This window comes from Suncus etruscus, chromosome 20 (assembly GCF_024139225.1).
Source record: "Suncus etruscus isolate mSunEtr1 chromosome 20, mSunEtr1.pri.cur, whole genome shotgun sequence".
NCBI lineage: Eukaryota > Metazoa > Chordata > Mammalia > Eulipotyphla > Soricidae > Suncus > Suncus etruscus.
In genome coordinates, this window is record NC_064867.1 from 29672688 (window position 1) to 29806841 (window position 134154).

The 134154-nt window shown below is 48.8% G+C and overlaps 3 protein-coding genes across 3 annotated transcripts; 2 read left to right on the forward strand and 1 right to left on the reverse strand.

Annotated features, from left to right (window-relative positions):
* The first annotated feature begins 24380 nt into the window (after positions 1 to 24380).
* Positions 24381 to 75871, forward strand: RAB7A (RAB7A, member RAS oncogene family). The gene is made up of 6 exons (XM_049766549.1): positions 24381 to 24602; positions 62724 to 62784; positions 65591 to 65717; positions 66821 to 67039; positions 68178 to 68306; positions 75703 to 75871. Exons 2-6 carry the CDS (start codon positions 62732 to 62734, stop codon positions 75796 to 75798), a joined length of 624 nt encoding a protein of 207 aa, XP_049622506.1. The 5' UTR covers positions 24381 to 24602; positions 62724 to 62731; the 3' UTR covers positions 75799 to 75871.
* A 25373-nt stretch (positions 75872 to 101244) lies between these two features.
* On the forward strand, positions 101245 to 101922 carry LOC125998280 (histone H1.10). Its single transcript, XM_049766566.1, has 2 exons — positions 101245 to 101673; positions 101719 to 101922. The coding sequence occupies exons 1-2, from the start codon at positions 101260 to 101262 to the stop codon at positions 101890 to 101892; spliced, it is 588 nt and encodes a 195-aa protein (XP_049622523.1). The 5' UTR covers positions 101245 to 101259; the 3' UTR covers positions 101893 to 101922.
* A 17249-nt stretch (positions 101923 to 119171) lies between these two features.
* Positions 119172 to 132734, reverse strand: HMCES (5-hydroxymethylcytosine binding, ES cell specific). The gene is made up of 6 exons (XM_049766565.1): positions 132549 to 132734; positions 127415 to 127558; positions 126744 to 126869; positions 124999 to 125180; positions 121675 to 121867; positions 119172 to 119952 (listed from the first exon to the last, which is right to left on the reverse strand). The coding sequence occupies exons 1-6, from the start codon at positions 132732 to 132734 to the stop codon at positions 119734 to 119736; spliced, it is 1050 nt and encodes a 349-aa protein (XP_049622522.1). The 3' UTR covers positions 119172 to 119733.
* Positions 132735 to 134154: the final 1420 nt, after the last annotated feature.

Sequence of the window (134154 nt, forward strand, 5' to 3'; positions counted from 1 at the left end):
TCTTCGCTCAGAAATCACTCCTGGCAGGCTCAGGGAACCATAAAAGATGCCAGAGACTGAACCCGGGTTGGCCGCATGCAAAGCAAATGCCCTACTTGCTGTGCTGTGTTTCTGGCCCCAATGTGAATGCATTTATAACATTGAATAGTATTTTTGGGTTTTTTGAGGGGGCCTCACTGGGCAATGTTCAGGGGTTACTACTGGTTCTGCATTCAGAAATCAATCTTAGTGTTCTGAGTACCATTTGGGATGCTGTTGTTGAATCCAAGACAGCTTCATGCAAGGCAAGTGCCCTTTCTGCTGTACTATTGCCCTACCCTCAGGGGTCTCAAACTCAATTTACCTGCGGGCCGCAGGAGGCAAAGTCGGGGTGATCCTTGAGTGCAAAGTCAGTAGTAAGCCTTGAACATTGGGGAGTGTGACCCAAACAACTAAAACAAAACAAAACAAAAAAAGATTCCTCTAGGACAGGGCCACAAAATGTTGTACGGAGGGAGTTTGAGACCCCTGCGAGTTTAAATGGTACATTTGAAAATAAAGATGAGAGGTCGGAGAGATAGCATGGAGGTAGGGCATTTGCCTGGCATGCAGAAGGATGGTGGTTCAAATCCCGGCATCCCATATGGTCCCATAAGCTTGCCAGGAGCGATTTCAGAGCATAGAGCCAGACATAACCCCTGAGCACTGCTGGGTGTGACCCAAAAACAAAAAAGAAAAGAAAGATGAAGACCAAGGAGATGATTTAAGTGGTAGAGCATATACCTGGCATGTCTGAGACCTGAGTTGGATCCTCAGTACCACAGATGGATGTTGCTGGGTATAGCCTTGGAATCTTTCAAGCATCACTGGTGTGATACCTATTTTTAAAAATAGTTACCAGGGAGGCTGGAGCGGTGGTATGATATTTGCCTTGCACATAGCCGATTCAGGATGAATTGGTTCGAATCCCGGCATCCTATATGGTCCCCCGAGCCTGCCAGGAGTGACTTCTGAGTGTAGAGCCAGGAGTAACCCCTGAGCACTGCTGGTGTGACCCACCAAAAAAAAAAACAAAAACAAAAACAAAAAATAGCTATCAGGGATGTAGTACAGGAGTTAAGGCACTTGCCTTTAATCTCTTCAATCCTGGTTTGAGTCCCATTGAGTCCTGGCATCACATATCATCTACTATGAACCCTAGAGTATCACTGAGTCCAAGAACTATTAGAAGTAATTCCTGGGGGAACTGGAGAGATAGAACAGCAGTAGGGTGTTTGCCTTGCACGCAGCCAATCCAGGACGGATGGTGGTTCAAATCCCGGCATCCCATTTTGTTCCCTGAGCCTTCCAGGAGCAGTTTCTGAGCACAGAGTCAGGAGTAACCCCTGAGTGCCGCCGGGTGTGACCCCCCCTAATAAAGAAGTGACTCCTGGGGCCGGGCGGTGGCGCTAAAGGTAAGGTGCCTGCCTTGCCTGCGCTATCCTTGGACGGACCGCGGTTCGATCCCCCGGTGTCCCATATGGTCCCCCAAGCCAGGAGCAACTTCTGAGCGCATAGCCAGGAGTAACCCCTGAGCGTTACCGGGTGTGGCCCAAAAACCAAAAAAAAAAAAAAAAAAAAAAAAAAAAAAAAAAAAGAAGTGACTCCTAACAAATATAGGAACAGCCCCTAAGCACTGCCAGCCTTAACCTCAAATTGGCCCCAACAATAATAACAACATAATTAATTTACTTTTGGGAATGCAGGTGTTTGCCTACCCAGGTTTAATCTTTGACCCCACAAGGATGATACCTGAGCTCTTAGCCAGAGCAAGCCCTGAGCACAGCTAGATATGGTCCACAAGCAAAAACAAAATTTTAGTTTGACTTTTTCCTTAATTTGGGGGGATAGCTCAGAGGAAGAACATGTTGTTCACATGTATAAAGTGCTGGGTATAATCCTTGGCACCTCCTCAAAGTTAATTAAAAAGTTGAAATATGGGACTGGAGAGATAGCATGGAGGTAAAGCGTTTGCCTTGCATGCAGAAGGATGGTGGTTCAAATCCCAGCATCCCATATGGTCCCCCAAGCCTGCCAGAAGGGATTTTTGAGTGTAGAGCCAGGAGTAACCCCTGAGCACTGCCGGGTGAGATCACCCCCCAAAAAAAGTTGCAATATATACACTCATATTACCATATGGTTATATAAAAATATGGAAGACAGGGGCCAGAAAGATAGTACAGAAGTAGCGAGTATGTCTTGTACTTGGCCAACCAAAGTTTGATCTCCAGAATACCATATAATTCCCTGAGTCCACCAGGAATGATCCCTTAATGCAAAGCCAAGATTTAGCCCTGAGTACTGCCATATATGACCCCAAGATGCCACCCCCCAAAAAACAATTTAAAAGAACTAGGATATACTATGTTGTTAAGTAAAAGAAACTGAATACAAGATCAAATCAAAGATATCTCCCATAGAAAATGTTTCCATAATACACAACTAGGTTGCACAGGTAATATTTATATAGAACTAACCGTATAATCTTTATTGAATCGTCCAACTTCTGGAAGCCACCTAAAGGTTTAGCCAAGACGGTTACAAAATAAGCATTAAGGATTGTCACGCATGACTGTGCTAAATGAAAAGCTCAGATAACCAAAACAGAGGCTGGAGAAGGAAGTGAAGGCAAAGAGCTCAGATGAGCAAATCAGATTGCTCAAAACCTCAGTTTCTGTCTACAGCCAAAGGAACCGGCAAGAAAACCAGGAAAGAGCAAGTGAAAAGGAGTAAAAGTAATGATCGAACCTTCTGGGAAGCAGGGGTGGGGAATGGAGTGGAGAATAGGGCAGAGTTGAAGCAGCTTCAATCCTCACACACAGCAAGAAGTCAATCTATCATTCCTGTATCCAGAAATAGCAAGAGAAACATTAGTTAGAGTTGCTTATGTAGCTGCTGTTACAATGGCAAGGATAGAATGGCTCTGAGAAGCCACCATAGTGGGGTCAAGAAGGGACAAGACAGTTTTCCTTTATTTAATTTATTTTTTCAATTTTTTTTAGTTTTTGGGTCATACCCAGTGATGCTCAAGTGTTACTCCTGGCTATGTGATCAAAAATTGCTCCTGGTTTGGGGGATCATATGGGACGTTGGGGGATCGAACCACGGTCCATCCTAGGTTAGCCGCGTGCAAGGCAAACGTCCTACCGCCTGTGCCACTGCTCCAGACCCATACAGTTTTCCTTTATTAAAGGCCTTCAAAATTATTATTTTTTTGGACCCGGGGCCACACCAGGCAAGGCTGGGGATTACTCCTGTCTGGGTACTTGGGGATCGCTCCTGGTGGTGCTCAGGGGACCATAGAGGCTGCTAGTGATCAAACCTGGATCAGATTTGTGTGAGGTAAGTTACCTGCGATAAATACCCTATCTGAGATACTATAATCTGGCCCACAAAACAAAATTATTTTTATTTTAACACAGGTTTTTTAAATGTGTTTTTTAATTTTTTTAAATAAACAACACAAATTGTTCATAATATAGTCATTTCAGGGGCCTGAGAGATAGCATAGCGATAGGGTGTTTTTGCCTTGCACACAGTCAACCCAGCACAGTTGGTGGTTCGAATCCCGGCATCCCATCTGTTCCCCCAAGCCTGCCAGGAGCAGTTTCTGAGTACAGAGCCAGGAGTAACCCTTGAGCACCACCAAGTGTGACCCAAAAAATGAAAACAAACAAAAAAAAATACAGTCATTTCAGGCATTAAATGTTTAAATACTAGGGGCCGGCGAGGTGGCGCTAGAGGTAAGGTGTCTGCCTTGCAAGCGCTAGCCAAGGAAGAACCGCGGTTCGGTTCAATCCCCCGACTGTGTCTCATATGGTCCTCCAAGCCAGGGGCAATTTCTGAGTGCTTAGCCAGGAGTAACCCCTGAGCATCAAACAGTGTGGCCCGAAAAACAAACAAAAAAATAAAATAAAATAAAATGTTTAAATATGTTTAAAATATGTTTAAAAAAATAAAATAAAATAAAATAAAATGTTTAAATATGTTTAAAATATGTTTAAATATGTTTAAAATGTTTAAAATGTGACCTTCCCTTCACCAGTTTTTCTGTTTTGTTTTGTTTTGTTGTTTTTGGGCCACACCTGGTGGTGCTCAGGGGGTTACTCCTGGCTGTCTGCTCAGAAATAGCTCCTGGCAGGCACGGGGGACCATATGGGACACCGGGATTTGAACCAACCACCTTTGGTCCTGGATCGGCTGCTTGCAAGGCAAACACCACTATGCTATCTCTCCGGGCCCCCTTCACCAGTTTTTCTCACTGCCTCCATGCAGGCACAAATTTGCCTCATATTGTTAGTCATAATGTGGAGGCAAATGGAATTATCAAAATTTAGATCAAGAAGGGTCAAATTGAAATGATTGTTATCTCTCTCCACAACGTTTCTAAAGTCAGAATTATCAAAATTTAGATCAAGAAGGGTCAAATTGAAATGATTGTTATCTCTCTCCACAACGTTTCTAAAGTCAGTGCCTAAGAATTTTTTTTTTTTTTTTGGTTTTTGGGCCACACCCTGTGACGCTCAGGGGTTACTCCTGGCTATGCACTCAGAAGTTGCTCCTGGCTTCTTGGGGGACCATATGGGGTGCCGGGGGATCGAACCGCGGTCCGTCCTAGGCTAGCGCAGGCAAGGCAGGCACCTTACCTCCAGCGCCACCGCCCGGCCCCAGTGCCTAAGAATTTACTGGGCTGTGGTTGGTGCTACTTGAGACTTCTGTGTTACTGTTTAGGCTCACTGAACCCGGTAGATTACTATATAATTTTCCCCACCAGATTTCCTGTGATATTACTGGGCTGACACTATTATAAAATACTGAGGTCTTGTGTGACCTTGTGTGTCCACACAGCTCAGGATTTATAGATCTGAAACAAATTTGATAGCTTGGAAGTTTGATAAGGTTATGTTGAGGAACTGGGCCATTTCTGTTGGAGGCTGTAGGCGAGGGTGTAGAGATGCTGTAAATCACACAGAAAGAAAAATCTGCACACATCCACCTTTCTGAGAATCTCCCAGAGGCATCAGCCAGGACAAGACTGCCTGTGATGTATTGGTAGCTAATATTTTCTTTTGGAATTTGATGGAGGAACCGGGATATAAAATGTCAGCTCTAGGCCAAAAAATAATATATATATATATATTTGGTTTTTTGGGCCACACCCGTTTCATGCTCAGGGGTTACTCCTGGCTAAGCTAAGCGCTCAGAAATCGCCCCTGGCTTGGGGGGACCATATGGGACGCCGGGGGATCGAACCGTGGTCTAGCGCTTGCAAGGCAGACACCTTACCTCTAGCGCCACCTCACCTGCCCCATATATTTTAGTTTTTTGGTCATACCCGGTGGCTCTCAGGGCTTATTCCTGGCTCTGTGCTCAGAAGTCACTCCAGGCAGGCTCAGGGGACCATATGGGATACTGGGATTCGAACCGGGTTCCTTCCGATGTTAGCCGCATGCAAGGCAAATGCCTTACCACTGTGCTTTTGTTCTGTCCCCAACAAATAATTTTTTTGGGGGGGTCACACCCTGCCACGCTCAGGGGCCACTCCTTGCTCTACACTCAGAAATCGCTCCTGGCAGGCTTAGGGGGCCATATGAGATGCTGGGATTCGAACCACCGACCTTCTGCATGCAAGGCAAACGCCCTACCTCCATGCTATCTCTCCGGCCCCAACAAATAATTTTTTTTTTTTTTTTGGTTTTTGGGCCACACCCGGCGGTGCTCAGGGATTACTCCTGGCTGTCTGCTCAGAAATAGCTCCTGGCAGGCACGGGGGGACCATATGGGACACCGGGATTTGAACCAACCACCTTTGGTCCTAGATTGGCTGCTTGCAAGGCAAACACCGCTGTGCTATCTCTCCGGGCCCTCAACAAATAATTTTTTTTTTTTTTTTTTTTTTTTTTTTGGTTTTTGGGTCACACCCGGCATTGCTCAGGGGTTACTCCTGCTGTCTGCTCAGAAATAGCTCCTGGCAGGCACAGGGGACCATATGGGACACCGGCATTCGAACCAACCACCTTTGGTCCTGGATCGGCCGTTTGCAAGGCAAATACCGCTGTGCTATCTCTCCGGGCCCAACAAATAATTTTTAAGTTAAATTGCATGGGCCAAAGAGCTAGTACAGGGATGATGGTGCTTGCCTTGCATGCAGACAATCCTGATTCAATCACATGATCCTCTGAGTACTTCCAGGGTGAATCCAGAGCCAGGAAGAGTTTCTAAGCACTATCAAGTATGGCTCATACCCCCATCCAAGATGTAAATAAACTATAATAAAATTTTTTTTTTGGTTTTTGGGCCACACCCGGCGGTGCTCAGGGGTTACTCCTGGCTGTCTGCTCAGAAATAGCTCCTGGCAGGCACGGGGGACCATATGGGACACCGGGATTCGAACCAACCACCTTTGGTCCTGGATCGGCTGCTTGCAAGGCAAACGCCGCTGTGCTATCTCTCCGGGCCCTATAATAATTTTTTTTTTAGGTAGAAATCAAATTGGAAGGGCCAGAGCAATCGCACACTCGATCAGGTATTTGCCTTGTATGCAGCCGACAGATATTTAATCCCTGGCACCACATAAACCACAAATCTGTATTTATCTGTTTTTGTTTTGAATTTGGGTTTTGAGGCCACATTTGGTGGTGCTCAGGGTTTACTTCTGGCTCTGCATTCAGGGTTTACTCCTGGCAGTGCTCAGGGTACTATATAAATAGACCTATATAAATATAATCTATATAAATAGGTTCTATATAAATAGAACCTAGGTCAGCTTTGTGCAATTGCAAATGCCCTACCTGCTGTACTATTGTTCCAGCTCCTGTGTGTATATATTTGTGTATCTATATTTCTGAGCACAGAGAAAATTAGAAAAGGTAGGGCTTATGTTGGAGAGGTAGTGTGGTGCATGTGGAAGAGTTGCTGCTAACTCTCCCTTTTTTTGGGGTGTGTGGTTAAACCTGGCGGTGCTCAGGGGTTACTCCTGACTCTGCACTCAGAAATTGCTCCTGGCAGGCACAGGGGACCATATGGGATGCTGGGATTCGAACCGCCATCTGTCCTGGATCAGCTGAGTGCAAGGCAAATACCCTACCATTGTGCTACTTCTCTGGCCCTACCCCTTTCTTCCTTACTCTCTTTAACTCCTACTCTCCTACAAACCACAGTAATTTCTCTCTCTCTCTCTCTCTCTCTCTCTCTCTCTCTCTCTCTCTCTCTCTCTCCCTTCCACCCCCCCCCCAGTGCTGAGAAAAGTGAAGACATTTTTACACTTACGCCCTAGCTGTGAGATTTATTTGCTAAGAACAAAGACCTTCTGTTATAAAACCAGAACATACGGATCCAAATCAGGACACGTTGCGTGTACAGAATCGTCACCAAGAGAGACACTTCCCAGTTCTTTCTTTCCTTGTTCCCTTTTGTTTATGTGGCTTTTATTTTTTCTTTTCTTTTGGGGGGGGCACCCCGGTGGTGCTCAAGGGTTACTCTTGGTTCTGTACTCAGAAATCATTCCTCTCCTCTAGGCAGGCTTAGGGAACCATATGGGATGCCAGAGATTGAACCCGGTTGGCCACATGCAAGGCAAATGCCCTACCACTGTGCTATCACTCAGGAACCCTCTGCAATTATTTTCTAACCTTGATACGTATTTTGTATGTTTTGGCTCCATATCCAATAGTGCTCAGGACTTATTCCAGTCTTTGTGCTCATGGGATCACTCTTAGCAGGGTTTGGGAGATAGAGGATGCTGGGAATCAAACCCAGATCAACCATGTGCAAGGCAAGCACCCTGCTCACTGTACTGTCACTCTCGCCCCCTTGGTATTTGGGGGGCCATACCTGGCAGAGCTCAGGGGCTACCCCTGGCAGACTTTGGGAACCATGTGGGATGCCAGGGATTGAACCTGGGCTGGCAAACACCCTATTTGCTGTGCTAAAGCTCTGGTACCTCTTTGATTTTGTTTGTTTATTTGTTTTTGGGGACACACCCAGTGATGCTCAGAGTTTATTCCTGGCTCTGCGCTCAGGAATCACAACTGGCAGGCTTGGGAGATCATATAGGATGCCAGGGATTGAACCTGGTTCTGTCGCATGAAAGGCAAATGCTCTTCTCACTGTGCTATCACTCCAGTCCCACTTTGATATATTTTTAAGAGTATAGACTAGGGGGCTGGAGTTATAGCACAGCAGTAGGGCGTTTGCACATGGCTGACCCAGGATGGTCCTCGATTTGATCCCCGATGTCCCATATGGTCCCCCAAGCCAGGAGCAATTTCTGAGTGCATAGCCAGGAGTAACCCCTGAGCGTCACCGGGTATGGCCCAAAAAGAAAAAAAAAAAAGAATATAGAATAGGGGGCCAGAGTGATAGTACAGTGGGTAGAGTATTTGCCTTGCATTAAACTCATTTTTAATGCCCAGCACCCCATAGAATACACTGAGCCAAGAGTGATCCCTGAGGCCCGGAGAGATAGCACAGCGGCGTTTGCCTTGAAAGCAGCCTATCCAGGACCAATGGTGGTTGGTTCGAATCCTAGTGTCCCATATGGTCCCCCGTGCCTGCCAGGAGCTATTTCTGATCAGACAGCCAGGAGTAACCCCTGAGCAACGCCAGGTGTGGCCCAAAAACAAACAAACAAACAAAAAAGAGTGATCCCTGAGTGCAGAGGCAGGCAGGAAGGGTGCCTCTACCCCCATTTTCACTTACTGCCTCACAGGCTCTGAGCCAGCTCTGTCTCCACTATGAGGGAGGAACTCTGGTCTGTGCTCTTACTGCTTCTCTGAGAAAGAGCAAGAAGTAGCAGTTCCACGCACAGATGCTTCCCCACTCCCAACCCCCTACTGCAGTGGGTATGGAAGGTGGCTGCAGTCATTCCTCTGGTGCTAGGAAAAAGGCAGCAGGCCGAAGGACCAGGCCAGAGCCAATGTCTCTGAGCTCCCTTTGCAGAATTGGGATATGGCCAATGACCACAGGCGCAAGAGGAAGTGGGCTGGAAGAGTTTCTCACTTCTCCAAAGTTGCTTCGAATGGTGGTTCTCAAGAGTCTGAAATGACAAATAAGGGGGCTGGAGTGAAAGTACAGCGGTAAGACATTTGCCTTGCAAGCAGCTGACCTGGGACAGACCTGGCTTCGATCCCCAGCATCCCATATGGACCCCTGAGCCTGCCAGTAATGGCTTCTGAGTGCAGAAGCAGGAGTAACCCCTGAGTGACACCAGGTGTGGCCCAACCCCCCAAACAAATAAACAAACCATCAAAAAGACAAATAAGGTGGAGGTGGGATGGGGTGGAGATGCTGGCCTGGAATGAATCCTACCTTAGCAGTGATAGAACAGTCATGTCATCTGCCAATGCTCTTTTTATTTATTTATTTTTTTGGTTTGGGGGCCACACCCAGTGACACTCAGGGGTTACTCCTGGCTATGAGGTCAGAAATCACTCCTGGCTTGGGGTTAGACCATATGGGACACCGGGGATTTGAACTGCGGTCCATCCTAGGTTAGCGTATGCAAGGCAAACACCCTATCACTTGTGTCACTGCTCTAGCCCCTATTCCTTTAATTTTTGGACTATACCAAGTGGTGCTCAGAACTTACTCCTGACTCTCTCAGGTCTCATCCCTAATAAGGCTCATGGGGACCATATGGGGTGCCAAAAATCAAATTCTTGATGGGAGCACACAAGGCAAGCCCCTGATAAACTGTCCTATCTCTATTGCTCCTTTATTTAATTTCTTGGCTTCTCCTGCTCAGAGCCTCATTATAACTCTCAGAGGACCATGTAGCGCCAGAGATGAAGCCCTAAGTTCCCATAGGCAAAGTCTGTAGTACAGACCTCTGAACCATCCCCCAGGTCCTTAGTTTACTTCTTGTTTTGTTTGTTTCTGAGCCACTCCCGGTGATGCTCAGGGCTTACTCCTGGCTCGGCACTCAGGCATTATTCCTGGAGGGTTTGGGGACATTAGGTGGTGTGGAGATTCAACCCAGGTCAGCCATGTATAAGGCCAGTGCCCACCCCACTGAACTATTTCTCAGCCTTCCAAGCAGTTGTTTTACTATTGTTTCTCACTACCTGTACCAAGCCATATTTATTTATTTAGTTTGATTGTTTGGGGCACTCAGGGGTTACTCCCGATTCTGCCCTCAGAAATTACTTCTGGCAAGCTTGGGTGACCATATGGAATGTCAGGGGTTGTCCTGAGTGGGCAGCATGCAAGGCAAATACCCTACCACTGTGCTATCACTCCAGTCCCTACTTTTGGTTTTGGACCACACCTGCTTGTGCTTCCCTACCAAGTCTTAGGGGGCCAAATAAGGAGGGGTATTGAACCCAAGTTGACTGTGTATAAGATCAGCCTCCAACTTGCTATACTATTTCTCTGGCCTGTTGGGGCAATTTCTGCTGCCAGGGAGGTTAGACTCCAACTTAGAGGCACATTTCAGGTAGGATGCAGAAGTACATTTCCAAGTTCCTAAATTCTGTATTAAATGTAGTGCAGAAACAGGCCGTTCTAGATGTTTTCATCAGACTGTAATTCCACACAGAGGAGCAGATGCCCATGAAATCACTGGTGGGCCTTTGAGGAATGGTGCAAAGTGAATTCTAAGAACACTCATGAGAACTGGCCTGTCCCGGAAACTGTACCTCTGCCACTGGAAGTTGCGTATGGTCAGAAGGCTGACCTGAACTGAGATCCAGATGGAAGGAAGCCCTCGGATGCTGCAGTACTGATGTGTTCCTTGGGCCTCTCCCAAAGCTGAACTGCTGCAGAAGCACAGTCTCCCTGGCAATGCTAAAAGGCAGGAAGAAGCCAGGAAGCCCATATAAGCTCTCAGGTTGGGGCCAGAGCTATAGCACAGTGGTAGGGTGCTTGCCTTGCATGCAGCTGACTCAGGACGAACCTGGGTTCGATCCCCAGTGTCCCATTAGGTCCCCCAAGCCAGGAGCAATTTCTGAGCGCAGAGTCAGGAGTAACCCCTGAGCATCACCGGGTGTGGCCCAAAAAAGGAAGGAAGGAAGGGAGAAAGAAGAAAGAATTTTAAAATATATATAAATACAATAAATTCTCATGTTCACCCCAATCCTAATCTCTTATCACGCAGGATTTCACTACCAGGATGAGATAAATCTTACTTACAATTTTACATGCAAGGAAGGCTTGGAAAATTGGCTTTGTAGCTTTCTAGCCTTATATGATATGGAAGAAGGCACAGTAGAAAGTTGTAATGAGGGCCCGGAGAGATAGCACAGTGGTGTTTGCCTTGCAAGCAGCTATCCAGGACCAAAGGTGGTTGGTTCAAATCCCGGTGTCCCATATGGTCCCCCGTGCCTGCCAGGAGCTATTTCTGAGCAGATAGCCAGGAGTAACCCCTGAGCACCGCCGGGTGTGATCCAAAAACAAAACAAAACAAAAAAAAAAAGAAAGTTGTAATGAGGCTAGAGCCTCATTACACACAGCAGTAGGGCATTTACCTTGCATACAGCTAACACAAAACAGACCCAGGTTCAATCCCTGGCATCCTATATGGTTCCCCATGCCTGCCAGGAGTGATTTCTGAGCACAGAGCCAGGAGTAACCAATCCCTGAGCACTGCCAAGTATGACCCCAAAACAAAAGCAAATAAAAAAAGAAAGTTGAAATGAGTTAGGATTGGAGAGAGAACTCAAAGACAGAATCACTTTTGCACATGCAAGGCCCAGGGTCTGTTTGTTTTTATAATTTAGTCATTGTGAAATTGCAATTATTTACAATTGGGTTTCAGGCATATAATGTTTCTTTTTTTTTGTTTTTAGGGCCACACCCGGCGGTGCTCAGGGGTTACTCCTGGCTGTCTGCTCAGAAATAGCTCCTGGCAGGCACGAGGGACCATATGGGACACTGGGATTCGAACCAACCACCTTTGGTCCTGGATCGGCTGCTTGCAAGGCAAACACGGCTGTGCTATCTCTCCGGGCCCGCATATAATGTTTCAACAGCAATCCCTTCACCAGTGTCCACTTCCTTCCACCAATGTCCCCTCTACCCTCGTTTGCCTCCTACCCACCAATCTATTTCTGCGAGAGGAATTTTCTTTTTCATTTTTAGTTTTCGCACCTACAGTACTTCTGTTGGTAGGGTATCAATTGCAACTGCTGTATGGTCACTACTGAATGGATGGAGAAACTGTTTACTGGACTCTCAGCTCCTGCTGCCTTTTGCTGAACATATCCTACTGGTCCAGGCCTAACAGTCACAATAGGGTTTCATCCATAATATTTCACCACCTTTTTTTTTTTTTTTTTTTTTTTTTTTGGTTTTTGGGCCACACCCGGTGACGCTCAGGGGTTACTCCTGGCTATGCGCTCAGAAGTCGCTCCTGGCTTGGGGGACCATATGGGACGCCGGGGGATCGAACCGCGGTCCGTCTCCTAGGCTAGCGCAGGTAAGGCAGGCACCTTACCTCCAGCGCCACCGCCCGGCCCCATATTTCACCACCTTTAGCATCTTCTCCTCCCCCTGGTTGAATGCTTCCCTCCATCATAGTCATTGTCCTTTCCCTGTTCTATTACCCCCCCCCCCCAGCTACTGGCATTATATGGTCCCCTGTGTGCCACAGGGAATGGGTTCATGAGCATCTCTAGGAGTGACTCAAAAAAAAGTTAGAAATAGGGGCTGGAGTAATAGCACAGTGGTAGGACGTTTGCCTTGCACGCAGCCGATCCAGGACAAACGGTGGTTCAAATCCTGGCATCTCATATGGTTCCCTAAGTCAGGAGCAATTTTTGAGCGCATAGCCAGAGTAACCCCTGAGCATCACCAGGTGTGCCCCCACCCTCCAAAAAAGAAAAGAAATAGATGAGGAGAGACAGCTCACAGTATCTAGCACAGTCAGATGAAGATTCCTCTCTGAGAACTGGGCCCAACTGCCTCTTCAGTCTCATCTCCAGCCATTCCATCTGGTTCTTGTTTGTTTATTTGTTTGTTTTTGGGTCACACCTGGTGGAGCTCAGGGATTACTTCTGGCTCTGCTCTCAGTAGTCGCCCCTTGATGGCTTGGGGGACCAAATGGGATGCTGGGATTTGAACCACCATCCGTCCTGGATTGCCTGCTTGCAAGGCAAACGCCCTATTGCTGTGCCATCTCTTCAGCCCCTCATCTACTTTTGTTGTTGCTGTTGTTTGTTTGTTTTTGGCCATACCCGGTGACAATCAGGGATTACTCCTAGCTATGTACTCAGAAATCATTCCTGGCTTGGGGGACCATATGGGACGCTGGGGGATAGAACCACAGACCGTCCTAGGTTAGCACATGCAAGGCAAACACCCTACTGCTTGCGCCACTGCTCTGGCCCCTCTCATCTGGTTCTTAAGTAACTTTTTCAGTTGAAAGGTACCTCCAGCATTTACCTTGGCTCAAGATGTTCTATTGTCCAGTCGGCACCATAGAGCAAGTCGGGTGCTTATCTTGCACACCAGACCAAGGTTCTATCCTCAACACCTGATATGGTCCCCCAAGCCCTCAAGAAATGATCCCTGAGCTCAGAGCCAGGGGTAAATCCTGAGTAGTGCTTCTGTATCAAGAATGCTCTTTTTTTTCTTTTTCTTTTATTTTTATTTTTGTCTTTTTTGTCACAACCAATAGTGCTAAGGGCTTTTCCTGCCTCTATACTCAGGATTAACTCCTGGTGGAGCCTTGGGGGACTATATGTAGGAACCAAAGGCACGTGACAGCCTTCAAATATGCAATTTTTATTCGGCAAGCGAATAATCATGAATATTTGAAGGCCGGCCACGGGCCAGAAAATGTTGTACGGAGGGCTGCAACAACTCGCGGGCCGAGAGTTTGAGACGCCCTTGCCTTTTCAACCAGATGAATCCCATTGCTTCTATTTAGACTCTTTCTTTCTATTTTTTTTTTTGGGGGGGGGTCACACCTGGCAGTGCTCAGGGGTTCCTCTTGGCTCTACGCTCAGAAATCACCCCCAGCAGGCTCGGGGAACCATATGGGATGCTGGGATTCAAACCACCATCCTTCTACATGCAAGGCAAACACTCTACCTCCATGCTATCTCTCCGGCCCCCATATAATATTTAATAAAATAATTAGTATAAACTATCTGCTATTATTATCATTATTGCATTTTTTGGGGGGGTTTTGGGCCACACCCGGCGATGCTCAGGGGTTACTCCTGGCTGTCTGCTCAGAAATAGCTTAGCTCCTGGCAGGCACAGGGGACCATATGGGACACCGGGATTCGAACCAACCACCCAACCACCTTTGGTCCTGGATCGGCTGCTTGCAAGGCAAACGCCACTGTGCTATCTCTCCAGGCCCTCATTATTGCATTTTTTGTTGTCTTATTTTTTGGAGGAGGGGCCACACATGGTGGTGCTCAGGGGTTATTTCTGGCTCTGTACTCAGAAATCACTTTTTTTTTTTTTTTTTTTTTGGTTTTTGGGTCACACCTGGCACAGGGGACCATGTGGGGTGTCAGGATTCGAACCACCGTCCTTCTGCATGAAAAGCAAACGCCTTACCTCCATGCTATCTCTCCGGCCCCACAGAAATCACTCTTGAATCATATTGTATGCTGGGGATCAAATCCAAGTCTGTTGCATGCAACAGCCCCTCATTATTCCATTTTAAATCACTTCCAGCATTTAAACAAGGCTTGGGAAGCTAAAAAATTTTGGACCCGGGGCCGGCGAGGTGGCGCTAGAGGTAAGGTGTCTGATTGCAAGCGCTAGCCAAGAAAGGACCAGGGTTTGATCCCCGGCGTCCCATATGGTCCTCCCAAGCCAGGGGCAATTTCTGAGCGCTTAGCCAGGAGTAACTCCTGAGCATCAAACGGGTGTGGCCCAATAAAACAAAAAACAAACAAACAAAATTTTGGACTCTCTCTCTCTCTTTTTTTCTTTGTTAAAGTCATTGTCGTTGGGGCCGGGTGGTGGCGCTAAAGGTAAGGTGCCTGCCTTGCCAGCGCTAGCCTTGGACGGACCGCGGTTCGATCCCCCGGTGTCCCATATGGTCCCCCAAGCCAGGAGCAACTTCTGAGCGCATAGCCAGGAGTAACCCCTGAGAGTTACCGGGTGTGGCCCAAAAACCAAAAAAAAAAAAAAAAAAAAAAAAAAGTCATTGTCGTTATACTGTCTAACTTTGAGAAAGGTTTGGGCCACACCAGGCAATGCTCAGAGGTTACTCCTGGCTTTGTACTCAGAAGTCATTCCTGGCAGTACTCAGGGACCATATGGGGTACTAGCAATTAAACCTAGTGGGATGCATGCAAGGCAAGCACCCGGTTGTTACTACCTCTAGTCCCTCTACTAGGAGGTTCTTCTGAAAGCTTTCCACAACTGTTGATGCTCCATTTGTTCTCCCTCCACCTAGAAAACAGTAAAGATCTCTCTACTCCTGAGGCCAGAGAGATAGTACAGTGGTAAGGCGTTTACCTTGCATGCAGCCAACCCAGGATGGACAGTGGTTAGAATCCCAGCACATAGTCATAGTCCCCTGAGCTTGCCAGGGTGACTTCTGAGTGCAGAGCCAGGAGTAACCCCTGAGCGTCACTGGATGTGAATCTTCCTCCCCCCCCAAAAAAAAAAAAATCTGTCCACTCAGAGTGCTGTCATCCACTTGGGGAAAATGTGCCAACAGTCAGCTAGTAATACTATTCAGCTATTCTAGACTGTTCATTCATATTCAAATTCTTTTTTTTTTTTTTTTTTTTTTGGTTTTTGGGCCACACCCGGCGTTGCTCAGGGATTACTCCTGGCTATCTGCTCAGAAATAGCTCCTGGCAGGCACGGGGGACCATATGGGACACCGGGATTCGAACCAACCACCTTTTGGTCCTGGATCGGCTGCTTGCAAGGCAAACACCGCTGTGCTATCTCTCCGGGCCCCATATTCAAATTCTTGCCCCTACATCCTCCTAGTGCCAACATGCTTCCCTGGCTGAGGGAAGGTATGACCAGGTGACAAGCTTTGTCTATGGAGACATCATGGAGCAGCAGACATATTTCACATCTGAGTCAAAGCTTTGAAGATCTGGGGCTGGGGTGTGGCTCAGGGGAAGAGCAACTTGCCTTATCCGCGTGAGAACCTGAGTTCAATTTCTGCTATGGCATCTACAATAAAAAAAAGAGCAAAGGTGTTTTCATGCTCTCACCCTTAGGATACCTCAGCATGTGTTATAGCAGACAAGGAACATGGAGAACAGTGAGAGAGGAGGCCGGAGAGATAGCATGGAAGTAATGCATTTTCCTTGCATGCAGAAGGACGGTGGTTCGAATCCTGGCATCCCATATCGTCTCCCGAGCCTGCCACGAGCGATTTCTGTTCGTAGACCCAGGAGTAACCCTTGAGAGCTGCCAGCTGTGACCCAAAAACCAAAATAAATAAATAAATAAATAACAGTGAGAGAACTGGAAGAGGGCTTTGAGGGAACCTTAGTTCAATCCTCAGTACCACATGGTCCCTGAGCACCACCAGAAAGGGCCCTGGCATCCCATATGGTCCCCAAAGCCAGGAGTGATTTCTGAGCACAGAGCCAGGAGTAGCCCTGAAAGTCACTGAGTGTGGACCAAAAAAAAAAAAAAAAAAATACACAGACTCTTGGGGCCAGAACAATTGTACAGCAGGTAGCATGTTTGCCTTGCACATGGCTGATCTGGTTTTAATCCCTTGCACCCCCTATGGTTCTCTAAGCAGAGTCAGAAGTAACCCCTGAGCACAACCCCAAAGTCAAAATAAATGAATAAAATAAAGAGGAGGAAGAAAAGAAAGGTTAAAACAATAATAATAAATGGGGCCGGGAAGTTGGCGCTAGAGGTAAGGTGTCTGCCTTGCAAGCCCTAGCCTAGGATGAACCGAGGTTCGATCCCCCGGCGTCCCATATGGTCCCCCCAAGCCAGGGGCGATTTCTGAGCACATAGCCAGAAGTAACCCCTGAGCATCAAAAGGGTGTGGCCCAAAAACCAAAAAAAAAAAAAAAAAGTTAGAGCCAGAGCAATAGCACAGTGGTAGGGCTCTTGCTTTGCACGCAGCCAACAGGAATTCAGTTCCAACGACCATAGAGTGCAGAAAGTCAGAAGTAATCCCTGAGCATCACTAGGTGTGCTCCAAAAACCAAAATAAATAAAATAAAGAGAAAAAGGAAAAGTAAGGAGGTAAAAGAATAGTAAAATCTAGGACTGGGGGGCCGGGAAGGTGGCGCTAGAGGTAAGGTGTCTGCCTTGCAAGCGCTAGTGTAGGACGGACCGCGGTTTGATCCCCCGGCGTCCCATATGGTCCCCCCAAGCCAGGAGCGACTTCTGAGCGCATAGCCAGGAGTAGCCCCTGAGCATCAAACGGGTGTGGCCCAAAAACCAAAAAAAAGAAAAAAAGAAAAAAGAAAAATCTAGGACTGGAGCAGTGGATAGGGTACTTGCCTTGCACGCAACCTACTGGGAGTAGATCCCTGGAATCTCATATGATTTCCCACTGGATGCCAGGAGTGATTCCTGAGTGCACAATAAGGTGCAGGAGTAAACTGAGAGGAGATCCCTGAGCAGAGACAATCAGGAGGAACCCCTGAGAACCAAAGGGTATGGCCCCAAAACAAAAACAAACAAAAAGGAGTGAGTCTTGTAGAAGAGCTCCCTTCTTGCTTTGGCAATGAAGAGTACAAGAGCAAACAGAGTGCACTGGCCAGCAAGGATCCCCCTCTCCCCCACTTCTGCCCAGACTTGGGGAGGGATGGGAGGGAAGAGATTGTGGTCAGACCAGTCCTGCCACCACTTCGAACCCCTCCCAGTTCGGGGTGGGGGCAGTCCCAAGCCTCCTCAAATGCAGTGGGGCTCCCACTCCTGCTCTCTCCTGCTCCTCCTATTGGGCATTTCTTGGGCAAAGAGGAAGAAGCCTGTCAACATCCTGATCAAAGGCTGCAGACACCTCCCTGAGCCTTGCCTGGACTGTCCCAGCTGCCCCAGTTTGAGTTGAAAGTGACTTCTAAAGTGAGTGAGGGGGCTGAAGCAGTGGCTCAAGTGGTGGGGTGTTTGCCTTGCACGGGCTAACCTAGGACGGACCGTGGTTCAATCCCCCAGCGTTCCATATGGTCCTCCAAGCCAGGAGCGATTGCTGAGCACATAGCCAGGAGTAACCCCTGAGCATCACCGAGTATGGCCCCCAGAGCAAACAAATAAACAAACAAAAATAAATAGATTGAGAATTCATTTTTTCCCTCCAAACTTTTTCTTTTTCCTTTCAGAAAGGATTGTCAGGGAGTGAATGTGGGGCCAGGCCTTGTCCTCACCTTTCTCCACTTGTGTGCAGTCGTGCCTCTGTTGGCAGGGAACTCCCTCTTCCTTTGCTCCGGAGAGTCTTACTGATCTCCTCAGCACTGCCTCCTCTGGGAAGCTTTCCTTGACTACTCAACCTCCCAGGTGCCATCAGGTGCCTTCCCTAGGCTGCCTTCCTGCCCTCATACCCATCCTATTGCTTGTGGGGCAGAGGCAGAAAACAGTCTTGCTTGAGTTATTCCCCATCTTCTGTGGCCTGCAGCACAGAAGCCTGTCCTCCTGGCAGGCTCAGGGGGACCATATAGAGTGCTGGAGACTGAACCTCAGTCAGCTGTGTGCAAAGCAAGTACCTTACCCGTTGTTCTATCCCTCCAGTCCAATCTTATTTCTTTTAATAGGCATCTTATATCTGTGTCAGAAGGCATATTATTCACTTCTAGATGATGATGATGCAAAGGAAAGTCACCCAGAAGGTGGGTCACCCAGATGTGGCTCCATGACAGAGCATTTGCCTTGCATGTGTGAGGCTCTGGGGTTTGCTTCCCCAGATCAGTGCTGATCCCCTAGCACTGCCAGGAGCAACCCCCCCAGCAGCAAGCCAAAGAACTCCTGAGCACCACCAGGTTTGGCCCAAAAAAACAAAACCCAACCACCAAAAAACCAAGGAAAGTGGTTTCCTGTGTCAGTTTGACACCTGGATTTTGGAACCTGTTTGTTACTGCAGCGTGTGTTATCTTGCTCAATATTGTTTTGCAATGAACTGCTAACTTATGCTTCCTTTCTGATTTTTGGAGGGTTTCCCACACAGTTCTCAGGGATCTCGGGGGCTACTCCTGGTGATATTTACCCTCATTCACTCAATGCATGGACCTGGCAATATGATGCTATTGCTATTTGTTTGTTTGTTTGTTTGGGTTTCTAGTTTTTGGATCACACCCAGCAGTGCTTAGGGCTTACTCCTGGCTCTGCACTCAGGTATCACTCCTGGTGGGGCTTGGGGAACCATATGGGATGCCAAGGATTGAACCTGGGTTCATGTGCAAGGTATGTGCCTTCTCAATCCCTATAGTGCTATCCTGGTCCAATGCTGGTGCAGGGATCTCCAGGACCCCCTTATGATAGCTAGAGTGGCCATGAGGTACTGGAGGCATGCTTTTCAGCCTTTTGAGTTATCTCTGTGATGAGCTAAATTAGTTTTAAAAAGGCAAATGGATGTTCTCTATATGAAAAGAGAGGAAGGAAGTGGCAGGAGAACAATGCATTCATCAGTCGGTGAGAGTCACCAAGTTGGGGGCTGGAGTTATAATATAGTGGGTAAGGAATTAGCCTCACAAACAGCTGACTCAGGTTCAATCCCCAGCATCCCACATTGTCCCCTGAGCCTTCCAGAAGTGAGTTGTGAATGTTAAACCAGGAATAAGCCTTAAGCATTGCTGGGTGTAGCCCCAAAACAAAAACAAAACAAAGACAGAGAGTCACCAAGAACTTCCAATGTCTTAGATTATGTTCCATCCAAGCAGAGAGACAAGGTCACTGTTTTCAGAGAGCTGAATTTCTAGCAGGGAGATACACAGAACAGGTAAATAATTAAAACAGATGGCTTCTGAGAGATGTGAGAGGGAGAACATATTATAAAGTCACAATATAATGGGATAATGAATAACCTAACAACTGGGGCCAGAGCAAAAGCAGAATGGTTAGGGCATTTGCCTTGCATGCATGCAGCTCACTACATTTAATCTCCAGCACCCTATAAGGTGTCTGAGTACAGAACCAGGAATAAGTCCTGAGCACTGCTGGATGTGGTTCCCCACCACCACCAAAAAAAAAAAAAAAAAAAAAAAAAAGAATACAGCTTTGTAAAGCTCTTTTTGAAAGGAGGGCAGGCAGTGAATAATGGCAGAAACTAGTATAATGGATTGGAGGACGGGAAAGAGGCCAGGGCTGTGGAGATGGACTGATCAGGGCAGAAGGGGTCTAGATGAGGAAAGGGTTCGCCACTACTCCATGCTTCTGCTTCAGTTTCCTTCACCACACACCTCAATGGCTAATATATGCTATGGTATAGATTCTACATTTATACTGGCTTGTGTGGCTTATTTTCATGCATGTAAATTCCAGGAGGGCAGAGATTTTTATTTTATTTTATTTTTTGGCCAGTTTTCTGCCTTCTTCCCAGTGCTCAGAACTAGGCCCGTCCCACAGGAAGTGCTCATTAGGTTTTGCCAAGTGAATAAATAACAGCTGGACAAAGGCCACGACGGGTCACTCCAGACAAAGGAGATGACAGCCAGCCAGAGTGAGGAACACGTCAATCATCTACTCACACTGGAGAAAGAATGAGCTGGTAGAAGTGGAACTCCTGGATCCCCAGGGTGTTGTTTCATCTGAAGCACCATGATCTGATGGCATCAAGCCAGGAGAGACACCCACGCATGAAAACATGGAAGGAGCCCACAGAATTAAGTGTGTGGCAAGTGGCCATTTTATACTTCAGGCTTTTGACTTTTGGAATGACTAGTAGTGAAGATTTTGCTCTAGTCTCCCTCCTTGCCCTCCATAAGGTCATTTGAGCATCCTGTCTATATTCAGATAGCAGTGAGGTCCAAATTGTCATCCTCATGTCATAAAAGAGGGTCCTGAAGTTGAGGTTTTTTTTTTTGTTTTGGTTTTGGGGCCACACCCAGCAGAACTCAGGGGTTCCTCCTGGCTCTACACTCAGAAATCTCTCCTGGAGATAGCACAGCGGCATTTGCCTTGCAAGCAGCCAATCCAGGACCAAAGGTGGTTGGTTCGAATCCCGGTGCCCCATATGGTCCCTGTGCCTGCCAGGAGCTATTTCTGAGCAGACAGCCAGGAGTAACCCCTGAGCACCGCCGGGTGTGCCCCCCCCCCCAAAAAAAAAAGAAAGAAAAGAAAAGAAATCTCTCCTGGCAGGCTCAGGGGACCATACGGGATGCCTGGATTCGAACCACTGTCCTTTTGCATACAAGGCAAATGCCCTACCTCCATGCTATCTCTTCAGCCCCTGGAACTTTGAGTTTTAATCAGGGAAACTGACCACAAATAACTAAAGTCTGTCATGAGCTGCTTTGTTTTAGTTCGGCTCCCTTAAAAACAGAGCCTGACACTGCCCTTGCCTTGCAAGTTGTTTATCACACAGTTTTCAGTATGTGGACAGCAGATGGGAAGGAAACCAAGACATGTGGAAAGGACAGAGAGGCAGAGGAAAAGAGATCCAAGGCTGTGGGTGGCCACACTGGCCACAGGCTCAGCAAATACAGATGTTCGTTGAGGCTTGGGACAGGGGCTGTGCTGTCTAATATGGGACACCTGGGTTAAGTGGAATTCCAGACAGGAATCATGTTTTAGGGCAAGCATTGATACTGGCTAATCCTGACCAGTTTAGTCCCTTCTGCTGTCTGCAGAAGTCACACAATCAGTCCACTGGGGAAAGGTAAATTCTATACTTTGAGAGGGATTGAGTCCATCCCCCAATCCTGAGTCTCATGGATTTGATTTTGTTTTTTTTTTGGGGGGGCACACCCTGTGACACTCAGGAGTTACTCCTGGCTCTGAGCTCAGAAATCACTCCTGGCTTGGGGGACCATATTGGATGTCCGGGGATCAAACCACGGTCTGTCTTAGATCATCCGTGTACAAGGTAAATGCCCTACCACTGTGCCACCGCTCACGCCCCTGGATTTGAGTTTAAATATGGGCCTATGTATGTCAGGCTATCTTCCTTCTCTTTTCTAGATAAAAATCACTCAAGAGATTGGACCGGAGTGGTGATTCTCTGCTCAAGAATCACTCCTGAGCAGGCTTAGGGGACCATATGGGATGAGAAGGGTTGAACCTAGGTTGGCCATGTGCAAGGCAAGCACCCTACCCACTTTACTAACATGTCAATCCCTCTCGTAATTTTTTTTAAAAAGGTGAAACAGGGTCCGAAGAGATAACACATTTGCCCAAAAACTAATCAATCAATAAATAAAAGTGTTTTTTGTTTTTTTTTTTGGGGGGGGGCCACATCCAATGACACTTAGGGGTTACTACTGGCTATGCACTCAGAAATCACTCCTGGCTTGGGGGACCGCATGGGATGCCGGGGGATAGAACCACTCTGTCCTAGGTTAGCATATGCAAGGCAAATGCCCTACCGCTTGTGCTACCTCTCTGGCCCCAATAAATAAAGTTAAAAAAATGAATAAATAAAAAGGGGCCAGAGAGATAGCATGGAGATAAGGCGTTTGCCTTTCATGCAGGAGGTCATCGGTTTGAATCCCAGCACCCCATATGGTCCCCCTGCCTGCCAGGAGCAATTTCTGAGCCTGGAGCCAGGAATAACCCCTGAGCACTGCCGGGTGTGAACCCAAAAACCATACACACACACACACACACAAAATAAAATAAAATAAATAGGTGAAACACAATATATCCCTCTATATCTTGCTTTATCAGAAAATGGAAAAGATGTGCTCTCTCATTTTTATTTTTTTGTAGATGCCTTGTATTCCAGTCAGAAGATATAATACTTTATTCTGATAGAAATTTGAATAAAATATTGTACATACTTGTAAATACTGAAAGGAACGCATTTGTATATCTAAGCTAGGGAAAAACTAGCTAAATCTAGCTAGGAATAGACTGAACTTTTTTGTTTGTTTGTTTTGGCAGCGCTCAAGGGTTACTCCTAGCAGGCTGTGGGGGGGGGGGGGATGTGGGGAATCGGGGTCAGCTGCATACACGGTAAAAGCATTACCTCTGTGCTATCACTCTGACCTCAAGACTAAACATGTTAATGATGGAGGTAAAGTTCTGTTTGATTTGCATTTTTTTTGTTTTATTTTGTATTTTTATTTTGGGGCCACACCCAGCAACCAGTTCTCGGGGGTTGCACTTAGCCCCTGACTTTGCACTCAGGAAAGGCCACTTGCAAAGCAAACGCCCTACCACTATGCTATCACTCGGGCTCCTCCCCAATGGAGTTTAATGCATTGAGATACATAAAGAATCTGGTACTTGGAGCAATACCCCATATCCTGATAGTCGAGAGCCCAGCTTTACTGTGTTCTTTTTGTGTGGTATTGTATTCAAATCTGTAAATATCATATTCAGAAGATTTTCCAGACCTCTGGGTCCATTTTTCCACCCATCCTCGTCTGCATCTTCTTTGCTGCTAGGTTCAGAGACCTTGAGTTCCTGCTCCATCTTTGTGGTAGACTCTTTCTTCTGTCAAAGTGTTCTGATCATGTCTAATTCATTTCTATATTCCTATCATCCTTGTCAACAGAATTGGTGCTGCTGTTTGCAGTCTACAAAAAGACCACACACCTGGGTATCAGACAGATAACTGGTTTGCATAAGTCTCCACCACTCACTGTGAGTGCAGTCAAGAGATCTGTGCTCGGATCTCAGTTCCCTATTTGAAAAATGGTGAAAACCAGGGTCGGGTGCCTAAAGGGTCAGCACATTAGCCGCTGTGCTATTTCTCAGTGTTTTCCTAAATGGTTAAAGCAATGATTAGTGAGGACGATTCAAAGGAGTTGTATGGATGCACAGTAGGTGCTCGAGATATATAACATATTATATGGTGTGTGTGTGTGTGTGTGTGTGTGTGTGTGTGTGTGTGTGTATTGTGTCTTTCTTCACATTACTGTCAAAGTCAAAGAACCATGGGTCTTGCCAACCACCACTCCAGAGATCTCCAAGGGAAAATGAAAAGCTTTTGTTGATCACGGAAAAACTTGGGGCAAGGCAATAGAAAATACTCGGATGACTGATCCCAGTCTTTTTGGAGAGAAGCGACGCTCCCCTTTCCCCTTTCCCTGGATTTCCCTATTCCAGAGAAAACAGAAGATTGCCAAAGAGAGAGAGAAAGAGAGGTGGGCCTCGACGTCCAACCTTCTCCTCTCCTTGTACGGCACTCCATTCAAGATGGCGGCCCCCAGTAAGAGGGCGGCCATCTTGGCGCCGCCGCCGCGGTGACCTGGCCCAAGCCCCGAGGCGAACCGGAACGTGACGTGCGTCGGGGGCGGGGCTTTCCGCCTACGCAGCCGCGACGTCGTGCGTCTCGTGACAGGCACTTCCGGTCGGGGCGGGCGGTGGTGGCGGAAGTGGAGAGCCGAGCCGGAGTCTGGGCCAGAAAGCCAGAGGCGGCGGCGGTAGCGGCGGCGTTGGAGGCTTGGAGGGCGTCCCAGGAACCTCGACGTGGCCTCGGCCTGTGTCTCTGCCTTCCCCTCGCTTGTCTGCATCGGCGGGAAGCCCTCGAGAAGCGCCCGGCTTGGAGTTTCCCCCACCCCACCGTCCCCCTAAGCGCAGAGGCCGTGGTAAGCAAGCAGGCCCAGGCCCCCACCCCCCACTTTGGAGGGCCTGATCGCCCTTTTGGGGGAATCGGGGCAGACTCGGGGTGCAGTCTGGATTTCGTGGGGGACATTGACAATGCTCAGACCCCCACCAGAAGCGACCCCCAGGTCGGTTGGCCTTGGAGGGGTCAAAGGTCATCGGGTGAATCCTGCCCTGGGATTCGAACCCGCAACGGCCTGGTCGAGGTGGGGTCTAGTTGACGGGTTGCAGCACGATCGAAACGCTTGGGGCACCCCCTATCTTGACCCTGCTGATGTCCAAGGTCCCCCCCCACCCCAAAGGCCACTCACTGAGTCAATGCCAGGAGCCTGGATCACGTGCCCCAGCGCTTGGCCCACAAACACACTTGTGTGTGTGTATGTGTTTGTGCGACGCCTCCAGCAATGGGGGGGATACAGGGAGCTTTTTGTCCCGAGGGAAAAAAGAGTCAAGAGAAGTTTTCAAACTGATTGGAGGGGTGCAGAGGACTCTGGAGCTGTGGGTCTCAAGTTGGGCCCATTGCATTGCATTGCATCCAGCGCTCAAGCTGCAGGCGATGCGTGCTGTGCTATTTTATTGGGTCCAAGTGGACCCCAAAGTGGGATCAGAATGATGATCCTATAGCACAGGCATTGGGGTTTGGGGGTGCAGAGTCGCATGGCGGTCTCTTAACATAGATATTGAGATGGTTAATTCTCCTAACCAGGTCTCCCTGAAGAGCCATGTTCATGTTCCCTTACAAAGAAGGGGGGTCTGGCAGAATACAGAGGTTAAGACATGTAGCTGAGGCCATGCAGACAATAAGGATGGAGTTGGGGGGTGGCAAGCCCAGGCCCTCAGCTTGTGTGTATGTTTGTGTGTTTTGGGGGAGCACTGGACTTGGCCTTGTGTTTTTGAACTGCTCTTAGATATCACTGAGACTTGTGATTTGTTTGTTTGTTTTGTTCTGTTTTGCCACTTGATTCTCTTGCATTGGAAAGCCTGGCTCTGTGTAACCATTTCTGTTTGTCCGTTTCTGCCTGAAAGCCAGCAGCTATTGTGTTGGCAGTTAGTTGTATCATGTTTTCGTAGTACGGTGCCAAAAAGTGAAGAGCTCCGACTGTCTGAAATTCTGGCATGGTGCTTTTAATTGAGGTTTGAAAAAGGTTTGTCCACCTACAGCTGTTTATCATCTGCGTTAGGCTGGCTATTCTGCTTGGGTGGACTTTTCCCAAAACCTTCAGCATTAGCTAAAAGTTAAGTTGATGCTTTCCTGTTGGAGATACCCTGTGTGCTCATTCGATCCCAGAGAACAAGTTCTTGTCTTTTTTTTCCTTGTGACTTAAGGCAGCTGATTCACCCGCATGACTTCTCATTCAAGGATTAATCGAGTCTCCTTATTAGTCGTTTCCCTCCTCAGTGTTGGGAGTTCGGATCTGAATCTGAACTGGAAAGGAGTTGTGAAGTACTTGCCCAAGCTCTTAGACTTCACAACATGTTGTCTTCTAACTTCCTTTGCTGTTTGGGATGATCAGTTGTGAGTAATCAGTCTGATAGCCTTCAAGAATGTTTGCAGTTTAGAGAAGAGTGACTGAGGAACACCTTTGCCATCATTCATCAGATGTTTTGAGTTGCTACCGTGTATCTGGGCCATTACTCAGGGAGATAGGAGGTTCCTGTCCTCAAGGAATTTTAAATGCTGAGTGTTCATGGCCAGGAATTCTCTTGTGGAATGGCTTGGCTCGGCAAACTTGAGATTTTTGGAAAGAGGAGTTTTGGGGAGTGGGGTGGGCTTCTGAGCATTGCTTGGGCGGTCCAGAGGTCCCTGCTGGCAATTTTTCCCCAAGCCAGGTCAGTGATTTAGTGTAAGGGCCTGAGGGTGTGGTGCCTGGGATCAAACCTGGGAGAGCATGCTGGAGTTGATAGCACAGTGGTTAGAGCACTTCCCTTTCATGCAGCCAACCTGGGTTCATCTCTGGCACCCTATACCCCTGCCAGAAATGAGCCCGAGTATCCTCAACGATAGCCAAAAAACAAAAACAAAACCTATCTGGTGAGTCTCAATTGTCCAGGAAAGTGAAGTTAGCAATCCAGTCTAGGTTCTGGCTAACTTGAAGGCTTTGTCCATTTGGTTTGGGGGTGTGGGGCACTGGAGCCAAATCTTGGTGGCGCTCAATAAAAGCTTCTTACATTGCTGGGGTGGAATCAAGCGTTTCAGGGTTTGAACCTGGGACTCCCACATGCAAAACATGCACTTCAGCCTTTGAGCTCTCTTTGTTAACTATAACAATAGGATTTATATAGTTTGTTTTTGAAAAGAGCAAGACGTCTTCTTGGGAAAATAACATTACGGCTTATAATTGATCAAGTCGTGAATTATAACCTTCAATACTAAATTTGTTTCTTTTACTTTTCTTTTGGTTGTTTTTGGTTTTTTGTTTCTTTTACTTTTGTGACTTTTTTTTTTGTTTACTCAAGGGGAGTCTTTATGATTTGCAGTTTTTTTTTTTTTTTTTTTTTGGGGTTTTGGGCCACACCCAGCGGTGCTCAGGGGTTACTCCTGGCTGTCTGCTCAGAAATAGCTCCTGGCAGGCACGGGGGACCATATGGGACACCGGGATTCGAACCAACCACCTTTGGTCCTGGATCGGCTGCTTGCAAGGCAAACACCACTGTGCTATCTCTCTGGGCCCGATTTGCAGTTTTGTACCATGTTATTTGTTGTGGTGCTTCTTGATCTAAATCATGATTTGGCACTCTGGATTTTTTTTTTTTCTTTTCTTTTCTTTTTTTTTTTTTTGTTTGTTTTTGGTTTTTGGGCCACACCCGGCGATGCTCAGGGGTTACTCCTGGCTGTCTGCTCGGAAATAGCTCCTGGCAGGCACGGGGGACCATATGGGACACCAGGATTCGAACCAACCACCTTTCGTCCTGGATCGGCTGCTTGCAAGGCAAACGGCGCTGTGCTATCTCTCCGACACTCTGGATTTTTTTACTTCAGCTGATGAGGAAAATTTGTGGTTGCAGTACCAGTATCATACCAGATAAAATCCTCTGATACTCTGCTTCCCCAACTGCTCTGGTCCCCTTCTTTAAGTGAGTAAGCTCTAGCCCTGCTTGTATGAAGCGATGGATGTGAGCCCCACCTCCAAGCAAAAGTGGGACACAAGTTTTGTCTTCATGGTGGAGCTGTGTGAATAAACAAATAAGGGTGGAATGGGGGCTGGAGAGATGGTACAGTGGATAAGGCATTTGCCTTGCATGCAACTAACCTGGGTTTCGTCCCTGGGCATTGCTGGGTCTGAGTGACCCAAAAACTAAACCAAACAAAGCAAAAAAAAATAAACACAGACAGAATGTAGAAGACACTTTGAAAATAGCTTTGTCGGTCTGTTCCTCCAGATAATTATTAGCAACCACGCAGCACAGGACAGTCTTGCCTAGGTCTCCACAAACTCCTTAACAGTTTGTTTTAGAGTCTCTTCTGGTTTTGAAGCTGATTCCTGGTTCCACTGCCAAGTGAAGCAAGTTAAAAAAAAAAAAAAAAAAGGAATGTGTGCTGTGTATGTGTTTCACTTATTGAGCTTGTAGACTGGAGTGGATATAATTTAGGGGTTCAATGTTGTCACACTCTTCCACCCCTCTGTTTATTTCAGTGGCTTTTGGTAAATCTTCACTACTTTAAAAAAGTCCCTAAATTTTACTTTTTAATTTTTCTCTGTAACAAGCCTAGACCATGTATCTGTTAGTGGAGTTTCTGGGATTTACCAACTTTCCTATAGTAAACTGCATAAGTCAGTGCATACAACTGATGAGGATTGGAAGTCAGGACCAGAGAAATAGTACAGTGCGTGGGGTGCTTGCCTTGCACACAGCCAACCTGGATTTGATCCTCAGTATTTCATATGGTTCTCTGAGCCTGCCAGGAGTGATTCCTGAGCACAGAGCCAGAAATAACCACCACCACTCAACCCCAGCACCAGTGGGTGTAACCAAAAAAAACAAAAACAAAAACCTTGCATGGTTATTCCCAGTAACACTGTCATCCTCTGAATCGGCAAGAAATCAACATCTGGGCCCAGAGAGTTAGCACAGCGGTGTTTGCCTTGCAAGCAGCCAATCCAGGACCAAAGGTGGTTGGTTCGAATCCCGGTGTCCCATATGGTCCCCTGTGCCTGCCAGGAGCTATTTCTGAGCAGACAGCCAGGAGTAACCCCTGAGCACAACTGGGTGTGACCCAAAAACAAAAACAAAAAAAAAGAAATCAACATCTGTGTGTGACACAGTTTGGAGCCCTGGGCTTTCTGCTTGCTTTGCTCCCGTCTTTAAGGTTGCTGTCGAATTCTCACCATCCTTTTTTATTTTTTTGTATCTGTCATGCACTATCCCCTTTTCTAAGTGTAGTTGCCTGCAGAAATATTTGCAATGTGTGGATCTCTTTTAAGTTATTGGCTCCCATATCTTCCCTCTGGTCTCAGCCTTTTCCTTCCCACATAGGACATCCGACAGGGAAAAAAAAATAGGTGGCATTTATGTTTGCAGGCTCTTAATGGTGATTGTGGTTCCTGTGATGATCTGTGAATCACAGGTAAAGCCAGTGGTGTACTGGGTGAAATCAGAACTGGCTTAGCAGTATCTCCAACTAGTTTCAATTTTAGTACTCCCAGGCTGTGATTTCAAAAACAAATTTAAGAATAGCTACTTGCAAAATGTCTCTGTGGGGGAGGAAGAGATGGGAGCCGGTTCCAGCGGTGACATACTGTGTTGGCCTTTTAATTTGCCTGGAGATGCAGTGCTGGGTGCGGGGACCGCCCGCCTGTGCTCTCCGAGTTGGTGATGGTGATGTCATCACTGCTGTGGAGATACATAAGGCTGATTCTGGTGACGGTTTCCTGGTAGCCGGGGACTGCTTGCCTGGGTAGGGATCCGCTCTGCAGAAGCGCTTGAAGGGAGCTGCATCTGTCCGGTGTCGGGCTGTGTGTGTGTGTAAGTGTGTGTGTATGTGTGTGTGTGTGTGTGTCTGTCTGTCTGTCTGTCTGTCTGTCTGTCTGTCTGTCTGTCTGTCTGTCTGCTGGTGAAGGGATTCAAGGACCCCTCCCTGTCCAGTACAAGGCTGCTTCCGACTAGCCTTCTCCAGACAGCCAGCCTCACATACATGCTTGGTTGCTTGTCTTTGTGAGCAATTTATTTTTGGTTCATTTTGGGGCACACCCAGAGATTCTCAGGAGTTACTCCTGGCTCTACACTCAGGAATTACCCCTGGGGCCTTGCAAGCCTTGCAATCTCCAGCACCCTGTATGGTCCCCCAAGCTTGCCAAGAGTAATTCCTGAGCATAGAGCCAGGAATAACCCTGAGAACCACCAGTGTGCCTTCCCCCCCAACATCCCCTTTGCAAATTTTGATTTCCATTTAATGAGCTTTTTAGGTTTTTTTTTTTTTTTTTTTTTTTAGCTTTTCTGTTTTTAATTTGTTTGGGGTCACACCTGGCAGTGCTCAGGGTTTGTTTACTACTGGCTCTGCACTCAAGGATCATTCCTGGTAGGGCTTGGGGGGTGATATGGGGTGCCAGGGATGATTGAACCAAGGTAAGCACCTTACCTGCTGTACCGTCTAGCCCAGACTTTTTAGTTGTTTGGGAGTACGTGACAAAGGTCCTTAGAGTTAATTTCTAAGAAATCCAGTTGTAACAGATTTAAAAAACACTAGTTTTAGGAACGGTAGTCACTCTACAAACACTTCTCTGAGCATTTACAAATCTAGGGAACCCTCCACATCCACCCCCCCTTAAAATGGTTCATCTTGGCAGTTCACAGGTTAAGAGTCACTCTTAGGGACCAGAGAAATAATATTGGCCTTAATGCATTCACATCTCTGGCATTTGATCTGAACACTGGAAGGATTGACTCTGAGCTTTTCCAGTTGTGACCAAATCTTCTTCCTCCCCTCACCCCGAGCCAAAAGAGCCACCCTTAATTTCTCTGACCTATGCCATTTATTGATGGTTATTAAAGACCATGAAAGCTTCTGTAGGAACTTTTCCATATTCTTTAGATACTTATATATAAGTGTATATATATGCTATATATACTTTTGCATATATAATTGTCTTTTAGTACTTCTTTTTTTGGGGGGGGGCCACACCCAGTAACACTCAGGCAAGTCAGGCACCTTACCTCTAGCGCCACCGCGCGGCCCCAATACTTTTTTGAGGGGGCTATACCCTGTGACCCTCAGGGGTTACTCCTGGCTATGTGCTCAGAAATTGCTCCTGGCTTGGGGGACCATATAGGATGCCAGGGGATTGAACTGCAGTCCATCCTAAGTACATCCTAAGGTACTTGATTTGAATGTGGCTGCAGCTGTGACTGGTTCAAATTCCAGGACCACAGAACCCTGAAACCATCAGGTAGGGTCCAAAAACAAAAACAAATTTAATTAAGAAATAGAATAGGGGGGCCGGAGAGATAGCATGGAGGTAAGGCGTTTACCTTTCATACAGAAGGTCATTGGTTCGAATCCCGGCGTCCCATATGGTCCTCCGTGCCTGCCAGGAGCAATTTCTGAGCACAGAGCCAGGAAAAACCCCTGAGCACTGCCGGGTGTGACCCAAGGAAATAGAATAGGGGCTCGATCAGTGTTGCAGCAGTAAGGTGTTTGCCTTACACGTGGCTGGCCTAGGATGGACTGCGGTTCAATCCCCCGTTGCCCCATATGGTCCCCTAAGTCAGGAGCAACTTCTGAGCGCATAGCCAGGAGTAACCCCTGAGTGTAACCCCCCCCCCCCAAAAAAAAAAGTAAAGGGTACAGCAATCATACAGTGGGTCAAGTGCTTGCCTTCCCTGCAGCTGACCCAGGTTCAGTTTCCTAGTACCCCATATGGTCCTCCAAACTCCACTGGAGTGATCCCTGAGCACAGAGCCAGGAGTAAGCCCTGAGCATTGCCCCAAAACAATAAAATAAAGTGCCATTTCTAGGCTATAGAGATAGCTCAGTGTGCTGAGTGTAGGCTTTGCATACAGCCTACAGGGTTTTGGCCCCTGGAACTACATGGGCCCCTCGCCCTGACCCCACAGCATCATACCAGGAAGAGCCCCTGAGCTGAGAGCAGTGAAATGAAATAAAATTATAAACTTCAGGGCCCGGAGAGATAGCACAGCGGCGTTTGCCTTGCAAGCAGCCGATCCAGGACCAAAGGTGGTTGGTTTGAATCCCGGTGTCCCATATGGTCCCCCATGCCTGCCAGGAGCTATTTCTGAGCAGACAGCCAGGAGTAATCCCTGAGCACCGCCGGGTGTGACCCAAAAAAACCCAAAAAACAAACAAAAAAAATTATAAACTTCTTTCTGTTGCTGTTTTTCACTCACCAGAGGAGACCAAAGTGTTAACTAGGTAATTTTCTTCCTCTGTGTTACTTTAATATCTTTCTTTAAAGAAACCCATCCCTAAAATCAAGATGTGAGGCTTCACTATGGAGGTGCTTTGAAGGACCACTGTCTGGTTCTTTCAAGCTGTTGGCTCTGTCTTGGCCCTCTGGCCCCTCATTCAAGCTGCCCTCTGCAAGTGCCTGTCAGCCATGGAAGGTTCTCTGCAGCCAGGCACAGAGTAAAGGGGACACTGGAGAAGAAAGCACCCTTACCTTTCTTTAATTTCTCACTTGCTTGTCCTTAAGTGATTTTTTTTTTTTTTTACTTTAATGCTTTAGTTCACTTTGAGTTTGTAATCAAGTATACTTTGGAAGGAAGCACACCAAAAAGGGAACTATTTGAGGCTAGGGAGGTGCTGCCAGGACTGCAGCTTCAGTCTCTATATGGGGGAGCCCTGAGTTTGAACCCTAAAACTTCATTGTCCCTAGAGCACTGCTAGATAAGCCTCTGAAGCCAAATAAAAGATGAAACTTTGGAAATTTTCATTAATTTAGATGCCCCTGTCAAGTCATTCGCTTCTTCATTCTCTAGGGTTATGAGCCTGCTGGCTTCCAACTTTAATGATTTTGCTTTTTTTTTTTTTTTTTGAGCCACAATGGGGGCTCACAGGTCATTCCTAGAAGTACTCAGGGACTGTGGAGTGCTAGGAGTTGTAGCTGGGTTTCCCCAATGCAGCATACTCTCCAGCCCTCTGGAGTTTTTTGGGGGGGCAAAGTACTTACGAGTGCTTAGGGATTACTCCTGGCTCTGTGCTCAGAGATCATTCCTGGCGTTGTTCAGGGTTACCGGGGATTGAACATGGGTTGGCCTCATTCAAGGCAAATGCTCTACCTGCTGTGCTATCGCTCCCCTCCCCCCATTTCTAGCCCTCTGAGCCACCTCTCCAGCTCTAAACACTATATATAAGCCTAACTTGGATGTTGTGTGAGTGGAACCATATAGTAAACACTCCTTTACTTATGCAATTTTTATTATGGTTTTGTGGGGTTTTTTGTTTGTTTGTTTTTTGATTTTTGGGTCACACCCAGCAGTGCTCAGAGGTTACTCCTGGCTCTGCTCAGAAATCACTCCTGGCAGGCTCAGGGGACCATATAGAATGCCGGGAATTGAACCAATGACTTTCTGTATGAAAGGCAAACGCTTTACCTCCATGCTATCTCTCTGGCCCCATGGTTTTGGTTTTTCGGGATCACGTTCAGTGGTATTTAGGGGCTATTCCTGGCTGTGCTCAGGAAACCATTTGGAGCCAGGGATTCAACCTGGGTCTCATGTATGGGAGTGTGTACAAAGAGAGGGGTGTGTGTGTGTGTGTGTGTGTGTATGAAAGAGAGTCCTCTAATATATAAATGCTTCTATTAGTGGGGCCAGAGAGATAGCATGGAGGTAAGGCGTTTGCCTTTCATGCAGAAGGTCATCGGTTCGAATCCCGGCGTTCCATATGGTCCCCCATGCCTGCCAGAAGCGATTTCGGAGCACGGAGCCAGGAAAAACCCCTGAGCACTGCCGGGTGTGACCCAAAAACCACAATAAATAAATACATAAATAAAATAAATGCTTCTATTAGTAATATTGAAGAGTGTGAAGACTGAGTTTTAAGATTTGTATGTGTATCCACTAGCATGCCATAACATAATGCACAGACTGGGTGGATTAAAAAAGAGTAATCTGGAGGCTGAAGCGATAGTATAGTGGGCATGGTGCTTGCTTTGCACATGGCTGACCTGGATTCAATCCTTGGCATCCCAAATGATATCCTCTGGGGCCCACCAGGAGCCCTTATTTTTTTTGGGGGGGTCCACCTGGTGGCGCTCAGGGGTTACTCCTGGCAGGCTCGGGGGACCATATGGGATGTCAGGATTCAAACCACCGTCCTTCTGCATGCAAGGCAAATGCCTTACCTTCATGCTATCTCTCCAGCCCCAACCACCAGGAGTCTTTAAGTGCACCTTGGTGTGGGCACCGCACCCTTCAAAAAAAGGAATCTTGGGTCTGTAGTATAGTACAGTAGGTAGGATACATGCCTTGCATGTTTGTGACTGATCCAGGTTCTGTATGTAGCACCCATAGAGTCCCCCTGAGCATGACTTAGGGTGATTCCTGAGCACAGAGCCAGGAAGTAAGCCTTGAGTATTTTGCAGGGTGTGGTCCTAACACCAAATAAACCCCCAAAAGAAAAAATGTAGAGAAGAATAATTTTCTTTTTTTTTTTTTGGTTTTTGGGCCACACCCGTTTGACGCTCAGGGGTTACTCCTGGCTATGTGCTCAGAAATCGCCCCTGGCTTGGGGGGACCATATGGGACGCCGGGGGATCGAACCGCGGTCGGTCCGTTCCTTGGTAGCGCTTGCAAGGCAGACACCTTATCTCCAGCGCCACCTTCCCGGCCCCAGAAGAATAATTTTCTTTAATGCAAGAGTCAGTAAGTTGTGGACAGGGTTATTTGTTTCTTGGTGATATTCTTTTTTTTTTTTTTAACTCTTTTTTATTTATTTATTTATTTATTTATTTATTTATTTATTTATTTATTTATTTATTTATTTATTTATTTATTTTTTATTTAAACACCTTGATTACATGCATGATTGTGTTTGGGTTTCAGTCATAAAAGGAACACCACCCATCACCAGTGCAACATTCCCATCACCCATGTCCCAAATCTCCCTCCTCCCCACCCGTCTTGGTGAAATTCTTTTTTTTTTTTTTTTTTTTTTTTTTGATTTTTGGGCCACACCCGGTAATGCTCAGGGGTTACTCCTGGCTATGTGCTCAGAAGTTGCTCCTGGCTTGGGAGACCATATGGGACACCGGGGGATCGAACTGCGGTCCGTCCAAGGCTAGCACAGGCAAGGCAGGCACCTTACCTTTAGCGCCACCGCCCGGCCCCTTGGTGATATTCTTGTCATTGAGAGTTCATGTTTTTTCTTCTGGGTCCTGATCTTATTATAATGTCTGTTATGCACTTGGGACCTTTTTTTTTTTTTTTTTTGGTTTTTGGGCCACATCCGGCGGCGCTCAGGAGTTGCAATCTGACGTCCTGAGGATTAGGACTTGGAGCATGGATTTTTTTTTTTTTTTTTGGTTTTTGGGTTACACCCGGCAGTGCTCAGGGGTTCCTCCTGGCTGTCTGCTCAGAAATAGCTCCTGGCAGGCACGGGGGACCATATGGGACACCGGGATTCGAACCAACCACCTTTGGTCCTGGATCGGCTGTTTGCATGGCAAACGCCGCTGTGCTATCTCTCCGGGCCCTGGAGCATGGACTTTTTTTTTTTTTTTGGTTTTTCGGGCCACACCATTTGATGCTCAGGGGTTACTCCTGGCTAAGCGCTCAGAAATTGCCCCTGGCTTGGGGGGACCATATGGGACGCCGGGGGATCGAACCGCGGTCCTGATCCTTGGCTAGCGCTTGTAAGGCAGACACCTTACCTCTAGCGCCACCTCGCCGGCCCCGAGCATGGATTTTTGAGGGACATTGTTCAATACAGAAAATTCTACACTTCAGCAGATACCCTATTTCAAACACTGCTATCCGTGGTGGGGGAGAGATCTCGTGTGTGTGTGCGCGCGCGTGCGTGTGCGTGCGTGCGTGCGTGCTTGCATGCATCCCTGGCATGTGCAAGGAACCAAGGTCAATACTTGGCACCACATCCCAGTACTCATTGTGGCCCTTTAGGCCTCTCAGTACCTCTCAGTACTGTTGCTGTGACCCTGGTGGTGCCTAGCATAACTGGCCCAAGCTCTGAGCCCTCCTGCTTGCCTGGCTGAGAATTTCTGGGAGTGGCCTGTGCCCTGCCTGGAAGGTTCCAGGGCCTCCCCACACCCCCCCAAAAATGGTTGTTCTACCAGTTCATGCTCCACCAATGGTGTGTAACAATTCCAAGTAGTCCACTGCTTTGCTAATGCTTGTTTTCTTTCACCCTATTTCCTTACTGATGGGAGAGCTTCTTGGGGTTTTCCGGGGGTTGTTCCTAGATCAAAGTGTGTCGACCGGCTTTTGTATTTAGAATCTGGGCCCATTCCTGCTGGTGAAATTGGTTCCAAAATCTCTTATGGGTGATAAACCTGGGCTTAGTAGTCAGTGTTTTTGTTCAGACATTTTTTTTGTTTTGTTTTGGCACTCGAGTCTTTAACATATTGGATTTTGGGTCTGTACAATAGTAGGTTGGTCAATTGCCTTGCATGCAGCTGTCCAGGGTTTGAGCTCCAGCATCACATATGGTCCCCTGAGTCTGCAAGGAGTGATCCCTGAGTTTAGAACCAGGAGTAAGCCCTGAGCATCTTTGGGTGTGTCCAAGAAGGAAAAGAAGAAAAGTACCCCTTCTATCCTGATAGAAATAGGTCTCTTGTATGTTCCAGCTCACCACTTAGATAATTAGTTGCTCTCTGACTTTCTGGTTCCATGATCTGGAATTTAACCGTGCCCCTTAGAATTTAGTTGGGTTAGAATAAAGATTTTTTTGGTATTTTTGGGTCACACCCGGCAGCGCTCAGGGGTTAATCCTAGCTCTACGCTCAGGCACGGGGGACCATATGGGATGCCGGGATTTGAACCACTGTCCTTCTGCATGGAAGGCAAATGCCTTACCTCCATGCTATCTCACCAGTCCCAAGGGTTAGAATAATATTAAATGACTTTGTCCTCCACACTAAGTTCCTGGAGGACCAGGATGAATCCCTTTTAAGATAGCTTTGTTGTTGTTGTTGTTGTTGGGTCACACCCGAAGCACTCAAGGGTTACTTCTGGCTTTTTGCTCAGAAATTGCTCCTGGCAGGCTCAGGGGACCATATGGGATGCCAGGAATCAAACCCACATCTGTCCTGGGTTGGCTGTGTGCAAGGCAAATGCCCTACCACTGTGCTATCGCTCTGGCCCCAACACTGCACATTTAAACTTAGACATCTGTGCCAGTGATTAGTAAGTATAACTTTCCTGAAAGACATACTCTATTCTGTATGCACTTACAGAATTTTATCATCTACTACTATAAGGAAATGCTTAGCGGTCAACAAGGTAGTGCAAGATGGAAGGCACTTGCCTTGCGGGTGCCTGTGGCAGCCACATCTAGGTTCAAATCCCTGCCACCACATATGGGTCCTTGAGCCTTTTTTTTTTTTTTTTTTTTTTTTGTGGTTTTTGGGTCACACCCGGCAGTGCTCAGGGGTTATTCCTGGCTCCATGCTCAGAAATTGAGCCTGGCAGGCACGGGGGACCATATGGGACGCCGGGATTCGAACCGATGACCTCCTGCATGAAAGGCAAATGCCTTACCTCCATGCTATCTCTCCTTGAGCCTTTTGTTATGGCCCAAAACGACTCCAAGGAAAGAAGGAAACAAATGTTACTGGAACAATAAACTGGAACAGTGGAAGCTTAGGAAACACTGTAAAAACAAGGCAGAGATAGCCTAAGGAGATTCTAAAGTTGTCTGTCCTGGGTTAGTTGAATGCTGAGTGAAGTTTTGGTAAATTGGTAGGAAGGGGGGAAGCTTGGAAAACCGTTACAGTTGGCAATAATGCTGGAAGCCCGTGCATAGTTGTGGGGCGCTGATGGCTCAAGGAGGAGCCTATGTGACTTGGTGTGAGGGGCAATCAATTGTAGCAGGCTCATGTTGGTTGGACAGTGATATTTCGGGGATGGCACTGCTGTGGATTGTAGACAAAATCCTCATCTGGTCCACAGGCCTCTTGAGCCAAGTTTGTAGGAGCCCTACTTCTGGTTAGGGAATGACTGTGTCTGAGGCAATTTTCCTTCAGGAGCACACACAGACACAGTAAGAGATCAGTGGGGCTGCAGGCATGGAGATGCAAATGTTCATATTTGCTGGAATGTGACTCAGTAGTAGTAAGTAGAGTGCCGGCCTAGAAGATGGGAAGCCTCTGGTTCCATCCTTGGCTTCTCCATTCCTGTTTAGGCCACAGTGAAAGTGTGTGATGGCTGGTGTACTGCAGCCAAGGGAACTTTGAAGGTAGGTTAAATGTAGGAGCTGGGACTAGGGAGTGTATCCAAGGGCTAGTGCACATGCCAGGGTTTGTGCCTGGGGCTTGTGCTATCAGCATAAGCACACAGGGTGTAGTTTAGGAGCCCCTGTTTCTTGTTTGTTTGGGGTCCTACCTGGCTGTGCTCAGGAGCTTACTTAGGACTCTGAGCTCAGGAATCACTCCAGGCAAGGTGAAGGGTGAGGCCAATCAAATGGAATTCTGGGGATTGAACCTGATCGGCCACTTGCAAGGCAAATGCTCTACCCTCCAGTTTAAAAAAAAAAAAAAAAGATGAAAAACTGCTTCAGGGGGTTGGATTGGAGAAAGAAAAGGAGAAAGAGAAGTTAATTCAATTTTTCTCTTTATCCTGCTGAACCCCCCTGTGGGCTCCTCATCAGCAACCTATGAACAGTCTGAATGGGGAAGTGTCTGAGGTAATCTAGAATTGGTTATCAGAGGCGTTGAGGATTGAAAACAGGTTGTGTAATAGCTTTTCTAACTTAACTGTTTTCCAGTCTTACAAAAAAAAAAAATTGAAAAGACACCATCAGCCTTGTCTTTTAACAAAATCAACTTAATTTGCTACATGTGTTTAGGAGACTAGGGGGGGGGGGCTTTCGTAGGTAGGGCACTCACTTGCACCCAACCAACCTGTGTTCAATACCTGGCATCCCACATGGCCCCCTGAGCGTGGAGCCAGGATTAAGCACTGAGCCTTTTTAGATATGGCCCAAAAACTGAAAAAGGAAAAAGGAAAGAAAACTTGAGAATGGCAGAAGCATCATATTCAAGAGTCCTCTGAGAGTCAGGAAGATGGTTTGGTGGGCTAATTTTGCATGTGGGACCTGAGTATGATCCTGAGTGAATCTGTTGGCCTGACCAGCACAATTCTGTAAATGAATCTTGCTGTCCAAGAAACATGTTTCTTTGTGAAAATTGCCTTCGTTTTTTTACCTCTCCACATGAAAGTGACCCTAGAAACAGTGTCTACATGAATAGTCGGTCTCTACATTTTATTTATTTATTTATTTATTTTGGGCCACACCTGGTGATGCTCAAGGGTTACTCCTGACTACGTACTCAGAAATTGCTCCTGGCTTGGGGGACCACATGGGATGCCGGGGGATGGAACTGAGGTCTGTCCTAGGCTAGCGCCAGCAAGGCAGGCGCCTTCCCGCTCTGTGCCACTGCTTCGGCCCCGTCTCTACATTTTATAAAGCTCATATCCTACCTTTAAGCTTCACTAGTTGAAACTGTAAGCACCCTTTGAGTCACCACCCTCTTCCAAATGAGGAAACAGCTTGCTTGCAAGGACACATTCAGTATGGGAAAGACATACCCAGTGGTGCCTAGCTGTGGTCAAGGCTGTTCCAGACTTGGTCCCAGGGGTCACTCAAACCTGATGGTGTTTGGGTGGACTGTATGCAGTGCCAGGGAGCAAACATTTCTTGGGGTCACATCTGGTGGCGCTCAGGTTACTCATGGCTCTGTGCTCAGAAGTTACTCCTGGCAGGTTCGGGGCCCATATGGGATGCTGGAGATCAAACCCAGGTGGGCCGTGTGCAAGGCAAACCCACTGAGCTAATTATTGCTCCAGCCCCAAGGGCCAAACTTTCCAACTCCAGCCTGTTGAGCTTGCTCCCTGGTCCTGCAACTTTTCAAATTTTTTCTTCTCTTTTGGGAGAATTGTGGCATCACACCCGGTAGTGCTCAGGGCTGCTTCCCGCTCTTCTGAGGTATCACTCTGGTAGTGCTTGTGGGACATGAGGTGCTGGGGATCAGTCAGACCAAGGTCAATCTCATTCAAGACTAGCTATGCCGTCGTTCCAGCCCAAGCATTTGAAAAGCACAACTAGATTTTTCTGGTGAATGTACACTATTCCTGCATGACTCTGACATTTCATTTTCCACTGTGAACCATCTTCTGTTTCAATTTTACTTAGAGAAAATTATTTAATGTTTATCTTTACCCATTTTCTTTTTTTCCTTTTTTTGGTTTTTGGGCCACACCCATTTGACGCTCAGGAGTTACTCCTGGCTATGCACTCAGAAATCGCCCCTGGCTTGGGGAGACCATATGGTATGCCGGGGGATCGAACTGCAGTCCGTTCTACGATAGCGCTTGCGAGGCAGACACCTTACCTCTAGCGCCACCTTCCCGGCCCCGTCTTTACCCATTTTCTACTAAGATTTCTGAGTTTATTATGAGACCAGAATGGTGAAAGTACAGTGGGTAGGGCGTCTTTCTTGCACACAACTGTCCCTACCATCCCATATGATCCCTGAGCATTGCCAGGAGTAAGCCCTGAGTGCAGCTAGGTGTGGTCCAAAAGTACAAATAAATAAATAAAAGGTGTCAGTGGTTTGACATACTTAAAAGTTCATACTCATTGTTAAACTGTCTTCAGGAAGTGTGTGTGCCTTAATATGTCTGTATTAGAGAATTCTATTTATGTAGTTGCCAATTGTTAATTTTTTAACTGGTTGCCAATTTAAATAGTGGGAAAAATTTTAAACGTTACCTCATTGTTCAGCGTTTCCATTTGGTAAATAGATGGAACTTAAAAAGAACATTAGTCATGTATTCTTTCTTTTGTGAATGGACTCATGTTCTCTGAGCCCCAAGTGAAGAAAAAAAAATTTTTTTTTTTGGTTTTGGGCCACACCTTGTGACGCTCAGGGGTTACTTCAGGCTATGCGCTCAGAAATCTATCCTGGCTTGGGGGGGGGAGCATATGGGACGCCAGGGATCGAACCCAGGTCCATCCTGGGTCAGACGCATGCAAGGCAAACGCCCTACCGCTGCACCACTGCTCAGGCCCCTCCTTAGTGTTTTCTTACCCTTGCCCTGGTCCTTTAATTGGTTGCCTGGCAAATCCATTCGATATAGTTGAAGGCTTCCCTGGTGAAGGAGGGAGCTAATTTCCAACCGTTACTGGAACTTACCCCTTCCATCAGTAGATTTTATGTAACACTTACCATGCCCCAGGCCACATGCAAGACAATAGTATTACTGTATTACTCCAGCAGCAGTCCAGCACCAGCCATTAGAGGGATCTGTCCCTTTAAGAAAGACCTTAATAAATTATTATTGGGGCCCGGAGAGATAGCACAGCGGTGTTTGCCTTGCAAGCAGCCGATCCAGGACCAAAGGTGGTTGGTTCGAATCCCGGTGTCCCATATGGTCCCCCGTGCCTGCCAGGAGCTATTTCTGAGCAGACAGCCAGGAGTAACCCTTGAGCACCGCCGGGTGTGGCCCAAAAAAAACCAAAAAAAAAAAAAATTATTATTGATTATCCACCCCTCCCCCCCCAGAGTGAGGATAGGGTGGAGAGTCAGGGTGGAGAGTGGGTGATGGCAGTTTGAAGCGGTAGTTGGAGCAGTAATCTGACAAACTATTTCTACTCTTGGCTTTGGCTTTTCTCCCTTTGACAGACCTTCTGCTGTATCTTTTTGGACTGGTTATTCTTTTCCTTGTTTACCTGCTCCTTGAACCTGGCCCTTAATCTGACCTTACCCTAGTCCCAGTCCCAGCTCTCTCTCCCTCTCCCAGGCCTAGGGATTTGTCCCACAACCCCAGCTTTTCTATTAAAAAAAGGCCTGAATTTCAAAGTCGTGCCTGTTTGGCCTTGAACAAACTGAATGCCCCCTTGGACTCTGGCACTACTAGTTTGGAGGAAATTTTACATTCGTGGTGGAATATTGAGTATAGAAACAACTGTATCGTGAACAACTCTGTAAACCATAGTGTCTAAAAATAAAGAAACTTAATTACACTCACTCTCACTCTCTGCCTGTCACAGTAGTTCTACACTTGTGCAGGTTGTAATTGAAGAATGAATTTTCTGCTCCCCAGTACTCAGGTCGAGAAACTACACACACTAGTAATCAGCAAAAGGGGAAGGGGGCTTGATCTGATCTGCAGGGTTTGGAGGAGGCTTTGTGCAGGCTGCTTGCTGAGGAAATAAATGCCTGAGGAGGAAGGAAGTCCCTGTCCTGGAGGATCGGTGCTCTTGGCTGTGTGGCCGGTAAAGCACCGCTTACAAAGGGGGTAATGCATGTATGAGATCTTCAGTGGATGAAGCAGCAGAGCACCATGGTTCAGACTCTGAGCATAGGCAGCTGCCAGAAGGAAGGGGGAGATGGGTGGTGGGAGGAGTGGGAGGGCCATTTTGGCACTTACTGGGTTTGTGGTGAGTGTTGTGTGCTGAAATGTTAGGGTGTGATAAGCCAATGAGAAGCCAGTCTAGTGGCTTAAAAAAGAAAGGATGATGTAGTCCAATAAAAGTTTGAAAGCAGGCCTCTGGACAAGTATGCAGTGTCATAGCTGATAAATTTTTTGTTTGTTTTGGTTTTTGGTTTTTGGGTCACACCCGTTGTCTCTGTGCTCAGAAGTTGCTTTTAGCAGGCACCGAAGACCATACGGGATGCCTGGATTTGAACCACCATCCATCCTGGATCGGCAGCATGCAAAGTAAATGCCCTGCCGCTGTGCTATCTCTCTGGCCCCTGATAAATTCATTTGTGCAAACAGATGGATGCCTTGAATATGTCTCTATTCTACTCCAGTCTCTTCAACCCTGTAAAATAGCTCAAATGGTAGAGTACAGTCTAAGCTTGGTGCCTGCAATGCAAACCCTCCTTCCAGCATATTGATGATGGCTCTTCTATAAAAAAAAAGAAAAAAAAAAGTGTGTGGGTATGAAGGATCTAGTTTAGGCAGTAAGCCCTGTGGTGTTCAGGAATTAGTTGTGGCTCTATGCTCAGGGATCACTCCTCTCCTAGTAGACTTGGAGGATCATAAGGGGGTACCAGGAAGTGAATCTGGGTTGGTTGTGTGCAAAATGAGTGTTCTACACGCTATCCTATCATTGCTGCCCCAGTGCCCCTTAATTTAAAAAAAAGTTTTTGATTTGTTTTACAAAAATATTTTGTTTTATTTATTTTTGGAGGAGGTTGGGACCAAATCTGGTATTACTAAGGGCTTACTCCTGGCTCTGCACTAAAGAATGTCTCCTGGTGGGTTTGGTGGACCATATGGGATGTTGGAGATGAAACCTGTGTTGGCTATGTGCAAAGGCCCTACTCGCTGTACTATCACTGCTGATGATTTTTTAATAGGATAATTGGGGGGGGGCACAACCCATTTGACACTCAGGGGTTGCTTCTGGCTATGCACTCAGAAATCACCCCTGGCTTGGGGGGGACCATATGGGACGCCAGGGGATCAAACTGCGGTCCATCCTAGACTAGTGCTTGCAAGACAGACGCCTTACCTCTAGTGCCACTGCTCTGGCCCCTAGAATGATACTTTTATTTATTTATTTTGTCCTTTTGTTTGGGGGTCACACCCAGTGGCACTCAGGGATTACTCCAGCCCCTATTAATGATATTTCTTTTATTGTTTGTTTGTTTGTTTTTGTTTTTTGGGGCCCATACCTGGCACCGCTCAGGGGTTTACTCCTGGCTCTGCACTCAAAAATCGTTCCTGGCAGGCTCTGGGGACCATATGGGATGCCTGGGATCAAACCTTGGTCTGCCCCAGGTTGCCACGTGCATTGCAAGGCAAATGCTCTACCACTGTGCTATCACTGCAGCCTCCCCTATTAATGATATTTTTAAAAATAAAATCAGTGGGGTCGGTGAGGTGACGCTAGAGGTAAGGTGTCTGCCTTGCAAGCGCTAGCCAAGGAAGGACCGCGGTTTGATCCCCCAGCATCCCATATGGTTCCCCCCAAGCCAGGGGCAATTTCTGAGCGCTTAGCCAGGAGTAACCCCTGAGCGTCAAACGGGTGGGGCCCAATAAACCAAAAAAAATAGATATCAGTTTAATATGAATAACATTTTGTTCTATGCCCTGCATTGAAAAGAAATCTAATGACATTCTGTGTTAATTTGGGTTTGGGAGCCAAACCCACATAGCTCTGTGTTTGGGACCAAAAGAGGGCCAAGGATTGAACACAGGCTTCCTGCTTGCAAGCTGGCTCAGCTGGGCTCTCTGACCCCTCAAAGGACGCTTTAAGCTAATATAACACAGCTGTGATGTGAGCAAGCCTGGTTGGAAATGGTGGCTTTGGCTCTGAAAGCAAGGACATCTTCAGATAGGTTTTGCGTAGCTGAATGGACATGGCCAAATCTGCAGAATTGGTGCAAGAGGAAGCAGCTCTAACTGCCCCTGGAAAACAGGCTTAACTGAAGTTGTAGGGGGCAGTTCTGGCATGTTCTGCTCTTCTGGTAGTATCAGTTTCAGGTGGTTCAGAATAGAAGTTCTCAACTTCTCCTATTGCTGCTTACCTCTGACCACATCATATGTGGCTGGCTGACAGTCAACCTAAACCAGGGGATCCTGAATTTATTTGGCCCAGAAAAAGGGGTGGGAAATCACTCATCTTTTCCTGAGGCAATCTACCTTCTTAGTGAAAGCAACCTCCTACCTCCTAGTGCATCGGGGCCAGTACCTTGGGGGCCAGTGCCACCATTTTCAGAAATACTGTTAGAGATTGCTCCCTCTCTCCAGGTGACCATTGAGCTGGAGAGAGTGATTGTGGTCAGCCGTGCTGAAACTTTGGAAGGTGCTAACACAGAGAACTGTTTCATGAGGACTAAGTATCTGGTCTCTACTAAGTTGAGGCACGTTCAAGGGGCAGATCTGGCTCTCACCGGCAGTCAGCAATCCCTGAGACCCAAGTAAAGCTCAGTGTTTTGTTTGTTTTGGGGCTACACCCACTATGTGATCTACACATATAATGGTATATGTCTTCACCATTGACGATCAACAGTGCTTCTGAAATCAAACTAAGTTAATTCATGCTAAGCTAATTAAGCTTTGCATGAAGGGACAAATAATTGTCTGGTCCTACAATTCAGGAAAGGAAAATTTATCGAGACATAAAATCTTAGTTATTGGGGCCGGTGCGGTGGCGCTAGAGGCAAGGTGTCTGTCTGCCTTGCCAGCGCTAGCCTAGTACAGACCTTGGTTCGATCCCCCAGCGTCCCATATGGTCCCCCAAGCCAGGACCGACTTCTGAGCGTATAGCCAGGAGTAACTCCTGAGCGTCACCGGGTATGGCCCAAAAACCAAAAAAAAAAAAACCTTAGTTATTTGCCAAGGACTCAGGCAGTAGGGACTGGGAATCATTGCTTAACCTGTATAGAGTTTCTGTTTACCATGATGAAAAGGTTCTGAGAATAGATAGTGGAGGGGGGGATGGCTGCCCCGTTGTGATGTTCCTGCAAATGAGGAAATGACAAGTATCTTTTCTTCAAACTCTGCTTCCAAAATAAAAGCCAAACTACCTTTTTTGGGTGGCTGTGCCAGGGATAGAACCCAGCCTGCCCCAGGAATGAAATGGCATGCAAGGCTTTCACTCCCATTGGTCCCCAAATGCTCCAAACTACTTCTCTAAGCCAATAGATCTCTGACCTTGAAGTCTAACTCATAGATTTGTTGAGGTTTGGTGTGTTTTATAGCAGGTAAATGGCACAAAGGCTGACAGCTCTGCTGTTTGAGATCCCTGCACCCTAAGCCATTTCTAAGCAACAACTGAGAGGAGTGCCCGGATGAGCACCATAGCAGAGTGCAATGCTGGATCACTTTGACATCATCAGTGAAGCAGGAAGAGGAGGAGAGGAAAATCAAAGAGTTAAGAAGCGATGAGGCCGGAGAGATAGCACAGCAGTAGCGCGTTTGCCTGGCATGCTGCTGATCCAGGATGAACGGTGGTTCGAATCCCAGCAGTCCATATGGTCCCCCAGGTCAGCCCCAGCCAGGAGCAATTTCTGAGCACAGAGCCAGGAGTAACCCTGAGTGTCACCAGGTGTGGAGAGCTCAAAAACAAAACAAAACAAAACAAAACAAAACAAAAAGCAAAAAAGGGGCCTGTGTGATAGTACAGTAGGTATCGCACTTGTTTTGAATGCAGCTGACCCAGGTACAATCCCCGGTATCCCATGTGGTCCCCTAGAACCACCAGGAGTGGTTTCTGAGCACAAAACTGGGATTGAGCATTGCAAGGTGTGTGACCCAAAGGTCAAAAAGAAGAAAACACAGAACACACTTTTTATAGCTTAGGATAAAGACTGAGAGGCTGGAGAGATAGCATAGCGGTAGGGCGTTTGCCTTGCAATTGGCCATCCCAGGACCAACAGTGGTTTGAATCCCGGCATCCCCCGAGCCTGCCAGGAGCGATTTCTGAGCAGAGAGTCAGGAGTAACCCCTGAGCATTGCCGGGTGTTGGCTCCAAAATTAAAAAAAAAAAAAGGGGGGGGGGCATAGTGTCAAACCTTGTTATTCAATTGGTTCTGAGATCATACCTGTCAGTATTCAGAACCTACTCCTGGCCTAGAGTTCAGGGTAGCACCTGGGGAACATTTGGTGCTGGGAATCAAACTCAGGACTTCATACGTGCAAGGCAAGTGTTCTGTCACAGTGCCCCATCCCCCTACTTTTTAGATGTACACATAATTCTGTGGGGCCCTTTTTTATTGGGGGGATGCGGGGATACCTATACTTTGCAGTATTTGGTCTTCAGGTGATTATTATTATTCCATAATCAGATTTTTTTTTCTGGTCGGATGGTCACACCAAGTTCAGAACTTACTCCTGACTCTTTGTTTAGGGATCACTCCTGACAGTTTCAGGGGCCCATCTGGGGTACTGACCATTGAACCTGGGCTGGCCTCATGCAAGGTACCACATCTGGCAGTGCTCAGGGCTAACCTCCTGGCTCTGCACTCAGAAATTAACCCTGGTAGGCTCAGGGAACCATATGAGATGCTGGGGATCAAGCATGGGTTGGCTGCTTGCCAGCAAGTGAATGCTCTACCCTCTATGCTATCGTCCCAGGCTCTGTTCTTTCTTTTTTTTTTTTTTTTTTGGTTTTTGGGTCACACCCGGCAGTGCTCAGGGGCCATTCCTGGCTCTACGCTCAGAAATCACTCCTGGCAGGCTGAGGGGACTATATGAGATGCCGGGGTTTGAACCACCGTCCTTCTGCATGAAAGGCAAACGCCTTATCTCCATGCTATCTCTCTGACCCCTATTTCTTTTTTTCTTAATGACTAATGAAGTTGTCCATTTTTCATGGACACTAGCCTTGCTTTACGTTCTTTTTTTTTTTTTTTTTTTTTTTTTGGTTTTTGGGCCACACCCGTTTGACGCTCAGGGGTTACTCCTGGCTATGTGCTCAGAAATCGCCCCTGGCTTGGGGGGACCATATGGGACGCCGGGGGATCGAACCGCGGTCCTTCCTTGGCTAGCGCTTGCAAGGCAGACACCTTACCTCCAGCGCCACCTACCCGGCCCCTTGTTTTTGTTTTGAGGGCACACTCAGCAGTACTTAGGGGCTACTCCTAGCTCTGCACTTGAGAATCACTTCTGGCAGCACTCAGGGGAACCAAGCAGAATACAGGGATCAAATCTGGGTTGGCTGCATGCAAGGCAAAGGCCCTACTTGCTGTACTATCACTTCTACCCCCTGCTCTGCATTCTTTGTAATGGTAGTTATCTCTTTAAAACCTCAGCCTATTTACTGCCATGTTTTTGTTCTAGAGTTGTAGGAGTTCTTCAAATAGTTTGAGTATTAGGGGCCAGGAAATGCCTCTGTTCAATTGCCCTGTTCAAACAAAGACTGGGAACTGGAACTGGAGCTTCTGCACACAAGTGAATGCCTTCCAGACTTTTGAACTTTTTCTAGTGCAGCTGGACTTCATTCTCTTAACAGGCTTTGCACCAGGAGGCCCCTGTTCAAGTCTCAGCACCAAATGGTCCCTAAGCACAGCCAAGGAGAGACCGTTGCACATCAATTGTACATGGCTCGAAGACAATAACAGTAACTCTTATGTGAGTGCTAGAGAGAAAGAGAAAAGTCCGTCAACTTGAGTGCATACGTTGTCTGTGGAGACCTAGCTTTGATTACCAACGCCACAGAGTACCCCCCCAAACATTGCCAAGAGTGAGCACCAAGCCAGGAGTAGACCCTAACAATGCTGGGATTGGCCTAGACCACACCCCTCCCCCCAAAAAAGTTTTGTACTTGGGCCAGAGAGCTATCCAAAGGATTGGAGCCCATGCTTTATCCCTGGGACCCTTGGTTCTGCATTGCCCCCGAGCACCTCCCAAGCACAGTGCTAGACTGGATTTTACCTTTGTTGGTAAATAAATTTGAATTTTAAATCGCAGTAGCTGGAGAGTCTGAACATTCAAAGCTTAGTTTGTCTTTATTAAAATAGTAATTTCACTAACTTGCTGAAAAGCAGGTGGGTGTATAATAGTTTTTTATGCTGCTGCCTGCCAATCTCTGATCTCATCCTCAGCAATAGATATTTATTCTGCTCTTACTGTGCAGGCTGGAACCTTTGCCGCAGCAATTTCCTCCTTTGGAATTGGCACCGTGTTTTGCCAGTTACCTTCAAGTAAGATTTAAAAAAATCCGTTGTTGGGGCCGGAGAGATAGCATGGAGGTAAGGCGTTTGCCTTTCATGCAGAAGGTCATCGGTTCGAATCCTGGCGTCCCATATGGTCCCCTGTGCCTGCCAGGAGCAATTTCTGAGCACGGAGCCAGGAAAAACCCCTGAGCACTGCCGGGTGTGACCCAAAAAACCACAAAAAAAAAAAAAAAAATCCGTTGTTAAAAAATTAGCTACATGGTGGTCCAGAGTGATAGCACAGTGGTAGGGCATTTGCCTTGTACTCTGCTGACCTGGGAAGGATTTGGGTTCGATCCCCTGCATCCCATATGGTCCCCCGAGCCTGCCAGGAGCGATTTCTGAGGACAGAGCCAGGAATAACCCCTGAGCGCTGGCGGGTGTTGCCCTAAACAAACAAAAAATTAGCTACATGGTACTTAATGCTATGGACTTGCACACTTAAAAATAGTTCAAATGGAACTGGAAGAACCAGAGAGATGGATAGTACAGTGGACAGGGCGCTTGCTTTGTACATGGCTAACCTAGGTTCTTTCACCAGCGCCCATATTAATTTTTGAGCACCATAGGGTATGGCCCAAAAAATAAAATGGGGATCAATGGGCCAAGTACATGCTTTGCATGCAGGAGGCCCAAGTTCAGTTTTTTTTTTTGGGGGGGGGGGCCACACCCGGCAGCGCTCAGGGGCTACTCCTGGCTGTCTGCTCAGAAATAGCTCCTGGCAGGCACGGGGGACCATATGGGACACCGGGATTCGAACGAACCACCTTTGGTCCTGGATGGCTGCTTGCAATGCCGGGCCCCTGAGTTCAGTTTTAAGATCACTGACAAGATCAGCCTGAAGCATGGAGCCAGGGGCTGTCCCTGAGCACCACCAGGTATGGCCCAAAAATGAAAACAAGGTTAACATGCAAAGTTTTATGTCTTTTGCCTCAATATAGTATCGTGTGGTAGAATAGTATAAAATATTCAAGAGCCAGGAGAGTGGCTCACAGGAATAGCATATATGAGAGCCCTGGGGTATGTTCCTGATACCTCATGGTTCCATTAGTACTACTGGATATGAACTAGCTCAGTAGTACAGTGGGTAAGGTGCTTCCTTGCACACAGTTGACCTGGGTTCATCTCCAATATGCCGCCAGGAAGGCCCCCCAAAACAAAACTGGGGTGGGGGAAGATGGGACGGGATAAGAAGATGGAGTCCGTTATTTAATTTATGTTTTGTTTATTTAGGTTTTGGGGCCACATCCAGAAGTGCTAAGAGCTTATTCCTAGCTTTGCACTCAGGGATAGCTCTTGATGGGCTCAATGAACTCATGGTGTACCAGGGATCAAACCCAGGTTCGCCACCTGGAAGACAAATACCCAATCCCACTAAACTGTCTAGGTCCCTGGAACTAGTTATTTTTGTTTTGTTTTGTTTTGTTTTGTTTTTGGGGGGGCTACACTTGGCGGCGCTCAGGGGTTACTACTGGCTGTCTGCTCAGAAATAGCTCCTGGCAAGCACGGGAGGACCATATGGGACACTGGGATTCGAACCAACCACCTTAGGTCCTGGGTTGGCTGCTTGCAAGGCAAACGCTGCTGTGCTATCTCTCCAGCCCCGGAACTAGTTATTTTGTTTTCATTTTTTGTTTTTTTTTTTGGGCCACACCTGGCGGTACTCAGGGGTCACTCCTGGCTATCTGCTCAGAAATAGCTCCTGGCAGGCATGGGGGACCATATGGGACGTCGGGATTCGAACCAACCACCTTAGGTGCTGGATCGGCTGCTTGCAAGGCAAACGCCACAGTGCTCTCTCTCCTGCCCCTGAACTAGTTATTTTAACAGCATGTTTCACACTCCAGAATCAGCGTGGCTTCATCCTTTCATGCTTCAAATCTTTCTCTGGGAGTGGAGGTTAGTTAAGCTGCTTGCCTAAAGTCTCATTAGCCCTGCTATTTCTTGTGAAGCTTGAGTAAAGTAATCTGTACACCCCTTCTTCACAAGACTGTCTCTCTCTGTCTGGTTGTCTTAGTCATAGTGTCAAGGAGTGTGCTTCTTTAGCCCCTCGCAGCCTGGCACTGATCTCCCCTCCCAGTCTCTGTGACTAGGAAACAAACACTCAGGTGACATTAAGTGCTGGGTGAACAACAGTTTCCCACCCCCCTTGACTCAGTCAGGTAGGTGTTGCATTCAGATGCCAGTGAGGGTTTTTCTCTTTTAACCTGACTTTCTCTATTCCTTATGCTTGTGTTTACCTGTTAAGAGAAAACAAAAAAAGGCAGCTGGATTGCTAGTTCAAGTAGTAGAGCATTTGCTTGTGACATAAAAGGTTCTGAACAGGGGCCAGAGCGATAGCGCAGTGGGTAAGGTGCTTCCCTTGCACGTGCCCGACCTGGGATCGAACCTCTGGCATCCTGTATGGTCCACTGGCCTACCGAGAGTACTTTCTTTTAACTTTATTTATTTATTTATATAGGTTTTTGGGCCACACCCGGCGGCGCTCAGGGGTTACTCCTGGCTCTGCACCGAGAAATCACTCCTGGCAGGCTCGGGACATATGGGATGATGGGAATCAAACCCAGGTCCGTTCTAGGTCAGTCATGTGCAAGGCAAATGCCCCACAGCTATGTTATCTCACCTACCAGGCATAATTTCTAAGTGCTGCTGGGTGTGGTCCAAAAAGCCAAAAAATATGCCCCCCCTTTTCTTTTTTTTTTTTTTTTTTTGGTTTTTGGGCCACACCCTGTGACACTCAGGGGTTACTCCTGGCTATGCGCTCAGAAGTTGCTCCTGGCTTCTTGGGGGACCATATGGGACACCGGGGGATCGAACCGCGGTCCGTCCTAGGCTAGCGCAGGCAAGGCAGGCACCTTACCTCCAGCGCCACCGCCCGGCCCCAACCCCCCCTTTTCAACTGGTATCAAAGGGGGGTGTATTTAGTGTTTTCCTCTAGTTACTGATTTTTAGCATATGGGTTATTGTTTTTTTTTTGGTTTTTGGGTCACACCCGGCGGTGCTCAGGGGTTACTCCTGGCTGTCTGCTCAGAAATAGCTCCTGGCAGGCACAGGGGACCATATGGGACACCGGGATTCGAACCAACCACCTTAGGTTCTGTATCGGCTGCTTGCAAGGCAAACACCGCTGTGCTATCTCTCCGGGCCCGCATATGGGTTATTGTAATATTCATCTTTAATGATAATCTTGTTAGGAACATTCTTGCTAACTAATTTGTTTTGGCTCTACGCCCCAGTGGTGTTTGGGGGTTAGGCTACTCCCAGCAGTGCTGGGAATCTATCCCAGGGTTATTGTAGCACATTCTTTTGAGTCATTTACCTGACCACTGACTTGGGAGTAGGCATAGTTTAGATTTGGGGGCCTTACCTGACTATGCTTGGAGGAGAGACTCTTTCAGCTCTATTCTAGGGGGGCTGGGAGACCATGTGGTACTAGAAAGTGAATTTAGACTTGCTTGGCTGTGTACAATGCCGGTATTTTAATCCGTACTCTCCAGCCCAGTCATACATCTTGAAGTCAAAAAGAAGGAAGGAGTCCAGGAAGGCAGCCTTCCACCTGCTGCCAAGGGGACCCTGTCCCTGGATCCCACATGGCACCTGGCAGATCTCACATCTCACATACCTAGTGCTGGGTGGCAGGGAGTCAGTTTTCTTTCTTTTGTTTTGGGCCGTCCACTGGGTAGGAAGAATCACCCGTGGGACTTCCAGTGCTTTCTCGACAATCTTCCCCTTTCACCTCACTAGACCGATTCAGATATCTTAGTTGGTGCACATTTGTGTCTGTTTTTTTTTTTTTTTTCTTTTGCCCATTGTGAGCAGTGCTGCCACAAACAATAATAATATATTGGCTTTTGTGTGGATGTCTGTTCCTGCTTCCGGCTCCTGGTCCCCTGTTGGGGCTGGAATTACTAGGTTGAAGGAAGGTAACAGGCTTCTGTTGTTTTGCTTTGTTTTTGCTAGGAAGGTGCTAGGCCCCACTCCCTGGGCAAGGCTTGGCCCCATTTTACATTCCCTTGTGTGAAGTTTTGTGATTCTCCTCATGTTTGGCTACCTGTTCTTGCCGGTGTTATTAACCAGTGCGTATGATATGGGCTCATCTTTCCCTTCACTTACACTCAGGTCAGACTCGCCCGGCCTGGCATGGTTTCTTCTGTAATCCTGTACCTTGTGCTACTCACCATTTTATCCCCCCAGTTGTTGGCATCCGGATTTTATGGAAATGTGCAGTTCAGTCTCTGGATCGGGTTTCCCTTCAAACAGGTTCTTGCCAGGTCTGCATGGGAGTCCTTAGTAGGACTTTAGGAGAGCTGCCAGGTTAGGTAGAAGGGCTGGACAGTGCAGGTAAAGCAGTGGGAGGATGTGTGTTCTGGGGCCCTCAACAGGGAGACAGGGCCAAACTCGGAGCAACCAGGAGAGTTGGGCCCAAAGTCTTAGTCTGAGTGGCTAATCCTGTCTAGTGGCAAAGCAGGCTCTAGAGTTGGAGGGAACCTGGACTAAGGGAAATAGAATCGGAGAGTAATGCGGGTTCAGACAGGGTTCAGTGGTCCTCAAACTATGGACCGAGGGCCACATATTGTATTTGTATCTGTTTTGTTTCTTCATTGCAAAATAAGATATATGCAGTGTGCGTAAGAATTCTTTCATAAGTTTTGTTTTTACTATAGTCAGACCCTCCAATGGTCTGAGGGACAGTGAACTGGCCCCCTGTTTAAAAAGTTTGAGGACCCCTGGAAACTTTAGATACTCCTCTAGGTAGAACTGGTCGAATGTGAGGGCTGTTGTGAAGGAGAGCAGAAGAGATGGTTCAGGTCTGAAAAGGAATAGAGAACATACCCCAGGAAGGACAGGCTGGGAGTTTCCTGTCAGTACTAGGCCTCCACAAAGTGACGGCTGAAGTAACGTATGGCTGCTGCTTTTCTGTGTCATTTCCCCACATATCCTCACCTTTGGAGGTGTATCCCCCAAGTGGTGCTAGGAGGTCCAGGGGCCACTCGCAGCAATGCTGGGGCCTCCAAGCCATAAGGTGGTGCTTGAGAGGGGATATTGTGGGTATGCTGTGTTGAGATTTGAATTTAGGGACTAGGCTAAATTGCACTGCCTACTTCCTTTGTGGGGGTTGGGGTGGAGGTGGGTTAGGGCCACAATTGGCTCTGTTCAGGGTGTATTCCTGATCAGAAGTTGACCCAATCCCTATAACTCCCTGTCCCTCCTTTCCTCTGTCCCTCCTTCCTAAATGGATTGCACTTGGGGGTGCTCATGGCTTACTCCTGGTCTGTGCTTAGGGAGTCCTTGCTTAGGGATCACTCTGCTGTGTTTGGGAAACCATAAATGGTGCCAGAGATAGAACCAGGGTGGAGCAAGCACCTCAACCCCTGTAATAATCTCTCCAGCTCCATCTTTCTTCCTAAACAAAACAGCGTGAGGTCCAGATATCATAGAAAGAATGGCATATAGGCTTGTCCTACACTACACGTTTGAGTTTCAACCTTTCTGAGAATCCTGGACGCCTTCACTGTGGTGTTAGCCCAGATGTTGAATAGCCTTTTGTGATTCTTTAGCCTCGCAGTAAAGCTGCCCCTTTTATGCCTGTTTGCAGCTGCTCTTGACCTGCTTTCTAGTTTGCATTTCCTGGCAGCAGTAGAGGGATAGAGAGAGCTAGATAGGTAGAGCTACATGTAGTTGGAGAGAAAGGGCTTGGCTTCTTTCCCTCCACAACTGCTTTTTTTGTTTGTTTGTTTTCTTTTGTTTCTGTGCTCAGGGGTTACTCCTGGATTTGTGCTCAGAAATAACTCGTAGCAGGCTCGGGGGACCATATGCAATGTTGGGACTTGAACCCCGGTTTGTCCCTCATTGGCTGCGTGCAAGGCAAATGCCCTACCCACTGTGTTATCGGCTCCAGCCCTTCCATTTATTTTCAGACCCTGAATTCTACTTTACTTCGGCAATAATGTAGAAAAGTTGTCTCAGGGCAGGGAGCTAGCGAAGGGTGGAACCACATGCTTTATATGTGGAGGCCTTGATTTCATTTCTTTTTTTTTTTTTGGTTTTTGGGCCACACCCGGTAACGCTCAGGGGTTACTCCTGGCTATGTGCTCAGAAGTTGCTCCTGGCTTGGGGGACCATATGGGACACCGGGGGATCGAACCTCGGTCTGTCCAAGGCTAGCGCAGGCAAGGCAGGCACCTTACCTTTAGCGCCACTGCCCGGCCCCAATTGATTTCATTTCAAAACAAATAAAAACACCTGTTGCAGCTGATGAGCAAGGTCAGTGGACCCCAGCGGCTGGAGAGATAGTAGAGAGGGTAGGGCACTCGTCTTGCACATGACCAACAAGGGTTTAATTCCTAATTCTCCGTTGGTCCTGAGCCCTGCCAAGTGTGATCCCTGAGTCTAGAGCCAAGAGCAGATCTTGAGCATTATTGCCTGGTATTCTCCACCCAATCACCCACCCACACACACACACACAACAAACACAGAAGAAAGAAAAGGCTCAGCCTAATGAATCTTCTCTATTATCAGTACATTTTCTGGAAATTTCGAGATACACCAAGCTAAATGTTGCATGAAGTGAGTCACTCATGAGTTGAGACAGTCCAAAGGTCTGGAGCACTTGCTTTGTATGCTGGAACCGTGGGGTTCTAGGTTCGATCTTTGGCCCCCAAGGAGAGTCAGGAGTAATCCCTGAATACAGACCTCGAATAGCTCCTGAACCAGAAAATAATTATAGTCTACTGAATACATTAGTGTTTTAATTAGCACTAAAAGTGTGCATAGCTTAAGGGGATGGGTGTTTGAACATTGTATGACTGAAATTTAACCATCTACACTTCTTTAACTGCGTATCTGAAGTGATTCAATGGAAAATGTGCCTATCTTAATTTGGCACAGACATGAAATGAGCACACATTTGGAAAAATGATGCCAGGGGACTTAGTCAACACAGGGTTATCACTGATCTTCAATTTGTAAGAAAAGCAATTTTAAGAGATGAGAAAAATGACTCCGAGTCTCATTATGGTTGCCTATTAGGTGCTTTGGTTTTGTTCTATTTTCTGGCTTCACTGTATCACTACATAGACCTCCTCTATGTAGCCATGGGTAAATAGAGTCATTCCCCTGCATGTAGTCCACTGCATTTGGCCACTGAGGTACTAGTGGAACTTCAAAACTACAAAACAGCCTTATGAGGCCAGAGAGGTAGGGGAAGGCATTTGGCTTGCACAAGGCCAACCAGACTTTTGAGTTTGACCTCCAGCACTATGATAGGGTCCCCCAAACCTCACCAGGAGTGACCCCTGCCTTGAACACAGCCAAGTGTGGACCAAATACTCTCTCCCCCATTAAAAAAAAGATTTTACTATTTAGTTGCCTGTAGAGAATTGTAATGGGATCCCTTTATTGTTTTTCTGTTTGGGGGCCATCCTCCTCGGTGCTGGGTATTGCTCCTCCTGGACTTTCTGGGGTGGGGTTGCGTTTGGTGCTAGGGAGTGATCCCAGACTTCCGACATGCTGAGCAGCTCACACTCCAGCCCTCTGAGCTATCTCCTTGCTTCTGATGAACTCCTTTTGAAGTCAGAAAATACTCCGTTTCCTGAGGCTCAATCCAGCATCCAGCCAGTAATTTACACTTGATGGACACTTGGCAATGATCTGAGCTAACCTTTAGGTCACAGCTAGTGACCACTGCTGCAAAATGGAGGCATGTGATGGGGTGTGATTGAGTCATAGAGGCGTCAAGTCAGGCCATGGGATATTTTCATCTCAAGTGGTCCAACTGGTATGGTAGGATCAGGTGAGGGGTAAAAACTTGAGTCCTGGGGCTCCTAGGCCTGCCTGTTCCTGTGAAAACAGTAAAAGTGGAAGCAGGAATTCAAATTTCCATGTGTTAGTATGGCACACAGTGACCTGGGTCCTACTTTTCAGGTTTTGTGTCGTATTTTATCACTCTTCCTCCGAAAGTAAGAGTCATGTAAATGAGTGACCACTAGTAGTAGCACCAACAATGATTGAGAAGATGGTTTTATTGTGTTTGTGAGTGGTGCTAGAGCCTGACTCAGACTGCAGTGTGAATTTCAGGGAATATGGTATCTATCGAAGCATAACTTAGGGCGCCAGACCCACTTCAGTGAACTGGTATGTGAGTAGAACAGAAATCATGAAAACTAAAACAGTCTGTCTGGCAGCTCTGCAAGTAACTTCTGGCCTCAACCAAGTGCATATAAGTACAGTACCTCAAAAGGGTATGGCCTCAATGACTTAGGGCAGTGCTTCTCAATTATTTTCTGTCATGCCCCCCTAGGAAGAAGAAAACATTTTTCGTGCCCCCCCCCGCAACTGTAAATAGTATCTTTATTAAAATAAAAAATTTTTTTTTTTTTTTTTTTTTTTTTTTGGTTTTTGGGCCACACCCGGCGTTGCTCAGGGGTTACTCCTGGCTGTCTGCTCCGAAATAGTTCCTGGCAGGCACGGGGGACCATATGGGACACTGGGATTAGAACCAACCACCTTTGGTCCTGGATCGGCTGCTTGCAAGGCAAATGCCACTATGCTATCTCTCCGGGCCAAAAAAAAAAACAAAAAACAAAAAACTTTAACCTGCAAAACAAAAATATGTAAATAATTTGAGCTGATTTTTTAATCAGAGGTGATGTCTGGATTAATGGCTACAATGATCACATTTTGCAATGCATAGCTCTTTGAAGCAGGACACAGCGTCTCTCAGCTCCAGAGACATACAGAGACATAAACACGGTGCTTAGCTTGTTAGGACAGTGTTTGCCGAGGTCAGATGCACCCCACTCACTATTTGAGAACCACTGCCCTAAAGTGCTGTGTGTATATTGCCATGGGCAGCAGGTACCATATCTTTCCGGCCAGAGAACAAACTCCAGAAGACAAGGTCAGCTGTCTGGCACTTTCTTCACTGCTCCTCAAACTGGTGAATGTTATATTGCTATTTTAGCACAGGCATCTAGACCTAAGTCATCAAATCCTAGCCAAAACAAGTATTCCCTTGTTAACAATGATACTTAAGATAGAAACCATCTTCCTTTAGGGGGTTGTGTTCTTGCCTTGCACGCAGCTAGTTGTCCCAGGTTCATACCTTGGGATATCATATAGTTCCTGAGCGCCACCAAGAATAATTTGAGTGCAGAACCAGAAGTAACTCCTAAGTAGTGCTGGGTGTGATCTAAAAACAAGACAAAAAAAAATTTTGGGGGGGGCCACACCCGTTTGATGTTCAGGGGTTACTCCTGGCTAAGCGCTCAGAAATTGCCCCTGGCTTGGGGGGACCATATGGGATGCCGGGGGATCGAACCATGGTCCTTCCTTGGCTAGCACTTGCAAGGCAGACAGACACCTTACCTCTAGTGCCACATCTCTGGCCCAAAAACAAAAATTTTTAATTTGCTCTTCTTTTGGTGGTTTGGGGGAGGACGGGACGCACACGCAGCAATGCTCAGGGGTTACTTTTGGCTTTGCACTCAGCAATCACTCTTTTTTTTTTTTTTTTTTTTTTTGGTTTTTGGGCCACACCCGTTTGACGCTCAGGGGTTACTCCTGGCTATGTGCTCAGAAATCGCCCCTGGCTTGGGGGGACCATATGGGACACCGGGGGATCGAACCGCGGTCCTTCCTTGGCTAGCGCTTGCAAGGCAGACACCTTACCTCCAGCGCCACCTACCCGGCCCCTCAGCAATCACTCTTAGCAGTGCTTGGGGACCATATGGGATGCTGGGGATCAAACCCAGGTTAGCCACTTGCAAGTCAAACACCTATCAGCTGCTCCATCTTTCTGGCCATGTATTTCAAATTTCTCTAGGATGGGAATCCAAATTTTCCTTTTCCTCCTTCATTGTTGGAGTGATGGAGGTTTCCTGCATACCTGGCTGTGATATTCACATATTCAGTCAAAGCTTTTTGGTTTGCTTTGGTTTTGGTTTTGTTTTGGCCACACCTAGCAGCTCTCAGTGGTTACTCCTGGCTCTGCACTCAGAAATTATTCTGGCAGACTTGAGGGGCCATATGGAATGCTGGGATTGAATTTGTATTGGCTGCATGCAAGGCAAATGCCCTCCCCATAGTGCTGTTACTTGGCCCTCAAAGTTTTTTTTATTGGTGAAAGCAAGTGTATGAATTTTTTAGGGTTTTATTGTTGTTGTTTCTTTTGTCTGGGGAGCTGGTGGGGCCACAGTTGTCAGTGCTTAGGACTTGTAGCTTTGCACTCAGGCATCACTCCTGGCAGTGTTCAGAAGACCATATGGGTTGCCAGGGTTGGACCCAGGGCCACTGCATGAAAGCAAGCCCCCTGCTTAAGTGACCCCTCTTTTTGTTATTTTCCCCAACCCAATTTTGTTTTTACTTACAGATAATCTTTTTCTTGGTTAAAAGTGTATGAACTGCATTTATATATGTATATATTTTTTTCAGATATGTACAAGAATAGTGAGAAAGCCTGTGCCTCTCACCCAGCCTGTCACCAGTTCGCCTCAATCTTGTTATAACAAGTCTATGTGCTCCCTCTCTCTCTGGGGGTTATTCCCAAACATGCATTCCTGCTTTGATCTGGGTGATCAGCCCCATGCAGTGAGTAGGATGAAGGTCTTTGAGGTTTGTCCTAGGCTCCAGTCTCAAGGCTGCATATTTTTAGAAGCCCTGTAAACATCTGTGAATTGTTTTTTCCTCTGCTGTTCCACAAGTAGTTGACCTTTGGGCCTCGTGAGGCCAAAATGAGTGACCTGGACGTGGCACTGCTGGCTCAGAGGGTGGTGGGTATTTTCTTACTGTCTGTGTAGGTCCTTCCTGATTCTTTACAATGGCATTCCGGGGCTCAGAAGCCTTGTTCCTCGGTTTCGAGGGCAAAATAACTCCTGGCTATGTTCTACCAATGGTCCTATACAGACCGTGGAGTTTTAGGTGGTGATGCTTCGATTTACCTTTTTCCAGTTTGGGGAGTTTTTTTTTTGGGGGGGGGGGGGTTCTTTTGTGGTCTTATTCCCAGATCAATACTTGCAGTGCCCTCCTGCTGCTGCTTTGCTCAGGGGTCAAACCTGGGCTGCACTTGACCCCAGGAACCATCATGCTGAGACCCAGAGAATCAGATTCTCTTTTCTTTCTTTTATGTTTTGCTTTGGGGGCCACACCTGGCAGTGGGTAGCTGGATATGGTGAAATAAAAACATACGCTTACCATGCAGGTGAATATACTGCTCTTCTGGGAAAGTTGTCAGTACTTCCAGGGGTTTTTAAAATACACTGTTTATAAATAACAGCACATTTGAGTGTGTGATAAGGTTATGCTGATGTTCAGTACATACAGCTTCGTCGTGTTTTAAAAATGAGAGTGTCTTTAAAGACAGGCAGGGAGTGGGATTATCCATGTGCTAAAATGTCCTTGACCTTAATGTTTCTGTTACTATGATTTGGAGAGAGAATACAGTGGGTAGGGCACTCACATGCTGACACAGGTTTGATTCCTGGCACCCTATGTAGTCCCCTGAGCACATCAGAGGAGATTCGTATTTGCCTCCCCTGCCAAAAATAAAGGTTTTTATTATTAGTAAGTTTCATTCCACCTGCCCCCCCTTTCTGGGGGGGGGGCTACACTCGGTGACGCTCAAGGGTTACTCCTGGCTATGTGCTCAGAAATCGCTCCTGGCTTGGGGGACCATATGGGATGCCGGGAGATCGAAACACGGTCCGTCCTGGGCCAGCTATGTGCAAGGCAAAATGCCCTACCACTGCACCATCGCTTCAGCCCCTGTTCTACCTGTCTTTGGCTTCTCATTAGAGATGATTGAAGTTGGAATTTCAGACTAATGTAGGAAAAGTTTAACTTTTGAATGATTGCATGAGAGACATTCCAGAGGGGGGAAATTACATTAGTTTGTAGACTGTTAGTGTTTGCTCCCCCAAAATATTAGTTCGTCCCAGGAAATCACCCAAAGCATTCTGATGAAATTTAGTTTGATAGCAGAGGGAAGAAAGTTGCCTTACTGTGGGAGAGACTCATTGGAGATGGGTTAATAATGGCTGATTCTGAAAATTGATCCAAACCTTACGTGATGCATCCTTCTCCTTCCTTCTGCCTTCCGCACTTGGCCCTGTGTCTCTGTGTTAGATCATAGTTTTCCAGTTTGACGTTTCTAACTTTGTAGGAGTCTTGATGAGAATGTTTCAGTCTCCTGGAGTTCTTGAAGGTGGTGATAGAAATGGGTAACAAAGCAGAAACTACCCGTGAGGGTATGAATTGGATCTCCATTTAAGCTTATGTAGCTTCTGTGGCAAAGGTTGTGTATTTTAAATTTGGTTTTTATCTTTTGTTTATTTTTGTCACTTTTTATTTTTTCCGAGCTCCTTTCTGGCATCAGGTATCCTGTTCTTGATCCCAGCTAACATCAGGTCCAGATAACAGCTCTTAACTTCAGCCAGTTTAAAGCAACTGTAATATAGCAGATAAGGCGCTTGTCTTGCATGGGGCCAAGCTGACTTCAATCCCTGATACCACTTGTCCCTAGTCTCACCAAGATTAAGTCTTATGTACCACAGATCTGACATAAAAACAAAAGCCATTAAAAGTCTGAGGAAACCGGGTGTGTGATTGTTTTAGTTCAAGCATTAAATCCATTCTCCACAACCCTCAAATGTTTACTTAGTAAGAATAGAGTGAGGCTGGATGTTGATGTGTGGGACCAGAAGGAAATAATACGGGGGCACCATAAGTTTGACCCCTAACACTTCCTATGATTTCCCTCCCTGCCCCTGAACTGCCAGATATGACTCTAAAATCAAAAAGAAAAAAAGAAAATTACGGGCCCGGAGAGATAGCACAGCGGCGTTTGCCTTGCAAGCAGCCGATCCAGGACCAAAGGTGGTTAGTTCGAATCCCGGTGTCCCATATGGTCCCCCGTGCCTGCCAGGAGCTATTTCTGAGCAGATAGCCAGGAGTAACCCCTGAGCACCGCCGGGTGTGGCCCAAAAACCAAAAAAAAAAAAAAAAGAAAATTACATGTAGTTGGTTTTTATGATGACTAAGCAATAGTTTGTAATCATAAAGCTGAGTTGAAAAATTCACATTAACTTTTTTCTCCAAAATCAAAATAGATTGGCCAGGGATACTACGGAGGTAGGACTTTTGCTTTGCACACAGCTGACCTAGGTTCCATCCTCAGCATCCCATATAGTGTCCCACCTGTCAGGAGTGGTCCCTGAGGGCAGAGTAGGAGTAAAGCCTGAGCACTGCCCTGTGTGGAAAATATGTCAGACCAATAGTACCCCTACTGTTTTCTATCCACAGTTCTCATTAATTTCTTTCCATGGTTTCAATTACCTGCTGTCTAGAAATACTAGGAAGAAGATATTTTGACAGATCACATTCCTATAACTTTGTTATGATAGTATATTGCTTTAATTTTGTTTTATTAGGCATCGTTGTCTTTTTGTAAGTAAGCTTAACATAGTTATATGTGGATAGGAATAATCAAACATGGCATATACAGTGTCTGGTGCAGACAGCCACTAAGGGGGGATAAGGTCCCTCTACTGGAGTGTCAAGTATCTGAAGAAAAGCACAACAGGATCTCCAGGGGATCTCCTCTGTGAGATCACTTTGTCATCAGGCAGAGATCTGAAGGGAACATTAATCCACATTGATCCAATATCCAAATATTCAAATCAAGGAATCCATTTGTTCAGACTGAACCAGGGCCAGGATAGCTCTGGGGATGGTTTGCTCTTGTTCCAGAGGTTTTTGTTTTGTTTTGTTTTGGGGCCGCACCCAGTGACGCTCAGGGGTTACTCTTGGCTCTGTGCTCAGAAATCTTTCCTGGCTTGGGGGACCATATGGGACACAAGGGGGGAGGGTTCAAACAGAGGTCAGTCCTAGGTCAGCCACATGCAAGGCAAACGACCTACTGCTGTGCCAACGCTCCGGCCCCTTGTTCCAGAGTTTTAAAGGACTATGTCAAGACCCCGGGTTCTAGAGACTAATGACACTGGGAAAACTGACTCAAGTTTTGTGGGGAGACTCAGGTGATTGTGCCAAAGAAAAGGGTGTCTGGGGGGGCGAGAAGGTGGCGCTAGAGGTAAGGTGTCTGCCTTGCAAGCGCTAGCCAAGGAAAGATAGCAGGCATCCCATATGGTCCCCCCAAGCCAGGGGCGATTTCTGAGCGCATAGCCAGGAGGAACCCCTGAGCATCGAACGGGTGTGGCCCAAAAACCAAAAAAAAAAAAAAGGGTGTCTGGTGATCCACTTGGCTGTTTTCATGGTACTCAAGTGCTCTTTTCTCTTCTCTTATAGTTTGAAGGATGACCTCTAGGAAGAAAGTGTTGCTGAAGGTTATCATCTTGGGAGATTCTGGGTAAGTGTTGCTCCTAAGTTTGAGTTGACTGGGACCAGAATGATTGTACAGTAGGTAGGGCTTTTGTGTCGTATGCGGCTGATGTGAGCCGGTTCTAATCCTAGCATCCCACATGGTCTCCTGAGCCAGCCAAGAATAAATCCCACTCACCTCCGGCTCTAAACTAAAAACCAAAAACCAAACCAACCAAAGAAAAAGTTGTGCTGCTTTACATATTATCTATAGTTTTAGTTTAGCTTCCTGGAGCCTGTTATTTCTGGCCTGAATCCGCCATTTTTGTAATAACTTCCTTTTGGGCCCCTTTATGGCACAGCAAATAAAAGATCCTCTGTTTATTTTACCCATAGCCCCTTGATTTTTAGTATGATGAGGAGAGTGGGATAGACAGTCAGGCTCAGGTCATTGTGGACTACACTTTGAAATTCTTCTCTTCTCAAGCTGGGTGAAGAAGGAGTCTTGTTTATATGGATGTGTTGCCACTGGCATCTTGGGTTACTTAACTCTTTCACAGCTCTTCAGATTCTATGGTGAGGGTGGAGACTGGAGTTTGCCTTGCTGGCAGCCAACCAGGTATTCAGTTCAGTTCCGTTCCCGGCAGCACCAGGAGTAATTCCTGAGTACAGAGCCAGGAGTTACCCCTGAGCATCATTGTTGGGTATGGTCCATTCCCTCCATCCCACCCTCCACCCCTCATTAAAAGAGTCTGTGGTAAGTTTCTCTTCTTTTGTAGGATGTCTGTGAAAATTAATAGTGACAGGAGGCACTGTGTATGGAAAACTAATAAAACGAAAAATAGTATTCCAGAATTCTCTGCCCTTGCTCAGTGTGGAGAGAAGGGCAGGTCGCAGACAGCAAGATAGTGGTAAAGTCCTTGCCTCCCACATGGCTGACCAGGGTTCAATCCCCAGCATCCACTATAGTCCCCTGAGTGCCGACCCAGGAGTGACCCCTAAACACCTTAGTATGCCGAGAGAGAAAGCGTAGGGGCTAAGGCACATGCTTGGCATGCAGCCCATCCTGGTACCACATGGTCTCCTAACATTGCTTGGAGGGCTGCCTGGGAAATCCCTGGCACCTCAGGGCCTGAAACTTCAGGCCCTTATATTGCCTGATGGGCAAGAGTCATCAGAGGGGCCACTATGCCTCCTGAGTACTGTTTGGGAGGTTCCCCCTGCCCCCCCAAAAAAATTAAAGTAAAAACCAGGTTTTATTTAAAGGACTAAGGAAGGAGGTAGAGAGAAAGAGCGACTAACATGCACAAGAGAAATAGCATACTTCTCAGAGAGAGAGAGAGAGAGAGCCCTGCACACATTCTAGAGTTTAAATATGATATCGTTCACGTTCTCAAGAAGGGAGATGCAGGTGACATGTGCATGACTTGCAACACATACATGGCATCAGCACATGGGCCTTTTTGGCAGTTCTTAAAGACTCACACACTGCTGGTGTGTGTGATGTACTGACAAGAATCACAGTTTTCTTCTTAGGCTGGGCTAGTCACTCTTCCTTGGACCACTGGGCCCTTTTAGTCATAGATTTCCAGCTTCTTTTGTGGAATGTCTGATTCAGGTGGCCTGCATTGAGCGTTATTCTGTAGGCTACATCTTTTCTGTGAAGGGGCCGGGTTTTGTATCTGGCTTCATCCTAGGCAGCTTGTTGACCTGTTGGTGGCTCTTGTTGGTCTACTTAACTCTCTATGCTTGGGTTGCTTTTGCTGATGCTGGAGAAACTATAAGGTGCCAGGGATTGAACTCGGGTCTCCGGCATCCACAGTCTGGTCTCAGCCCATTGATCCACCTTCCCACCCCTCCCTTAGGCTGTATCTTTGCTTCCAGGTATTCCTCACGTGAGAATGTGTACTTTTTCCCTTTGTGGGAAAAGAAGGTGATGTTATTGGCTCAGAGAGATTTCCACATTCTCTTCAGAATGCCTGCACTGAGTTCTTGTTTTGTGTTGTGTTGTTTTTACACTGTTTCTGTTGAGCTTTATTCCTGGAAAATGTCCTTAGAGGACGTTAGATTATTTTTTTGTTTGTTTTTGGTTTTTCAGTCACACCCAGCAACGCTCAGGGGTTACTCATGGCTCTATGCTCAGGAATTGCTCCTGGCAGGCTCAGGGGACCTTATGGGATGCCGGGATTCGAACCATCGGTCTTCTGCATGCAAGGCAAACGCCTTACCTCCATGCTATTTCTCCGGCCCCAGGACGTTAGATTCTTAAATCCTTACCACAATTCATAGAACTCTCAGCACTTTCTCTGCTCCATATTAAAACAGACCTGAAGGGTCCAGATTGTTGATGCCTCCTTTAGAAAGAAACTATGTGGGCCGGGAAGGTGGCGCTGGAGATAAGGTGTCTGCCTTGCAAGCGCTACCAAGGAACGGACCGCGGTTCGATCCCCCGGCGTCCCATATGGTCCCCCCAAGCCAGGGGCGATTTCTGAGCACATAGCCAGGAGTAACCCCTGAGCGTCAAACGGGTGTGGCCCAAAAACCAAAAAAAAAAAAAAAGAAAGAAACTATGTGCTGGCATCTTCTGGAAGAGGAAAACATTGCTCGGTTCTACCATCTTAGATGCCTGTTCTGAAACCTAAAAGCAGCTTTTTTAACATCTGGCCTAGGCGGCTCACATCTGTCCATGTGAGTGTGTTTTGAGAAAGAGAGCCAGAGACACCAGGCCGTGTGTTGGTTGGTTGTCCTCTGTGCTGGGTGGGGTCTTCCCTGTTCTCCTTCCACACAAGGAGGTTCCTTCAGGGAGCTTCAGCTCTTCCCAGTTGATGGCTCTGACGGTTTCTCCTCCCTTTCAGGGTTGGTAAAACATCCCTCATGAACCAGTATGTGAACAAGAAATTCAGTAATCAGTACAAAGCCACAATAGGAGCAGATTTTCTGACGAAGGAGGTGATGGTGGACGACAGACTAGTCACGATGCAGGTAAGAAGGCCCAGCCCCGGCCCTCCTGTGTTGTGTGTTTGCGTCACTGCTCACTGATAGGACTGTAGATAACACAAGGCACTTGTTAACTTGGAATTTCAAATAAATAGTGGAGATGTTCTTTTTAGCATAAATATGTTCATGGGTTAATATAATGCCTTTGTTTGTTTGCTTGTTTGGTTGATTTGTTGGTTGGTTTTGGGCCACACCTGGTAATGCTCAGGGATTACTCCCGGCTCTGCACTCACAAATTGCTCCTGGCTTAGGGGATCATATGGGATGTCAGGGGATCAAACCACAGTCCGTCCTAGATTAGCATATGCAAGGCAAATGCCCTACCACTTGTGTCACTGTTTTGGCCCCAATAGAAATGTCTAAACACTACTAGAAGCTATCTTTTTTGTCTGCCCCCATCTCACAGTCTCCAACTTTGTATGTTGGGCAAGTCTACAATCTTTACAGCACTGTTTTTCTCTGTGAAATGCAGAAACCTCTGGAAGACTTAAAAGTAGACCCCTGTCGCTCCTGGCAACAGAAGACCCCTGGTAGGGACTCTTAAATATTCAGTTTAGAAAATGAGCTCATAGACAGAGAAGGAAATTCTTACCACAAAAAAAGGGTTCATGATGACTAGAGATGTTTTAAAAGGAACAGAAACTAATGAAAAGGGACAGCATCAAAAATAAGGATATATGAAGCATTTAGAACTCAAAAAAAAAATGCAGCTGCTGAAGTCAAGTCATAGATTAAACAGCAAAGGAAAATGGCTGTTTGAGCTGAGCACGGTACCATAAGGAAAACTACAGAAAGGGGGTGGAATGATAGTTCAGTGGGTAGGGCGCTAACCTGGCATGCAGCCCACTCATGTTCCATCCCAGGCATCTCATGTTTGCCTGATCACTGTCACATTCCTGAGTGCAGAACCAGGAGCATCACTGGATATGGCTCCAAACCAACAATAAATAAATAAAATCAAACCTGATTCTTGATTCCTGGAGTACTGCTTCTTCTGTGGGTGGCTCCATTATGCGGTTTGCTTTCCCAGAGTCCCCCACCCCTGCTGCCCAGCATCTCCTAAGGCAGAATTGTCCTGTCTCCCACAGATCTGGGACACGGCAGGCCAGGAGCGGTTCCAGTCCCTGGGTGTGGCCTTCTACAGAGGCGCTGACTGCTGTGTCCTGGTGTTCGATGTGACTGCCCCCAACACCTTCAAAACCCTGGACAGCTGGAGAGATGAGTTCCTCATCCAGGCTAGTCCTCGGGATCCAGAAAATTTCCCCTTTGTCGTCTTGGGAAATAAGATCGACCTCGAAAACAGACAAGTAAGTTCTGAAGAGGGTGGCACTTGCCATCTGGGGGCCTCTAAACCATCTCTCTCTCTCTCTCTCTCTCTCTCTCTCTCTCTCTCTCTCTCTCTCTCCCTCTCTCCCTCTCTCCCTCTCTCCCTCTCTCCCTCTCTCTCCCTCTCTCTCCCTCTCTCTCTCCCTCTCTCCCTCTCTCTCCCTCTCTCTCCCTCTCTCCCTCTCTCCCTCTCTCCCTCTCTCTCCCTCTCTCTCCCTCTCTCCCTCTCTCCCTCTCTCCCTCTCTCTCCCTCTCTCTCCCTCTCTCTCCCTCTCCTCCCCTCTCCTCTCCTCTCCTCTCCTCTCCTCTCCTCTCCTCTCCTCTCCTCTCCTCTCCCTCCCTCCCTTCCTTCCCTGGCTCTGCACTCAAAAACCATTTCTGGCTGAGTCGGGGGACCATATGGGATGCCGGGGATCGAACCCGGGTCTGTTGCGTGCAAGGCAAACGCCCTACCACTGTTCTATCTCTCTGGTCCCAAGCCACTAAGTTTGTGACTACAGGTAAACAGTGTCTCCCGTCCCCTCAGCCTTTAGAGTAGCACTTTGCCCCCTCAAATCTTGGAGGCACTTCTTCCTGGCTTCCCCCATGACCACACAGGGATAGGAAAAGTCTGGAATGGTCTTCGCAGTAGAATTATGCCAACAAACGAGCAAATTCATTTCACAGAGTTGACTGTCCTGGACATTTCATGCCTGCCAGCCTGGCTTACTCTTTCTTTTTCTATTCTACGTACTTGATACCTTCTCCCAAGCTGGAAAATGGGCTTGACAGGGGAGGGACTAGAGGATGAGAAACGGGCTTCAGGGAGAACAGCTAGTCTGGAGGCACCTGAGAGCGTGGCATGGGTGGCATGTGATTAGCAGCAATGCCAAAGGGGTGGCAGCTGAAAGAGCAGGCTTCAGGGCAGTCCATTAGGGCCCAGAGAGGGTTCCTTTCATTGCTACATGCTGTATCTATTCTCCGTGCTGTCCAAAACAGCTGTGGGGCAGAAGCTCTGGGCTGTGGATGAAGCAGACCTTGCAGTTTGCCCAACCAGACAGAGGCTGCAGAGGCAGAGACTCGGTAGGCAAGGCTGATGGCCCTGACTCTGAACGCTTGTGTGCTCTCCTTCCTCCTCAGGTGGCCACCAAGCGGGCACAGGCCTGGTGCTACAGCAAAAACAACATTCCCTATTTTGAAACCAGTGCCAAGGAGGCCATCAATGTGGAGCAGGCGTTCCAGACCATCGCCCGGAATGCACTCAAGCAGGTGGGTCTTTGCAGCGTCTCATCTCGCTTCACCCTTCTTCTTTGCTCACTGGCTGCCTGGTGCCCAGCAGGATTCACGTGCAGATCTGAGAAAGTGAATGCATATTCTCCCCGGAGCGTTAGTGGAAAGAATCATACTATTGCCCATGTGTGACAACTTAAAAAAATGCAGGCCAGTGATGCTCTAGCTGAGGGTGCTCTGTAGTCTGCTGTTCCTTCTTGTTTGGATGTTGGTTTGGGGTCTCTCCTGAAAGTGCTGGGGATTATGCAGTGGGACAGTGATGCAATACAGATCTCCCGGGGGCCGGAGAGCTAGCATGGAGGTAGGACGTTTGCCTTACATGCAGAAGGACGGTGGTTTGAATCCTGGCATCCCATATGGTCCCCCGAGCCTGCCAGGAGTGATTTCTTGAGTGTAGAGCCAGGAGGAACCCCTGAGCACTGCCGGGTCTGACCGAAAAACCAAAATAATCTATATATACACAGATCTCCTACATGCAGAAGAAATGCTGTCATCAGAGCCTTTTTTTTTTAAGATCTCATCTGAGGCTCCACCCCTTCCTTCATCTGTTTATGAGGATACCAGCTTGGCAGGCTGGTATGAGGGAAAAACAACCTGAGCCTCTTCTTTTTATGAGCCACACCCAGTGGTGTGCAGGCCCAAGCATCTTTCCTGCAAAGCTGTTGCCCTTTGTGTCCTCCTGAACCTAAGATGGACTTACTTCTGCCACCATCGTACTGCTTATATATTTGATCACCAGAAAGGCAGGTCATATCCTGGAGGAATCATATTCTTTGTATCAAGGTTTATTTGTCGAGGCCAGAGAGATAGCACAGCGGTAGGACATTTGCCTTGCAAGCGGCTGATCTGGGACCAACAGTGGTTCAAATCCCGGCATCCATTATGGTCCCTGAGCCTGCCAGGAGTAAGCCTTGAGTGCCGCTGGGGTGTGGTCCAAATACCAAAAAAAAAGGATTTGTTTTCTATTTCTGTTTCTTACACAAATATTCACAGAAAAATCTCTCTTGGCAAGTTTGAGTCAAAGCTCTTTGAATTCATAGTTCAGGCATCTTTATTCATCCTTGCTAGTCAAATTAGACAGGGGGTGGAGATGTCAGGGCCCCTCAATCCTGGGTATAGAGAGCAATTGAGGGGAAAAGGAGGTATTTGAAAGGCATGTTGTGTTTGCTCCGGAGCCTTGCGGGAGAGAAGGGCCAGTTCTCAGGAGGATGAGCAGGAGAGGCCTGGGATTAATTATTTAGGTCTATTCGGCCTGTGTTGAGTAGTCCAGAAGGAATGACTCTGCTGCTCAAGAACTGCTCACTGGTCACTGAACCAGTGATAAGGAACCGACCTAGACCAGGACACGGGACCTTTCTGACCTCTGATCCCCTGTTCCACAGCCAATCTTAGGAGGGCTGTGTGTCCTTCTAATCCCTTGAGAGTGGGACTGCAGGGTACCAGTGTTCTGGTCTCCATTAACCAGTCTGTCAGATTTTTCTCTCTGCCTCTGCCCTTGGCCAACCTTCTTTCTCCAGCTGCTCTCACAGGAGATGCTTGTTTGCAGAACAAGCTCAACACTTCCCTCCTCGGGCTTCTGCTTCGCTCCACCCACATTCCGAGTCATCCTCACTTCCTGTTGCCAGTGGTCCCTTTGCATCCCCTCGCTCATGTGTGCGCACATACAAGCCCTGCGTTTGGAGTTGGATCCGTTCTTTTCAGTTGCTCTATGCATGGTTTCCCAACTCAGCTGCCTTGTTGAACAACTTTGGGCCTTAAGAAACTGGTTGAGTCTTTTGGAATTTCTACATTTCAGGGCGAAGAATAGGATGGGAAGGCACTTACTTGCTTTGTGCCCAGTGGACCCACATTTCACCCCAGCACTACATATGTCCCCTGAGCACCGCTGGGTGTTGCACAAATTTCTCATCATTCAGGAGGCCAGAACTCATTAGCAGGTGTGAAGTCAGGTAGCCTGTAGTCAGTCAGAGGTCTCTCAGCTTGCAGAAAGAATGCCACCTATATCCTGGAGCCAGAGTGATAGCATGGTGGGTGAGGCCAACCTGAGTTCAATCTCTGACATCCATACGGTCCCCCAAGTTGGCCAGGAATGAGTTCTGAGCACAAGCCAGGAGTAAAACCCCTGAGTGCTGCTGGGTGTGGCCCAAAAGAAAAAATAAAAGAAAAAGAATGTCACCTGTCCCTGTCTCCTTGACTGATTCTGTTCAGGGTAGCTAGCATACATGGTGCTGAGGATCAAACCTGGGGTCTGCTGCACAGTAAACAGTGCCTTATTGAGGGTCTTGTGCTCTCTCTGGCCTGTTTATTTTGGTTTTTGCCTCCTAGGAGGTGCCCAGGGGACCTTGACCACATGGCCAGCCTGACCAGACCTTTAGTGGTTAGGCCTGAAAATGCAGGACTAGTCAGGCAGAGACCACGTGATGGCAGGATTTGAACTTGCCTCCCGGCACCTGCAGAACGTACCCAGATCACTGAGCTGTCTCTCCAGTCTTGCAGTCCCCTTGAGCAAGCGTGCTGATCCCTTTGGGCTAGGCTCATCACCCATGCAGCCTCACTGTGGAAGACCCACAACATAGAGGCTTTTACTTTTTTTTTTTTTTTGGTTTTTGGTTTTTGGGTCACACCCGGCAGTGCTCAGGGGTTACTCCTGGCTCTACGCTCAGAAATCGCCCCTGGCAGGCACAGGGGACCAGGTGGGATGCTTCGTCCTTCTGCATGAAAGGCAAACAAACGCCTTACCTCCCTCCATGCTATCTATCCTGCCCCACTTTATTATGTTTTGGTTTTTGGTTTTTGGGTCACACCGGGCAGCACTCAGGGGTTACTCCTGGCTCTACACTCAGAAATTGCCCCTGGCAGGCACCGGGGACCATATGGGATGCTGGGATATGAACCTTCATCCTTCTGAATGGAAGGCAGCCGCCTTACCTCCAGGCTATCTCTCAGGCCCCACTTTATTGTATTTAATGTCTTTTGTTATGTTTTTGGACCACACCCAATAGAGCTCAGGACTTGCTCCTGGCTCTGTGCTCCAGGATCACTCCTGTTGGTTTTAGGGAATCACACTGGGATTAACCTGCATGTAAGACAAGCATCTTCATCTCTGTACTCTCTCTGGCCTCCCAACATTTTGATTTTCCTTTTTTTTTTTTGTTTGATTTTTTTGTTTTTGATCCACACCCAGCATCTCCAAGCTTTACTGCTGGCAGACTCTAGGGACCATATGGGATGCCGGGCATCAAACCCAGATTGGCCACATGCAAGGCAAATGCCTTAACATTGTGCTATTGCTCTGGACCCCAACATTTTGATTTTAATTAAAGAAAAAATATTTGGGCGGGGAATCGGAGCAATAGTACAGTAAGGAAGGTGCTTGCCTTGTACACAGCAGACCTTTGTTTGATCCTCAGTATCCCACACGGTTCCCCCCAAGAAACAGGAGGAATGATTCTTGGTTTTGCACTCAAGGATCACTCCTGGAGAAGCTTAATGGGACCATATAGGGTGCCTGGGATTGAATCCAAGTTTTCTTTCTTTTTTTTAATTAGGTATAAGCAATTTTAATAATATTATTTAAGTAAAATCCAACTTTTTTTTTGTTTGTTTTTTATTTTTGGGTCACACCTGGCAATGCTCAGGGGTTATTCCTGGCTCTGCACTCAGAAATCACCCTTGACAGGTTCAGGGGACCATATGGGATGCTGGGATTTGAACCACTGTCAGTCCTGGATTGGCTGCTTGCAAGGCAAACACCCTACCACTATACTATCTCTCCAGCCCCATAAAATCCAACTTTTAAACCACAGAAAATAATATGAAGAACCGGTCATATCTATCTTATTTTTTGTTTATGTTTTCAGTTTCCCCAAGTCCTATTCTCTATTTCCACTGAATCAATTGTTTAGCAGATTTTTTTTTTTTTTGGTTTTTAGGCCACACCCGGTGGTGCTCAGGGGTTCCTCCTGGCTGTCTGCTCAGAAATAGCTCCTGGCAGGCACGGGGGACCATATGGGACACCCGGATTCGAACCAACCACCTTTGGTCCTGGATCGGCTGCTTGCAAGGCAAACACCGCTGTGCTATCTCTCCAGGCCCTGTTTAGCAGATTTTCTAATTTAGAAGTCTTATGTGCATTGTTAAAATGACTACAAAAAAAGAATGTTTTCCTGGAGAATAATATGAATACCCATGTTCTAACTATCCAGTCCTTCTGGCCATGTGATAATTGTTTTAGATTACTGCTCAATTAAATCCAGGTTTTCTATGTGCATGTAAGGATACCTTCCCGGGCCGGGCGGTGGCGCTCGAGGTAAGGTGCCTGCCTTACCTGCGCTAGCCTAGGAGACGGACCGCGGTTCGATCCCCCGGCGTCCCATATGGTCCCCCAAGCCAGGAGCGACTTCTGAGCGCATAGCCAGGAGTAACCCCTGAGCGTCACCGGGTGTGGCCCAAAAACCAAAAAAAAAAAAAAAAAAAAAGGATACCTTCCCTGGCCACCAGCATTTTAAAGTCATATAAACATTTCATCCATTAGTGTTTGTTTGGGGGCCTGGTGCTTGGTCCACACCTGGCAGTGTTCCGGGAACAAGATGGGATGTTGGGGATTTAACCTAGGTAGGCCACATGATAAGCAAGGCAAGAGCCCTACCAACCATAACTATCATTTCATAAATTTCAGACTCTTTGCCTTATATTTTAATATGCTTTGTTGTTGTTTTGGGGCCAGACCCAGAGGTGCTCAAGGGTTACTCCTGGCTCTTCATGCTCAGAAAACCACTCTGGCAGGCTTAGGGGATCACATGGGATGTTGGAAATTGAACCCGGGTCAGTCATCTGTTGGCTGCGTGCAAGAAAAACGCCTTCCCACTGTGCTGTCTCTCTTGGTCCCTTATTTTCATGTCCCTGGTATTGATAAGTCCATAAAATGGTGCAGCCACTTTGGAAAACAGACAGTTCCTCAAAAAGTTAAACACAAAGTTCCTGTGTGACTCAGTAGTTCCGTGCATTTGCGTGTGTGTGTGTGTGTGTGTGTGTAGAACTTACACAAAGCTTGTACAGGAATGTTTGTAAAAGAGTCATTCCAAATAGCCAAAAGTGAACACAATCCAAATGTATGAAATGCAGACTCCAGACCTGGTGAACCTGGTGACAGGAAGAGGGCGAGTGTGTGGTTACCATAGGGCACAGAGGTATAGGAATGGTGCTGATGGATGCAGGGTTGGGGGTGTGCGTATTAACATTTTGGAACTAGATGGTTTGATGGTGCTCTGCGTTGGAACAGATGGTACTCGTTTGGCTTGGTGGGGCAGTGTGTGCTATTTTTGAAGTGATGTATCACTGAGGGTTTTACTCTCACAGCTGTTGGGGTGGAATCAATTTCCTAGAGGACTTTCCATAACTAGAAGTGTTCCCTGCCTTATCAAGTCTTCTGCTGGGCCTTTCAGGTGCTTGTATTCAGGAGACAGGTTGCTCTCCTGTATCATTCTCAGCAGATGCCCCATTGAACTGGGCACAGTCTCTCTCCCGTGGTCTGATCACTTCCTCCACAGCTGGTTTCTCAGCATCCAAACTCTCCTGACTTATTGGTGAAAAAGGAATTGGCCCAGTTCAAGGAACCGGATGAGCAGAGTTCAAATTCAAGGAATCAGATGACTGAGAAGGCTGCTGGCACTCAGCCCAGCCCCACAGCCTCATGGTCCTACTGGCCAGCGGATGGCTTAGCTCCGCCCTGTTGTTGTTTAGGGGCCACACCCACCACTGTTCTTATTTGTTTGGAGCCATGAGTGTGCTGGGGATTGAGCTCTGGTCTGCCACATGCAAGGCAAGCACCCTACCCGATGCACTCGGTTTCTCTCTGACCCCAAGTCTGATTCCCTTTTTTGTGTTGGGGGGTGGGGAAGGACATATGGCATTGCTCAGGGGTTATGCTGTCTTTTCACTCTGGAATCACTCCTGGGGGGGCCAGAGCAGTGGCACAGGTGGTAAGGCCTTGCAGGTGGCTAACCTAAGATCAATCCCTGGCATTCCATATGGTCCCCCAAGCCAGGAGCGATTTCTGAGTGCAGAGCCAGGAATAACTTAACCCCTAAGCCTCACCAGGCGTGGCCCAAAAAAGCAAAAAAAGGGGGGAACACTCCTGGCCAGCTCAGGAGACCATATGGTTTTGGTTTTTGGGTTACTCCTGGCTATGCGCTCAGAAATCACTCCTGGATCAGGGGACCGTATGGGACACTAGGGCCTGTCCTGAATCAGCATCGTGCAAGGCAAGCACCCTAACACTCTGGCCCCACTTCTTCATTTCTTTTTTTTTTTTTTTTTTTTTTGGCCACACCCAGTGATGCTCAAGGGTTACTCCTGACTGTGCACTCAGAAATCACTCCTGGCTTGGAGGGACCAGATGAGACGCTAGAGGATCAAACTGCAGTTCATCCTAGGCTAGCACGCCTGCCACTTGCGCCACCACTCTGGCTCCATTCTCCACATTTTTTAATAGGATTGTAGTTTGGTTTTTTCTTTCTTTTTTTTTGTTTTTTTTTTTTGTTTTTTGGGTCATACCCAGCCGTGCTCAGGGGTTGCTCCTGGCTCTGTATTCAGGAATCACTCCTCACAGTACATCAGCAGGGCAAATGGGATGCCAGGGATCTAATCCAGGCCAGCCACGTGCAAGGCAAGCTCACTTCCCATTGTACTATTACTCTAGGCTTGATGTATGATTTGTTTTTTTTTTTGTTTTTTTTTTTTTGGTTTTGGGGTGTGTGTGTGTATGTGTGTGTGTAGGCTTGATATATGATTCGGTTTTTTTTTTTTGGTTTTGGGGTGTGTGTGTGTGTAGGCTTGATGTATGATTCGTTTTTTTTTTTTTTTTTTTTTTTGGTTTTGGGGTGTGTGTGATACCCAGAGGTGCTCGGGTTACTCCTGGCAGGCTTGGGGGACTATATAGGATGCCGGGGATCAAACCCGGGTTGACCATATGCAAGGCAAATGCCCTACCCACTGTGGTATCGTTCCAGCCCCTCAATGTTTTTGTTCTCCTTAAGTTTTACCTGTGCTTTCTATATCCCAGTACTAATCCTTTGTCGATGTTTAGTGGGCATATCTTCTTTCCCACTCTGGGGAGTAATTTTTATTCTGGTCATTACTATCTTGGAGCAGCTTATTTCATTGCAATCCCATTTGCTTTCCTTTGCTTCCAAGTTGATTCCTTTTAAAGTGTTGGGGCCTGTATGGACCCGGGCCAGCAACTGGAGAGCTGAGCAAGAGCCTGAGTCCACCTCGGTGCTACTCATCCCTCCAGGCTGGAGCCCAGCTGGCCCCCTCTTCCATCCCTGGGGTCCTGACTAACATGCTCTCTCTTTCTGTCTCTCTTCGTACCCAGGAAACAGAGGTGGAGCTGTACAACGAGTTCCCCGAACCCATCAAACTCGACAAGAATGACCGGGCTAAAACCTCGGCTGAAAGCTGCAGTTGCTGAAGGGGGGCGGCAGGAACAGAGCACAGAGCCCTTCACAAACCAAGAACACACGTAGGCCTTCCAACACAAGCCCCTCTCCTCAGACCAACCTAAAGAGATCTCTCATAGCCAGCTGCCAAGAGAACACCCCACACACACACCCCTCACACTCACCCCTCACACACACACACACACGCACACACACACACACACACACACGCACACACACACACGCACGCACGCACACACACCCATCTGATACAGGCAGACAGACTCCAGCCCGCGCCTGCGACGGCTCCGTCGGGGTCTGTCACCAACATCAGCCCTGGGGTGGCAGCAGGACTGACCCGCTGTTTAGAAATCACTCTGGTGTGGCGTTAGCATCAGACGTGCTCGTTCTTTTTGTCCACTGGAGAAAGAACTGTTTACAGTTTATCTGTGTCTAATTAGTTATCGGATTTTTTTAAACGGTCTCGTGATCTTTCTCCCCCTCCCAACCCCGTCCCCCTTGAAGGCCACCACTTGGGAAGGCTGGTGCCCCATGCTTCCTTACAAGGCTCAGCCCGGCCAACCAGGCTGAGCTGTGTATGTATCTGTTAATGCTTGTTACTTTTAACTAATCAGATCTTTTTACAGTATCCATTTATTATGTAATGCTTCTTAGTAAAGAATCTTATAGTACATGTTAATATATGCAACCAATTAAAAAATGTATAAATTAGTGTAAGAAATTCTTGGATTATGTGTTGAAGTCCTGGAATACAGGCGTGTCAGATGGAGGACGGTTGAACCCCTGTCTGGATTGCAACTCAGAATTCAGAGTTCCATTTAGTGGCAGTATTCTGTACAGTAGATGACCCACGGGTCATGTACGCCTTTTATCAAAGACTTAAGAGCCAAAAAGCTTTTGCATTTCTCCAGGGGGAAAGCCTGTCTAGTTCCCTTCTCTCTAAATTTTCCAAAAGGTTGATTTGCATAATATGCAATGGAGAAAACAGTTGTTCAGAAATTCTTTTTTCTTTTTCTTATTTTCGTTTTTTTTTTTTTTTTTTCCTGCTCTACACTTCAAAAACTCCCCTATTAGATCAACATCTTACTTAAGCGGGAAAGGAAAATCCTAACAGATCTGTCCTAGTGACTCTACCTTTGTTCTAGAAGGCGCTCCGTTCAAGGTTGTGGTATCCTTAGGTTAGCAAAAATTCTCTCCTGCCCCCCTTATCCCCCTAGACTGCCCCCTCCCCAATGAACGTCTCTTTGGTGTGGAGCCCTGGCAGTCCTACCCGCCCTGGGATGACCCTGCACTGTAGCTTGCGTGACGGAACTTTTCCCCTCTCCCCAGAGGCCCACACTAGGGTGTGGGCTGCGTTCTTCTGTAAAGAGATGAACATGATGCCAATAAAATGTAACGAGAACAAAGACCATCTGCATTTGCCTTTTGTCCTTCTTCCAGACCCAGCTGGCCTCAGTGGGGTCCACTGGTCGCTCTCAGGCCAGAGAGCCATGCCTTAGTGGGCACCAGTGGCCAGAGAGGTCCTGCAGTGCCCTGGCCCTGGTTGGTTTTGGTTTCCGAGTCACAATACTGGGGTGGGCCTAGAGCCCCTTGGTTGAAAGGTTCGTTCCTTGACAGCTTCAGGCACACTGCAGAGCACCAAAGGCCCAGCCCAAACGTAGGCCTGATTAACCTCATCTTTGTATGGTTTGGGGCCATCCCTGAATTGATGGCAAGTGGTTAGTGCTCTCAGCTTGAAGCTTTGCACAGGACAGAGGCGTGCCAATGGAACTTGTGTCCCAGCATGCTTAGCTGCCAGTTAGACTTGAGGAGAGGCTCCTGCTGCCAGTTTTCTTGTATTAGATATGTACCACCATCAGGCATGTGTCCACTGCAGAAGTCCCTGACTGGCTTAGCCCTGAAGTTTTTCTTTGCTTTTCTCCCTTCTCTTGAGGCTTCTCTGTTGGTTTCTTCCTTGTGTCCATTCTTGGCTCAAGTGCATGTGGCTAGAAAGAATGTTCACGCTGTGCCTGTATGGTTCAGTCTTCTCTGATCCTGACCCCTAGGAGGTTTTGTCCCTGGAGGACAGCCTCTCGTGGACCTTGGTTTGTGGACCCTTCATGACACCCACCTGCACACACCAGGCTGTGGCTTTCGCTGCTCTGACACATTTGGCATGGAAGGACCTTGAGTGCCCATCGATGCCTGATCAGCCTCCTGACACTGACCTATCACAACGAAGTGCCACTGATCTCTGCTTATAGCTTGTCCTGAATTTAAACTGTCCTTGAAGGAACTGATGTTTTGTGTTGTTTTGGGGGGCTCTGGGAGAGGCAAGATTGGACACTTAGTGGTACTGGGGGCTGGTTCTGATGGCACACTCTTGGGTTGGCCACATGTAAGGTAGCTGCCTTAACCTCACGCTATCCCACCTGAACAGAATTCTCATCCAAGTGTCTACTCAGCTTGATCTTATATCTCTCATATGAATTTACCTTTGAGATCGATGTACATAACATGCTTTTTATGTTAGGTAATACTAGCCAGTAGGAAACTTGACTTTAAGAAAAATGCCTAGGAGGGGCCAGAGAGATAGCACAGCAGTAGGGTGTTAGCCTTGCAAGCAGCCGATCCAGGACGGACAGTGGTTCAAATCCCGGCATCCTATATGGTCCCCCTGTGCCTGCCAGGAGTGATTTCTGAGCACAGAGCCAGGAGTAACCCTTGAGCACTGCCAGGTGTGACACCCCCCCCCAAAATAATGAACCCAAAAAAAAAAAGAATACTTTGATTGGAGAGATAGCACAGCAGTAGGGCATTTGCCTCGCATGCTGAAGGAAGGTGGTTCAAATCCCAGCATCCCATATGGTCCTCCAAGCCTACCGGGATTGATTTCTGAGCGTAGAGCCAGGAGTAACCTCTGAGCGCTACCAGGTATGACCCCCCCACCCCATAAAAAGTGGGGGGCCGGAGAGAGCTTGGAGGTAAGGTGTTTGCCTTGCATGCAGAAGGATGGTGGTTCAAATCCTGCCATCCCATATGGTCCCCTGTGCCTGCCAGGAGCGATTTCTGAGCGTAGAGACAGGAGGAACCCCTGAATGCTGCCTGGTGTGACCCAAAAACCAAAAAAAAAAAAAAAAAAAAGAAAAAATGCCTGCAAGGCAAGAGAAATAGTGCGGCTGGTGGTAGGGCATTTACCTTAAAATGTTCGGACCTTGGGCCCGGAGAGATAGCACAGCGGCGTTTGCCTTGCAAGCAGCCAATCCAGGACCAAAGGTGGTTGGTTCGAATCCCGGTGTCCCATATGGTCCCCCGTGCCTGTCAGGAGCTATTTCTGAGCAGACAGCCAGGAGTAACCCCTGAGCATCGCCGGGTGTGGCCCAAAAACCAAAAAAAAAAAAAAAAAAAGAAAAAAATGTTCGGACCTTGGCTCTACAGGGGCCCAAGCACAGGCAAGAGCCACAGAAATGAAATGTTAGCTGGAGATGTAGGAGAGCAGATAGGGTGCTTGCCTTGCACACAGCTGATCCAGGTTTGATCCCTGGTATCCTGTATGGGTCCCCAAGCACCACCAGGAGTGATTCCTGAGCATCAGCAAGCATGACTCAAAAGAACAAATGTTAGAAGTGCTACTGTTTAGATCTGTCTCTTTGTGCACTCATACATACTTGGGAACAGCGTAATCAAATGAGACGAAAGCTACGTCAGTGTTTTCATTGCCACAAGTTAGATTCATGCTAATTGTCTCAGATTTCGCTTGCTTTTGAGGTCTGTGTGAATTGCTAAGTTTATATTCATCTTCAATCGCTGTTACGGCTGCCGAACATGAAAAACCCATGCCTTTGCCTCTAGTCTGACTTTAAACTTGACTTTGATGTACCTCTTACCTTCATGCTGCTGAAGATCTTGTGTTTTGGGGCCCCGTGTTCAGGGCTTACTTCTGGCTCTGCACTGAGGGATCCCTCCTGACAGGTTCCAGAACTAGCTGGGCTGCTGGGGATTGAACTCAAGTTGACTGCATGCAAGGAAATCACCCTAGCCACTGTACTCGCTCCCAAACTCACCCTCCTCACCCCAAGATCTTGTACCTCACATTGACTTATGCCTTGAAATTAACTTCAAGCACCTGCTTGAACTATTTCAGACTTTTTCTGGGGGGAGGAGACTCATACCCAGCAATGCTTAGGGGGTTACTCCGGGCAATGCTAGGGGGGCCATATGGGATGCCGAAGATCACCCCGGGTCAACCACATGCAAGGCAAGCATCCTACCCACGAGATGGGTCCAGCCTGAAGTGACTTTCTCTTTATTTCATTAATGTAGCTTACCTTGATGCCAATTAGTTACCTAATTTTTTTGAACTTGACACTAAATCTCTGGAAAATCATCTCAGCCTTGAGCTGGACTTGCATGATCTTCAGAGTGTCCTTCAAAATCACTGCTGAACTTAACCTTAACTTTGTTCATCAGAAATGTGATCTTGGGCCCGGAGAGAGAGCACAGCGGCGTTTGCCTTGCAAGCAGCCGATCCAGGACCAGAGATGGTTGGTTCGAATCCCGGTGTCCCATATGGTCCCCCGTGCCTGCCAGGAGCTATTTCTGAGCAGACAGCCAGGAGTAACCCCTGAGCACCGCCGGGTGTGGCCCAAAAACCAAAAAAAAAAAAAAAAAAAAAAAAAAACCAAAATGTGATCTTGAAATTTCCTGCTCTCATCCTGGCCTGCCATTGTCCCACACTGAATCATCGCTTTTAACTTTGAGTTTCTCTTTGATCCAAATCGTGTCCTTCCATGAACTGCTAGTCCGTGGTAGTCCATGAGTGGAACTGACCCAAAACCTGACCTTGGTCACTGTTCTATTGATGAGACCTTGAATGTAATGACCTGTTTTGGATTTGGGGGTTTTCTGGGAATCAGGGTTTCCTGAGTAGCATTTAGGGAGCATTCCCAGCAGTGCTTGGCTGGGACTGTGGGATTCTGAAAGTTTGCTGCTCAGCCTCGGCCAAGTTGAGGTTACCCTGTGCCAGGGATCGAAATTGGAACCTTGTAATGCAGGTCAGGTGCCCTCACCCTTTGAGTCCATCACTTAACCATCCTGAGTCTTGAATACTGGCAACCATTCTCACCTGGAATTTTAAATGACCATGAACATGCCTTGAAGTATTACTTGACATTAATCTAACCCTTTTATTCACTCTAACCATGTTCTGCTTTTATTTTTAACATTTTTGTTAAAGCCCTACCCACTGTGCTTTTTAAAAAATGTTTAAATTAACCCTTCACTGATTTTTTGTTTTGAATCACACCTGGTGGCGCTCAGGGGTGACTCCTGGCTCTGCACTCAGAATCGCTCCTGACAGGCATGGGGAACTGGAATTTCTGGAATCAAACCCGGGTCAGCCATGTGCAAGGTGGCAAGCATCATGCTTACTCTGACCCCATTGACCTTAATTCTTAAAAGACTCTTCCTGACCATCCTAACTTGGAAGTAAAATTGAATTTTAATTTTTTGGGGGGATCACACCTGGTGGCGCTCAGGAGTTACTCCTGGCTCTCTGGCATGCACAGGGGCCCATATGGGTTGTCAGGATTCAAACCAGGTCCATTCTGTTTTGGCTGTATGCAAGGAAAACACCTTACTGCTGAGCCATCGCTCTAGCTGAATTAATTTTTGCATGCTAACCCTAAACGTCATGGACTATGTCTTTTCTTTTTATCTTCTTTTTTTTTTTTTTTTTTTTTTGGTTTTTGGGCCACACCCGGTAACGCTCAGGGGTTACTCCTGGCTATGCGCTCAGAAGTCGCTCCTGGCTTGGGGGACCATATGGGACGCCGGGGGATCGAACCGCGGTCCGTCTCCTAGGCTAGCGCAGATAAGGCAGGCACCTTACCTCCAGCGCCACCGCCCGGCCCCTGTCTTTTCTTTTTAACCTGACCTTAACCTACTATACTCACCTTGATGAGTTAATTCTAACCTCTCCCTAACGACTCATACTGATTCAACCCATGTACAATGAAATGAATGACCCAGCCTGTCCTAGAATCATGGCTCAACATATGTTTGCTGTTACTCCTGGCTATGCGCTCAGAAATCGCTTCTGGCCTGGGGGAACCATATGGGATGCCTGGGGGATCGAACCGCGGTTAGTCCTAGGTTGGCACATGCAAGGCAAAAGCCCTACCGTTTACACCACTGCTCCGGCCCACGAAATGTTTTTGGATGAAGACCATCATTTATACTTTAACCCAGGGGTCCTCAAACTTTTTCAACAGGGGGCCAGTTCACTGTCCCACAGACCATTGGAGGGTCTGACTATAGTAAAAACAAAACTTATGAATGAATTCTTTTTCTTTCTTTTTTTTTTTTTTTTTTGGTTTTTGGGTCACACCCAGCAGTGCTCAGGGGCTACTCCTGGCTGTCTGCTCAGAAATAGCTCCTGGCTGGCACGGGGGACCATATGGGACACCGGGATTCGAACCAACCACCTTTGGTCCTGGATCGGCTGCTTGCAAGGCAAACGCCGCTGTGCTATCTCTCTGGGCCCATGAATGAATTCTTATGCACGCTGCATATATCTTATTTTGCAATGAAGAAACAAAACAGATACAAATACAATATGTGGCCTACGGGCCATAGTTTGAGGATCACTGCTTTAACCCATGCCAATATTGTACTTAAAATTGATGTAAAAAAATGTTTTTTTGACCTAAACAGGGCCAGAGTTGGTAGCACGCAGGTAGGGCTTGTATGCAACCCACCCTGGTTCAATCCACAGCCTCCCATAAGGTCCCTTGAGCATCACCAGGAGGGATCAAGAGTGCAGAGCTAGGAGTAAACTCAGCATTGCCAGATGTGGTGCAGAAGTAGTACAGAGGAGAAAATACAGATAAGGTACTTGCTTTCTATGTGACTGGCCTGGATTCCATCCTAGCATCACCATTACCCCTGTAGCCTCCTCCCCACAAAAATTAAAGAATACTTTTAGGGGTCAGAGAGATAGCATGGTGGTAAGGTGTTTGCCTTGCATGCAGAAGGATGGTGGTTCGAATCCCGGCATCCCATATGGTCCCCCTAGTCTGCCAGGAGTGATTTCTGAGCATAGAGCCAGGAGTAACCCCTGAGCACTGCCGGATGTGATTTACTCAACCCCCCAAAAAATACTTTTAAAGGTGGATACCAATTGGGTGAAAGAATCAGTATTTTCAGGTAAGACCTACCTCCACCCCTCCCCTACCAGGAACTACACCAGGTTAAGAGGGTAAAAGAGGATTAAGGGAAATAGGGGCCAGAGAATAGCATGGAAGTAGGGCGTTTGCCTTGCATGCAGAAGAACGATGGTTTGAATCCCGGCATTCCATATGGTCCCCCAAACCTGCCAGGAGCGATTTCTGAGCACAGAGCCAGGAGTAACCCCTAAGCGCTGCCAGGTGTGACCCAAAAACCAAAAAAAAAAAAAAGAAATAAGAAAAACCTGGGCTCAGGAGGTTCAGAGCCTTATGAACTGAAAGCCCTAACTACCCTTTTGCGTCAAATTTATTGCTTAGAACCAGAAATCATCAGAACAACATTCTTTGGTTAAATTTTGGTTAAATGTCAGGTGCCAGAGAAAGAATAGGTAGGGTGCTTGCCTGGCATGTGGTCAATCCAGGTTCAATCTCTAGCAATTTATATGGTCCCCCTAGCCCACCCAGTCAGGATGCACTACCAAGGATGGTCAAGGAGAAAACCCAGAATGCCACTCACTGAGTATGGCCCCAAAACAAAACAAAAAGCAATACCAAAAAAGCTCTCAGTGTTTGCATACACTGACGAGTTTGCATCCAAGACCCAGAACCTGCCTGCATCCTGACAGTCATACTTTAAACAGTCTAGGACCAGCACCAAGACACCTTCTTCCACCAGTAGAACTGAATAAAGCTTTTACGTGACAAAAAACTGGGAGGTCGGATGCTGCAGCATCCGTGCGTCTCAGCAAGTCTAGTGGGGGTGGAATCCTCACGAGAAGAAAGCGGGAGCACGGGAGGATGAACGGAATAATATTGAAATAATAACCACACACAGAGTATGTGGGGTCAGCACATTTACTAGCAGGAGTGCAACGAGTTTATTTTCTTTTTTTTGTTTTTTGTTTTTTGGGGGTCACACCCGGAGGTGCTCAGGGGTTACTCCTGGCTGTCTGCTCAGAAATAGCTCCTGGCAGGCACGGGGGACCATATGGGACACCGGGATTTGAACCAACCACCTTTGGTCCTGGATCGGCTGCAAGCAAGGCAAACGCCACTGTGCTATCTCTCCTGGCCCTCGAGGAGTTTATTTTCAAGACAGGTGTTAAGGATGATAATTATCATAAAGTTACTCAAAACAGTTTTCATCAATTAACCTCAAATTGCCCCAATACTTCAGCTGCAAGAAGAAAAAACATGGTTTTAACTTATAAGTTCCCAAAAAGGGGTTCTCTTGTAATCTTTGGTGCTAGAATTTCTTTAGCCAATTATTTAATAGAGACCACTTTTTTTTTTTTTTTTTTTTTTTTGGTGTTTGGGCCACACCCGGCGGTGCTCAGGGGTTACTCCTGGCTGCCTGCTCAGAAATAGCTCCTGGCAGGCACGGGGGACCATATGGGACACCGGGATTCAAACCAACCACCTTTGGTCCTGGATCAGCTGCTTGCAAGGCAAACGCCGCTGTGCTATCTCTCTGGGCCCAGAGACCACATTCTTTCCTTAAGATTTATAAAGGAGAGAAGTCAAATAACTAAAAATGCCATGCCAACAATCTCTAACAAAATTCCTCAACCATCCACGTAGGGGAAAAAGGCTTCCACAGCGGGCCTTTTGAGGAATCCTGTGGGGGTTCCTTCAGTTTACCCCACCAGGAAAATCTGAGGATACAGCTGGTGGGCTGAATTCCCCTAAAAATTTATGGCAGTTGGCGGCAATAGTTGAGCTACACCTAGCAGTTGTCATGGGGCTGTTACTGACTGTCCTGAGGAACGACACCTGCCAATTTAGGTGCCAATAAAGCTGCATTCTGGGTCCATCCCGGCTCAGCTGCGTGCAAGGCAAACGCCCCATTGCTGCCCTCCAACCCTCTCATGCTTATTTTATTAAATCACATGAATTATAGAGTTCTACATGACTGAGTTTCAGGCATTCCATGTTCCAACACCAATCCCTTCTCCTCCCAGCCTGCCTATATGGCATGTTTTGTATTTGGTTTTGGGTCTTTTTTTTTTCCATCTTTTTTTATTCTTTGAGCCTGCAGAATTGATTGCCAAGAGTGAGCTGCAGCTCTTGGGTGGCTGGATGTCAGGGTTAGGTGTGGGCCAGCCCAAAGGAGATGCATCTCCTGGATGTGCAGTTGCAGAAGGGGTGAGGGTGAAGCCCAGGAGGTGTGGGAGCGTGAAGTAAGGGGAGAATGAGCACTCCCTGGTGGTCAAGAGAGGAGCTGCATGTAATTGTGGGGAGGAAAAGGCAGAGCTAGCATGCCTGCAGAGAGAGATTTCTTTTTTTTTTTTTTTTTTTTTTTTTGGTTTTTGGGCCACACCCGGCACCCGGCGATGCTCAGGGGTTACTCCTGGCTGTCTGCTCAGAAATAGCTCCTGGCAGGCACGGGGGACCATATGGGACACCGGGATTCAAACCAACCACCTTTGGTCTTGGATTGGCTGCTTGCAAGGCAAACGCCGCTGTGCTATCTCTCCGGGCCCAGAGAGAGATTTCTTTCTATCAATCTGGGAAAGAATTTCTGGCCAGGACTCCTCAGGGAGCAGCTACAGCTTTTTCTCAATCTCCAAGAAATAAATCATCAGGAAGCCAAGTGAATGGCTTGCAAGGACCGCTGGGAGGTGTCAACCCCACAAAGGCCGATCCAGGAATACACCTTGCTCATAATGACAAGGAGTTTCAGGGAGAGCCTGGGCACACAGGGCTGAAGCACTGAAACTCTAGGGTTGTTTTGTTTTTGTTTTGGGGCCACATCTGATGGTGCTCAGGGTTTATTCCTGGCTCTGCACTCAGAAATCACCCCTGGCAGGCACAGGGAACCCTATGGGATGCAGGGATCAAACCTGGATCCATCCTGGGTTGGCCATGCACAAGGCAAACACCCTACCTCTGTGCTATAGCTCAGGCCTGAAAGTCAAGGTTTTAATAGGTCACTACAGGCCCTGGCCTGTACTGTGTTCTTCTTCTTCTTGCAAGTTGTTCTTTCATCTTCATTTTGAATGCCCCCATCTTGACAGACCAAGAGCTGCCACATTTAAAAATGCCTTTTTTCTGGGGCCCGAGAGATAGCATGGAGTAGGGTGTTTGCTTTGCATGCAGAAGGACGGTGGTTCAAACCCCAGCATCCCACATGGTCCCCGAGCCTGCCAGGAGCAATTTTTGAGCATAGAGCCAGGAGTAGCCCCAGGGCGCTGCCAGGTGTGATCCACAAACTAAAAAAAATAAAAAGCCTCCTTTCCAAATGTGCGATTACCTGGCCCACTCTAGACTTACAGGTTACTTGGTAGAAGCAGCTGGGCAGGCCTCTGTTGGTGTACCTATCTGAGACCCTGGATTTGGGTGTAGCTACCTGAGACCCGCCCATTTCTGGGAGGGGTCTTGGGAACTGAATAGTAGGTGTAACCTTACCTGCAAGACCCGGCCCAATCCTGGGAGGGGTCTTGGAAAGAATAGATATACCCCTGAGCCAGGGGATTCGGCCTTTTTGCCGTTTCCTTCTGCCCTGAAGATGGCTGAAGTGAGTTAAGACGCAGGGCTAGCCTAGAATGGCTGAATGCTTGAAAGGTTATGATGTAGGCCACACACACACGTGGTGGCTAGGGCCTGAATAAAGATGATGCTTCCTGATGCCTGTTTCTGGATGAGTCTGATTTCACCTTTCACCTGGGCCTGGGACCCGCCGGCTGGATGGGGTTGCGGAGCCACGTGACCTGGGATGGCAGAAAGAAATCCATCGCCATCCACCGCCATCCAGCCCCATTGTTAATTATTTGATACAACAGGCCTCCAAAAGGGGCTCCAAGTCCTGGAGCAATAGCGCAGGGGGAGGGCGTTTACTTTGCATGTGGTCCACCAGTTGATCCCTGGCTTCCCATAGGGTCTCCAGGAGTAATTTCTGAGTGCAGAGCTAGGAGTTACCCCTGTGTACAGCCGGGTCTGGCCCAAAAATTAAACAAGGGACTCAAGGAACTGTGTGATAAGTGGTGGGGGTCTTCAATAATCTCCCCTTGAGGCCAGTGGCTTCTCCCATAAACCACTTCATTACTATCATCTGCCTGAACCAGTCAGCCAGAGTATGGGGTACTTGATGGGGGGGGGGGTCATAAAGAAGTATTTGGGGCTCTTTATTTTTTCTCTCTCTTTTTTTCTTTTTCCATTATTGGGTCACACTCGGCAGTTAGGAAGTCTGGAAAAAGCAATTGAAAAGGAGACAGAGGCCAAGAGAGCCAGGAGGAGTAGAGAAGTAGCTGCTAGGAAAAGGCTTAGTATGGAGGCCATGTGAGGAGGTGTGCATGGCGGTAGGGACTGTGAAATAAAGCTGGCTGACTCCTGGAACTTCATATGACTGCTTTGTGAATCTCTGCCCTCACCCGCAACCTTTAGACCTGACCATAGAGGCTGCAGGAGCTGCGTCGAGCCCAGAAAGGCCTCACCATCCTCCTACCAACACTAGGATTCTTTAATTTATATATACATATATATATATATTGGTTTTGGGGTCACACCCGGTGGTGCTCAGGGATTACTCCTGGCTGTCTGCTGAGAAATAGCTCCTGGCAGGCACGGGGGACCATATAACACCGGGATTCGAACCAACTACCTTAGGTCCTGGATCGGCTGCTTGCAAGGCAAACACCGTTGTGCTATCTCTCCAGGCCCTCTTTAATTTATATTAAGACAACACTGTGCTATCTCTCCGGCCCCATTTTCCTCTTATTTTTATAATTTGAAATTTATTTGCCCCTTCAGCATCTAGTTGTATTTTTTTGTGTGTGTAAACTCTAAATGAATAAATTCTCTTTGCAAAGATATGCATTTCTGGCCCCATTTGCTTAATGGGTCCCTACCTTTAGGAACCCCATTGTTATCCTTTTTGGTTTGGTTTTTGAGTTACTCCTGGCTCTCTGCTCAGAAATCCCTCATGGCAGGAATGGGGGACCATATGCGATGCTGAGATTCGAACCAACGTTGGTCCTGGGTTGGCTGCTTGCAAGGCAAACACCCTACCACTGCGCTATCTCTCCAGCCCCCAGTTATCCATTTTACTCCCATGTGGGAGAGGCATCTAAATTACACACCTGTCTTTTTTTCTCTAAACTGTTCCTTGCGTTTAAAAGCACTTCCCACAAGAAGTCAACTTCCAATTCTTCCCCTGTGATTAACAACTCATAAAAAATTTCTCTAAAACAAAGGGGGGCCGGCCGGAGAGATAGCATGGATGGTAAAGCATTTGCCTTTCATGCAGAAGGTCATCGGTTCAAATCCCGGTGTCCATATGGTCCTCTGAGCCTGCCAGGAGCAATTTCTGAGCATAGAGCCAGGAGTATCCCCTGAGCGATGCCGGGTGTTACCCCAAAAACCAAAAAATAAAATAAAATAAAATAAAACAAAGGGGGGCAAACGTGTTTGTTTGGGGGCCACCCCTGGCAGTACCCAGGCCAATCAGCCATGTGCAAGCAAGCAAAACAAAGGCCTACCCACTGTATTACACTCCTTCCCCGACAAATTAAACATTTAACATGTAAGAGTTGCTATAAAACAGTTGATTCGAGGGACTTTTTTCGTTTCCAAAAGATGATGATCGGGGCCGGGCGGTGGCGCTGGAGGTAAGGTGCCTGCCTTACCTGCGCTAGCCTAGGAGACGGACCGCGGTTCGATCCCCCGGCGTCCCATATGGTCCCCCAAGCCAGGAGCGACTTCTGAGCGCATAGCCAGGAGTAACCCCTGAGCGTTAGCGGGTGTGGCCCAAAAACAAAAAAAAAAAAAAAAAAAAAAAAAAAAAAAAAAAAAAAGATGATGATCAAGATTTGACAATGATGGGGCTGGAGAGATAGCATGGAGGTAGGACATTTGCCTTGCACGCAGAAGGACGGTGTTTCGAATCCCGGCATCCCACATGGTCCCCCGAGCCTGCCAGGAGCGTTTTCTGAGCGTAGAGCCAGGGGAAACCCCTGAGCACAGCTGGGTGTGACCCCAAAACCAAAATAAATTGATTGACAATGATGAAGAGAAGCAGCAGCACCTGGATTTAAGATATTCTATTTTTCTGGGAAGGGAAGTTTGCTTTGGTTTCCCAATACTTTGTTTTGTCTTGGGGCCACACCAGGTGGTGCTCAGAGCTTACTCCTGGCTCTGTGCTCAATGATGGATCACTCCTGCTTGGTCATTATGGGGTTCTGGGGATCCAGTCCAGGTGGGCCACATGCAAGACAAGTGTCAAACCTGCCCTTCCTAACACATTTGAGTGCAAAAGCATCCTGCAAGGTGGTGTTGGCAGCCTGACCTGAAGACAAGGAATACAACACCTATGGATGCATCCACATGGCTGGTAGCTTACCAGGTTTAGGAGGTGGCAGTTGCAGGAAACCTGGCTCTTGCCCACAGGGCCACTGTGCAAGCTACCACATCACCCTTGAAATCTCCTTTCAGAGCTATTGTAGGCCAGTTGGGAGATGCATATATTTTTAATCAGTGTTCATTTATTCAGCAGCATTTGGCTTCTGTTTTGGGTTTGGGGGGTTGTTTTATTATTTGCAACACCCAGGGCTTTACGCCTGGCTCAGTGCTCAGGAACCAATCCTGGAGGGCCCTTAGGGGACCATAGTGGATGCCAAGAAATAAACTCAGTTTAGCAGTGTGCAAAGCAAATGTCACAGCTGCTGTGCTATTGCTCCAGTCCCCCACCTTCGATCTTTTTGGGTTTGGAATTCTGCAAGTCCGAAAATGGCCGGGGAGCTCGTCCTTGTCACGCTTCGAGGCGGCCTGTTCTCAGAGACACTACGGAGTGCTGCTAGAATGTTCTTTCAGCCTCCTCGGTAGCAGCTCACACCCATCTCGGGAGAGTCAGGTGCGGCCCATCCTGCTCCCAACAATCTTGTCCAGCTGCTCCCGGGCAGCCGGCGCGTCTCCATGGAGATGGAGGCGTGGTCAGAAGGGCGATGGGCGTGGCCAGTTGGGCTTGAGGGTGGGGCGAACCCAACATGATTTCTCCCCCTACCGTGGCAGCCGGCGCGTCTCCATGGAGATGGGGCGTGGCCAGAAGCACGCGGGCCGCGCGTGGTCATCTGGGCTCGGGGGCGTGGCAAAGCCCAACGGCTCTTTTTGTGCGGTGGTTTTTATTTTTTTCCCTTATATGGTAGCTGGCGCGTCTCGGGGGCGGGGCGAGGCGCAACGTATAAAAGCCGCCGCTCAGGCGCTGCGAGCCGCTAGTAGCATCAGCCAGCCTGTGGCAACTCATCGGAGCCAGCCTTGGGGAGAGAGCAGGGTGGGGGGGTACAGCTGACAACCTCCCGCTGCCCAGGCCCCCCAAAAGCCAGCCTGCATCTCCCAACTCAGGGGCACAGACAGGCAGAATTTTGGGGAGAGGGGTTTCTCTGAGCATAGGGCCTTCTCTCTGAAGCTTGGTCACGTTCTTTTTGGCTGAGGGAAACGCCTTCATGATTTAGGGGAATCTGGAAGAACGGAAAAAACAAAAAGGAACAGAAAAACTACCTCTAGGTAGTGCTAAGTGCTATGAAGAAAAACGTGGGAAATGAGGGGGGGAAGTGGGCTTGGGCTAAAGAAGGCCCCCCCTACTTCTAGCTGGGATGTTTAGGGAAGGTTGGTTCCCTCCCACCATCAGGAGTGGGATGTAATCAGTAAAAAAAATTGATAGAAAAGTGAGGCCTGTGGGGAGAAGAGCTTCTGCACTGCAGGGAGCAGCCCTTAGCCTCTAGACTTGAAGTTTAGGGGGTTCCTTTTTTTCTTTAGGGAATTCATTTGGGACCTTCTGAAAGCCTATGAAACAGCATGGGGGAAGGAGCAGGTCAGAAAGCACTCACTGAGATGTGGGGTGAAGGGCCAAAAAGGGCCCAAGCCTGTCTTCTTGCTTTTACTCACCACCCCTTCTGCCACGCCACCCCTTTTCCCTGGCCGGCTTTGAAGAGGGGTCCACTAGGCACTGGCCCAAGAATTAGAGGAAGAGAATAGAATGATTCAAGGTGTCAGGTGCCCAGGCTGCCTCCTCTTTGGACCCCAGCTTCTTCATGTACCTGGGGACAGGGTGGCTAAAGGGCAGGCCTTTATACTTTAGAGGGTCCTGCCTTTGATAGTCGAGTATTGAATTAAAGAAGGCGACATGCTTGAAGAAATACTTTCATGAGTCTTGACATGCGGACATGGTGGTGGTGGGGGTGATAATTTCTTTTCATAAATCAAATTTCGAGTCCTGAGAAGGACCTGATAGCACAAAGGAGGCATGGTGCTGTGGAGGTGGTGGTTTGTGTTTGGGGGAAGCTGAACCCCTTGTTGGTTTGTGAATCCCGAAATATCTCCCAAAATGAGAGATTAATTCCCATTCTTCCGTTTTCCCGCACAATAATCCAGACAGAAAGGTTGGGGGACAAAAGTTGGGCAATGAGAGTCCTTCAACAGTTCTGATGCTAGCTCCAAAAATACCTCCGAACCAGTCGTCAGCTCTGCCAAAAAGCCTCTTCTCGACTCGCCCACAAGTTCTTTAATTTTCTACTTGATCGCCCCCACCTGGAAGATCCAGGTGGGATGACAGGCAATGAACAATCTTACGGAAATACACTACAGTTTGGAGGGAAGGCAGGGTAAGGGACAGTCATATAAAGGATGACAGGACAAACACGAGGATTTGGAAAGCAGGGGCTGGGGGAGTGGGTGCAGTCCTGGGGAGGAGAGGGGAGAAGTCTGGCAGATTGGGAGAGGGAGCAGTGGGGAGAGCTAAAAATTGAAGAGGGTCAGGGCTTGGAGGGTGGGGTCTGAGGGCTTTGAACCAACAGTTACAGGTTCCAGATTCCCAGCATACCTTAGACTGTGTCTCTGGAGTGACTGATGGTGTCTCTGGGGTTAGGGGCACGGGCCAACAAGGGTGGCAAAGTCAGGAGTAAGTTCTGGGCACAACTTTTTCATGGCTGAAAAGGACTCTACCTGTGGAGACAGGGTGAGGTGGGGCCTTGGAGGGGGGAGGAATCATTCTCAGCTGTTAATAGTTGGGAAAGGGGCATTTGAGAGGAAGATTGGCTATGTCGAAAGGTTCTTGGACTCAAACATGTCTCCTGAAAAAAGCCCGATAACAAAAGAATGACTTTTGGGTGTTCTGGGGGGTTGGCAAAGCTCATGATGGCCTCCCAGGACCTTTTCTTTCCTATGATCTCCCTGAGTCAGAGGCCAGGCCTTCCCCATGTAGGAGAGAGACGTGGGCTAGTTGAATCCCTTCTTATTCATTCAACAAATATTTATTGAGGGCCTACTGTGTGCCAGGATCTGTTTATATATGCAGGCAATAGGCTAGAGGATTTCAGACCATGATGTATAAGGTAAATGTAGAAGGATAGGGAAGTCGAGACTGCTTACCATGATAAACAGTCTTTTACTGTCTTTCCAGGACCTACAGGGGTTGTGATTACCCATTCTCGTAAGCCTGTTTCTCTGATGGACAGTTGAGAAGGAAATTCCCACAGACCTTAGAAAGGTGGTTGTGGGTCCCACTGCTGGCTGGGTACTGCTCCTTGGGCTCCCAGGATAATGTCCCCATGAACTGGCACTTGTAAGAAATGAGAAAAGTCAAGATGTTTAGGAAGCCTCCTGTCAGTCAAGAGTTCTGCTGTAGTTAACTCAAGCAAGCGAAGACTGAAAAAAATTTTTTTTTCTTTTTTGTCAGATCAGATTTTTCCTGATGGTCAAGAATACAGCCTTCCTAGAAATACTCTTTCTGGTGTGGTTGGCTTCTTTGAGGCCTCAAATCCTGGGGCTTTTGAACAAGAGATGTTTAGCTCGACCAAAAGTTTTAGGGTGGGAGAAAATGCTGACCTTGCCCAATCGTGGGAACTGAGCTCTGAAGTGAAGGAAAAGAGGGAATCTAGGGACCTTTTTTGAAGGGTGAGGGGTACTGGATTTAGGATTCAAGCTGGCCAAGGCAGCTGCAACAGGAGCCTGTAAACTGGGTAGGCTTGTAATCTGGAGATGGCTAGCTCACTATTTTTTCATGTCTTTCACCAAAACCTTTCCTTAGTTACCAAACTCCTTTCCACAGAATATCCCTCTGTTCTCCATGTTCTGTAACATGGTGGGGCTTCCTCCTGGGCTACTGCCAAGTTAGTCTAGGGTAGGCAGTTTAGGGTGGGGAATAAGACTTACTTCCTAGTTCTTGCTGCTCATTCCCCTGAACTGGTGTGAATGTAGAAGGTGATACTTCCAAGCTGGAGGGCTGGCCAAAGATTTCTCTCAAGAGGGGCTACTGAGGAAGTCGACCCTGGTGAGACAAGGTGGAAAGGAGGGTGGCCTCAGATGAGCAAGAGGCAGACTTCTTTTGGGGGGGGATTTTTGGGCCAACCTGTTGCTGCTAAGGGGTTACTCCTGGCTGTATACTCAGAAATTGACCCTGGCTTAGGGAGACCATATGGGACGCCGGGGATCGAACTGCGGTCTGTCCTAGGCTAATGCTTGAGCCTACCTGTAGCGCCACCTTTCCGGCACCAAGAGGCAGACTCCTGATGGAAATGAAGAATGGGAAATGAAGTTAAAAAAAAGCTTGGGGGGGGAAAAAAAGCTGGCAGAAGCCAGACTGTGTATGTGTGTCAAGAAATAGTATCCTTTCCAAATCCCAAGAAAGTATGATCAGTCTCGAGATGTAAGATAAAGATCAGTGGAGATAGTTCAAGCTGCGCTGCAGGCCAAGGTGGCAGGCCTGGCCCTTCCCCAAGCGCCTCGACTTCTGCCAGCACAACAACGAGCAGCGGCAGACAGATGGAGGCCGAGGTGGTGGCGGCAGCGGCCGCGGGGGTGTCATCAGCAGTCCCATGGCCCCAAAGGCAGCAGCTCTACCCCAGCCCCCCGAAGACCCAGGACCGAGAAGGAACAGGCCAAGGCCGATGCCCGAGGCTCCTCCCCCGCCATGAGAAAGGAGGCAGCCCCTGAGCAGCGCTGTGTGGCCCCCAAAAAACCTTCAATTAGTTCTGTATAGAAGCCAACTAAAGTCGATAAAACAGTAACCAAAGGCTCAAATAGCAACCAACTCGGTAAGGCCCCAGACAGTGACTTGATGGCCCAGCACACTTCTGCTGCTGCCCAGATAGTGACTTTAATTGCAATTAAAGGAATTTAATAAATTTTACTCACTTAAATTTTAATTTTGTTTGTTTTTGGGCCACACCCGGCGGAGCACAGGGGTTACTCCTGGCTGGCTGCTCAGAATTCGAACCAACCACCTTTGGTCCTGGATCGGCTGCTTGCAAGGCAAAGCCTCTGTGCTATCTCTCCGGGCCCTTAAATTTTAATTTAAATAAAAGTTAACATTTTCCTTGTAAAGATTACTCGCGCTATTTTCGCCCTGAAAGATAAAAAGGCAAACAGAAACAGGCGACCAAAAAGGAGGTGGCTAAGGCGGTGACCACAGCGGCCGTGATGGTGGAGGCGATGGCACCCGGGGCGCCAAAGAAGGTGGCAAGGACGGCGGTGGCCGGAACCATGGGGAGGCGTGGCCGCGGAGGGACGGGAGGCAGCTCTGCCCCAGCCCCGGGCTGCCCAAGATCTACAAGGGAAAGGACTCCGGAGGCCACCCAGATGAGTCCGCCTGAAGGCCAGCCAGAGGAGCAAAGGGGGGAGGAGATAACATTTCTATTGGACGAGATTTCCAAAGTTCAAATGTGTTCTCCCCTTTGGGTTTTATTTTAATTTTAATAAATATGTTTTTTCTAAAAATAAGATCTGTGGAGATAAAACATGGAAGAGAATTAGAGCAATAAGTATATATAATGGATAGGGTGTTTACCTTGAATCCAGCCAAATGGATTTGATCCCTGGCATCCATATGGTCCCGTGATCTTCCCAGGAGTGATCCAAAAACAAGAGGGGGCCGGGGAGATGGCGCATGCGGCCGACCCAGTTCAATTCCCGGCATCCCCATGTAGTCCCCCCACAGCCTGCCAGGGGCTGGTGTCTGAGCACAGAGCCAGGAGTAGCCCCTGAGCATCGCTGTGTGGCTCCCCCCAAAAATCAGTTATGTATAGAAGCCAACTAAAGTCGATAAACAAAACAGTAACCAAAGGCTCAAATAGCGACCAAAACTCGGTAAGGCCCCAGACAGTGACTTTATGGGCCCAGCATGCTTTCACAGCGCCACTCTGCTGCCCAGACAGCGACTTTAATTGCAATTAAAGTAATAAATTTTAATCACTTAAATTTTAATTTTAATAAAATTTCACATCTTTTTTTGTTTGTTTTTTGTTTGTTTTTGGGTCACACTCAGTGATGCTCAGGGGTTACTCCTGGCTATGCGCTCAGAAGTCGCTCCTGGCTTGGGGGACCATATGGGACTCCGGGGGATCGAACAGCGGTCCGTCCAAGGCTAGCGCAGGAAAGGCAGGCACCTTACCTCTAGCATCACCGCCAGGCCCCAAAATTTCACATTTTCCTTGGTAAAGACTACTCGTGCTAGTTTCGCCCTGAAAGATTTAAAAAAAAAGTCTCTAATTTTAAACAAATCTTTGATTCATGTTGGTTGAATCCCAGCATCCCATAGGGTGCCCTGAGAAAAGGATGGTCGGTCCACTTTGGAGGGAGAATGCGAGATCGGGGCTGAGGCTGAGCTGCTCTCCTCATTTCTTCCTGTCAATGCCACCGACACCGCGGCCATAGCACCTTTTCTTCGTTCTCTAACTCAGACCATGCCTTTCCGGGCCTCCTCCACCGAGCAGCACTCTTAACACCATCAGCTCGGAGATCTAGTGGACAGATGCACCCTGTGTGCTCAGATGTCCAGACCAAGAGGACCAGGCCAACCCCTAGAGCCATAATCCTAAACATACATTGGAACTTGTTATTCAGATGGAGCTTGAAATGTGGCTCCTTCCCCACCCCCACCCCACCCCCATCTTAAGAGTTCAGTTTCAGAAGAAATAGGAAATTCAGGGCAGCTTCCAGATTGTGGGAAGGTCTTCTCAGGAGGCTCCCAGGGCAGAACCCTAGAGAGCTGGGACTTCTCTGGCGCCCTAAGTGTGGGTGGTCTGTAGTGAGGACTTGTGTGGAAAGGGATTGCATCCATCCCAATTCTATGTGTCCTTCAGGGTGCAGATCGGGGATCCAATGTCTGGCTTCTAGGGCCTTGAACTCTCGTTCCCTTATGATGCCCTACTGCAACTGATTTTTTTCTCTTTGCAATCCAAACTGGGCCAGTCCCCCTCTCTCAAACCTGGGATCAACACTTTTGGATAAAGTTTTTTGGATGAACACTCTGGCTCTCAGCTACCTATAAGCCTTCCCCCACTGAGTTCTCTGAACCCCCTCTTCTGAGGGAGGAGGCTGATGACCCCGCAACCCTTGGGCCCCTAGATACTTCCACTGAGGTTTTTGTGTAGGCTCTCCCCCTCGTTTGACAGGTTTGGAGATGGGTCTTTTCAGCACAGCCCCCAGTGCTCTCATAAGTCTCTTCCACCAGCCAAGCAGTGTTTTTGTGGATCTGGCTTCTCCTTGGCTCAGAGGTCCAGAATCTGATGGAAGGTGCCCCACATCAGTATTATTTTAGAAGTTGGGGGGGGGGTCATCTGCATGGAGGAGAGTGCAGGCAAGTGGCAGAATGCCAGTGTTTCACCAGTGAACCAGGTGAGGAGCTCCCCATAAAACCTGACCATAACAAGGTTAGATAAGTGAAGTGTGATGGAATCAGGGAGCTGCTGCAAAAAGGTGTTCCCTAGATACCTGAATGTCAGGAGCGAGGACCATGGCTGGGGCAAAAGGTGGTGCTTCCTGGGTTGCAAGAGGGGCAGAGAGGCTGGTGGGTAGAGCTAGAGTCCACAGGGCCGCAGAGCAGAGTTCTGCAGAACTGAGCATGGGAGAGGGAGTGAGTGACCGCCATTTCGGGGTAACCAAAGGAGCCACAACCTACTGGGAAGTGATGAGAGAGGAGGCTGAAGGAGAGAGAAGGGAGAAGACTTCTGACTTTTGAGGAGGAACTGTTCTTTTCAGGCAATGTCCACGTTGTTTCAGCAGAGAAACTGAAGTCGAGGAATCCTTGGAAGGAAATATTTCTTACCTCTGTAGCACAGCTGCGTGTCAGAAAAAGAGGCCATGGCCACAACCAGCCCGGGGGGGGGGGGGGATATGTGCACATAAATTCAGGGTTTGGATGGCTCCCTCTAGGAAGACCCACCCTGAGATGGGTCATCTGCTCAGCTACCCTCCTCCCTTAACATCCGGCATGCAGCACAGAAAGCCAGGAGCCTCTGCACTCAACTGCAGTTTTCTCATCTGTATAATGAGTGGGATAAAACCACTTCCAATGCCCAAAATTAAGTCTTCCCAAGCATGAAGCTGGAGATTCACAGATTTCCCCTAGACCACAAGGCTTGGCATGGACTCTGAGCCCTGAGCCCTGGGTTTCCTTTGGGGGAGAGGGGCTCTAGAAAAATCCCTCTGCTTGACCTCAATGAGCTGTGTGCCAATCACAGGTTATGGCTACAGCAAGAGGCACCAACAAGTGCCCCCTGGCCCCCCACCAGGTCTTTGGTGGGTGGGGTGTGATGTGTTAGATTTTCTAGGTGAAACATGGAGTGAACCAATGGGGAAGCCTGCTCTAGGGGCAGGGCCTGCCTTTCTTGAAACTCCTCAGCTTCCATAATGCCGGTGGCCCGCCCCCCCCTCCCGTCTCTTTTGAGGCTTCCAGAACCTCATGTATATGCACCCCCGCAAACCCCCAACCCACTGCTGCAGCCAGCTCCAGATTCACATTTCCAGCGACCTCCTGACCTTGTTTTAGAGAATCCATGTTGATCAGGGGGTACAGCTCCGTGCTTGGCCGCCATCAGGCTGTCTCCCTCTCCTAAGTCCCCTCATTTGTCATCAGGCAGTGCACTCGCCCCTCTCACATACTCTTACCCCCACCCCTGGGTTTTCTTGGACTATCCTACCTGAGAGCTGTGAAGGAAAATTATCAGCGGGTTTGTTTCAAAGCAAATTCGAAGTTAATGGAAGAGAAATTTCTCATTCTCCAGATCCAAACTGAAGGAACAAGGAGGTCCAGTGAAGCACGGGCTTGGTTGACCCTGCTCACTGCCCCTGGCTGGTCTTGAGTTGTGTGTACCTTTGGGATACCTAGTAGCTGGACAGGTCAGTCTCCTCACACAGGCTGGACAGCGGTCATCTCCCACTCCACCCCCCGTAACTTGTCTTGGTTCTTGCCATCCTGGTGGAGAGGAAAAGTATGCTTGAAGTCGGGGACCGACCTTTGTTTCAGGCAACATATGCCTCAAGAGGAAAGCCAAAGAAGAAACTGCTCAGGAAGAATGTGGGGTTCCTTCAGCACAGGTGGGGATGGCCCAGGTCTCTGTTCTGCCACGGTTTGGGGGTCCCAACCTGCAGGCTGTTCCATATCCCATCTCAAGAACCTCTTTTCCTTCAGACGTCTGGGGTCCAGTATGCAGATGTTCTGCCATGATTTTATGCTCATGTTCACTAACTCTTCAGTAGGTTTGGGGTGCAGTGCTGACAGCTAAAATGTCCCTTGCTCCCACCAGGTAGCCTCTCATTATCCTGGATTTCATGGGTCTTGCCTCTTGAGTTAGCTGTGAATTGGGGGGAAAAAACCCCACAAAGTCCTGTCTAGGGACTGGAGGGGATAGTATAGGGGTAGGGCTGGGAGGATGGGGAGACCCCTGAAAGTTGGGGTTCACTGACCACACAGGCTGCATATAGGTAGAGGTTCTCCCAGATCCCAGAGCACCAGGAACCTCAGCTCAGCCCAGTTAGGAAATCCAGCTAGTCCTAGTCACTAAGATCAGGTGTAGTCCCTCCTCCTGGGAGCTGGGGTAGGGTCCTGGGGCACATTTCATCTTCCTAAGCACTGCCCTCGGGCCCAAACTCTTCTCAAGACTCCCTCCGTATTTACAAGCAGGCAGACAGGAAGTTAGGGGTGCCCTCTGGCAATGAGTTCTTGGGACATATTGAAAGTTCTCCAGCTACAAATCAATGGAACAAATTTGAAGAATCTTTGTCATTAATGCTAGTCTGAGAAGACTTAGAGACAGCAGGGAATGAGAAATCCGAAGAGTGGTTTCAGAGGCTATTTGGCTGACCATCTTCCTCTCAGCTGTCAATAGACACCCCACCCCCCTTATCCTTCTCACAATAGGATTACTGGGGTCCATGTTGAAATCTTCATAGGTAGGTGCACTCTGATCATTGAAATGAAAGTGATCCCAGGGCCCGAGAGATAGCACAGCGGTGTTTGCCTTGCAAGCAGCCGATCCAGGACCTAAGGTGGTTGGTTTGAATCCTGGTGTCCCATAGGGTCCCCCGTGCCTGCCAGGAGCTATTTCTGAGCAGACAGCCAGGAGTAACCCCTGAGCACCGCAGGGTGTGGCCCAAAAACAAACAAAAAAAGAGAAATCCCGGCTCAGTAAAGGTTTCTCAGCGAGTGGGGAAGGACGTGGACCCACAGTGGCACCACAGGGGTCGATGATTTTTGACTCTTTTATTGAAGCCAGTGGGGAATGTAAGAGGTTAGCACCAGGGTGACCATATTTTCCTGAGATCAGTATTTCTGCCTTTAGGCAAACTCCAGAATTAAATCTTCCCAATATACTTTTCTTGAGAACTTCAACTGCAATCCTTCAATGAAAGACTAGGCATATCTGCTTGTGAAAATACTCTGAAGGCAGATCAGAAACCTTTGAAAAGTCAGGAAAAACTGCAATCAGGGCTGCAAGCATGATTTGTCTCTGGGACCCACCCAGTGCGGTTGTCAGCGAATAAACTCAATTTCTCTGGATCTCTTATCTGCGACCCCACAATACTACCTGTGCTATAGCTCTCTGTGAGTCATCTTTCCTCCTCATCTGAGGCTCCACACACAGGTGAGCTCAAACAGAAGAGGGTCGGAGTTTACTGGGGTTCAAGGTGGCCCAGCCTCTCAGCACTTCCCACTCCCGGAATCTTGTGTCTTGAGCTCCCAGCTCTTCACTCCATCACTGTGGCAGGCTTGAGCCTGGGAGAAGCGCAGTCTGTAATCCAGTCAGAGAGAACCAACCCACCACCAGCCCGCTAAAATCTCAAATCTGAAGGCATCACTTGATCCTCTCCATTGTTCCCTGAGCCTCCCCCAGCCAGGAAAGACAACCCACGACTGCCGCCCCTAAGTCGTGCCGCCAGACTCCTAGGGAAAGTGGGTCCCTCACTGGGACCTCTTCGCGACCTGGCCAGAAGGGAGCATCTTCCCTACCCCAGGAGGGAGACTCCTATTGGGGGGAACTGTGTGCCGCCTCCTGCTCACCTTCCCCATCCAGCCACCCTCTGGTGGGAATGAGAGGAGAAAACAGCAACTTGCAAAAGAAAAAAGGGGGGTGTGGAGGCAACGCCCCAGAGAGGCCAGGGACCCCGATGCCAGAGCACCCCCAGATGAAGAAGCCTTCAGCCCAGAGCCCCCTGCAAGGAGATGCCGCTCAGTCACCATGCCCCAGCCGGCCGCGCGAGGGCGTGCCCTGTGTTAGTTGGGCTGAATCAAAGCTCGCCCCGCGGGTCGGCCGGGGGTCCCCGGGGCGCCCCCCACGCCGGGGGCCCGGGGGTGACCTCTGGGCTCCCCGCCGCGGCGCTCCGGGCCGCCGAGGTCGCTCCGGGGTCCGCACAGCGGCCCGCAAACGGGGTGCCCCCCTCCTCGGGCGCCCGCGCGGCCGGGGGAGTGCCCGTCCCCGGGCCTTTCCCGGGGCCCCCGTGGGCGCGGAGCCCCGCGTCCCGGCGCCCCGGGCTCGGTCCCGGTCCGGGGGGCCCGTCCGAGGGCTCGGCGGCGCCCGGGGGCCGCGACGGGAGGCGCCAGGGGCCCGGGAAGGGGCGCCAAGAAGCACAAACGGGCGCGGGCCCGGGCAGGGGCTGTTGTTGCTCTCAACGCGGTCCGCCGCGCGGCTAGAAAAGGCGGGCGCGGCGCCCTCGCCGCCAGAGCGCCCGCACGCGCACGACGTGCACGGAGCTGCTGCCGGGACTCGCCGCCCGCCTCGGCTCGGCAGGGCAGCCCCGCACCCCGCGCTCCCCGCTCCGCTCCACTCCGCTCGGACCCCGCCAAGCCAAGCGAGGCCAGGCCAGGCCAGACCCGGCCCGGCCCGGCCCCCGCCCCCCGCCCCAGCCCTGCCGCCCGGCCCCAGGCCCGGCCGCGGCCGCTCCCGCCTGGAGCCGCCGCGCGCCTCCAGCCCCCCGGCGCCCCCGCGGGCCCTCGCCTTCCTCTTCCCCGCGCGGCCCCCGGGCGTCCGCGCGCCGCCCGCCACCAACCCGCTGGCCACCATGTCGGTGGAGCTCGAGGAGGCGCTGCCGCTCACGCCCGCCGCCGCCGGCCCGGCGCGGAAGGCGGCCCCGGCGCCCGCCCAGACCCAGGCCCAGGCCCCGCCGGATCCGGAGCCGCGCCCGCAGGGCAAGAAGAAGAAGAAGAAGAAGAACCAGCCGGGCAAGTACAGCCAGCTGGTGGTGGAGACGATCCGGCGGCTGGGCGAGCGGCAGGGCTCGTCGCTGGCGCGCATCTACGCCGAGGCCAGGAAGGTGGCGTGGTTCGACCAGCAGAACGGCCGCACCTACCTCAAGTACTCCATCAAGGCGCTGGTGCAGAACGACACGCTGCTGCAGGTGAAGGGCACCGGCGCCAACGGCTCCTTCAGGCTCAACCGCAAGAAGCTGGAGGGGCCGGGGCCGGCGTCGGGGGCCGCGCCCGGGCCCCCCAGCCACGCCAGCGGCGCCAAGGCCAAGAAGGCGGCGGCCGCCGGCCCCGACCCCAAGGCCAAGCCCAAGCCGGCCGGCGCCCCCAAGGCCGCCGCCCCCTCCAAGCCCCGGCCCAAGAAGGACCCCGGCGCGGGCGGCAAGGCCAAGAAGGAGAAGAAGGCGGCCAAGCCCAGCGTGCCCAAAGTGCCCAAGGGCCGCAAGTGAGCGGGCCCGGGCCGGCCAGGCCCTCCCGCCCGCACCCCGTCGGTCGGGGGCTCCCTTGTTTGCTTTCGGCTTTTTGTAGGCCTTTGAAACTTCGGAAACCATTTTATTGGCGAGAGGGCAAGAAAGAAAGAAAGGAGGGAGAAGAAAGGGAGGGAGAGGGGAAGAAGATTTCTTTCCTTCGGTATTTTTCTCCCCTCTTGCTTTCGATTTTTGAACCGACCCTGCCGGCGCCCCCATTGGCTGTCGTCCCTGGCAACGCCGCTCGCCTCGGTGACCGGGCCCCGGGGCGCCCTTGGCGGCCGGAGCCGAGCGGTTCGGCCGGGCCCGGCCCGGTGCCCTTCGGAGCGTCTCCCCTCGGGGTGGGGCCCGAGGAGTCTGTCGGGCACAATAAAGCTGCAGTTGAAACCGTGGAGCCGCTCGTTTTCTTCCCGGGCTCGGAGAAACCAGCCCGGGGTGACAGGCCGGGCCTGGTTCGCTAGCTAGCCGCGGTGCCTGCCCAGGGCGGTGGGGATTTCGCGGCGCTTTGGGGCGGGGGTGGGTGCTGCGGATGTGGGGTCTCCAGGAACAAAGGGAACAAACTGTTTTCAAGCTTTGAAATCTCAAAGGATTTTTTTTTTTACTTCTTTGGCACGGGGAGCGAGTGGGTCTTTGTTTGCTGTGCTTTCTGCCCAGTCTTGGGCGGCCATGGGCTGGGGGAGAACTGCCGCCCTCGGGGCCCACTTCAGCCTCAGTGCTCCCCGGGGTGCCTGAAGGCCCGGGCACTATTGGCAATGTTGACGCCGCCTCGGCCTGTAGAGATGCAGTGTTTCTTTGTTCTGACTTTGCTGTCCCCCGACCCGGTGGGTTTTATGAGATCACCGAGGGTTTGGGACCGGCCCTTGGACACCCGATCATACTCAACTACTAGTTTGGGGTCTTGGGGCCGCCGGGGGTCCAGACTGGATGTCGCAGGAGCCTAGTTGGAGGCACATCTGGGGACGGGGGAGGGGGGGAGCCTGGTATTCTTCACACTGCCAGGACAGATGAGTGGGTGGGTGGGGAAGGCAGGCGCTGGGGTGGTGCTGGCAGCCCTGAGGGGAGTGAGGCAGCCAGGACCCCCAAACACGGGCTGCCGTGGGAGGGGTGGGGCCTTGCTCAGGGCAGTTATTTTCAGATTTTTCCCCCTCGCAGAGGGAGTGGCCATTCCCTCCCCTCAGTCCTTCTTTGAAGGCCCTGGGGCAGCCAACCTGGGCGAGAACACTGTCCTTGTACACAGTTAACAACACTGCCCTTGTTGGCTGCTGTTTGGGACAACGGACCCCTGAGCCAGAAGGGGCCCTGACTAATGGAGCAGGGAGAGGGACAGATGGGAAAGAGGGTACTAGGCTTTGTTGTGGTGAGTTCTGGGACACTACTTCCCTTCCTTCCCTTTCCAGGGGGCCTGACCTGCATTCCTTCCGGGGTGTGTGGTGGTTCGTGTTTATTCTGCTTGCTGATCAGCAATAGCTTCATCTGAGGTGCAGGGTGTTTTGAAGGCCCTACTGAGATGCCAGTCTGCAAGCAGGCCCCACAGGAGATGTTGACGCAGCACACTCACCCTGCTACATGTTCCTGATTTTTCCACCCTTCCCTAAACCAGGTCACAAGCCACCAGAATTCACCCCAGTTTTCCAAGTGGGGCCTAAGCTCCCAGCAGATAATAAGACGTGTAGGGAGGAGGGTTTGTTCCTTAACATTTCTAGAAGCCCAGTCTTTGCTACGAGAGCTGCCTGATGTCACACACACACACACACACACACACACACACACACACACACACACACACACAGACATTGCCCTGTCTGCCCTGCCAAGTTACAGTCTTTCTTTCTTCCAACCCCTTCCCTGACCTGTGTCCTCACATCTGAGCTCCTCCCAGGCTGACTGGTACATGTTCTCTTGCAGGCCTCACTCTGCGTGTCTTCTACCCCAATCCCCGCTTTGCTGTTTATTGCAGGGCCAGGCTTTGCCAGCGCCTTGTTTGGTGCCACTGCTGCACTCACTTTTCTCCTGAAACATGGGCCCTCTCCTGCTAGTATCTTACCACGATGCTCCTCCAGGAGCTCTGGTGCCCTGAAGTCTGTCCACCTGACTGGGGTTGAGGGCGGCTGGTTCTTCCAATAGTGAAAGAAGTGCCAGGTCCAATCTGCCAGGAACTCTGATATAAATTGATACTCGTCTCAATGGAAAGGGACGCTAGTGCGTCCACATGGTTTTGGAAAAGGAGGGCTGATGGGAAGAAGGGGTGCGGGGGCTTTCAATGATGGTGCCTAAATCTTGAAATCTAAGGAAAGAACGGGGCTGGAACGAAGGCCCCCGTTCGCACGGGGGGGGGGGGGGGGACGGGGACGGACAGCAGCTGATTCTTCTGAGAGAAGAGTGCATTTACCTCCCAACAACCTTCCCTGCTTCCCCCTCTCACAAGCCAGTAGACACATGGTCTGGACATGGTTGCATGGCACTTGTGCATTTGGGCCCAATAACTCAACCTTATGAACTTGGAACTCCTGAGAATGGGTGCTCTCCCAACATCACTAAAGGGTAAGGACATGGCACAGTTGCCAGTCACCATCTGTCAACCTAAGGGGAAGAAACGCACCTGGAAAAGGAGCCGAGATAGATAAGACTGGAGTTAAGAAATGGACATACAGGTGTTTGATGCTGCATGGGATGTCTGGAGCAACTGAAGTCGCTCACGTCCAGCTGCCCCCTGAAAGTGCTTTTACCTGAGTTAGGGTTAGATTGAGTACCGACCACTTGCAACCTACTCTCTCACTTCTTTGATGCATTTGACCCTCCCATGCTCAGGTGGCAGACCTTGTCATTAAATTGCTCTTCCTCTGAAACCACTTGTCATTGTTTTGCTCTGCCCCTCTACCCAAATTGCTCACTCAGTACCTTGAGCTCAGCTGAGCATTGCCGCTCTCAGACCTCCCGCATCCCAAATGAGCACTGTGAACCAGACCGATGTTTTCACCCACCAGCCACTTGATGTGTGTATGTCTCATGCTGGCACCAGCCCAGCCTATCACCTCAGCAATGTCTCCTGTAGGTGGCTGGCTCAGGGTTTGGACCCCACTGTACTTGACTCCAAAAACCTTTTTGCCCCCAACCTCCCACACTGCTGCTGCACAGGAATGAGCAAACCCACCTTTTGCTTTCTGGGTATCTGAACTGTTTTTGCTTTGAGAAATGTTAAATTCCGGGTGAATGTTGGAGGCACCTGACATTGCAGAACCAACAGGAAGGCTTCCTGGGAGAGATGACCACTGCCTCGAGATCAAGGGACCGGGCACTTTGCCTCCTCTAACAAAGGAGTGTAGCCATCGTGCAGGTTGGGGCTCCTCTAGCTGCACCCCTGATAAAGGAAGGGCTTTGGGGAGGGAGGGCACACCCGCTGAGACTAAGGTCAGGCTTCTCTGGGTTTTGGTCCACAAGGTTTTTTAATCTGGGCAAGATGATTCTCAACTTCAGTTTTCTATTTCTAAGGGGTGCCAGAAAGCATGTTCTCATACATAAGTGCTGACATGGCATCCAGCCAGGGTCTTGAGGGTTTTCCTGCCTCCATCCCCTTTTCCTTTTATCCCTAAGTATATCCATCTCTCCTTCTGCAACTCGGGTTCTCTGCCTTGGGGAGCTTCCTCAGCACTTCCAAATCTTCCCTACAGGTCCCTAAACTCAGTTGTTCCCTGGTCTCTACACAGGTGTCAGGATGAGGGCAGGGCTTGGCAAGCACTGAGCACAGACACAGCAGGGAGTGGCGAGCTCTCAGTTGGAGGGGTGTCGAGGCTTTGTTTGGGGGGGGGGTCCTGATGGTGGGTGATGTGTTCAGATGACATAGTAGCTGTTGTGACAGTTCCACTTGGTGTAAGCTTAGTCTTTGACTTGAAAAGGGGAGAATGAGATGATGCATGTCCCCGGACCCCTGCCCGGCTATCCTCCGTAGCCTGTCCTTCATTCTGCCATTCAGGCTGGATTTGGGCTCCACATACTGTATAGCAGACACGAACCACCTCTACATAGGAAAGTTCAAGATGGAGCAGCAACTCCCATGAGCCTGGGTAGATGGGATGAGGGGGGCTGCGCTTCCCATTGGAGACTCAGAGCCTGTCTGGACACTAAAGTTTTCTCCCATCTTCTGGGAGGTTCTACAGACTCTACCTGAGTGTCAATGCTGACACCAGGATAGTGGGGGGCACAATCAGGGTGGGTTTTGGTGCCCTAGCCTGACCGTGTAGGTGGGTGTGTCTTCATCAGGACACACATCAGGGGAGGTGGGGTCAGGAAAAGGCAAGGAACATAGAGGATGGCAGGCATGGCACCTGCTTCACCCCAGGGAGGTAAATAAACAGGAGGGTTGGGGAGAGAAAAAAGGGGTTACCCAAAAGGGAATTTCTTTTTTTTTTTTTTTTTTTTGGTTTTTGGGCCACACCCGGCGGTGCTCAGGGGTTACTCCTGGCTGTCTGCTTAGAAATAGCTCCTGGCAGGCACTGGGGACCATATGGGACACCGGGATTTGAACCAACCACCTTTGGTCCTGGATCAGCTGCTTGCAAGGCCAATGCCCGCCGCTGTGCTATCTCTCCGGGCCCGCAAAAGGGAGTTTCTTAATCACATTTCTTTCTGGCAAAGAATATGTCCATGGGCTCCCTGAAAAGGGAAACCCCATAAGCAAAGAGTTCCAGGAAGTATATGGATTAGCCTACCTAAATTGACATCTCACAAAGCCATCCATCTAGGCCCAGTGGGGTGGTAAGGGAGAACGGGGAGGAGAAGGGACTCTAGGGTTCACACACAGGTGCTCAGACACTAGATGAGTGTGGCCAGCTGCCAGGGGACATTGGTCACCTGGTCCTAACAGCAGATAGCCAAGCTCAAGGTGGCTGAGTGCCCCTTCTTCTGAAGACGCTTTACCATCCCTCACAAGTGGTTAAAGAGGTAAAACGGGGTGGGGGTGTTTAAGGAGGGTCTGGCAGTGGCTACATGGGGACTCTGACAATAGAGGCCCTCCGGAGAATTTATACTTGGAAATGTAGAATATTTTGGGAAACAATATATATTTTTTTTGGGGGGGGACCAACTTTGAAAACACAACACGGGAGTAACATAGGAAGTGCTCCCTGTTGTCATGTAAGGACAGGTGGGCTCTTGCCAACTTCACATTCACAGATATAAACGATATGCCTGGCTGGTTAGGTCCTAGGCTATGCTTTAACTATGCCTTACTGCTCAAATACATTTTCATAGGTCAGGCTGATGTGGGGAAATAGAGCTTACCAACCTTCCCAGGGGAGAAAAGGCACTCTGGGAAGGACAGAAACTGATACTGCTAGATGCCTATGGAGCCTCCATAAACACTTTTCTATGTCCACTCTCCCACATCCGGGCCTGGTGGACATGCCTTGTCTAGGGCAGGCTTGATCTACTTGAATTATGTTACTTGTGTTATTCGAAATGTGTATCCTTTGCTGTTTCCTGAGGCCAACTGAACAATGTGCGTGGTGTCAGTGACTATTAAAAACTCTACAGACCCCAAGCTCAGGGCCTAACCTACACCCTGTTGGTCAGTGATTGGACCCCCAGCATGCTGGCCTAATAAATCCCGCTTTGTGACTTGCATTGCCGAGGGGTCTCTTTGTCCTATCAGTGGGTTGTTAGCAGGAATCTACCAGTACCCCTACTGAATGTGTAATGATAAAAAATGCCAGCAACCTCAATGTTCAGAATCCCTGGAAATAAATCAGGAAACTGTAAAGTTCCAAAAGCACAGAACAAAACTACAGAACCCATACTTTTTTTTTTCACTTGGCCAGGATTTTTCTTTTCGGGGGGGGGGGGGGGGGAGGGGGCAGGGGAGAAATTCTGACTGGAGGAACTGACTGGTGGGGGGGGACGACCCAAAGCAAAGATCTTAAACTGTATCTGGCTGTCTCCATATACTTTCCTTGCACGTTTCTCTTGTTTGCTTGCAAACTACCACACCTGCTTAGGGTTTATTCCTTGCTCTGCACCTAATGGTGTTCCAGGGACTCAGTAGACTCTTGGGAGTTGAACCTGGCCAGCAGCATGCAGAGCAAGCAGTTAGATCCAGGTACTATGACGTAGCCCCCTCCTCACACATTTCTTCTGTTTTGTATCAAATGAAACCTGCCTATGGCTTTGCTAGCTTGAGGACCTTTTGGGGATCTACAAAGTATTGATGAAGTGTTAAGTTTTGAAAAATACCCCAGTGCAGTGTGACTGGGAATGTAGAATGAAGTGGTTATCATGAAATAATATGGCAGCCCTTAAAAATTAAAGACTTACCAAATGGGGGCCGGGAAGGTGGCGCTAGAGGTAAGGTGTCTGCCTTACAAGCGCTAGCCAAGGAACGGACCGCGGTTCGATCCCCCGGCGTCCCATATGGTCCCCCCAAGCCAGGGGCGATTTCTGAGCACATAGCCAGGAGTAACCCCTGAGCGTCAAACGGGTGTGGCCCAAAAAACCAAAAAAAAAAAAAAAAAAAAAAAGACTTACCAAATGAAGTGAATTTTTGTTTTTGTTGTTGTTTTTTGGGCCACACCCAGAAGCATTCAGGGGTTACTTACTTCAGGCTCTGTGCTCAAAATCGCTCCTGGCAGGCGTGGGAGACCATATGGGATGCCGAGAATCCAACCTGGATCTGTCTTGGGTCGGCTGCATGCAAGGCAAACACCCTACCGCTGTGCTATCTCACTCCAGTGCCAGATGAACTCCATTTTTACTCCTGACTATATTCCCTAAAGAATTGATGAGATAATTGTATTACACGTTCAAAGAGGCATTAATTTCACAACTGCCGAAAGGTAGACAAAACCTACGTGTTTGATAGATGAATGGCCAGAATGTGGTTCCACTGCCAAGTACTCTTGTCAGCATGATGTGTGGTTATCCCTGACATGGCAAAAATAAGAAATATATAAAAAAAAAAAACCTGATGGATGGATCAACAAATTTTATGGCCTATCCATGCAATGAAATACCATTCAGCCTTAAGAGAAAGCAAATTCTGACTTGCAGTGTTATAACACATGACTGGAGTAAAGTAAAGCAAGTCACAGAAAATGCAAATACCGTATGATTCCATTTATATGAAATAGGTAAAATAGTTAAGTTTGCAGAAAAAGAATGGTTTCCAGAGGCTAGGAGGAAATGAAATGTTTAGTTACTGAGTAGAGAGCTAGTTACAGCAAGATAAAAAGTTTGAGAGCTTGAATGCACAATAATGAGAATGTTTTTTAATTCTTGTGTTGTGCTCTTTTTTTTTTTGGGGGGGGGCACACCCAGTGGTGCTCAGGGGCTACTCCTGGCTGTCTGCTCAGAAATAGCTCCTGGCAGGCGCGGGGGACCATATGGGACACCGGGATTCGAACCAACCACCTTTGGTCCTGGATCGGCTGCTTGCAAGGCAAATGCCACTGTGCTCTCTCTCCGGGCCCTTGTGTTGTGCCGGGCGGTGGCGCTAAAGGTAAGGTGCCTGCCTTACCTGCACTAGCCTAGGACGGACCGCGGTTCGATTCCCCGGCGTCCCATATGGTCCCCCAAGCCAGGAGCGACTTCTGAGCGCATAGCCAGGAGTAACCCCTGAGCGTCACCGGGTGTGGCCCAAAAAAACAAAAAAAAAAAAAAAAAAAAAAAAGCTAAGACAGTCAGATAGGTGTATATTTTACCACAAAATTTTGTATGGGCCAACCCGTATTATGTGGTTTATGGGCCCCCATCTTTGAAGAATTCACTTGAAATCTTCCATGAGGGTCTTTGCTACTGCTTCAGAAAACAGATCCTCAGTCCTGAAAAATATCCAGAAAAATATTGTGATGGAACAACAGTGGAGGGGGCTAGAGTCTGAACCAGGGCATCACCCAGTCCAGCCAGGTCATAGGGTACACCAGCTCCTCCTCCTCCTCCTCCTGCTTATTCTAGCCCATCGATTTTCTGGCTGCTGTATTTCAGACTGATGATGGGATCAGAGTCTTTAATCCCAGGTTGCCTGATTTTTCAGATGTTTAGTTTTGTGCACTGGGCTCCCAATTTCTCCAAGATGCCCTTGTGTTCTGTTACTCTGCAACCTGCTATCTTCAAAATTCCACATTGCAATGGAGGAAGACATCTTCACGCTTTGCACAAGGGAGACACCAGCCCAGAGTCTAGGGCTCCAAAAGCCAGTGTCTATTACTCTGGATTCCTGGGCATTTAGTTGTGAAAATCCTGGTTTAGCAACTGGCAGACCATGTCTGAGAGGTGCAGGGTTTGGTTTAGATTCCACATGTCCCGGGGATCCTGCTGTACAGCTTAAGGCAAACTGCTCTCCCAGGTGAATGACTTCTCTACCTTTTACATTCCAGACTCCTCACCACCTCACTTGGACAGAGGAGAGGCGGAGGAGGAGGAAGGAGGAGGGTGGTGGATATGGCAGTTGGAACTGACCAATGACCATCTCATTTCCAACATCTCATTTCCAACTCACCCATGGGGCTCTTCCCCACAACCAGCAGGACGGTGTCCAAAATCAAAGCTGAATCATTCCTCCCAAGGCAGGACCCCTTTGCTTGTTTTCATTTTGTTTTGGGGCCACACTTGGTGATGCTCAGGGGTTTATTCCTGGCTCAAGAACCACACCAATATGGAATGCCGGGGATCAAACTCGGGTTAGCCACATTCAGGGCAAGCTCCCTGTTGGAGACTGTTTGGCATAACTAAAAGCCCTTTTTACTAAAATCAAAATGGAGTCTCTGAAAGTCTGAGCAAAAGTGCCTACGTGACAATTAGCAGGAGTTGCCAGCCTGAGCAGCTAGCAGATGTGGCCTTTGCCCTTGGACCTAAAGAAAAGGGGAGTTACTGCATACCTCAGAACTAGGGGAGTCGACCACAGACCAGACACCAAGATGTTCCCATAAAGATAGAAGCTAGTGGGCCTAAGCAGAGATTAGATCTTTTTTTTTTTTTTTTTTTGAGCTTCAAATGATTTATTTGTGAAACTAGTACAGCACAAATCTAAATTTTAGAGGAAAGAAAGCAGAATTTCAAAACTAACAATTAGCTTGCAGGTCCACAATGCTGACTGGTCATGGGTGACTGAGGGAAAGCCAAAATGGAATCTGGGCCAGGGTCAGTTGCATCTCACTATGACCTAAGACATTCACTTAAATCGAAATGATACCCCACGATAAGGACAGTATAAGTCATTTCTCATGATTTAATAGCACTTCACATGATTTAATACAAACCCTCAGTAACACCAAAATAAAAGATGCTTCCTTTGAAAACAGAAGGACAGCTAGTAGCTGCGAATACAAGGACACAGGCTATGAACTGGCACTGAAAGGGACTGGGAGGACTGAGTGACAGTAAGAGAGTGTGTGAGTGAGACTGAGTGAGAGAGTGTCTATTAAATCAAGAGTTGTCGCTGTCATCCCTACTTGGTTTCTCTTCTCTGGCATTTGCCTCATCACCTTCACCATCCCAAGGGTAGGTAGTAGGAGGCCTCCATGTTGTGTTCGTGTGTGTGTGTGTGTGTGTGTGTGTGGTCTAATCAGGCATCGTCACTGTCATCACTACTTGGCTCTTTTTTTTTTTTTTTTGGTTTTTGGGCCACACCCTGTGAGGCTCAGGGGTTACTCCTGGCTATGCGCTCAGAAGTTGCTCCTGGCTTCTTGGGGGACCCTATGGGACGCCGGGGGATCGAACCGCGGTCCGTCCTAGGCTAGCGCTGGCAAGGCAGGCACCTTACCTCCAGCGCCACCACCCGGCCCCTACTTGGCTCTTTTTCTTCAGCACTGGCTTCATCATCATCTTCATTCCCGTTGTTGCTGGGGGCTGACGGGCTCATGCTCTTCTCTGCAGGGGAGTTTGGGGCTGATGCGGGGTTCAAGGGAGGAGCGATTTCCAAAGGGGCTTCGGGGTTCAAGGGGGGAGCGGGATTCAAAGGGGCTTCGATATCCAAGGGAGGAGCGGGGTCCAAGGGCGCTGGAGGCAAGGCGCCCCGTCCCCGGCCTCTCCCACGCCCTCGGCCTCTCCCACGCCCTCGGCCTCAGCCTCTCCCTCGGCCTCGGCCTCTCCCACGGCCTCGGCCTCGGCCTCAGCCTCTCCCACGGCCTCGGCCTCAGCCTCTCCCTCGGCCTCGGCCTCTCCCACGCCCTCAGCCTCGGCCTCGGCCCCTTCCGAGATTCCCGCCTTGGGCCCTTTGCGGGGCCTCGGGCCTTAAAGACGAACGGGAGCGGTCTCTAACCGCTCCCCGCCGCCACTCTCATTTCTGCCACCGCGAATTGTCCCATGAATTGTCCCACGAATTGTCCCACCAGGCGCCGCCACGGGTCCTGCTGCTGGTAGCGCCTGTCACGTCCTTTCTCATGGGGGGAGGATCGTTGGCCATAGGCTGTGGCCTGATCCTTCTCAGTCTTCAGCCGGCGGGGTGGGGGGAGGGCTGGGGTAGAGCTGCGGACTTTGGGGCCATGGGACTGCTGACGACACCCCCGTGGCCACCTCGGACACGGGAGTCACCGCCTCCGCCTGTTTTTCATCCTCCTCCTTAATCCGTATGCTGGTGCCTCCTTTCTCATGGGGGTAGGTGCCTCGAGCATGGGCCGTGGCCTTTTTGTTCTCAGTCTTCAGCGGGCTGGGGCTGGGGTAGAGCTGCGAACCCGTCGCCACCACCGAGGTCACTGTCTCCACCTGTTTTTCGTCCTCCTCCTTCATCTGTGTACCCTTGCTCGTCCTTGTGGTGCTGGCAGAAGTCGAGACGCTCAGGGAAGAAGGCAAGGCCCACCTTGTAGACCTGCAGGACAGCCTTCTGCTCGCACTGGAGATTAGATCTTATACTTTGTTGCTCAAACACAATGTGGGCCTCATGATTGATGAATGCCAGCCTCATGATGTACAACCTTGTTAATTTTGAAAAAACAAGATGTGCCTATGGAAAGTTACAGTTATTCCAAGAATGCCTTGCCCCTTTCTCTTTGTTTGGCCTGACTATAAAAGGCCTACCCCCTCCCATAATAAACGGACTCTTGATGGGAACTTTTTGCCTTGAGTCTCTTTATTTCCCAGCCCCTCTTTTCTTTCAGGCCGGAATCCTCTTCGTGACTCGTGAATAACCGTTGTGGTCTCCAGTCTCTTCCGTAGGTCGGGAATAGGGTTCCTGGGGGGCTGCAGCTCTCCACCACTGCTGTACTATTTATTGCTCTGGCTCAGGAGAACCTTGGTATTGTCCTGTGCTAAGATGTGGGTGCAGGGCCGGGTGGTGGCACTAGAGGTAAGGTGCCTGCCTTGCCGTGCTAGCCTAGGACAGACCACGGTTCGATCCCCCGGCGTCCCATATGGTCCCCCAAGACAGGAGCAACTTCTGAGCGCATAGCCAGGAGTAACCCCTGAGTGTCACCAGGTGTGGCCCAAAAACCAAAAAAAAAAAAATGTGGGTGCATGTCCAAGCTGCTTCCTGGCCTGTCTGTGCCTGTTTCAGTCTTTGTGGATAGTGGGGCTGAGCTGCAAGTACAGCTGGATCCTCTACTGAAGAAGAAATGCAATGTTAGATGGAATGCAAATGGGAGTGAGGGGTGGACACCCCTGGATTCTAACCTGGAGTTCTGTGATGATCTGCCTCTAAGGCTGCAGAACAAGAGTGAGGGGGGGGGGCGGAGAGATAGCACAGTGGTGTTTGCCTTGCAAGCAGCCAATCCGGGACCAAAGGTGGTTGGTATGGTCCCCCGTGCCTGCCAGGAGCTATTTCTGAGCAGATAGCCAGGAGTAACCCCTGAGCAATGCTAGGTGTGGCCCAAAAAACTAAAAAAAAAAAAAAAAAAAGAGGGGTAAGGCGAGGGGTGGGGGACTCAAGGTCTGAAACCAAGGCTAAGCACTGTGGAGGGAATAAAAAAGTCAGAACATCCTAAGACTGTTTCCTAGTTCCAGAGAAGAGATAGCAGAGCAGACCCAGTCAGATCAAACTTCATGCCTGAACTCATACTTTCTTTTTTGGAAACTTTTATTTATTTATTTTTTTTTTTTGTGGTTTTTGGGTCACACCCGGCAGTGCTCAGGGGTTATTCCTGGCTCCAGGCTCAGAAATTGCTCCTGGCAGGCACGGGAGGACCATATATGGGACGCCGGGATTCGAACCGATGACCTCCTGCATGAGAGGCAAACGCCTTACCTCCATGCTATCTCTCCGGCCCCATTGGAAACTTTTATTAAAATTAAATTAAAATTAAAAGAAACTTTGAAGAGAAAAACAATCTTCAAGCTTTAGTTTTCCCCCGTTGGTACAGTGGGCTGGCGGGCTCATGTACTAGGCTGCGGCAAGTATGGGGCTGGGTCCAAGTCTGGGGCTGGGGCTGGTTCTTGAGCCACGGCTGGTGTTGGGTCCAAGGATGGTTCTGGGGTCAAGGCTGGGGCTGGGGCCAAGGCGCCCCCTCCCTGGCCTCTCCCTAGTCCTCTTCCCCTGCTGCGATGGCCTCGTCATTGTGGTGCTGGCAGATCTAGGCGCTGAACTCATACATTTTTTTTTTTTTTTTTGGTTTTTGGGCCACACCCAGCATTGCTCAGGGGTTACTCCTGGATGTCTGCTCAGAAATAGCTCCTGGCAGGCACGGGGGACCATATGGGACACCGGGATTCGAACCAACCACCTTTGGTCCTGGATTGGCTGCTTGCAAGGCAAACGCCGCTGTGCTATCTCTCCAGGCCCCTGAACTCATACTCTTTTTTTTTTTCGGGCCACACCCATCTGATGCTCAGGGGTTACTCCTGGCTAAGGGTTCAGAAATTGCCCCTGGCTTGGGGGGACCATATGGGACACCGGGGGATCGAACCACGGTCACGATCTTTCCTGGGCTAGCGCTTGCAAGGCAGATACCTTACCTCAAGCGCCACCTCGCCGGCCCCTGAACTCATACTCTTAACACAGGAAGTAAAATTATAAAAAATCAACCTAAACTAAAACTATATTTAAATTTCATGCCTGAGGATTTTTTTGTTTGTTTTGTTTTTTGGGCCACACCTGACTGTGTTGAGGGGTTACTCCTGGCTCTGCACTCAGGAAAATGGTCATATGGGGGATGTTGGGGAAAGAACCCCAATCAGTCACATGCAAGGCAAATGCTCTACCCACTGTGCTATCACTCTGGCCCTGAGATTCTTTTTTGAGCCATACCTGGAGGTGCCTTTAGGACTCCTGGCTCTGTACTACTAGTGGACTCAGTGGACAATCAGGGGTACATCTTGTCATAGCCCAAACTGACTCACTTTCTAAGTGAAACATTTGTTAGCTTCCTTCTTCCAAATGTATACACATGGAAACCTTAAATTTCCCAAGCTACCCATAAAAGCAAAGAGAACAAATCCTCCTATGCATCCCTTGACCCCCACACCTCAGAGTGTGACTTGCCTGGGGTGGATGTCACTCAAGCCTTTGCAGGCAGGCGTCCATGGTGATGACAGTGTAGGAATACAAGCAGTCTCCTCCATGTCCTCACACATTCGAAGATGCCAGCCATGGTCAGTGGGCGCCAGCTGTCCCATACTTTTTCCCAGTTCTCAAGCCAGTCTACAAGCAGCAACGTTGACTGACAGACGGCAGGAAATGTGGGCAGGTGAAATGCCCATTAGTCACCTGATTATGAGGTGGGTCCTACTATAGAAATACAATGCTCAGGCTTACTCCTGGCGGGGATCAATCCTCACATCCCACATGGGTCATCCATGTGAAAGACAAGAGTACTTTCCTTCCCCCAGTGCACTATCATTCTAGCCACAGGTCTGTGCTTTTTGCTGCAGTTCTTCAGAGTCTGGTGATTTTCATAAGTATATGTATTTATTTTTTTGGGTCACACCCGGCAGCGCTCAGGGGTTCCACCTGGCTCTGCTCAGATACTGCCCCTGGCAGGCTTGGGGGACCATCTGGGATGCCAGGATTCCAACCACCATGCATGCATGCAAGGCAAATGCCCCTACCTCCGTGCCATCTCTCTGGTCCCGTGTATGTACTTCTTATAAGGGGTGACAAGGATGGAACCTAGGTCAGCTGCGTGCAAAGTAAACACCCTATCTGCTGTGCTGTCACTTGGACCCGTTATTTTTTTGTTGGTTGGTTTTGGGACCACACCCAGTAGAGCTCAGAGGTTATTCCTGGCTCTGCACTCAGAAATCACTCCTGGCGGGCCGGGCGGTGGCGCTAGAGGTAAGGTGCCTGCCTTGCCTGCGCTAGCCTTGGACGGACCACGGTTCGATCCCCCGGCATCCCATATGGTCCCCCCCCCCAAAAAAAAATTCACTCCTGGTAGACTGGGAACCCTAGGGGATGCTGGGAATCAAACCCATGTCCATCCTGGGTCGGCCGCATGCAAGGCAAACTACTGCTGTGCTATCTCTCTGGAAAAAGCAATTCTTTTTTTTTTTTTTTTTTTTTTTTTGTGGTTTTTGGGTCAAACCCGGCAGCACTCAGGGGCCATTCCTGGCTCCAGGCTCAGAAATTGCTCCTGGCAGGCACGGGGGACCATATGGGGCACCAGGATTTGAACCGATGACCTCCTGCATGAAAGGCAAACGCCTTACCTCCATGCTATCTCTCCGGCCCCCGAAAAAGCAATTCTAAACCCGTTATTTTTAAAATAATGCACAAGGAAGGGAAGGCTAGATCCAAATTTGATCCCTGGCATCTTATATGTTCCCCAAGTACCATCAGAATTGGTCCCTGAGAACAGAACCAGGAGTGATTCTAAGGACTGCTAGGTGTGGCCCCTACACAAAGCCCATAAAGCACAGGATTGGACCAGAGCAATAGCAGTAGGGTGTTTGTCTTGCATGTGGCTGATCCAGGAAGGAACTGGATTTGATCCCCGGCATCCCATCTGGTCTCCCGAACCAAGAGCGATTTCTGAGCGCTTACCTAGGAGTAACCCCTGAGCGTCACCGACCCCGGGTATGGCCCAAAAAACAAAAACAAAAAAAAAAGGCAGGTTTGAAGAGATAGCTATAGGGCGCTTGCCTTAAATGTACAAAATGAATTTGATTCCTAAAACCCCATGTAGTCGGTCCTCTGAGCGCTTCCAGAGTAATAGTGGAAGTCCTGAGCACGGACGGGTATGCCTTCCATCCAAGAAAAAAGTGCAGGTGGGTCCGGGAGAGGTAGTTCAAAGAAGCAGAGCGCAGGTGAGAGGCTGCAGGAGCATTGTAGGGTCTGGTTGCTACTAAAAAATACTGCAGGACCTGAGAAAACATTGTTAAGTCTTAACTTGCTGAACCTGGCTCAAAGCCCCCAAACAATACAGCAAGGGTCACTCCTGAGCACAGGGCCTAGTAGCCCCTGGAGCACCAGAGGGTGTGATCTCCCCTTAAATTATCATCAAAATGAAAGATAGGAGATGCTCGGCCCTTTAAGATAGGTGGACTAAGTTGGTAGAAAACTACACACACACCCACCCACACACACCCGCCCACCTAAACTGGCTTGTGCTCAGAGCTTACTGCAGATACGGTTGACCCCATTCTCTCCCAGATCAGCCCAGGGCAAACCCGAAGAGCACGCAGAGCAAGCCTTGGGTGCAAACCTCGCTTGGCTAATTCTGCCTCGAGGGGCCGCTCTGGGTGGGTGGGGGGAGCCTCTGCTCCACCCTTGAGCTGTGCTGCGCAGGCCCAGTTCGCTGTCCCCAGCCCCCTCGTTGGTGGAAGCGGCATCCCTGATTAGCATAGGGCCTGGCCCTAGCCCCTGCAGTTGGCCATCTGCGCCCTGGCAGCTCTAGGAGCTGGTGGCACTGCTGGCTGCAGAGCCCGGAGGATGGCGTCCATCCGGATGGCTTCCATCTCAGCGTCGTCCCCCGCAGGCCTCCATCTCGGGGAACCCCTCAAGGAGCAAGTGGAGCCTGGCAGCGGCCCGTCGGTTCTCCACCCCAGCAGGTGCTGAACTGCCGGCGGGAGGGAGTCTGTTACTAGCTGGCACTCATCGCAGAGGGGCACTGGACTTAGGGTGGTTTGCCTTGCGGTGGCAACGAAGCGCTGCACCATATCTGGGCACCACCGAGTGGGCCCTAGGCATTGCCTTTTTATTTTTATTATTTTTTGGGGGGCACACCCTGTGGCAGACTCGGGAGACTATGGGATGCAAGGACCTAGCCTGAGCCGGCCTTGGGCAAAGCAAACAAGCGCACTCCCCGCTGTGCTCCAGGCACCCAAGCATCACTTTAAGGGGGAAAAGCTGACTTAAAGGTCCCCTCTTCAGCGAACTAATAATCTGGGGATCAGACAAAAACACCCTCACCCCAAATCTCTACAATTTTTGTGTGAAGGTGCATGCAGAGCAAACCAGGCAGTTGACCCCCTGGCCTCATGCACAGATGTTCTTGTAGACTGGGTCTAGACCAGGTACCCTGGGCTCTCCCTCACCCCCTTCTAGGCAGGCACACAAAATTTAGGGTAATGGGTTTAGATAACTTCCAAGAATTGAGTGAAAAGAATCAACAAAGATCCACCCTTACCTCCCCCCCCATCCAGCATTATTTTCTGATCAGAAGGGAAAGGCAAACTGCATGCTTGTTCGTTGTTACCCCAAATGAAGTTGTCTCCAGTAAACCCGAGGCTGCTGCTGACAAAAATCTATCCTAATAACGAAGGATGGCAGAGAACATTAAGATCTAGAGGGGTTGGGCCTGGAGAGAGAGCACAGCGGCATTTGCCTTGCAAGCAGCCGATCCAGGACCAAAGGTGGTTGGTTCAAATCCCGGTGTCCCATATGGTCCCCCATGCCTGCCATGAGCTACTTCTGAGCAGACAGCCGGGAATAACCCCTGAGCATCGCAGGGTGTGGCCCAAAAACCAAAAATCAAAACAAAAACAAAAAAAGGGGTTGCCGGAGAGATAGCATGGAAGTAGTGTGTTTGCCTTGCATGCTCAAGGACAGTTTTTCGAATCCCGGCATCCCATATGGTGTCCCCCAAGCCTGCTGTGGGCGATTTCTGAGCGCAGAGAGCCAGGGGTAACCCCAGGTAACCGCCGGGTGTGACTCAAAAACCAAAACAAAAAACCAGAACCCCTTGGGGCTGGAGCAATAACATAGTGGTAAGGCATGGTGTTTGCCTTGCATGCGGAAGACCTGGGACAGACCCAGGTTCAATACCCAGCATCCAGATGGTCCCCCAAGCCTGCCCGGAGTGTGTGTGTGCCGCCCCCAAAACAGAAAACAGAGATCCAGAACCCCCACCAGCATCATTTCCTGAACAGTTGAATGCTTATCAAACATACTTCATTTAGAAAAACTTTATTTTATTCAGAAAAATATCCACATAATTACTTAATGCTTTACAATAACTTTACAAATAAGCTCAAAGGGGCCGGAGCAATAGTACAGTGCAGAGGGTCTTGCACATGGCAGACCCAGATTTGATCTCTGGCATCCCATATGGTTCTTGGAGTCCACCAGGAGTGATCCCTGAGAACCGCTGGCTGTGACCACAAAAACAAAACTCAGGGAGTATTAGTGGCACCAGGTCACAGCGGTCCCACAAAGCAAGGCTCCATATGGCAGAGCCATGTGTGGTGACGAAGGGGACTCGTTGTATCCAGGATGAACACCTCCATATACCCACAACTCCAACACCTCATCCCAAGGCAAACCCAAAAACACACAAATCAAGACACTTTTATGGCAACCATGTGTTTTAGATTTTTGGTTTAGTTTTTGGTGGGATCAAACCTGGGTCTGCTGCATACAAAGCAAATGCTTTCCCTGCTGAGCTGTCTTTCTGATCCCATGGCAACCATGCTGAATGCAGACCACCACAGCTTTGGACTCGGGGTGCCCTTGGTCTCAGCAGGGACTCCCTACTGGCTATGAGGCCTCTTGGCCAGGGGCTGCTCCTGCTTAAGCCATCGCTCCAAGAGTCCTGCCCCTCCCCTCTTAGTGGGGAGTGTGCTCTTCTGTAGGAACTGGCTGGACCACTGGGGCACATCTGACTCTGCCTTTTGGGGGTCTTCCTTTTTGGGTGACTTTGTGGTCAACCATTGTAACATCTTCTGGCTGCTGCCACTTGCTTTGGGCTCCTAGGGAAAGGAAAATAAGAGAATAAAGCTCACTGCGCTCAGCCAGGACTTTTGAGAAAAGGTCCCCTACAGTGAAGCACAGGGGAAGAGGTTAAGCACCGTGGTTAGGGACAACCAAAGGCTGAGGGGGAGACTTTCTCTACAGTAAGCCTTACTTTGACTTTCTCTGCTCCCCCATCCCTACCCAACACTGAACTGTAGGCTCTGAATTTGTATAATGCCCTCTTTCCAGAATGTCAACTCTTTGTTCATTTTTGAGTCATACCCAGTGGTGGTCAGGGAACCATAAAGTGTACCATGATTTCAACTGAGGTCCCAACCACAGAAAATGTCAGTTCTCTTTCTTTTTTGGAGAGGGTGAGAGTTGGGTAGGGAGCAACACTGCTCAGGGATCACTTCTGGTGATGAAGAGGGAAGCTTATGTGGGTTGGTAACACACAAGGCAAGCCCCTATGTTATCTCTATTTCCCCAGAATGTTGATTTTTTTTTTTAATTATTGTTTTTGGGTCACATCTAGTGGCGCTCAGGGGGTTACTCCTGGCTCTGTGCTCAGAAATTGCTCCTGGCAGGCTGGGAGGAGAAAGGGAGAAGACCATATGGATGCAGGGAATCAAACCACCATTCCTCTTGGGTTGTCTGCATGCAAGTCAATGCCCTACTGCTATGCTATATCACTCAGGCCCCAGAATATTGATTATTTATTTTTTTGGGGGTCACACCTGGAAGCGCTCAGGTGACCATATGGGATGCTGGGATTCGAACCACTGACCTTCTGCATGCAAGGCAAACGCCTTACCTCCATGCTATCTCTCCGGCCCCATTATTGATATTTTTTAAAGCAAAAACCACACTGGAGATACGACAGTGTCTAGTGCAAACTAATTACATCTCCAGGGACAGCTATAAAAAGCATGAGAAAAGTGTCAGGAGTGCAGGAGTACAGAAAACTGGAGCTAAAAAAAAAAAAACAGGCTGTGGGTGGGTGTGGAAAGCTCAAAAACAGAGAGTAGATGTTCTTGCAATTGCATAAACTTAAGACTCAGCAGAGCAGCCTTGCTCAGTCTGCCATGGATCCAGCAGGCCTAGTGAGGGTCCGGCTTTCCTAAGGAATGAGTTGTGTGTGGTTTAAATGAGAGCTCGTGGGCTGAGCAGTTGGCTTATAGTGTGTGTTTTGCCTGCAGAAGGTCGAATGTAATCCCTGGCACTCCCTGGTCCCCAAGCAATACTGGAGTGATAGCTGAACATAGGGCTAGAGTTGCCCTTAAGCACTGCTGGATGTGTCTGCCTCAGATTCTTTTCTATTTTTTTCCTTTCCTTTCCCCCTTCCTTTCCTTTCTTTTTTCCTTTTCCTTTTCCTTCCCTTTCCTCCCCTACCCTCCTTTCTTTTCTTTTTGGTTTTTGGACTATATCTGGCAGCACTAGAGTTACAGAAATCACTCCTGGTAGATTTGGGAGAAATATAGGATGTAGGGGATTCAACCCTGGTCGGCCACATGCAAGACAGATGCCCTACTCACTGTGCTATCGCTCTGGCCCCTGCCCGTATTTACAAAAAAGGAAGGGAAAAGGAGGGAAAGAGAAAGGGGGGAAGGAGGGAAAAAGGAAGGAAAGGAGGAGGGTAGGGTAGGGTAGTTGGAGGAGGAGAGGAAGAAAGGAAGGGAAGAAAGGAAATAAAGAAAATATAAAAGGCAACATCCAAAGAAAGACCAGTCGGCATGTACCTTTTTCACGGCTAAGTGGACAGGAGTCACACACTCTGGAGTGTTGTTTCGTGAGTTGTTAACCACAGAAGAAACGGGGTGGAAGGCGATGTTCTCTGTGGGGTGGATCAATTTCAGGGCTTCCAGAGTTGAGACCTCGCCGAAGTCAAGCCACTTAGAGACAGCCTCCTCTCCATCCAAGATGGCAGGCATCCTAGGCAAGTGTATCAGGATCAAAGTGGGGGGTGGAGGGTTGCAAGAGAAGACAGTGAGCTGACAGCACAAATTTGAGAAGGAACCCTATGCTCAGGCTGATGGCTGCCATGAAGGCCCGAGCACAACATGGTCTCCTAAAACATGCAACCCCCAAGTATGACGAGGCATGGCATCCAAAACAAAACAAAAACCCTATTTATTCAACATAGTAAACATGTCTAAGTTTTGAAATTCAAAACACATTAAGTGGGGCAGCCCAGTATAGCAGGTAAGAACGTTTGCCTTGCATGCATCCAACCCGAGTCATGGTTCTCAGAGAGCACTGCCAGGGATAAGCCCTGAGTATTATTGGGTGTGGATCATAAACCAAACCAAACATATCAAGGGGCCAGAATGACAGAAGAGCACATGCCTTGCAAATATTCTACCTAGGTTCAATTCCTGGAACTCCATATGATCCCCTGAGACCACCAGGAGTAATTTCTGAGTTCAGAGCCAATAGTAAGCCCTAAGTACTGTAAAGTGAAGCTAGGTAGACGCCTAAATAAAGGTTTTCCCTCAACTTCCTTTGTCCCTAACTACTACTTTTGCTATGTAAAGCCCACTGGATAGTGTTTTTTGCTTTTTCTTATCTGTCTTTGCAGGATGGAAATAATTTCCTCTTTCAGAAACGCGGAAAGATGTTAATAAGTCTCAGGTGTGCTCTCATCGTGGGAGCAGGAATATGGTTGAATATTTGCAGATTAGACACTATTTCTTGGTGTATTGATGGCACACAGGATGTTATACTTTCCAAAGCAGTTCTTATCACCTATTCATCATCACTGGAGATCTCTGGCAGAGTTTTTTTTTTTTTTTTTTTTTTTTTTTTTTTTTTTTTTTTTTTTTCTGGCAGAGTTTTTAATATGACTCCTATCAACCTATGTGTAGACATCCTCACAAAGGACTGAGGGTTCTGGAGGAGAGAGGTCTAAGCTCCGTGATGTCAAAACTCCCAGCTGCTCCAATTTTCTTTTTTTCACCAGATTTGATGGTCAATTCTGTCACCTGTTCACGGTTAGCAATCTTTATCTTTCATGTTAATGATGACACGCACGGTTCAAGGGTCTCAACACAGACCTGCACCATATCAATGTCCTCTTCATACATGTTTATGAGCAGGGCCCTGCAGCAGAAAGGTGGGAATCTGTTCTCAAAGATCTCAGTTTTAGTATTAGATTCTTTTAAGCATGATGAATCTGTGCCTGCGATCTTACCCGATTCCTCTCCTGTGGATCATCACGATGACAGCCCCCTTGAGCTGGACTGAATGTGCTGTGCACTCCTGCCTTTTACTGGAATATCGTTGCACACTGCTGTTCTGAACGGCTTGACATTGCTCTGGTCCAACTACTTGCATTTCTCACTTTGGACTGTATGTGCCAAGATCCCTAGCAATTCTCCAGACCACCTGCCCCAAGAGGGTCAGGGTGCCTTCCCGGTGGTGACAAGTTCTCAAGAGGGGAAGGGTGTCGTCTTGGGGGTGATGAGTTCTCAATCTAAAGGCTTCCCCAGAGCTGATCATTTGTTATTTACTACTGGCACTAAACCAGAGACTCCCAAACCAAAATGAAACATAGTAAGGAATACAAGCAAATTAAAACCTTTTTATTTTGGTGTTTTGGTCACATCTGGTGGCACCGCTGGCTGAGCTCAGAAATCACTCCTGGTAGGCTTGGGGGACTTAAAGGATGCTGGGGCTCAAACATAGTTTGGCCATGTGCAAGATAATGCTCTACCCTGTTTTTTTTTTTTTTTGTTTGTTTTTTGTTTGTTTGTGACTACTCCTAGCTGTGCACAGGGATCACTCCTGATTGAACCTGGGACAGTTATGTGCCTTTCCCTATCTCTCTGGCCCCTGACAAAGGTTTTTTTTGGGTTTTTTGGGACACACCTAGAGGTGCTAAGGAATTACTCCTGATTCTGCATTCAGGAATCACTTCTGGTGGACTGGGGAGACCATATGGAATGCTAGAGATCAAATCTGGGCTGACTGTGTACAAGTATTCAAGGCAAGTGCTCCACCTACTGTGTTGTATCATTCTGGTCCTCTTGACAACATTTTTTAAAGTATTTTCCCCAGCATTTCTGTTTCTCCCAAATTCTGTGCTTTCATTTTCTTTTCTGGGGGTATTGAGTATGGGAGGGACCCATACCTGGCTGTGCTGCTCAGGATTTATACTTGGCTCTGTGCTCAGGGATCACTCCTGTAAGCTCAGGGAAACAGAAGTTGTATCTCAGGGATCCAACCTAGTTCAGTCAGGTGCAAGACAAATGTGCTTTCCTCTATGTACTATTACTCTAGCCCCAGGTGTGTAATTTTTGCTGCAATTCTTCAGACTGGTGATTTTCAAAAGTGTACATCTTGTCAGCCCAAACTGACAATCCTTTATTTTTTGGTTTTTGGATCACACCCGGCAATGCTCAGGGGTTTCTCCTGGCTCTATGCTCAGAAATCGCTCCTGGCAGGCTCAGGGGGACCATATGGGATGTTGGGATTCAAACCATCATCCTTCTGCATGCAAGGCAAACACCCTACCTCCATGCTCTCTCTCCGGCCCCCGATCTTTTATTTTTTTGTTTTTGCTTTTGGGTCATACCCCGTGGTGCTTAGGGGTTATTCCTGGCTCTGTGCTCAGAAATCACTCCTAGCAGGCTCGGGACCATATGCGATGCTGGGATTTGAGCCACCGACCATCCTGAATCGGCCACGTGTAAGGCAAATGCCCTACAGCTGTGCTATCTCTCCGACCTCTAAACTGACTTTCTATGTAGCAGGGGTCCTCAAACTTTTTAAACAGGGGGACAGTTCACTGTCCCTCAGACCATTGGAGGGTCTGACTATAGTAAAAACAAAACATATGAACGAATTCTTATGCACACTGCATAATTTGCAATGAAGAAACAAAACAGATACAAATACAATATGTGGCCCATGGGCCATAGTTTGAGGACCACTGAAAGCATCTGTTAGCTTCCTCCTTCCAAATGTACACACACGAAAAACTTAAATTTCCCAAGCTACCCATAAAAGCAAAAAGGACAAGTCCTATGAATCCCATGGCCCCCACACCTCAGAGTGTGACTTGCCTGGGGTGGATGTCACTCAAGCCTTTGCAGGCATCCACGGTGATGACAGTGTAGGAATACAAGCAGTCTCCTCCGTGTGGGGGCTCCCAGCATTCGAAGATGCCAGCCATGGTCAGTGGGCGCCAGCTGTCCCATACTTTGTTCCAGTCCTCAAGCCGGTCTATAGCAGCAATATTGCCTGACTAAAAGCAGGAAACGCAGGTAGGTGAGATGCCCATTAGTCCCTACATATGAGGTAGGTCCAACTATAGACATAAGATGCTCAGGGCTTACTCCTGGCTCTGCACACAGGAATCCCTCCTGGCGGGGATTAGGGCACTAGATGGGATGCAGGAACTGAACCTGGCTCGGCCACATGCAAGGCAAGTGCCCTACTGCTGTACTATCACTTTGGACTCCAGCCTGAGCTTTAGTAACACCTAGTGACCCAGTTGCCAGAGTTTAGGTGCTGAAACCCATCACCAAAGCTGCAGATTACAACTTCTTGCTTTTGCAATTGCTTTCACATTCGCTGATGATTTATTTGCAGCACTCTAGCTTTTACTGATCATATTCAGAGAAACGAAACCTAGCGGCTTATATATGAAATTCCCATGGAATTTGTGCCCAGGTCTCATCAAAGCAACGGTCAATGTCCAAAATGGCCTCCCACCCTTCCTTATCATCCTCCCTGCCACATAAGATACACTTCAAGGGAATGAAGCAATAGAACAGTGAGAATGGCACTTGCCTTGTACATGGTCAATTCAAGTTCAATCCCTGGCACCCACTATAGTCACCTAGCTCACTAAGAGTGATCCCCAGGCACAAAAACAGGAGTAAGAAGGGGTGGCCAGAATGGTGTGGTCCCAAAACAACAAAAAATTTGGATGTGAGGATCCAGATCTGGCTGCAACATCTGTCACCCCATTGATTGCCAGGACTAATTCAGCTGATCTGGCTGGCTAGGTACGTGTCCCCTATTTTTGGCTTTAAGACCACACCCAGCAATGCTCAGTGTTACTCCTGGCAAGCTCGAGGGACCATATGGGACGCCAGGGATCAAACCCAGGTCGTCTGCATGCAAGGCAAAGTCCTACTCAATGTGCTATCACTCCGGTCCCTTTTGGTTTTTGTTTTTGAGCCACATCTGGTGATGCTCAGGGTTACTCTTGGCTCTATGCTTAGGGAATCACTCCTGAAGAGGTTCAGTGAATCATATGGGCTGGAAGGAATTGAACCAAAGTCAGCTGCATAAAAAGTCCTATATGCTGGGGGCCGGAGAGATAGCATGGAGGTAAGGCGTTTGCCTCTCATGCAAAAGGTCATCGGTTCGAATCCCGGCGTCCCATATGGTCCCCCGTGCTCGCCAGGAGCGACTTCTGAGCATGGAGCCAGGAGTAACTCCTGAGCACTGCCGGGTGAGACCCAAAAACCAAAAAAAAAAAAAAAAAAAAAAAAAAAAGTCCTATATGCTGTACTCTTTCTTTAGCCCCCAAATACAACACTTTTGTGCTTGGTCTGGAGAGACAGTAAAGCAAGTAGGATACTTGTCTTGTGTAGAGCTGACCCAGGTTCGACCCTCAGCAACATAGAGCAAAGTGTAAGCTCTGAGCACTGAGTATGGCCCAAATACCACCCTCCCTCCAAAATTTTTATCTCCATAAAGTTGTTACTAAACTCTATGAAGGAAGGAAGAAGAAAATGCCATTAGTATATTTTCTCAGTCCACTTTGGAGTATCTACTGGGAAGGCTGCTACAATACCTTTTCTGTCTTGGTCTGGGGAAAGTAGATGAAGTAAGGCTGACTCCGACTTGACAACTGGCTTCGCTGCCACTCATAAAACCCATCAGCTAACACCACACAGCGCCTTCCCTTTCCCAGAGGCACCTGTGGGGAAATGTGAGCAAGGCTTGACCTTAGCAACAGAATCTGTTTTGTAGCCTTGAGTTAAAATTTCAGATGTGACCTTAAAGCAGTAACTTCATTTTTCTTTGCCTGGCTTTTTTTGTTTAAGCATTTTATTTGAAGAACTCTGATTTACAAACCTTAGTGGTAAGGTTTCAAGGAAGAACATTCCCACACAACCCCCAACAGAATGCCCCGTACCCTCTGTCACTACTTTCTTAGTCCTCTTCGACTCCTTGCTCCCACCCGAAGTTCAGTTCTTGGGCTGTGTTGACTTTGGCCTTTTGCTATTTTCTTACACTTTTTTTTTGTTTTGTTTTGTTTTTGGGTCACACCCGGCAGCACTCAAGGGTTACTCCTGGCAGGCTCGGGGGACCATATGGGATGCCAGGATTCGAACCATTGTCCTTCTGCATGCAAGGCAAACACCATACTTCCATGCTGTCTCTCTGGCCCCATAGAATATTTTCCAATACCTCTGGTAGAAAAAGAAGAAAATACGTACATTTCCCCAGAACAGCTCCTACCTTGAACGATCTCTTCTCCGTCATGGTATCACTGCGACAGTTGGTTAAGTTGAATGGCAGCTTGGAAGGATTATCTTCTTTGAACCATGATGGAATCAAACCCCATCGCATGGGGGCAATGACACGCTCTGATGAGTCTGCATCCTGACAGGGGGTAAAGATCTGATAAAGCAATCTAATGGAACGCGGAAAACCAAATTTATCACAGGCAGTACATTATTAGTGTCAACATGCAAAGAGGAAACAAAAATTATCACAAAGGGAAAATTCTGGGGCTGTAGAGTACAGGGGTGAAGGCATGGCCCTTGTATATGTGGCTGACTCAGAAGGGGTTTGATCGGGAGATAGCATGGAGGTAAGGCGTTTGCCTTTCATGCAGAAGGAGGGTGGTTTGAATCCCAGCATTCCCATGGTCCCCTGTGCCTGCCAGGGGTGATTTCTAAGCCTAGAGCCAGGAGTAACCCCTGAGCACTGCCGGGTATGACCCAAAAAACCAAAAAAAAAAAAAGGGGGGGGGTTTGATCTTTTGCACTTGTATGTGCATGTCTCCCAAGCACTACCCTAATAACAGAACCAGAAGTTGCTTGATAGCATTAGATGTGGCTCAAACCCAAACTAAAATTGGGGGATTTGGGGATTGTTTGCCTCACAAGCGCAAGGCCCCGAGTTTAATCCCTGACACTGTCCCACAGGCTTGAGCACACGCTGATCACAAAAATGATCAATTGGGGCCGGAGAGGTGGCGCAAGCCCTAAGGCATCTGCCTTGTGTAGGCTAGGCTAGGACGGACGGCAGTTCACTCCCCCCCCCACCCCCCGTGTTCCATATGGTCCCCCAAGCTGGGAGAAATTTCTGAGTGCATAGCCAGAAGTAACCCCTGAGCATCACCAGGTGTGGCCCAAAAACAAAAACAAAAAAAGTAGAAAAACTAAAAAACTAAAAGTGCTCAATCACTGGTAAATTAAATGCATGAGCCCCTCAGGACCAAAGCTGGTTTGAATCCTGCATCCCATATGGCTCCCCACCCACACCTGCCAGGAGCAATTTCTGAGCAGAGAGCCAGGAGTAACCCCTGAGTGCCAAAAAAAAAAAAAAAAAAAAGGAAAAAGAAAAGAAAGAAAAGAAAGGGGGCCGGGCGGTGGCGCTGGAGGTAAGGTGCCTGCCTTGCCTGCGCTGGCCTAGGACGGACCGCGGTTCGATCCCCCGGCATCCCATATGGTCCCCCAAGCCAGGAGCGACTTCTGAGTGCATAGCCAGGAGTAACCCCTGAGCGTCACCGGGTGTGGCCCAAAAAACCAAAAAAAAAAAAAAAAAAAAACCAAAAAAAAAAAAAAAAAAAAAGAAAGAAAGAAAAGAAAAAGCCAATCGTCATGTAAAAGACAACTTCCCACAGAAGAGAAAATGTTGGCGATGCTACAACTGAGTTGGTCCAGGTAGGCCTGGTTTCCAGACCCATCTCTGGAGTTTTCTGGGATGGGGACCAGTTGAGTCCTCATCCTGCTGGAAAGCCCCTCCCACATTCAACATCTGTCAAGTTGATGGCCCAGTTGAGAAGCCTTGCTGCTGAAGTGTAGAAGTTCACAGCTTCCAGAGTACAGGACATTTCCAAAGTTCACAATACGGACAGACAGCCCAGCAGGCGCACAGCGAATCAGACGGGCAAGTTGCATAGAAGCTCATTAAACTATATAACCCAGAAGTTTTACTGACTTTAGTAACACCATCATGATATATAGATTGTTACAAAGAATATAAAGTAAAATATTTTATGCCTGCTGAATGGGTTTGTGGGTAGGTAGCTGGGGACATTTATGGAAGGAAAGTCATACTAGTGGTGAGACTGGTGTTGGAACAATGCGTACCCAAAACAACTGTATTATGAACAGCTTTGTAAACCATGGTGTTAGTTTCAAACATTGAAAGAGAAATGCCCCACTCAACAGCTAGAGTGCTGAGACTGAGAGATCCTCTACGCTTACAAAGTTCAAGGAGGTGAATATAGTCGCTGGGTTACTGTAAACCCAAAGGTGAGGCTGCCGCCCTCTACTGGGAACAAGGTGAAAACAAAATGGTCAAGAAACACCCCCCGCCCCCCAATGTGGCTCATTATTAGTCATTTTCTGACCCATTTGGACTTGTGGGCAAAACAGCTGGTAGCACTGGGGCAGATCAAGAGGAAGACGTGCTCATTCGTGGTTTCAAATGCAAATCATGCCCACTCTGCACATGTACTGACCGTTAACTACCAATTTTGTTCTAATTTTGTTGCTTTAATGAAATTTATAGGCTTAAAAAACACCTCCAAATAATTACCAATATTGGGAAGACCTAGTCATCGTAACTATGTACCAAAGCTGTGGAATCTGATTGATAGGACAGTCGGTGCTTGCTTTGCATAAGAGCTGCTCGAGTTTGATCCCAAAAGCACAGAAGGTTAACTGCCAGGAGTCCCTACCTCCAGAAAGAACCTATTCCAACAGAGTGATCTGTACCTCAGCCTCAGCTGATTGGATAGGATGGAAATTACAATCTGCCAGTTCTTTAAAGGAATCTTTCCCCCATTCACTGCTTTTTAATTGTTCTTATTTCTTTTTTTTTGGAATTGCAAATATCTTTATTAAAATTAATTAAATAATCTACAATAAGAACTTTCCGGATGGAGAAGTTCGGGAGTTTCTTCCTCGGCCCCCGGTTGCTCCGGTGGGGTGCCGGGCTCCTCTGTTCCTCCATATGAGGCCTTACGGACTAGGGGCTGGGGCAGGGGGGCCGTTAGCATGGCCCCTTGAGCCCCCTGGGCGGCTTCGGGCAGGGGCCCCGGGGGCGACGGTGGTCTTCCTCTGTGGGCAGGCCCTGGGGCTTCAGGGGCGGTGGCTTCGGGAGAACTTTATGGATGGAGAAGTTCCACCGCAGGTTGCTCCGGTGGGGTGCCAGGCTCCTCTGCTCCTCCATGTGGACTAGGGGCTGGGGGGCCGTTAGCATGGCCCCTTTGCCCCCTGGGCAACTTCGGGCAGGGGCCCCGGGGGCGACGGTGGTCTTCCTCTGTGGGCAGGCCCTGGGGCTTCAGGGGCGGGGCTTCGGGAGAACTTTATGGATGGAGTTTGGCCGCCGGTTGCTCCGGTAAGCTGCTGGGCTCCTCTGCTCCTCCATGTGAGGCCTTATGGACTAGGGGCTGGGGCTGGGGCAGGGGGGCCGTTAGCATGGCCCCTTTGCCCCCTGGGCAACTTCGGGCAGGGGCCCTGGGAGCGACGATGGTCTCCCTATGTGGGCAGGCCCTGGGACTTCAGGGGCTGCGGATTCGGGCCCATGCTCCGGGGGAGATGGTGGTCTTTTTTCGACTGGCCCTGGGGCTTCAGGGGCGGCAGCTTCGTGCCCATGCCCCGACGGTGGTCTTCCTGGGGCTTCAGCGGGGGTGGCGTTTGCGGGTACTCCCGCTGCTGGCCGCCTGCGCCTCCGCCGCCGCCGCATCCCCTCCGCCTGTGGCCCTTGCCGTGTCCTCCAAGGCCCAGGACATGGCCCAGGCTGTGACCATGGCGACATCCGCAATTGCCTCCACCACGTTGGGGGGGACGGCAGGGGCCGTCGCACCAGAATCTCCTCCGCAACCTGGGCGACGTCTGCCATCATCCGAAGGCGCTGCCTGTCCTCCCGGCTCGGGCTCATCCTTGTGGTGCTGGCAGAAGTCGAGGCCCTCGGGGAAGACTGCCAGGCCTGCCTCCTCGCACAATGGGCAGCTCAGCTTGAGGGTGTTATTATGTTACTGATCCTACTCTAGTCAATAATTGTCAGTTGTTCTTATTTCTGCAGTTCAAATTATGCCTTCTTTTAAAACATGCTTTATTTTTTTTCTCTTCCCAAAGTTCCCAAGGATATTTATTTAGATTTTCTACTCATTAAACCAATAAATGTGTTTGTTTTGTTCTGGGTGGGCACACCCAGTGACGCTCAGGGGTTAGTCCTGGCTATGTGCTCAGAAATTGCTCCTGGCTTGGGGGACCATATGAGACACTGGGGATCCAACTCAGGTCCATCCTGGGTCAGCTGTGTGCAAGGTAAATGCTGTGCTACCACACACTCTGGCCCCAAAAAGCAACATTTCTTTTCAGTTTCAACAGGAACGTAAGCATTCATTGAAAATGAGGTAAGAATGCACTATTCAGGGGCTGGAGTGGTAACAAGTAGGGCGTTTGCCTTCCACGCAGACTACCCGGGACAGACCTGCGTTCAATCCCCAGCATCCCATAGGGTCCCCCGAGCCAGCCAGGAGTGAGCTATGAGCACAGAGCCAGGAGTCACCCCTGAGTGACACCGATTATGGCTAAAAAAACAGAAATCAAAGAACATAAAGTAATCTCCTTTAGTGATACGTTGGGTCAGGGAGACAGTATAGTACAGAGGTAAGGGACTTGCTGGACGTGTGGCCAACCCCAACTCTGGTTTGATCTCCAGCACACTGCATATAGTTTATTTATTTTGGTTTTTGGGCCACGCCAGGCGGTGCTCAGGGGTGACTCCTGGCTGTCTGCTCAGAAATAGCTCCTGGCAGGCACGGGGGACCATATGAGACCCCGGGATTCTAACCGATGACCTCCTGCATGAAAGGCAAACGCCTTACCTCCATGCTATCTCTCCGGCCCCAGAATTCTAGAATATTAGGCAATAAACTTAGTATTTTTTTTTCTCAACCTGGAAGTGTATAGTAAGTTGCATTAAAATATTGAGATAATGTTTTCAGCAAGGTTCTCATGATACAGTCAGTTAGACTGGTCACCTGCTATGCATCAGATCCTGTGCTGATGTTCGAATTGCAAAGATAAATAAGAGCAGACCCTTGTCTTTGGAAACTTACCTAGAGTCTTGATTGGCTAATGTTTTTATTTTATTTTATTTTGATTTTGGGTCACACCCAGCGGTGCTCAGGGGTGACTCCTGGCTGTCTGCTCAGAAATAGCTCCCGGCAGGCACGGGGGACCCTATGGGACACCGGGATTCGAACCAACCACCTTAGGTCCTGGATCGGCTGCTTGCGAGGCAAACGGCGCCGTGCGATCTCTCCGGGCCCGCAGCCCAGTTCTTAAGGGGACAGTCAGAGGGGAGGGCCCCCTTTGCCTCGACCCTCCCGCGCGCCGCCACTCACCGGGTCCAGGTGCAGGCGCGACAGCAGCACGGGGCCGAGCGCCTGGGGGCTCAGGTTGTAGGACGGGGCGTAGCGGCCGCCGGGGTCGCGCCACTCGGGGAGCCTCGGCCGGCCCTGGCGGTCGCGGTAGGCGCAGGCCCGCGCCAGGGCGTCCCGCGCCAGGTGGCAGGAGGTGCGCCCGCACATGGCCCGCTGCCGGGCGAGCGGACAGAGGAGAGGAGAGGAGAGGAGAGGAGAGGAGAGGAGAGGCGGGCCAGGACGCCCCGACTCAGCCCCGCAGGCCTCACTGGGGCGTCGCTCCCCGTCACTTCGCCTCGCCCCCCGTCACTTCGCCTCGCCCCGAGCCCGCGCGCGGACGGACTCTGCCCAGGCCACGCCCCCGAAGGCTCACCTCCGCCCCCAGGCGGACGCGGAACGGGACGTGCCCGGGAGGAATCCCATTGGTCGGCATTTCCGGCCTCGACCCCAGCCCCGCCCCCAGGCGGACCAGCTGCGCGGGAGTCCCGGCCCCGGAGAGAGGCGACCGACCGACCGAACGAACGACATTTCCGGTCCGCGCCGAAGCCCCGCCCCCGAGGAGAGGCGTCGGAACTCTTTCCCGGCGCGCTCCAGTCTGGGCGCGGGAAGACCCGGGCCGGGTCCCCTGCGCAGCCTCTGGCTTCTCGGGCCACCTCGGTCCCCGTGGAGAGAGATGAGCCCCTTCCCGGGGCCCACCGCCAGCACAGTTGGAGGGAAGGGGGCCTCAGGGCTAGCTTCCCCCCTCCTACAAGCCCCGCACCCCGAATGGGCTCCCGGTACCAGAGATGCCGGGGGTGGGGGCTCTCTCCCAGGTCTTTGAGGTCTTGCCAAGGTGGGCGCTGGAGGGAGCTGCCTTGCACACGGAGGTCCCGGGTTCGATCCCCAGGACCCCCCCTTGAGTAAATCCTGAGTGCAGCGTCAGGAGTGACCTCAGAGCATTGCCGGGTGTGACCAAAAAGCAAAATTAAAAACCAAAAGCAAAACCCACAAAACGAGTCTTCAGGAAAATGTCCACATCCCCCTCAAAACACCAACCATCTTTGGCCAAGTAACGTGTTCTGGGGTCTTCACCTCCCATTGTAAAGGAAAAATTTCCCCTGAGTTCCCTGACTGCCCTGATCACCTACCCCCCCCTTCACAATTGTGAGAACTTGTAGACCCAGTTACAGTTCAACTTTCTTTCTGTTCTGACATGGTTCTAACCTGGTCATGTTAATCCTGTAAGCTTGCACCTGCACCTTGCAAAAATGATGTGATTGAGCAAATGCCAGTTATGATGTACTTCCTAAAGCAAATCAATCTACTGTAACTTTCTATTGTTTGAAATGCTATATACAGCGTGTAAGCTCATGGCTCAGGGCTGGCAGTTTCTGGCTTATGCTGGATTCTAGCACAGCCCCTGCATATGCTTGTAAGAAAATAAACCCCCTGCTTTTGCATGAGACTGTGGTCTTGGTGTCTTTGAACGGCGCATCATTCTCCTGGATTTAACACCATGACCCCCAAATCGGACTCATTAAGAGCGAGACCTTCGTTTTAAGAAAAAATAGGCTTGGGGGCCGGGCGGTGGCGCTGGAGGTAAGGTGCC

Coding starts and splice junctions, on each gene's coding strand:
- HMCES (XM_049766565.1), bottom strand. CDS start 132,734: ATGTGCGGGCGCACCTCCTGCCACCTGGCGCGGGACGCCCTGGCGCGG. Junction 127,559..132,548: donor CGCGCCTGCACCTGGACCCG/GTGAGTGGCGGC, acceptor ACCCCCTGTCAG/GATGCAGACTCATCAGAGCG. Junction 121,868..124,998: donor TTGAGTGACATCCACCCCAG/GCAAGTCACACT, acceptor ACACTTGCCTAG/GATGCCTGCCATCTTGGATG.
- RAB7A (XM_049766549.1), top strand. CDS start 62,732: ATGACCTCTAGGAAGAAAGTGTTGCTGAAGGTTATCATCTTGGGAGAT. Junction 62,785..65,590: donor ATCATCTTGGGAGATTCTGG/GTAAGTGTTGCT, acceptor CCTCCCTTTCAG/GGTTGGTAAAACATCCCTCA. Junction 68,307..75,702: donor CCCGGAATGCACTCAAGCAG/GTGGGTCTTTGC, acceptor CTTCGTACCCAG/GAAACAGAGGTGGAGCTGTA.
- LOC125998280 (XM_049766566.1), top strand. CDS start 101,260: ATGTCGGTGGAGCTCGAGGAGGCGCTGCCGCTCACGCCCGCCGCCGCC. Junction 101,674..101,718: donor CGGGGCCGGCGTCGGGGGCC/GCGCCCGGGCCC, acceptor AAGGCCAAGAAG/GCGGCGGCCGCCGGCCCCGA.